Source organism: Hibiscus syriacus, unplaced genomic scaffold, assembly GCF_006381635.1.
Source record: "Hibiscus syriacus cultivar Baekdansim isolate YM2019G1 unplaced genomic scaffold, ASM638163v2 tig00113725_pilon, whole genome shotgun sequence".
Classification (NCBI taxonomy): Eukaryota; Viridiplantae; Streptophyta; class Magnoliopsida; order Malvales; family Malvaceae; genus Hibiscus; species Hibiscus syriacus.
This window is the reverse complement of record NW_024063471.1, coordinates 13,726,282-13,870,460: the sequence shown is the minus strand read 5'-3', so window position 1 is coordinate 13,870,460 and position 144,179 is coordinate 13,726,282. Positions and strand designations below refer to the sequence as shown.

The 144,179-nt window shown below is 33.2% G+C and overlaps 1 protein-coding gene, 2 long non-coding RNA genes and 1 pseudogene across 3 annotated transcripts; 2 read left to right on the top strand and 2 right to left on the bottom strand.

Moving 5' to 3' along the window:
- Window positions 1-4,897: 4,897 nt before the first annotated feature.
- On the bottom strand, window positions 4,898-6,023 carry LOC120187550. The gene is made up of 2 exons (XR_005522304.1): window positions 5,504-6,023; window positions 4,898-5,210 (listed from the first exon to the last, which is right to left on the bottom strand). It is a non-coding gene; the product is annotated as an uncharacterized LOC120187550 (long non-coding RNA).
- Window positions 6,024-14,962: 8,939 nt separating this feature from the next.
- On the top strand, window positions 14,963-17,473 carry LOC120187686. The gene is made up of 5 exons (XM_039191345.1): window positions 14,963-15,218; window positions 16,688-16,790; window positions 17,010-17,083; window positions 17,205-17,303; window positions 17,418-17,473. Exons 1-5 carry the CDS (start codon window positions 14,963-14,965, stop codon window positions 17,471-17,473), a joined length of 588 nt encoding a protein of 195 aa, XP_039047276.1.
- Window positions 17,474-58,080: 40,607 nt separating this feature from the next.
- Window positions 58,081-117,435, bottom strand: LOC120187685 (annotated as a pseudogene).
- Window positions 117,436-119,386: 1,951 nt separating this feature from the next.
- LOC120187604 lies at window positions 119,387-120,365 on the top strand. The gene is made up of 2 exons (XR_005522317.1): window positions 119,387-119,703; window positions 120,037-120,365. It is a non-coding gene; the product is annotated as an uncharacterized LOC120187604 (long non-coding RNA).
- Window positions 120,366-144,179: the final 23,814 nt, after the last annotated feature.

The window sequence follows — 144,179 nt, the reverse complement described above, 5'->3', positions numbered from 1 at the left end:
AGTCGAGCTTCATAGTACGTCTTCGTTATTTTAAAGGGCGTGTATTTCATAGACCTTACATATAGTTGTGTCGTAAATCTCTTTTGTTACTCGTATATTTTGAGATGTTATAATGGGAGCTCCACATTTTGTAAAATTTGAATGTTTAGATTTTTTACTATGAAATTTATGGATGTTTATCATGAATATGAGAAATGAATTAAAAAAAAGGGTTAATCACTTCGGTGATTTCGTGTAATACTCAAATCATCCAGATTCTAGATCGGATCAGATTTAGGTGTTACATATAATGTTTAGTGAATCAAAATTTTGTTAAATGGATGCAACTCATCTATATTACTATAACTATGTGCAAGCAAGTTTTCTCTTAACAATAAAAATAAGAAAAAGAAAACTATACCTTTGACCACTTAACTATTGTCCCTTTTCATTTTGACCATTGATGTTTCCAGTTTTTCAATCAAACCATCTAATTATTTAATTGTTGCCAATCAAGTCACTTTCCGTTAATATTTAACAGATGAGTTGATGTGGTTGTTAAACAAATTAGTGTAATTACAATTAATCCTTTATATTTACATATTTTATCAATTTAGTCATAATTTTAATTCAATTTAATGAATTTAATCTCTAATTAAATGACGACCCATGTCACCATTAGATTGAATGGAAAATAAAATAAATTAGATTAATTACAATTAAAATATACTCTCCAATCATTTTGAAACGATAAAATGAACCTTGAAAGTCATTTAAAGTCCACGATTATCTTCTAGTCAGATGTGTTGAAAAAGTTTTGCAATGTTGAATAATCCTATATTGCTATAATATATGTAATAGAAAGGAAACATTGCGCTTTGTAAATGTAATGGTGAAAAATGAGAGAGTTGAGCCAACCTTGGAAATTGATGCTCCATAGCTAGAAACAATGATGAAAGAGGAAGGAAGAAATGGTTACTTGTAGCAAAGATTGTTTTGTACATATGGAGAGCTTTGTTGGTGTAAGCCGTCTTGAAATTGCAAGCATGCACATTAGCTACTTTAGAACCGACTAAAAGTTTGAAACATTCTATTTATTTTTGTTGTTGTTCATTCTTTAGTTATGTATCAATATAAACATTCAATTTCAACAAAAAGTCACTTTGGCCGAGTGGTTAAGGCGTGCGTTTGCAAAGTACATTTGTTTTCCTATCGAGAGTTCGAATCTCTTAGGCGACTACTATTTAGTGTTTTGGGTAAATTTTCCAAATGGTCCTCCGACTATAAGACACTATATCCATTGACTATTAAAAGTTAAAAATTGATCACTCGACTATTTATATATTACAAACTCATCATTTCCATAAAAACAATGATAGACATCTGAGTTGAACATTAACATGCTGACTGAAATAATAATAAAAGCATATTTAATGAAATATCTATCGACATTGTTGTTGCTTTTAAGCACTAGTTCGAATATCAAACACTGCTTTTAAGCACTAGTTCGAATATCAAACACTAGTTCGACGACATAATATAAACAGATATTCGATCCATAAAAATAAATCAAATAATTTTGAGATCAGATTTTATCATATCTTAATTAGCATGTTAACATCCAACTTGGATAGTCGCCAATTTTTTAATAGAAAAAGATGAGTTTAGAACATATGAATAGTCAGAAGACTATTTTATAACTTTCAATAGCCGGGGGGACAAACCAAAATAACACATTATAGTCATAGGAACATTTTGTAACTTTAATAATCGAGAGTGTACCACCCTTTTCCTATATCTGACCCCAAATATAAGTTAGAGATATCACATCATACATTTAAACCATTTCCTATTTGATAATCAGTAAAAATATTTACTTTAAAAATCATCAATTTAACATATTTCAATAAAATCAACTAATCACGTAAAATCAAAATATAAAATTTAACATCAAAATCAATTCTGATTTTATGCAGCAACTTGATAGTTCAATATTGTTTCATATAAAAAGTGAATCTACCTAAAAACTGTCCAAATAAAAATTCATCTTAGAAATTGGACGAATTAGAAGCATATAAGAGACAATGGATCATAAATTTGAAAGCTCAATACTGCAAAGTTCAAAAGTAAAGGGGTGAGAAAGAAAGTTTATTGAGTGAGCTGTAAAAGGTAAAAGATCGAGTGGCTGAGTTGGAAGCCGAGAAAAATAGTATGCTTGTAAAACTTGAGGCAGAAAAAAGTGTTATCTTTTAAGGCTTCGAGTTTGAGATGAACATATTACTTACGAGCTCGATACCAAGTGGTAGAGAGTTTAAGAAATTAAGATCGAAACTAAGAGATTGGTGTTAAAAAGGAAGCACTGAGATATTATGCTTGAGGTTCAGTTGGAGATCACCACTGCTTGGGTTTAGAGGGGCCATGATAAGACTGATTAGATAGAGGGTCTTGATCAAAGGCTATGTAAGACACAAGTCAGATGAGAGGAGGATTTAGCTCAGTTTCAGGTAAAAACACTAAGTTTATAGAGTATATTGTATAGCTCGAGGAATCTTTATTCCAGGAGAATGCTCAGCGAGGGTCGAGTGACCTTAGGGAGAGCCGAGAAGAGAATGCTGCACTACGTTGCCAGATTCAGGACCTCGAGGAAGAGATTTAGAACTTCCAGGAGCACGTCATTGACGTAGAGCATGTCATCCAAGAAACCAATGAGGAATGGTAGAATTCAATTGATGTTTATGAAGACTGGAATGTAGTCAGTAGCCATGTCATCATAGAGGCCATGACTCAAACGAATGAGGTCACCAGGTATTTGGGAGAGTTAGTTGTTAGGGACAATGTTGTTGGGTTTTACATCGACCTACTTTTCGAGAATGACAAGAAGGTGTCATGGCTGATTAGTGAGGTTGTATAGTTGAGTTGGTGGGCTAGTCCATATTTCTAGATATGAGCCATTGTGTAATGAGACACTTTTGTTTCCAAATGATAGTTTTTCTATGATAGTCGAATTTTTAGGATCAATATTTCTTGCATTCATGTATTTTTAATTTCTTTCATTTTCTTATTAATTTCATATTTTATTCAATAAAATATTGTATAATGTGATAGATTTTAATTCGAAATTATTCTGCCCCCTTGTAAAAAAGCTTCACACATGTACAACACCTGGGGAAAAGCATGAGGAGAAAAGACATGGGAAGGCCTTAGTAAGCATCTTTATGGAATTTTGCGTCCTAAGCTTGTGATTTCAAAAAGGGATAATTTGGGCTAAAGATTTAATCCCAACTTCTAGTAACGTCAAAAAGAGCTGAAAAAGATAAATGAGGTGAGAAAGTCTAGGAATATCCCCTGGGAATACATATCTTTTCCTGATATGAAGTACTTTTTCAAATTTGGGGGCATGTATGACACAGAGCAACAGTTGGCCCGTACGATAAAAAAAAGGAGAGCAAATGAAAGATCAAGAAATGTTTGATGAATCAATGGAGAGGTTGTTCAACATGATTAGAGAGAAAACAAGGTTGAAAGGTTCTTCACTGGAATCCACCTTTGTTTCTCGGGTGAAAATCTTAACAGCTAGACTACAGAGGATCTCCATGAAGTTTTTAGGCTTAACCTAGTGTAATACCGGGAACCAACACTTATGCTTGTGCCTACGAGCATTAAGGGATCTTTTTTAAGATCAACTATGTTTGGTTCCACTTACTTTTTTTTGAATAAAAAGATGTTTTCATTCATTTCTCAAGTGGCCATCAATTTTCTTACGTTCTATCTTCTTTCGATTTTACATTTTTTTCTACATTCCTTTTATTCGTTTCTTTTCCCAAGTATATATTTGTTCCAAATTTTCTTCGTAGATGTCACAATATTAATAACACGAACATTTCTGAATTTAATCATGAGATAAATCTCAAGCAACTTATATCCTTAGAAGAAATTAATGATTGTGAAAATAAGGTAGAATGTGATGTTCCTAACGAATAAAGGTTGGTGGAAAATGAAGATAAACAAATCTTGCCTCAGTAGGAAGATATTTAAATTGTTAATTTAAGGAATTGTGAAGAAATGAAAGAAGTAAAGATTGGTACTATCTTGTCACCTAAAATGAGATAAGATTTGATAAATATGCTTTAAGAGTTTAAGGACATCTTTTCTTGGTCTTATCAAAATATGTCAGGGTTAGATACATACATACCGGTGTATAAGCTTCCTATAAGGCCTAAATGCAAGCCATTTCAGAAAAACTCAGGACAATGAGGCCTAAAATACTCTTGAAAATCAAAAAAAAATAAGTGAGAAGGCAAATTGATATAGGATTTCTCTAAGTTGCTAAGTATTCAGAAAATGGTGACCAACATTGTTCCTAAGCCTAAGAAAGATGGAAAAGTGCACGTGTATTGAATATATAGACAGCGAGTCTCAAAGACAATTTTCCTTTTTCTTATATTGATACTTTGGTGGATACTAGTGTAAGACATTCATGGTTCTCTTTCATAGATGGTTTCTTGGGGCATAATCAGATAAATATGAATGTAGAGGACATGAAAAAAACAAAATTTGTAACCATGTGGGACACATTATGGTATAAGGTGGTGTCATTTGGGTTGAAGAATGTAAGAGTAACATATCAGAGGGCTATGAAGACCATTTTTCCATAACATGATGCAAAAAGAAATTGAAGTGTATGTGAATGATATGATTGCTAAGTCCCAAATTAAAAAAAAGTACATTAAGAGATCTAATGATAGAACTGTAGATGCTCGTTTTGTCTGGGGATCACATTAAGATTCGTTTGGGTTTATATATTAGTTATTTAGGCATATTCATATTATTAATTAGGAGAGTACACTATTATGATTATATATGTATAAATAAATATATAATAAATAATTAAATTGAATATATATAATATAATTTAAAGTGTACTAATTAAATATTTTATTTTACAAGCCCAAAATAATTACAAATGAACCATTTGAGCCCCAAGAAGTAGTAGTCCCACACAAATAAGGTTTCTGTCATTCCCAGCGTCGCCTAAACATGCACCGTTGGATCTCTTGTGAGATCAACGGTCGGATTATACTTGAGTTAGGTTTTGTTAACCCTAAGATCATCTTCTACCGCCGCCACACTAATGCTAACCGTTGGATCCAATTAGTGATCCAACGGCCTAGCTCCACCCGAAGCCTTCACATGGGCCAGCTGTCTCGTTCGTGCAACCACTTGGATGGTACCTACAACAAACAATTAGCCAGAAGATATTCTTCGGCCACGTACAATTTCCAGCAATAAAAGCAGAAAGAGAAATTAACAGATACGGGGAATGAGATCAACATAAAGGGGGACTTTTAGTAACAAGAAAAAAGGGAATCATCAGCAATCAAAAATCGAGAGAGAGAACAAGAAAAAAAAACCCATTTTTAGCAGAGCAGAGAAAGAGAGAAAAGAAAACCATAGATAGTTTCTCTTTTTTATGACTAAATCACCTATTAACCAAGAATCGAATCGAAAAAAGAAAGAATATTACCTTTCCTGTCCAGAAGTCCTCGTCGACGTTGCTAGGAGCGAAAACCCCGTCGAGTTGAAGGTAAATCCTTCGTCGTTAGTCCGTGTCTTTGTGTTCAGGGTCTTTGGGGAAAAGTTGTTTTCCAGGAATCTTAGCTAATGGGTCTAGGGTTTAGAAAAGTTGGGTGTTTTGGTTAGATATAGGGTTTGGTTTACGAGAAGGGGGTCTATTTTGTCTAGGTTCCTCATAGGAGCCTTCATGGGGCAGTGACCATGGAGATTGCCTTGGTCGGAGATGGGCGGATAAGGTGTTGTTTAGGGTTATGCTTTGTATTGGTTCAAAAGAAAAGGGGTTCTATTTTGAAAGGCTTAGGGTCTTTGGTTTAAGGAGTAAGGTTTTAAGGGGTCTATTTGACCCCTCATTGGGGTTCGTACATGGTGGCGGCTGTGGTGGCCGTGGGTTTGAGGGGAGAAGAGGAAAAAGAAAAGAATAGAGGAGAGGATAAAATAGAGAGGGGAAGGAAGCGGCTGAAAGAAAAAAAGAAAAGAAAATGAGACTAGGGTTTAGTTTTTGCCTAAAATGTTGTATATATATATATGATTACTAGAACGACGTCGTTTGGGAGGTTTAGGTCACCCGTTTCACGCATGGGTTCTTTGTTGTATGAGCCACTCAAGTTTTCCATTTTAATTCATTTTATTCCTCAAATCGAAGTTTCATTTATTTAATTTTGACTCCATTTTGTACGTACATTTAATTTCAGTTCCAAGTATTACTTTCATTAATTTCTGTTATTTTAGACATTTGGCCTTTAAGTTTTAGAATGTTTCATTTTAGTCCTGTGTATGTTTGGGATTTACTCTGATTTCAACCCTTTGTGATAATGATGGTTTTATTTCAGTCTCAGTGTCTAGTATGGTATAATGTTTATATTTCCACCCCGATTATTATCATGTTTGTTGTTAAGATGGTAAAGTTTCTGTTCACTATTATTTAGTCCTTATTTTAATATGTATACTTAATTTTTGAAATTCTTATTTTGAGGTGCTATGATTTTATTTTTTGTATTTGAGTCATGTTTATGCATTTTATGTTAATACGCGTTTAGTTTATAGATTATAGTGTAAAAATATATATATGTATATAATTTTTTGCTTGAAAATGTCACCTCACATGATAGTTTTTCATATAATCTTTAATATTTAGATGATCACATAATACTTTTTAATTAATTCATATATGTTATCCTCACGAGCATAACTCGACTCATATCAAATAATTGGATTAAGGGTAATACTATTTCTTTTTAAACTCGTTATGAGGTGCTTGTTTTAACTAATTAGAGAGCCACTTCCGATGATTTTAAAATGAAAGCGTATCCCCTTAAGTGAAACCCTAAAATGTTGTTTTCACCTAAAATTTGGGAACAAAAAGAAAAAGAAATATTTGTTTATTTAAATTCTTCGAGAAAAAAATTTAGAACTTGTTTAAGTTCTGATCATGATGTATTTAAATAATCGAATATCCTTATTCTTTATAAAAAGGATTGGTAATTTTTAATTTAATTTGTTTGGGTGCATTTGAATATTATGATGGAACCGTAATATTTCTCTATTTCAATTGAAGTAAGAATTAATTGCATCAGGGTATGAGGGGTTGTTTTCTTGTCGATAGGAAATAATTAAATATTATTAGATTTCATTTTAAAATTCATAAATGTTTGTTTTATGGGATCATAAACTAAATTAAATTCAAACTTATAAATTTCATTCAAAGACAATTAATTAATCGACTAAGTACCGATTTAAGGCGTCGTGGGGTGCTAATCATTCCCTAGCGTAATTGACTCCCGAACTCAAATTTTGGTAATGTAGACCTCAAATTTTTTATTTTAATTAAAATTAATATTTTTATTATAATGACAAAATACATTTTTGGGTGCCCAATCACACCCTAATCAAAGATTGATGGCGACTCCTCGAACCATACATTTTTTATTTTAAAGGGAATCATAAATTTTTCGAAGCAATAGATTTTTTAAATCATATTACTTTTATTAAAAATTAATCAAAAGAGATAAATTAAAAAATTTGTGGTTTTTAAAATCCCATTTTTAAATGAAAAAAATTGTTTCGATAGCTTAATGACTCCACTGGGGACTTTTTTTAGAGAGTTAGGTTGATAACCGATTAATTAATTGTCTTTGTAAATGAAATTTACAAGTTCGTTCTAATTTGGTTTTTGATCCCTTGTTTGGTTTTAATTAAATTTTAGTTTGCATTTGGATTTAAATTTTGATTAACCACTAAATAGTTGTACTGATTTGTTTGTTAATATTTTCAGATTAATTATGTGTTTTTGTATTTAGGAATGAGTGTGTTGTGTATTGTTTTTCGCTTTTCCTCACACAATGCACAGTTGTATTATCATAACATGAGCTAAAACCCCGCTCCCTCCAATTTAAGTAGGAGTGAGAAACTACTCCCTCGTGTGGTTTTCACCACCGCATGGGATAGTGAATCGCTCCTATAGGTCACACCTTATGGTCCTCATGATGGTATTCACCTCCGCACGGACATAAAGAGGTGTGTTCCCTTGAATTGAACTCAATCCGAAAGACTGTGATGGGCCAGGATTGAGGGTCTGGCAGCCCTAGGGGGCATCGGCAATGACAATTCAAGAACCTGTTACTTTAGAGTTGAACCCAGTTGATAACTCCATAAAAAGACTCTATTTCTAGCCTTCTTACTTAAGTTATTGCTTGTCTAAACATAGTACGCACATCATATTAGTTGCATTTAGGCTATATTTGTTTGTGGTGGATAAGTTTTGCTTTGGCAAAATTTATTTGGTTTGACTGATACTGCCGAGGAGAAAGGATTTGTGTGGATTGTGTATATGCAGGAAATTTACTAAGAAATAACATTTCAGTCGCGACAAAGTAATTCGCAAGGGCCAGTGGAATAGAGAGGATATAAAAAGTGAGGAGCAAATTTATCTCGCCAAGACAAGGTTTATCTTGAAATTATGAAGCGGATACGACGAATCGCCTATGTCGCATGCCAGCTATATGACCTTCCTTACATGCAAGGAAGCCCTCAAGATTCTGACAACAGCTAGCCGCCTTCCTTTTTTAGACTGGATAAGACAATAACGGGTATTTAGGGAATCTCCACTTACGCGAAACCCTAGGAGATCTTCCTTATAAATACTCAACCACAACCGCCAAAAGAGGGCAAGGAAGTTCGAAGAGCTTTAATTGAAGCGTGAGCGAGCAATTGCAGTGCTTTCCCACTGTATAACACCCAAAACCCGTATAATTATACCGATACAGATTATAGATGTCACCCGAATTTTAAAACCATTTTCTTTTCAAAAACGATTTAAAATTTATTTTCTTAAAATAGTAATTGATATTAAAGAAATATCATATCATATAATTTATAATTTGTTATAGCAAATTTAATTCAAAAGATTTTTTATGAATAGTGATGAACAGTACCGTGAACAGTTATGAACAGTACCCGTGAACATTGCATCGATGCGCTACAGTAACTTCTACAGTACTCATAAAATTACCATTTTGTTTCTAAATTTGTTCAACAAAGAAAATAAAACATTAATAATTACATGCCACTAATTAAGTCTACATTACATCTTAGGATGTCTTACTGATATAAAAATATACTTCTTGATTCTTGAAGTCGCCTTGAACTCTCTATTCCTCTATGGGCTTTTTACCTACGCGTGAAAATCATCACACGCTAAGCATAAACTTAGTGAGGTAATTTAAAACCATAAACGGTGCAATACAAATCATATATGAAATTTATATTATTTTTAAATGCAAAAATCAAAACCACGTAATATAATAAAATCATTTTATCCACAACTATTGCCCACAATTCTCAATCTATGAGGAACCCGGTATAGGAGTCAGATAGTGCACAAAAGTGATGAGGTTGAGCTTCGCTCACTAATAGTGCACCGTACTGCTAAGGTCGGGTTTTACCCACCTAACTTGTATTATGTATCTTATTTGACACTATAATACTACTTAATTTTGCAGCTGTTAGACTCTATGGCATGCCATTAATACCACTGAACCTCAATAACATATTTGGGCATATAGTCATCAATTAAATCATCCATGGAAACATATAACCATGTATAAACATTAGGGCAGTTCATACACAAAATAACTTCCATATCAAATCTCATATTGATAAAACAAGGTCGACTTGTCACAAGTCTTCCATATGATGTATAAAACATCTATGTACACGATGTATAAAACATCTATGTACCATGTCATGCATGTATTACACTCACCTTTACACTTTATATAATCCACAATATGTATGCCTCACTACGATCCACAATATCTCTTTTATACTTGATTTGCTTCAATCACACTTAAATAAAAATCTGTATAAAATCACAATTCATAACAATATTTATGTTAGTATTGTACTAACATAACACATCCCAAAAAAAATTCCATAATACACTTGGAACTCATTTTCTACCAAATCTTTAACACTTAATAATTCCTTTTTAAAATTGACATCAACTTTTCCAAGTACATAAAATGGTCCTTCACCATTTTATCACATAGATTCTTAATACCAAAAATTCCAGCATAGTACATCAATTATATAACACTTATACAACAACCCCTCAATTTTTTCCAAAATTTACGAATTGATCTCCAACTTTTCAAAACTTACGAAATGGTCCTCAAATCTTTCTAAAACTTGTAGCATACTTCCTTCATCATTTTCCAACCCATATAAAAATTTTCCATAATTTTTCTCACTCAAACAAACCATGACCAAAACTCAAAGAACAAGTTCTAAAAAGATTAAACACGTTCTAATCATCACACATGCTTTAATATAAATCAACTACCTCATAAATATCCATATTCATCATCAATTTCATGATCCCTTATATGAACACAAACCCTTAAATTTGGGATCTTTGAACACCAACAAGATTACCATGCAATATTGGTACCAAAAGATAGAGTTTTTCGCATATAAAAATTTTCTATTTACTACTTACTCAAAATCCTAAGTAAATTACTTGAAAATTGAGTTGAATCTTTCCCTTACCTTTGAAGAAAACCCACGACAAGCTTGGATGAGGAAGAAGCTGAAAGTTCTCCATATTATTGATAGTCTAATATTAAATAATCCAACACATGGTATAATGGAATTTTTTTATTCAAATCAATAGGAAATTCCTTTTTGCCATTAATGAATTTCCATATTCACCATAAAACCTACACACCTCATCCTTATCATCTTTCAAAGTCAAAGATTAAATATTTTGACTTTAATTTCGGAATTTTCCCTTGAAATTTCAAAAATTGCATTTTAGTCACTAAATTCCTCTATTTCGATTAAATCTAAAAAATTGCACATTTCCAGACCAAATATCTCTGATCCAAAATATTAAAATAATATTTCCAACCATTTTATAACATTCTTCAAATTTTTGGTAAAATTCCAATTAAATCTTAAATTACCGATTCCTTTCCGGTTTTAACCATTTCTACTTTTTCTTTACCAAATTCCAAATTCAAAATATAATTCCATAAAACCCCACTCTCAAGAGTAAACTATCTATTTATGAAATAAAATTATTTTCAAGAAATTTACCACTTAATTTCCTCAAACTTTTCCCAATTTACTACTTTGACCAACAAACTTTCAAAAGTTACATTTTGGTCACTAACCAAAATTTGGGGTATTACACACCGTTTACCAAACGACTGTCCTTGGTGTCCTCCATAGCCAGGCTGTAGCAGAGTGGCGGTCAGGCTTCGAGAGAGGCTGGCCGCCAAGGCAGGTGCGGTGTTGATCAGAATTGTCACGACAAAGCCCCCAGTTTTGGGAGTCGTTCTTCATTTGTTCTTAATTTCTTTACTTGTTTGGGGTTGTATTAAAATGATAATACTTTTGTGGACTTTTTGATAACACAATGAACTGTCTTACTTGGTGTTAATCTTTATTTTGCCTAAACAATTATTTTCTTCTTTATGAATGATGAATTATGATTTTGCTCATGACTGTTTTGTTCATTGTTTAAATATTTTACCTTTACACTGTAAGAGCTTCGAGAGATTTCATGTGGTCTTGGTGAAACACGTCTTGACATTGTAAGGGCATCGAGAGATTTCTGTTTGTCTAGATATTGATTCTTAGATTCGAGAGAATTAAGATAGATCTACGCGAACAATGGAATAGATCCGGGATGGTGATGTTCTAACTTGTCTACCTTAGAGATAAGGAGAGGGTTTTAATTGACTAAAAGGGATAGATGCTAGAGCAAGATAGACAATGATTATAGTTTACGCTGAGAGGTATTGCTACAACAACAGTCTGACAAACCAAGGGTTGTAGTTAACGCTAAGTAGTATTGCCATAAAAACCGTCTAAGAATACTCAGTAATCCTGTCAGGCAGCTTAGGCATATCATAATAATTCATTCTAGACTTAGAATAATTGCTTGTCATAACAAAAGATTAGCATGAGTGCTCTGTGATAAGTCTGAATATGTGAGGTTGTTTTGAATATATTTGAATCAACGTTTACCTTTGCTTTATTTTAATTCGATAGTTTTGCATATTTATTTTGTTTCAACCAAACTTTTCTACAACCATACTTTATAATTTTTCCTTGTTTTGCTTTATTACTAATAGATTTCTAGTTTGACAAGATTCCAGGAATTAGCTTGTGACATCTAGTTCTGGTTATGGTGAAGCTTAAAAATAATCGACCAATCCCTGAGGAAACGATAACTCACTTACCCTATACTACTTTATTTGATTGTGTATACTTGCCAGAATTACTTGCCTTAGCATATACATTTACAAGCGATCAAGTTTTTGGCATCGTTGTTGGGGATTGGCAACTGACGAAATTTTTATTTTTCGCTATAACAGGTTTTTCTTGTTACCTTATATTTACTTAGTTTAACATATTTTATTATTTTATTTTGTAGGTTTTTATCATTGCATGACCCTGAGATCTACTGGTAAACCATTATGACCATTTGATCCTGAAATTGAACAGTCATTCAGACGAAGGCGATGTAACCAACGAACCAGAGAGTTTATGAATCAACTACAATTTCAAGGCAACAATGTGGGAGATCATGCAGATCTTAATACGGCAATTAATCTTTAGCGAGAAGTTGCAAGACCACTAGCAATACGAGATCCCATGAACCTAATTCTTGACGATCTAAATCCATGCATTGTGGCAACTGAAATACAAGCAACCCATTTTGAGCTTAAACCAGTGATGTTTAACATGCTAAATTTCATCTGTCAATTTGGTGGTTCACCTAATGAGGATGCTAGACAGTATATTCGTTTCTTGCGTGAAGTGTACGATTCATTTCGACAACAATGAGTGCACAAATATGTGCTTAAACTTAAAATTTTCCCTTATTCCCTATGCGATAGAGCAAGAGCTTGGCTCAGTGGAGTTCCTTCAGACTCAAAGGAATCTTGGGCGGATTTATACAGAAGTTTCCTACTTCTATACAATCCACCCAATATGAATACACAGCTACGCAATGTTATTGCATGTTTTCACCAAGGAGATGGTGGATCAATGTACGAATGTTGGGATAGGTATAAAAGTCAACTTCAAAAATGTGTGAATCATGGATTTCATGACTGGACGCAAGTCGTGATGTTTTACAACGGAGTTAATGCTCCCAGTCGAATGATGTTAGATGTCTCAATGAATGGTACTCTACTTGACAAATCACCAGAGGAAGCCTTTGATATCCTCGACAAGATAGAAAATAACGACTATCAATTCCCAAATACAAGGCTGGGAACCGGTAGAAAAGCATTTGGAGCATATGAAATTGAGGGTAAGGATTCAGTAGCTGCTCAACTTTCTGTCATAACTAATATGTTGAAAAATTTGCAGCGTCCTAATGAGATGAGAGAAGTCAAAGAAACTAGTAATGCATGCATATTTTGTCACAACAACCATCATGAGAGTGAATGTCCAGAAAACCATGAGTCTGCCAATTTTGTAGGCAACTACAACCGAAGCAACAAAAACCCCTACTAAAATACATACAATCCTGGCTGGAGATAACATCCGAATTTTTCATGGGGTAATCAAGGGAACAATAACAATCAAGCAACAAATTACAATAGGTCACATCAGAGTAACTCGGATCATCAAAATTTTCAGAATCAACATCATCAGCGGCGTTGCAAAGCACTAAAGGTACAACTTCTTCCTCTTATACCAACTCCAGTTCTAACTCCTTGGAAATTACATTAATGGAATTCATGGCATCGACAAAAGATTTCATGGCTTCAACAAAAACTATGATGCAAGAGCACTCATCAACAATAAAAATCCAAGGAAATTTGTTGCAAAGTCAAGCTTCTTTGTTCCAAAGCCATAGCTCATCCCTGAGAGCATTGGAGAACCAAGTGGGACAAATCGCCACAACATTACATTCCCGCCCACAAGAAAATCTCCCTAATGATACTGAAATCACTAAACATCATGGAAAGGAGCAATGCAGTGTACTTAAACTAAGGAGTGGAACATATATTAACCAGAATAACAAGTTTGGGGGAGGACAGCTGGATAGTTCTCGCCAAGGCATTACATAATCAGAAGATCGAGATAAAGATATGAAACAAGATGATTTTTCGAAGAGAAGAAAAAGGAGGAAGACTCCAAAAATCAGCAACTAGATAATGGGAAATTTATGGACAAGGCCAGAAATTCCTCAGCACCAATAGTAGAGGACGTGAGACCGCCACCACCATTTCCTCAACGATTGAAGAAACATAATGATGATATCCAGTTCAAGAAATTTGTTGATGTTTTGGATCAGTTGTATATCAACATGCCTTTACTTGAAGCCATAGAGCAAATGTTTTACTATACAAAGTTTCTAAAAGACATTGTTACAAAGAAGATGAATGTAGAAAATGTTGCCATGACAATATAAATATGCTTTGCAGTAAGAAGACTCCCACCAAAACAAAAAGACCCTGACAGTTTTGTAATACCATGTTCAATTGGTAACAACTTTGTAGGATAAGCTCTTGTTGACTTAGGGTCAAGTGTAAATTTAATACAAAAGTTCATATTTTTAAAACTAAAAAGCTATAATGCTTGCCCAACCATAGTTATCCTATAGATAGCTGATTGATCTTATGTGCGTCCTGAGGGAAGAATAGAAGATGTCATTATCAAGGTGGACAAATTCATATTTACAGTTGATTTCCTCATATTGGACTGCGAAGCGGTTGAAAATGCATCTATCATCCTTGGACGACCCTTTTTAGCCACTGGAGAAATTTTAATCGATTTCGAGAAGGGAGAGTTCACGATGTGGGTAGGAGAGCAAAGCATCACAATCAATGTATTCAACTCCATGAAATATGTGGACAATTTAGAAGAGTGCCAATGCATTAAAGACATGGACCCAATGGAAGAAGAGAAAAAGGCAATTCTTGGCGACGATGAATTTTTAAAGCTAGATGAATACAATACTTTATTCCATAACTCGATATCCATGATGGATAAACATGACAATCATGGCCCAGGAGACAAATTTTTAGAAGACAATTCTGATAACTATGGCCTTGGCAACAGTTGTTTGACTAAAGCACTAAACAGGTTCCCTGCGAATGATATCAAAGCAGATTATGAAGGAGAATTAGAGGAACAATCTAGTTACCTTCATACAAGATCAGGAATGAAATTCAAACCCATAGATTTTAATGAAGAGAACCCCCCCAGAATCGTCTCTACAACATGCACCCAAATTGGACCTTAAAACTTTGCCATCACATTTGAACTATGCCTACCTAGGTAGTAATGAGACTTTACCAGTGATAATTTCTGCCAATCTAACCTCCGAGCAGGAGAATAGTTTGTTAAATATTTTGTCACAGCACAAAAAGGCTCTCGAATGGACCATGGCAGACTTGAAGGGAATCAGCCCTACCATATGCATGCACAAGATCAACTTAGAAGACAACCATAGCACTTCGGTAGAGCAACAAAGAAGACTCAATCTGATCATGAAGAAGGTAGTTATGAAGGAAATCATAAAATGGCTGGATGTGGGAGTAATTTATCCAATATCCGATACCTCATGGGTCAATCCAGTACAGTGTGTACCAAAGAAGAGTGGTGTGACCGTGGTCAAAAACAAAAAATGATGAGCTTTTAACTACTCGAACAGTCATGGGCTGGCGGATATGTATGGATTATAGAAAGCTCAATAAAGCCACAAAGAAAGGCCATTTTCCCCTTCCTTTTATTGACCAAATGCTTGATAGGCTAACAGGAAAAGCATTTTACTGCTCCTTGATGGATATTCAAGATATAATCAAATAGCCATAGCACCAGAGGATCAAGAGAAGACTACTTTCACATGTCCATATGGTACCTATGCATTTAGACGAATGTCGTTCGGGCTGTGTAACGCCCTAGCTACCTTTTAGAGATTTATGATGGCAATTTTTTCTGATATGGTGGAAGATTGCATGGAAATATATATGGATGACTTCTCCGTCTCAAGCAACGATTTCAACCGATGTCTCGACAATTTATCTAAAGTACTGAAACGATGTGAAGAAGTTGACCTAGTACTAAATTGGGAGAAATGCCATTTTATGGTAACCGATGGAATAGTGTTGGGTCACAAAATTTCGTGTCAATGCATTAAATTCAATAGAGCCAAGGTGGAAGTAATCGCAAACCTACCTCCACCCACCAAAGTGAGAGGCGTTCGCAATTTCCTTGGACATGCAGGCTTCTACAGGCGGTTCATAAAAGATTTTTGTTAAATCTCAAAACCCTTGTGTCTTTTACTTCAACAAAATCAACCATTTGTATTTAATGATGATTGTTTAAATCACTACAAGAAAATATACCTTTAATGACACATGAACAATGACACACGCTAATTTATGACTTGCAAAAACTGTGTGTCATAAAAAAATGTCATGTTTCTTAAAATATGAACGATTTATGACTTACAATAATGTGTGTCATATTTAATAGTCATAATACAAAAAATTTACAAAACACGGAATACACTTTTTAAATGTGTGTCATCTCTAAAAGTCATCTTTTAATTTTCCCTCCCATTACTTTCATCATTTCCCTCTTCTTCCCCCTCGATAATTATCAGTTCACTCCGCATGCTTCCCCTTTTTCTCTTTTTTCCTTTTTCCGTTTGTCCAAAATGCCATCTTCTCCAACAAGATCGTTATGTTCTCTAAATCCTATTGCCCATATGCCATTTTTCTCCATTTCTTTTACATTTATAGTTTCGTTTCAACCTTTCAATGTTCATGATTTAGAATCAAGATAGCGTAATCAATCTTGTTTCGACTTTTTGACTTCATGGGTATTTCTTCAAAAGTATAATTGGAACTTTAATTCTTGGGGGTTTTGTGATTAGATAATATGATGGGCTGCTCCTAATTCTTTCACTTTTGTCTTGTTTGTAGGTATTGCCTTCGTGCCAAGCGGATTTTCAGTGAGCTAAATGAGAAACCATATGTTTTAGAGATTGATCTCCGACGTATCTGTGGATATCATTCATCTGCTTTTGATTCGTTTATTGTATGTGTGTGTATGTGTGTGTGTGAGTAGAAAAAGAGTAATTTTAGATGAAGTGTTGACTTGTTGAGTTTTTGTTTTAGACGATGGAGGTAAATTCCAGTATGTTCTTATGGATTTGATAGGTCGAAGCATTGTTCCACAAGTGTTTGTTAATGACAAGCATATTGGAGGCTCTGATGGTTAGCTACTTTGTCTCTATAGTATTGGTTTTTCTAGATATTAGACATATATATATATATATATATATATATATATATATTGATTTCATTTTTTATTTCTTTCTGACTATTTAGATCTAAGAGTTGCGGTCGATGATGGTACACTGCAAAGGCTTTTAGCTGCAAGTTGATGAACTGCTAGAAAGAATGAAATACAATCATTCAATCTGATTCGTTAACTATAAAACTGCTCAAAGATTAGAGAATCATATATGGGTTGTGAGTTTTGTTAGTTCACAGCAAGATTTCGATGAGTGCTCTATTATAATGGCATGCCCTTTGTGAGGTTATCTTATATTTCTTCATCGTTATGGAGGACTCTAGTTTAGATCTTAAGTACATTTTAAATGTAGATGAGGGAGGGGGCAATAACCTCATTTATCTTTCACATTAATCTATACTTCACATTAATCTATACTTCTATTGGTCGATCATTTTTCTCTAACAAATGGATTTTAGGAAGTCCATGTTCATAAGATGCGCTTCTTCTGAAATATGTCAACATGGGTTTCGTATATAATTTTCAAATAAAATGTCTTCAATTATGCTTCTGAATGATCTATTTTGTGGTTCTTTCTTGTTGTTAGCATTGATGTGTATGAAAAATTAGAAAAATGAAGATATTTGGTTAATATTATTTGAACTGACTGCTGCTAGTGATATGGAAAAAATACAGGAGATGAAATACAGTTGTTTGAAGATGGAGCATGCAAGTGATTGGATGGGTGCTCAGCTGACCGGACAGATTTTGTTTCAGGACAACATTCCTGCAATAGATGATTCTCCCTTTACAATATCATGCAACAAAAGTCCATAACTGATCAAGCTTTATTAATTCATTACTTGTGATAGTTAGGTTTAGGTTACAACTAAAGCAATGATGTTTTTTTTCGGTTTTAATTTGATTAGGAATGAACTTTTCGTTTATGCAATTCATTCTCTCCATTTTTAAATTATTTATTTCTTATTGCAGTGGGTGTTGTCTCCCAAGTACTTCAATTTCCCATTTCCTATGACGTTGACAATGATTCACATGGCATTCTCCAGAATCGTTGCATTTTTCCTTGTCCGTGTTTTCAAGGTATGATTGACATGCAACTAACTTCAATTTCTTTTCCATCTAGCATTGCTAACTATTGTAAGGAATGTCTTCATACTAAACTGTTGAATGCTAAACCACATATTCCCGTCTCAACAATATATGCAAATGCAACTAGCTGTAGGAATGCCAATTAAGTTTGTTATAATAAAATGTGTTTTTTTTGTTACATTGTCCCTATTTCCAGAACTTAGTGGTCTCTTTATGATCTGTAACTAGCTGTAGGAATGCCAATTAAGTTTGTCACAATTAAATTTGTCTTCATTCTCTTTTTGTCTTCTCAAGTGGTTTTCTAGAGTGCTAAATGCTACCTTTTTTTGGTATATCAGCTGGTGTTTCCACAGATGATAAAAATTGGCCACCAATTTTCCTAATTATACATCATGATATAGCTAATGAGATATCGGTTCATGCTCAGAGGCTACAATATCTTGCATTCGCAAGTTGGCTTGGTGTGTAAGTTTATTTTTTGGCTTCTTATTGGATTTTTCTATACTACTATTCATTCCAAGATTTTTAATGTAAATTGTTACGCAAAAGATAAAATTTATTGAATTTAAGTTTTTGCACTGAATTTTATTATTATATTTGGTGCAGGTTGATAAAGTGAAAAATTAATTGCTAAAAAGCTAAGCATTGAACTGTACTACATCTGTAGTGCTAAAAAGCTTAGTTGACGTTAAGGATAGAAGAAAGAAAGTAGGATAACAACTATATGGACAGAAGTGAAAAAACATTGAAGGGGTGTTACACTTTGATGTAAAATCTACTGAATTATAATTCAAAGATTGAATAGTTTCTTGCACAATTGTGTTGCTGTTAGCATTAAAATATCTATCCCATTTATTGTATTTAGCTTTAATTTACTAAGAATAATCATATGTTTTATAATGTGTTATCTGATCATCTTTGTTATTATTAGATCCTGATATTTGGTATTTATAATTGTCAGTGTTATATAGCATTATAGTAAGAAATCCAAGAAGTTGGACGAGGGGAAAATAATTCATGCTACACATACTAGTTTTTGGTCAATACTTAGTTAAGAGAACATGAACTGAGCATTACTAGTTTACAAATGTATTTGTATACCAGTTTATAAATGAAAGTAGTGACGAATAGTTCTGAGTTTTTCCTATTTGTTTGCTTAGTTTTCTTGCGATGTTAGCCATGTTGTTTATGAGCCGAATTTTTTTGAAATGTCCTCCTTTTAAGTTCTAGATAAAGATTAAGTGATTTTTTTGGGCTGGTGGTATTTAATATCTATCCCAATTTTCGGGCCCTGTACCACCTGAACTTGGGGATTTAGTGAACTTGGAAACTTTGTAAGGAAAAACTCAGTACCTTATTCTTCTTCTTTGTTTAATATTTTACGATTCTCTTAATTTTTTGATAAATTGGCCTTGATCAAATGATTTGTTTTCATGCTCATTGTAATTCCAGGATGCTCTCATCCAATCAATTAACTCAGAATTTGGCAATGATATTTAGTTTACTAAGAAATCTAACTGACTTGTAAGTTTCTTCAAATTTTCCTCTATTTTAAACTACGTATCTGGACACGTTCATAGGATCAACACTGATGTGTTTGAAAATATTGCATTTCTCTTTTGTGCAGGAGGATTAGAGATATAAATGGGCCAAGTCAAGATTTTCATGTGCTCAGAAACATGAAATGCCTACTGACATTGTATATTTTGTGCTCAAGTTATCAAATATTTTGAAGGTTCCATCTATATATGATTCATTTTGACATAACATAATCCTGTTATATTTGTATAGGGTTTTAAGGAATCTTATGTGACAAACTTTATTATGTCGTGATATTTTGTATCTACATATGATTACAATATTTTTTGATAACTTCATGTGAATATATTGTATGCAAATGGATTGCTTATATATAATATGATATATATATTTAGTATTATGAGGCATTAAATGTGATTTAGTTTGATTATTTGTCAATCTACAATATATATATATATATATATATATATATATATTAATTTATGACAAACAATCGCGACACACGAATGTATGTCATCTTTTCTAATGACGTGTGCTTCAATGACACGCAATGTAAGTCATAAATGCGTGTCATAAATTTATGACACACAAATGTGTGTCATCTTCATTTATGATGGGGGCTTCAATGATGCGCAATGAACGTCATAAATGCACGTCATAAATGCGCGTCATAAATGCATGTCATAAATGTGCGTCATAAATTTATGACGCACAATTGCGTGTCATCTGAGATTCATGTCGGTGGCTTCAACGATAGGCATTTATGTGTCATTCACACCCATAGATGACACGCAATGCGTGTCATTAAAGGGGTTTTTTCTAGTAGTGAATGCTTTTACAGATTTGAAGAAAAAACTTTCAGCAACACCAATCGTTGTTCTATCTGACTAAAACAAATCTTTTGAGTTCATGTGCGAAGCTAGTAATTACGCAGTTGGGGCAGTGCTAGGGAAACGAAAAAAGTAAACTCTTTCATGTTATCTACTATGCTAGTTGTACTCTTAATGATGCACAAGTAACTACACCACCGCTGAAAAAGAACTTCTGGCAGTAGTATTTGCATTCGATAAGTTTAGGCCATATCTCATAGGAACTAAAGTAATTGTGCATACAAATCACTCAGTCATTATATACTTGATAATAAAAAATATGCAAAGCCTAGGCTAATTAGATGGATATTATTACTACAAGAGTTCGATTTAGAGATCAATGATAGAAAAGGTATGGAAAACCAAGTACCAGATCATTTGTCTAGACTAGATAACAAAATTAGTTGTCATGACATAACAAAGATTCAAGAGGATTTCCCTAATGAGAAAATTTTATTTGTCACGGTCGTGTCGTGGTATGCTGACATAGACAACTTTCTTGTTAATGGTATTGTACCCCCAAATTTGTCTAGCCAAGGCCGAAAAAAGTTTTGACATGATGTGCGATATCACTACTGGGATGAATTATTCCTATTCAAGCAATGTGGAGATCAAATAATAAGAAGATGTGTCCCAGAAAAAGAGCACAAAGAAATACTACTTTAATGTCACTCATCACTATATGGAGGACATTTTGGTGGGATGAGAACAACGGTGAAGGTTCTTCAATCTGGTTTCTATTGGCCAACCTTGTTCAAAGATGCACACGAATTCTACAAATCATGTGATAGATGCCAACGAACATGGAACATATCAAAAAGACATGAGATGCCATGGTAAAACATTCTGGAGGTTGAACTTTTTGACGTATGGGGGATGAATTTCATGGGACCCTTTCCCACTTCTTTTGGTGATCTATAAATACTCTTGGAAGTGGACTATGTGTCCAAATGGGTAGAAGCAATAGCAACACCTAAAAATGATTCCAAGACAGTCCTGAAATTCTTGCACAAGAACATATTCACATGTTTTGGAACGCCACGAGCTATCATCATTGATGAAGGCATACACTTTGATAACAAATTAATTGCCAAGGCGCTGAAATGATATGGAGTGCGACATCGGATAACTATGGCATACCAGCCCCAGACTAATGGTCAAGTCGAAGTCTCTAATCAGGAAATCAAATAGATCCTTGAGAAAATGGTCAATTTAAGCCGAAAGGACTGGTCGCCAAAGCTAGATGAAGCATTATGGGCTTATAGCATAGCGTTTAAGACACCGTTAGGAATCTCCCCATTCAAACTCGTCTACGATAAAGAATTCCATTTGCCTGTGGAACTCGAACATAAAGCTTACTGGGCCATCAAGAAATTAAACATGGATGCTTAGATTGTTGGAGAAAGAAGACTCTTGGAATTGAACGAAATTGATGAATTCAGAGCACACACTTACAAAAATGTCCACCTATACAAAGAAAAACAAAACGATGGCATGACAGAAAAATATTTCCTCGGCAATTTTATTATGGACAACAAGTACTGCTCTATAATTCATGACTCAAATTATTCCATGCAAGCTAAAATCACGATGGCCAGGACCGTTCATAGTACATCAAGTTCATGACAATGGAGCAATAGAAATTAAAAACTGAGACGATGAATCCATTTTCAAAGTAAACAGGCAGAGATTAAAGGAATACAAAAGAGCACCAGTCATGCGTGACAAACCAGCATCAATAGCATATGATGCCCAAGTAAATTCGTTGCCTAGGCAACGAAAATCTGAATTTTGTACATAAATAAATTAAGTTATTTTATGCACTAAGTATCTGTTTTACTTTATTATTTTTATTTATTGTAGGCATACAAATTACACGTGGCAGCATAGGGTGAGAACTCACACATGAAAGGAAAAGAAACCCTAGAGCAAAAGAGGTTTTGGCGACAATTTTAAAGAGGGAAACTATCTTTTCCCCACTTTAAGTCCAATAAAATATTGAGCATTCAATGTCGTATCCTTTCCCCTCTCGTTTTAACCAAATTGCCTCGAAGAAACCACCCATTAGCTTTCCAGAAAAACCAACTTCAACTCCATCTTCATCATCGTGCATCACTTTCTCTCCTTCAAATTTTTTTCTTCCTTCAAAAATTTCCCCCATCACCGCCGTGAAACACACTGTACTAACGAATATCACGGCTAGATCAAAGCAAAACCCAGCCTCGACACTAGGCTTTGAGCGTTTCCAGATAGCCAAAGCCGAGGCACGATTCAAGAACCTCCAAAAATGGCACGACAGAGCCCCTAGTTTTGGGAGTCATTATTCCTATGTTCTTAATTTCTTTATTTGTTTGGGGTTGTATTAAAACGATAATATTTTGGTAGACTTTTCGATAACACCATGAACTGTCTTACTTGGTGTTAATCTTTATTTTTCCTAAACAATTATTTTCTACTTTATGAATGACGAATTATGATTTTGCTCATGATTGTTTTGTTCATTGTTTAAATAATTTACCTTTACATTGTAAGAGCTTTGAGAGATTGCCTGGGGTCTTGCTGAAACCCGTCTTGACATTGTAAGAGCGTCGAGATATTGTCGTTTGTCTAGATATTGATTCTTAGATTCAAGAGATATACATTAACAATGGAATAGATCCGGGATGGTGATGTTCTAACTTGTCTACCTTAGAGATAAAGAGAGGGTTAATCGACTAAAAGGGATAAACGCTAGAGTAGAATAGACAACGATTATCGTTTATGTTGAGAGGTATTACTACAACAACAGTCTGAAAAACCAAGGGTTGTAGTTAACACTAAGTAGTATTGCCATAACAACCGTTTAAGAATACTCAGTAATCTTGTCGGGCAGCTTAGGCATATCATAATAATTCATTCTAGGCTTAGAATAATTGTTTGTCATAACAAAAGATTAGCATGAGTGCTCTGTGATAAGTCTAAATATGTGAGGTTGTTTTGAATATATTTGAATCAACGTTTACCTTTGCTTTATTTTAATTTGCTAGTTTTGTATATTTATTTTGTTTCGACCATACTTTTCTATAACCATACTTTATAAAATTTCCTTGTTTTGCTTTATTACTAATAGATTTCTAGTTTGACAAGATTCCAAGAATTAGCTTGTGACATCTAGTTCTAGTTGTGGTGAAGCTTAAAAATAATCGACTAATCCCTGAGGAGACGATAACTCACTTACCCTATATTACTTGATTCGATAGTGTATACTTGCACATAATTGATTGCCTTAGCATATACATTTACAAGCGATCACTAACATATAGTGAACCTAGAAATCTGAACCTAGTAAGAGCCTAACCCAAACCTTAAGAGTATCGTGAGGACGGTACACAAAGAAAAGCTTTTTGAGTCATTTTATTTCTCTTTCCGAATAAATGCATGTGAGCTAGAAATTATGAGGTTAGGTTTACTTTTCTCGAATAAGCATACGAACTAGATAGCATAAGGTTAGGTTTTTCATATTTAAACAAAGCATGGGGTAGATATCATGTATTGGTAGTATCTGATAAAGCATTATTGGGTAGTCAGCATGTGGGGGTAAGATTCATTAACAAATTATTATCCCTGATTAATTTCTTTATGTTTACTAACTAATTTTCTGTTGTCTTTTCTTTATTTCATTTTTGCATTGAAATATCCATTCCATGGTGTTGATTAATGATCGATGTTCATATAGAAGGCTAGTAAAATGGAACGAAAGGTTCAAAAAGAGGTTGAAGAAATGCAGATGTTTTGAGATGGTCTGAACAATCCCTGCTGACCAATGGAGATAGTTTGATGCCCAGATACGTGTTAGATTTGGTTGGTTACACCCTTATCAATGTACGTCAAAATGATCTGAGCGAGTTAAAAGAAATTTGGGAAAGATAGGAAACAGTTGATAAGCAATTATTTTATCAGTTATATGGAGATATCTCTTATCTCTTGGATGTTCCAATTGACCGAAACAGGTTTAGAGCCCATGCACAATTCTTGAATCCCGCTTATAGCTGTTTTAGTTTTGGAAGAGTGGATTTGACACCTACCATAGAGGAGTATCGAGCTTTGATCCATTGTCCGAGATCCCAAATGGACAGAATATACACTAAATCACCAAATACTCTTTTGTTAAGAAGAAATTGCTCTTGATGATGAGAATGAGTGAATAATGGGTTGTTAAAAACATCAAGAGAAAAGGAGACAATGAGTGCATCACTTGGAATGCTCTGAAAGAAGTAATTGATCGTCATCCTGGCAAGAGGAAGAAGTTTGACTTGTTTGCTTTAGGGATTTATGAGCTTTTCATTTTTCCAAAGGTACTGGAGTATGTAGATGTATCAGTTGTCGACTTGTTTGAGAGATTAGACAAGCACGTAGATCTTGTTCTAGCCATTTTAGCCGAGACATTCCGTTCTTTGAATTCTTGTAGACGAGAGGGAGAAGGACACTTTATAGGATGTGCGCCTCTACTGCTAATATGAATCCTTAGTCACTTAAAGCATGTTGAAAGATCACCTAGACGAGTGTTTCTAGATGGGTTTTCACCTTTGAAAAATTACCTTTCCATAGAATGGCCTGGGGTTTTACCAAAGATAAATGAATGGTTATCTTGAAGGATATCAAGGATGGTGACATATTGTGGCGAGCTTCGTGGAATGTCTCTTCAAATATACTATACAGATGTGGAGAGCGAGACTGGGTTCCTTTGCCAGGTATTTGGGGTTCTGTAAGGTATGCACCTATGATGGTTTCTAGGCAGTATGGGTCAAGGTAATTCATTCTCACAACATGAGATTAGTCATGGTCAGAGTTTGCATTCAAGGGAGAACAATACAAGAGTAAAGTTAAAGGTGTTGTTGATGCTTGAAAATAGACTCATCGTGTAAATATCTTCACCTTTGATCTAAAGTTATCTCAGGAGTACGAACAATGGAGAAGTAATTGAGTTAATGATAACATCCTGATGGTTAATCCCAAGAATGTTCAACATATGGAAAACATCTGATAGTGGTGCCATCCCCTGTAGTGCTAGCTAAGTGCGACTTCGAGGTGGAAAGAAAATAATGGAGAGAAACCCTACAAAAATTAGAGGATGAAGTATATCAAAAAGAGGTGGAGATTGACATTCAAAAGGGTCGAGCTGACGGAGTCGAAAAAGATGAGAAGTAACTTCGATTGAACTTTGATGATCTTCAATTATCCTATCAGCGAATGATGAAGGCTCAGATGGCTTCTAGCTACCTGGTGAGTGGAGGTAAGAAGTGGCAAGTTTAAAGAGGGAAGCCGGAGAGAGTAAAAAAGTGCTTAAGCAAAGTAGGCATCAAGTCAAGATTCTATCAAAAGAAAATGGTGCTTTAGAGAAACGATTACAAGAGAATCAAGCCCAAAATAAGAAACTAAAAGAGAAGATCTCGAGTTTAGAGGTTGTATTACGACGATACTGAAGCCGGGAAGGTAGCTCGAGTCATAGAGAAGTTGAAAGTATAAAGAAGCGAGTGAATGAGCTTGAGACTATGGTTCAATATTTTCAGAGGTGTGCAAATAAGCTTTCGATAGTTCCTTACAAGGGGGTTATACAGTGGCGTTATCGTTGGGAGTATACTCAGTCGAGAGTTAAACAAATAGATGACCTTATCGCTAGTTACCTAGAGCATGCTCAAGGAATAACTCAATATTTGGTCAACCTGTCTCATGAAACTGCTGTTGTAAGTAAAGGACTGGAGCCCGAAACTGAAGAAGTCCAGAGGATCATGGAACTACTTGCACATATGCAAAAATTAGGAGAAGTAGTGCAGATCTATCCATGATATGTTTCAAACCTTGTAATTAAACTTCATTTCTAATATAAAAAGGTATTCTAAGGAGTCGGTACATGATCAACACCCTACATTTTGTATACGCAATTTTACTTTTCGCAATGCATCTCAATTTCTACACTGCAATTGTATTCATTCATAGTCATATTTCATATTCATTAAAAAAATATCAACATTAACAAAAAAAATTATATGAAAGAATACTGGAAACTTCCAAGCATCCATATAACACCAGGAAGAAAGCCATCGATGACAAAATCGCCCAAATTGAGAGAACTCAGCTAGAGATATAAAAGAATATGTGAAAGATGCAAGAAGATATATTGAATGCTCAGAAAGAAATGTTTGCTAAGTTCGCTAGTCTGCTTGAAGGAAGAAATCCTATGCAGGGAAAAAGCCCTGTACCTGAAACTGTAAATGAGGGACCACTTTACCCACCTGGGTTCACCCCGACTCAATCCCAGAATGTTCAAGAAACACCTATTCATACTGGGATGGTACACATCAATCTAGTTGGTTCCTCTGTGAACTTATATCCCAGATCTAGTTCGCATCATGAAAAACATCAATATCACCAGGTTCCAGACCTTGATGAAGAAGCTAAGATGGAATAAAACAATAAATGAAAGAGAAGTGGAAACAACTAGAAGGGGAAATCAGAGCTATGAAAGAAGACACCAGTGTGTATGGACTCGACGCTAAAGAATTGAGTTTAGTTCCTAACTTGGTTTTGCCCCTGAATTTAAAATTCATGTCTTTATGAAGTTTGACAGTACTAGGTGTACCTCTGCTCATATTACGATGTTTTGTAGGAAGATGACTGGATACATAGAGGATGACCAATTGTTGATGCACTGCTTCCAGGAAAGTTTGACAGGGTCCGAAATCCGATAGTATAATCAACTGAGTAGGACTAATATCAGGCCGTGGAAGGATCTGGCTTAATCCTTTCATGAGCAGTATAAACTTGTGAAGGATATAAGGCCCAACAGAATTATATTACAGTGCATGGAAAATAAATATAATGAGAGCTTTAGACAATACCCTTAAAGATGGAGGGGTGTGGTCGTACAAGTTCACCCACCACTAGAAGAAGAAGAGACAAAATTCTTTTCATCAACACTTTAAGGGTTCATTTTATCACACATCTCGTAGGTAATTATTCTAAAAGCTTTGTTGATCTAGTTATGGCTGGGGAAATGATTGAAATGGCAAACAAAAGTGGAAGGCTCCATGAAGGTGAGTCTAAAAAGAGACCACAGATAAGGAAAAAAGAAAATAAAGTCAACAATGTGATGAAGTATGACTCTAATAACATCATTGTGTCCCGACCTCAAAGAATAGGGTCTTCAACACAAAATACCTATAGGCAGGGGGCAAAGGACCAGTGGAATGAAAGAGAGAGGCCTCAATTCGATCCAATCCCTATGACTTATAAGGAATTGTTCTATATATTGTATGATAGACATGCATTATCATGTATCGCCTCTGCAACCTCCCTACCCTAAGTGGTACGATGCTATTTCTCAAAGTGAGTATCATGCAGGGGTTCCCGAATATTCTATTGAGAATTGCACTGCATTCAAGAAGTTCATCCAAAGCTTGAGAACAAAAAATGTCATCAATTTTGGTGACAGCGAGCAACCGAATGTAGACCAAAATCCATTTCCGAATCACGCATAAGTAAGGATTAATGCAGTTATTGAGGAGAAGGGAAAGAAAATTATAACGAAGGTTAGAGAGGTGGAATCACCTATGTATTGGGTGTGGTGTCAAATGATTAAGGTCGGTCTATTAATGCCCAGTCTATCAGCTGAACAATTTAACAGTGAAGATATATGTTATTATCATAACTACAAAGGACACATTATACAACACTGTCATGATTTTCGCGCTCTGGTACAAAATATGATGGATGATAAAGAGATGGAGTTTTTCAAAGAATCTATAGAAGAAGAAGAAGTGGAAATTTATGCCTCTGAAGGTTCGTTTAAAGGGGTTTATAATACTAATTGTCCCCTAATCATTACTCTAAGGACTCGGGTGTTAGAGAAAATAGCTCCGAAGGTGGTCATCACACCTCTATCCCTGTTCCCGTACAAAGATAACAAGAAGAAACCATGGAAGTATGACTACAAGATAGAAGAGATGGCAAAAGAAAATAAAGAAGTAGATAAGGTTGGACATTTTACCAGAAGTGAAAGATGTTACTCTCTTAACCAACCTAAAGAGCCTAAGAAGAAGGTTACTGTTGACAAAGGAAAGAAGGTGGATTTATAGTTAAAAGAAGATGAACATGTCATTAACGAGTCAGTAACTGAGAATGAAGCAGTGAAATTCCTAAAATATTTGAAACACAGTGAGTACAATATTGTTGAGTAACTGCACAAACTGCCTACCCATATCTCAATCTTGTCACTTCTTTTGAGTTCTGAGGAACATTGAAATGCCCTGCTAGAAGTTTTGAATCTGAATTTTGTTCCGAAGGAGTTGCATGTAGACAAGTTGGATAGGTTAGTCGTAAATATACATGCCGACAACTTTTTTTCTTTTTCTGAGGATAAGATCCCCTCTGGGATGATCGACGGTCATAAGGCCCCACGCATCACAGTTAGGTGCAAATGGCATGTTCTGTCTAGAGTGTTAGTTGATAATGGTTCTTCTTTAAACGTAATGCCATTGGTGATTTTGAAGAAGTTGCCAGTTGACAGTACCCTCATGAGAAACTGTCAGAGCATTGTTTGAGCTTTTGATGAAACCAAAAGATAGGTGCTAGGGAAAATTATATATTCCTTTAACAATTGGTCCAGCTACGTATGAGGTAGAGTTCCTTGTTATGGATATTATGCCCACTTATAATTGTTTGTTGGGGAGGCCTTGGATTCATCAAGAAGGGGCAATTCCCTCCATACTAGACCAAAAGCTAAAATATGTAATCGAGGAAAGACTGATATGTATTAATGCTGCAGAAGACATCATCGCTTCTATCTCTACCACTGCTCCATATATTGAAGTGGATGAACAAGATATTTAATGCTCTTTCAGGTCATTAGAGTTTGTTAATGGAACATTCGTGGTTGAAGGCAAAAAGATACCTAATCCAGATTGTCAAATTGCACTAAAATAGAACTCAAGCTGACCCTCGGAAGATGAGAAAATGTTGGAAAAGGGTTGGGAAGTCATTTGCAATGACCAGTTAATCCAGTTTTCCCCATCACTAAAAGAGATTATTTCGTTTGGGATATCAACCAACTTTAAGGGAGAAGCTGATAGGTATCAGAAAGAGTCAGGAAATGAGGTAAACAATGTTAGCTGGTGAAGACCTTAGCTGGGAACCCATGACCTTTCCACCGTTGTGTAGTACTTTTATGTCTGAAAGACATATGTTCCAAGGGAGTCAGCGAAACAGGGAGATGATTGTTGATAATTCTTTGGGGGAGCTAGGCATTAATGTTATAATAGATGATAAATCTGAAAAAAAAAATGAAAGTTATGGGCATTTACCCCGCACCACCAGGCTTTATATTGAACAATTGGACTACAGAGGAACTACCGGTAGTTTACAAGTCTTTTACAGAGTAATACACTAGAATTTTCCCTATTGTTTATACCCTGGGACAATTGGTGATTTTATGTAAATGGTTAACTTGTCTGTTTTTTCTCACTTTCAATGAAAGATGCATTCCTATTAAGTCAAAATGGCAAACATTCACTCATGCATTTTTTCATTATTTGATATATGTATGTATTATTTCTTTCTATTTATTTTGATATGGTATAAGATTCTCCCATACATCTATATGTATATATATATATATTCTCTTTTTTTATTCTTTCAGTAACTCAGATATGAATAACATGAATACTGATGACACTAACCCAGAAATTGATTTCGAGCTGCCTATATGTCAAGGGGAATTTGAGGATAATGATGATGATGAGGGGATAAAAATGGTGGAAAAGGAGGATAAACATATTCTACCCCATGAGGAGCTTATTGAGATCTTAAATTTGGGGTCGGATGAGGATAAGATAGAAATAAAGATTGGTGCCTCTCTATCTGCTGAAGGATGACGAATTTGATAGAATTGCTTCAAGAATACAAGGATGTATTTGCTTGGTCATACGAAGACATGCCAGGTTTATATAGAGAATTGGTTGTACATAGACTGCTGATAAAGCCCGAATATAAGCCTGTGCAACAAAAGCTGAGAAGAATGAGACCCGAGATGCTGCTAAAAATTAAAGAAGAAGTGAAGAAACAATTCGATGTCAGGTTTCTTAAAGTGGCCAAGTATCCTTAGTGGGTGGAAAATATTGTACCAGTACCAAAGAAAGATAGGAAAGTTCGTATGTGTGTTGATTACAGATATCTAAATAGAGCCAGTCCAAAGGATAATTTTCCTTTGCCACACATAGATACTTTAGTGGATAACACTGCGGGAAATTATTTGTTCTCATCTATGGATGGATTCTCTGGTTACAATCAAATCAAAATGCACCCTAAAGATATGGAAAAAAATGTTGTTTTTCACTATGTGGGGAATGTTTTGCTATAAAGTGATGCCATTTGGATTGAAGAACGTAGGGGAAACATAACAAAGGGACATGGTAACATTGTTTCATAACATGATGCATAAAGAAATAGAAGTTTATGTCGATGATATGATTGTCAAATCCAAGACAGAGAAAGAACACATTGAGAATTTAAAAAAGCTTTTTCAAAGGCTAAGAAAATACCAGCTGAAACTTAAATAAGTGTACTTTTGGGGTGACATCTGGGAAGCTTTTGGGATTTGTAGTAAGCCAAAAAGAAATTTAAATAGATCTATATAAAGTAAAATCCATTCAAGATTTTCCACCCCCACAAACACAAAAAGAGGTTCAAGGATTCTTGGGGAGATTGAATTATATAGCTCGATTTATCTCACAATTGACTGAAAAATATTATCCCATATTTTGCCTCCTTCGCAACAATAACTCAGGGGAATGGAGTGATGATTACCAAGAATCTTTTGAAGCAGTTAAGCGATATTTTTCAAATACTCCAATCTTAGCACCATCTATCTCAAGCAAACCCTTGATTCTTTATTTATCAGTTTGTGAAAATTTAATGGGGTGTGTACTAGGACAACACGACCAAACTGAGAAGAATGAATTAGTTATCTATTATCTCAGTAAAAAGTTCACTGAATGTGAGACCAGATAATCACTAATTGAAAATTGTGTTATGCTTTAGTATGGGCTACCTGAAGGCTAAGCCAGTATATGCTATATCACACCACTTGGCTTATATTCAGGCTCGATCCTTTGAAATATTTAATGGGCTAATGGGTGTACCTGCATTATCTGGAAGATTAGCTCGTTGGTAAATCTTGTTATCAGAATTTGATATCTAGTATGTAAGCCAGAAAGTGATTAAAGGGAGCGTCATAGCGTAATTCATTGCAAGTAGAGCTTCTGAAGAATATGAGTCGTTGAGCATTGATTTCCTAGATGAAGATTTAATGGCTATTTCAATGGAAGAAGCAGTTACATCTACCAGTAAATATTGGAAGTTGAACTTTGATGGTGCTTCAAATGCCTTGGGGCATGGGATTGGAGCAGTCTTGGTCTCACCAAATGGAGAGCATTATCCTTTCACATGTTGACTCAACTTTGATTATACAAATAATATGGCTGAGTATGAGGCTTGTATTCTGGGTCTTAGAGGTTTTATCGAACGTAAAGTAAAAATGATCAAGGTATATGGGGTTCAACTCTAGTAATTACCAACTCAGGGGAGAATAGGAGACAAAAGATCCCAAACTTGTAAAATACCGTAAATTGGTTAAGGAACTTATCGAAGAATTTGAAGTAGTGACTTTCAATTACCTCCCCAGAGAATAGAATCAAATGGAATATGCCTTAGCCACTTTGGTAGCAGCATTTAAAGTGAACGAGCCCTCAAACATGATGCACATTTAAATGCAAGCTTATGAGTATCCATCTCATTACTTTAACATTGAAGAAGGATAAGATGGAAACCATTGGTATTATGATATCTTGCAGTATATAAGATATCAGAGTTAACCCGAATAGGCGACTGAGAATGAGAAGAGAACTATTAGAAGAATGGCATCATGGTATGTGTTCGATGGTGAGATCCTATACAAGAAAAGCCTAGATCAAGTCCTATTAAGGTGTGTGGACACCAGAGAAGCTAAAACAATTCTCGAAGAAGTGCATGAAGGAGTATGTGGCCATTCTCTATATGGGGCATGGATGTTATTGGAAAAATTTCTCCCAAGGATTCAAATGGCCATCGCTTTATTTTGGTAGCAATAGACTACTTTACCAAATGGGTAAAAGTGACTTCCTATGCAAATGTCACTCAGTCAACAATATATAAATTCTTAAAAAAGAAAATCATTTGTAGATATGGCTTATCGGAGAGGATTGTCTCTGACAATGCATTGAATTTAAATAATAAGATGATGGACTTAGTATATGAGCAATTTAAAATAAAACATCATAATTCCACCACTTATCGCCCGAAGATGAATGGGGCAATAGAGGTGGCTAATAAGAACATTAAGAGGCTTATAGAGAAGATGACTGAGACTTATAAGGAATGGCATGAGAAGTTTCCATTTGCTCTGTTTGCTTATCGAACTTCAGTACAAACATCGACTGGGGCAACTCTGTTTTCTTTAGTCTATAGGATATAAGTTTTCCTACATATTAAGGTGGAAATTCCCTCACTTCAGGTTTTGTCAGAGGTGAAGCTAGATGAGGCAGAATGGGTACAAACCAGATATGACCAATTAAATTTGATTGAAGAAAAGAGATTGAAAGTTATTTGTCATGGTCAGATGTACCAGAAGCGCATGATATGAGCAAACGATAAAAAAGTTCGTCTCCGAGAGTTCCAAGAAGGAGATTTGGTGCTTAGAAGGATCCTACTTATTCAAAAAGATTTTCGAGAAAAATGGATGCCAAATTGGGAAGGACATTATGTTGTGAAGAAAGCCTTTTCTGGAGGAGCTCTGGTTATTACTGAGATGGACATGTCGGAACTACCTTACCCAATAAATTTTGATGTGATTACTGTTGAAAACATTTTTGATATTTCGATATAACAAATTAAGTTAAATGAATTTTAAGATTTCACAAATGATTTTACAAATTCGATTCAATTAACCGAATATCAAATTATTACTCCAAGTTTTTCAAGATCAATTTTAATCCTTACTAAATGTGTAAAATTGTGATTTGTACTTAAACTATTTTTGAAACAATTTTCACAAAGTATTTTGAACCAAAAATAAGCCTTAAATCAATTATTCAAAGGCATGCACCGATGCATCAGTACATGCATCGATGCATCGATGAATTAATTGAACATCAAATTCATTCCATGCACCGATGCACTCTCCATGCATCGATGCACTCTGAATATTTTCAAAACATCGAATGCATTTGATGCATCGATGCACAAGACATGCATCGATGCATCAGGCTATTTTTCAAACATCGAATGCATTTCATGCATCGATGCACACTTGGTGCACCGATGCATCAAGTGTTCCAACGGTCAAAATATTTGAATTTTACACGAATGCACCGATGCATACTTGATCATGCATCGATGCATGAGACGCTCCACCTAGAAAAATTAATTGTTTTCACACTTAAACGGCTCTATTATCCCCACTAATTATCACCAACATTCAGAATTGATTCAAGGGGTATTTAAACAAGTTCTGGAGCCATTGATCAAAAACAAGAAACATCAATCAACTAGAATCAAGAGAGAATCAAAGAGAAAGCATCAAACCTCAAGTTTGAGTATTTCAAGCCTATTTTTCATCCAATATTCATTTGCTTTCAAGAACACTTTTGTACTCAATTGTATTTATCCTTGAGTGTTCTTTTCTTTGTTCTAGAATTGTGCAAACATCTTACCTTGTGAGGTTTTCTTGTAAGTTTGCAAATTTGTAATCTTCTCTTTGGGAAAAAGAGTGTTCTCAATAGTTGGGGTATACTCTTGAGGGATTTTGTAAGGTTATCTCTTTGGCCTCAAAAGAAAGAACAAATTAGTGAATTTGTTGGAAAATCCTTAGTGTGGATAGCTAAGGTAGTGGACATAGACTTTGTTTGAGAAAGTGAACCACTGTAAATCGCTGTGCAATTACTTTAAATTTTCTGCAAAAGCTTCCACGAAATTTTTAATTGCCAATTCACCCCCCTCTTGGCCGATTCCGTAGATCGATTAACTCAACAATTGGTATCAGAGCCTCACTCATTTGAAGGTTTAATCGCCTCTTGAGTCGATTCGGGAAGAGTTACATCGATTACCAAGTCATCAATGGCCTCCACTTCAAATTACGACTCCGGTCTTGATTCGATGCCCGTCAACAAGCCTCCTTTCTTCAATGGAGCTAATTACGCCTATTGGAAGAATAGAATGATGTACTTCATTCAAGCAAGTGACATGGGAGCATGGAATGCCGTAGAAGAAGGATATATCAAGCCTATCACTCATCCAAGGTTGTGGAGTGAAGGAGAGACAAGAATGTTCCAGCTCAACTCCAAAGCCATCCATATTATTTTTTGTGCTCTTGGACCAGATGAATATGGAAGAGTTTCATCGTGTACAACCGCCAAAGAAATATGGGACAAGCTTCAAGTCACACATGAAGGTACATATGAGGTAAAGAAATCAAAAATTAGTATTCTAACGCATAGCTATGAAAATTTCAGGATGAAACCAAATTAAGACATCAAAGCTATGACGGATAGATTTTCAACGATTGTCAATGGTCTCAAATCATATGGAGAGATCATCTCAAATGAAAAGCTTATGAGGAAGTTAGTCTACTCCCTCCCAAAATCATGGCAATCAAAGAAGACGGCAATCATCGAGTCTAAGGACCTATCGTCCTTAACTCTTGAAGAACTTATCGGTTCACTCCTCACTCATGAGATGATGCTCGAAGATGAGGTGGACCTTGATAAAGTTGAAGAGACACCAAAGGAAAAGGAGAAGAAGAAAAATATTGGAGTTGCTCTCAAATCCACAAAAGATGAGAGTGATTCTAATAATGATGATGATGACGAGGAAATGGCATTGTTTGCCAAACGGTTCAGAAAAATGATGAGACCTTACCAAGGAAGAAAATTCAAACGAAACGAAGGCCTCAAAAATGAACCAAAAGAGAAGGACCCAATCATTTGCTATGAATGCAAAAAACCGGGGCATGTCAAATATGATTGCCCACAATTGAAGAAAAAGGGTCAATCAAAGAATAAGCACAAGGCTCATGTGGCTACATGGAGCGATGAAGAAGGTTCCGATGAAGAGGAACAAGAAGTAGCAAACTTGTGCTTGATGGCATTCGGGGAAGATTCTAAGGTAACCTCTAACTCATCCGTTTTTGATGATTTATCTTATGATGAGTTATTTGAGGAGTACAATGGGTTGGCTTCGGATTATGAGAAATTGTTTTTAAAATATAAAAATGATGTTTCAAAATTGAAAAATGAAAACAAACTCATATCCAAAACCAACAACGATCTTGAAAGTAAAATCAAAGACTTGCAAATCAAACTAGAAGAGTTTGAAAAGAAAAATTTAGATTTGCAAAATTTACTTTCAAAGATCAATGATGATCATCAAAAGAAAATTGATGATCTTAAAACTTCTTTTGATAAAGTTGGAACAAAACATTTTGAAAAAGGTGGAAATTCAAAATCCAACTTTGTTAGAAAAAGTTTTAGAAACTACAATCATAGAGGTTCCCAAAGAACCTCTAATGGAAAAATCATTAGAAGTATGTGGGTTCCTAAAGAACTCATTACTAATAAAGGTAAAAATATCCTACACAAATGGATACCTAAGGGGACTAGGATTTTGGAAACTAATGAATATGGACCCAAAAGAATTTGGGTACCAAAAATTAAAAATTAATCTATGTTTGTAGGGAAAGGAGCATTGCTACAAGGCACGGGAAACAAATTCAAACTCATGGTACCTTGATAGTGGATACTCAAGACATATGACCGGAGACAAAAGCCGGTTCATTGAGCTTAACGCCAAAAATGGAGGAGAAGTGACTTTTAGAGACAATTCAAAAGGTCACATTGAAGGTATTGGTACAATAGGTAATACCTCTTCCATACAAATTAAGAATGTTTTATATGTGAATGGATTAAAGCATAATCTATTGAGTATTAGTCAATTATGCGATAAAGGATTCAATGTCTTATTTGAAATTAATGGTTATAAAGTCATTGACATTGCATCTAATCGGATTATGCTTGTTGGTAATAGAATAGGAAACATTTACATGGTGCATTTAGATTCTATTGATATGACTAATTTATGCCTAGTTGCTAAGGATGAGCATGATAGTTGGTTATGGCATAGGAGACTAGGTCATGCTAGTATGAGTGTTTTGCAACGGTTAATTCAAGGAGACTTAGTAAGAGGGTTGCCTAAGCTTAAATTTGATAATGATAAAATCTGTGATGCTTGTGCTAAAGGAAAACAAAAACGAGTTTCTTTTAAATCTATTAATGATGTATCAACTAGTAGAGTATTACAATTGATTCATTTAGATCTTTTTGGGCCAACTAGAACTACTAGCTTGGGAGGAAAACAATATGCATTTGTCTTGGTAGATGACTATTCTAGATACGCTTGGGTTCTATTCTTAAGTACTAAAGATAAAGCATTAGAAAATTTCATCACATTTTCAAAAATAATCCAAAATGAAAAAGGTTACTCTATCACTAGTGTTAGAAGTGATCATGGAACTGAATTTGAAAATCTTGGATTTATTGAGTTTTGTAATTCTAATGGTATTAGCCATAATTTTTCAGCACCTAGAACCCCTCAACAAAATGGAGTTGTTGAGAGGAAAAATCGAACTTTAGAAGAAATGGCTAGAACCATGCTTTGTGAAAATAATTTGCCAAAATATTTTTGGGCGGAAGCCACAAATACCGCTTGTTATGTTGTAAATCGAGTAATGATTAGGCCAATTTTAAAGAAAACTCCATATGAAATTCTCAAAAATAAAAAGCCTAACATTAGTTATTTTCATCCTTTTGGATGTAAATGTTTTGTTTTAAACAACGGTAAAGAAAATCTTGGCAAATTTGATGCTAAAAGTGATGAAGGAATTTTTCTGGGTTATTCCTTAAATTCTAAAGCTTATCGTGTATTTAATAAAAGAACTTTAGTTGTAGAAGAGTCTATACATGTTGTTTTCGATGATAATCCCCTTCCAAGGAAGGATTCTTCTGTTAATGATGATGTAGGTATTGTACAAGCAAATGACGTTAGACATGACGTTGGAGAATCATCATCAAAGGAAGAAACAAAAGATGAGGAAACTCATGATCCCCTCGAGAATCCAACCATTGAAGAAAGGGAAGTATCTTTTCCAAGAGAGTACAACTATGTCAAGGATGGTGAAATTATAGGTGATCCATCAAAAGGGGTAACTACTCGATCTTCTCTTAGAAATATCTGTAATTATGTTGCATTTATTTCATGCATAGAGCCTAAGAACATCAAAGAAGCATTAAAAGATGAACATTGGATTATGGCTATGCAAGAAGAATTAAATCAATTTGAGAGAAGTAAAGTATGGACATTAGTTGAAAGGCCTAGTAATAAATCTACTGTAGGTACTAGATGGGTTTTTAGAAATAAACTTGATGAAAGTGGTAATATAGTGAGGAACAAGGCTAGACTTGTTGCTCAAGGCTATACTCAAGAAGAAGGCATAGACTATGATGAAACATACGCTCCCGTAGCTAGGATGGAAGCAATTAGAATGTTATTGGCATTTGCATGTTTCAATGAATTTAAATTATATCAAATGGATGTTAAAAGTGCATTTTTAAATGGTTTTATAAAAGAAGAAGTGTACGTGGAACAACCTCCAGGTTTTGAAGATTCAAATTTTCCGGATCATGTTTTAAAATTGACAAAAGCTCTTTATGGTTTAAAACAAGCTCCTAGAGCTTGGTATGAAAGATTGTCAAATTTTTTAATTGAAAAAGGTTTTTTAAAAGGAAAGGTTGACACTACATTGTTTTTAAAGAGAAAAGGTAAAGATTTATTAGTAGTTCAAATTTATGTTGATGATATAATATTTGGTTCTACTAATGATGTTCTTTGCCAAGAATTTTCTAAGCTAATGCAAAGTGAGTTTGAGATGAGCATGATGGGGGAGCTCTCATTTTTCTTGGGACTCCAAATCAAGCAAAGAAAAGATGGCATCTTCATTAATCAAGCTAAGTACGTCAAAGATATGCTCAAGAAGTTTGGACTGGAAAATGGGAAACCTCATAACACTCCAATGAGCTCTTCAACAAAGCTTGACTTAGATGAAGGAGGTAAATGTGTAGATGTTAAATTATATAGGTCAATGATTGGCTCTTTGCTTTATCTAACTGCAAGTAGACCGGACATTATGTTTAGTGTTTGCTTATGTGCTAGATTTCAATCATGTCCTAAGGAATCACATTTACTAGCTGTTAAGAGAATCTTTAGATACCTTAAGGACACTCCTAGTTTAGGACTTTGGTATCCTAAAGACTCTAGCTTTAGCTTGCATGCCTTTTCTGATGTGGATTATGGAGGATGCAAATTAGATAGGAAAAGCACCTCCGGTACTTGTCAATTCCTTGGAAATATGTTGATTTCTTGGTTTTCAAAGAAACAAAATTGTGTTGCATTATCTACCACTGAAGCGAAATACATTTCAGCCGGTAGTTGTTGTGCACAAGTTTTATGGATGAAACAACAACTTTTTGATTATGGAATTGAAGTAGGTACCATTCCTATCAAGTGTGACAATACTAGTGCTATTTGTCTCACTAAAAATCCCATCCAACACTCTAGAACTAAGCATATTGAAATAAGACATCACTTCATTAGGGACCATGTCACTAAGGAAGATGTAGTTCTAGAATTTGTTGATACTTTGCACCAATTAGCGGATATTTTTACAAAACCCTTAGATAAAGAAAGATTTTGGACACTTAGAAGAGAATTAGGTTTAACTGACCTATCTTCACTTAGTGTTTAAAATAATTTAGCACTTTTAATAAATACTGAAAAATGCTTATAGTAATAAATTGTATTCTTGCTATTAGTTAGGGGGAGTTTATAATTCTTAATAAAAATTAATTTTATGTTCAAATAAAGTTTGAAGATTAATTTGATTGATTGAACATAATTAATTTTTGATATATGAGTTGCCATTACCATTAGAGCCAAATTATTTAGCATTTTAAGTGTTTAAAACGGATTTTTGACATTTGTGTGCTTCATGCACCGATGCATTTAACAATGCATCGATGCATCCTTGAATATGCATCGATGCATAAGACCATGCACCGATGCATCCGTCGGGTTTTAGGTTTAAAATCTTCATCTTCTTCATTTTTCTCAAAACCTAAAACATAAACTCACGGCCGTTCGTCCCACTCTCACCTCAAATCTCTATTTTTGCTCAAAATCTTCGGGAAAACATCGAATTCTTCAAGTTTTTCAACCTACAAACCTTCTACACTCATTAAATCGCGCAAAACATCTCCTCATTCCCCTCAATCCAAATTTTTCAAGGTATTTTCACAAAAACTCTATTTCATTAAATTTTTGAACTTAGGACTAGTTTAGATTAGTTCTAGTTTGAAATAATTATCGGGCATTGGCTATATGATGATTCTAAACTAGTTTCTACAACGAATTTCATCAAAAACGCATAATTTTTCAAAAATTTTTGGAAATTTCGAATTTAAAAAAAAATCGAAAATTATTGATTCAATTGTGTTGTTTTCATGAAAACTATGCGCATTATGATATTAATTTTAAATAGTTTTCAAAACTTTGCCCATTAGGATTATGTTAGAGAACCTTGAATTATTGAGGACTCATTTGAGTTTTGGGATTGAATTTTGTGCATACATGTGTTTTTAAATTGCAGGTGATATTTCTTTTCCGATTTCCCTAACCATGTCTAATCCCAAACGCCCTAGATCATCCTCGAGTCGGTCTCACCAAAACCGTCCTCCCGCTCCTAGACCTCAAAATCCATTCAATATTCCTTCATCCCTCATTAGTACTTGTTTTAACATGCCTGAAAACCGTAGGGATGAATTATACTCTAGGTACATGAACTCCTTCCAATCCTATCGTATTAGGGAAGAGCGTATTCCTTCTCTACAAACTATGATAAAACTTGAATTTGAATACCTCTCAATTCTTCGCCGATTGAAGTTTGATAAACTATTTTCTCTTCAACCCATCGTCTTTCACCAACTTGTCCGCATCTTTTATTCCAATGCGGTTTGTATTCAGAACACAACTCAGTGCGGTACTATAGCGATTAGATCCTATCTTTTAGGACAATATATCACTATTACTTCTGAATCCATCGCATCTCATTTTGGTTTAGATGACGAGGGTTTATTTAATGAGAAGGAAGATGTGGAATATCCATATCTTCCTAATGCTAGTGTCAGTACCTTTAGGTCTCACCACGATCGATTTCTTCACTTAATGATCTCTTGGTGGTTTAGACCATCCGCAGGTCGGTACTCCACACTACGTACTACAGACTTATGGTGGATGCACTGTATAAAGAACAAAAAGAAAATCAATTTTCCACATATTGTCTTTAGCGCGCTTGTCGATATCATAAACATCATTCCCTCAAAGCATGTAGAAACCCTACCTTATGGTTGTCTACTAAGCAATTTGTTTATCAAACTCGGCCTAGATGTCTCCCTTGACAATCCTATTCCGCTCTAAAACCCAATCAATATCACATCCTTAAAGAAATCGGATTGGAAATTGGATGAGAACACCGGACTATGGTCTTTTCGACCCGGTAAGCAAACCCCGGGAGCTAGTTCTTCACGAGCTGCTCCTAGTTCTTCTCGTGCTCCTCCTCCTCCTCCAGCTCCTGACGCTGATAATGATCCAGAGCTTCAAAGGCTTATGAGAGATATTGACGAGGAAGTACCAGCTCGGCAAGATGATCAAACGCCACCTTATTTCCAATCTTTTCTGGAGTCGTTTGATCTGCGTTTTGCTTCCATGGAGTCTACGATTACTGAGTTTCAGAGGGAGATGCGTGATCGTATGGATGCTCTTACTCTTGAAGTTAGAGCTCATTATCCAGCTCCTCCTCCCGATTCCGCTATGGATGATTAAACGTTATTTGATGATATTTGGTTTTAAACTTTAAGAACTTGGATTGTTAAACTTTTTGATTTGAATGCTTATGTTTGTTTGGATGTTTGGATGCTTGAATGTTTGAACTTAATTTTAATATATTTGGTTTGAATTTTATTCATTTTGCATCATTAGATATATGACCAATTATGTCATTTCACATTTTATTATGAATATTGTTTATGAAAACTAATGGCTAATCTCTCTTTTGATTGTGATCTTAGCAGCTTATTATTAATAAATCAATTGGCTATTTTTTTTAAATTCTTGTTTAAAACGTTTATATAGAGTCTTTTTGATTTAACAAAAAGGGGGAGAAAATTTAAGATGTGCTATAGTAAGGGGGAGTAAGTTTTTCAAAATCAATTTCAAAAATAATTTCTTAAACAAATCTTAAAATTATTCAAATGTTTTGTTATATCAAAAAGGGGGAGATTGTTGAAAACATTTTTGATATTTCGATATAACAAATTAAGTTAAATGAATTTTAAGATTTCACAAATGATTTTACAAATTCGATTCAATTAACCGAAAATCAAATTATTACTCCAAGTTTTTCAAGATCAATTTTAATCCTTACTAAATGTGTAAAATTGTGATTTGTACTTAAACTATTTTTGAAACAATTTTCACAAAGTATTTTGAACCAAAAACAAGCCTTAAATCAATTATTCAAAGGCATGCACCGATGCATCAGTACATGCATCGATGCATCGATGAATTAATTGAACATCGAATGCATTCCATGCACCGATGCACTCTCCATGCATCGATGCACTCTGAATATTTTCAAAACATCGAATGCATTTGATGCATCGATGCACAAGACATGCATCGATGCATCAGGCTATTTTTCAAACATCGAATGCATTTCATGCATCGATGCACACTTGGTGCACCGATGCATCAAGTGTTCCAACGGTCAAAATATTTGAATTTTACACGAATGCACCGATGCATACTTGATCATGCATCGATGCATGAGACGCTCCACCTAGAAAAATTAATTGTTTTCACACTTAAACGGCTCTATTATCCCCACTAATTATCACCAACGTTCAGAATTGATTCAAGGGGTATTTAAACAAGTTCTGGAGCCATTGATCAAAAACAAGAAACATCAATCAACTAGAATCAAGAGAGAATCAAAGAGAAAGCATCAAACCTCAAGTTTGAGTATTTCAAGCCTATTTTTCATCCAATATTCATTTGCTTTCAAGAACACTTTTGTACTCAATTGTATTTATCCTTGAGTGTTCTTTTCTTTGTTCTAGAATTGTGCAAACATCTTACCTTGTGAGGTTTTCTTGTAAGTTTGCAAATTTGTAATCTTCTCTTTGGGAAAAAGAGTGTTCTCAAGAGTTGGGGTATACTCTTGAGGGATTTTGTAAGGTTATCTCTTTGGCCTCAAAAGAAAGAACAAATTAGTGAATTTGTTGGAAAATCCTTAGTGTGGATAGCTAAGGTAGTGGACGTAGACTTTGTTTGAGAAAGTCGAACCACTGTAAATCGCTGTGCAATTACTTTAAATTTTCTGCAAAAGCTTCCACGAAATTTTTAATTGCCAATTCACCCCCTCTTGGCCGATTCCGTAGATCGATTAACTCAACAATTACAAAATGGGAAAAAAATTGAAAAAAGAAGAAAACGAAGAAAAAGAAAAAAGAAAATAAATAAATGGGGGTTCAAGATAAAAATATGAAAATGGCTTCTTGAAACCAAAGTAGATCTCAAGTTGAAAACCCACAAAGGGCGACTTGAGTTTTGTTTAAATTTAGAATTTATGCAAGGTGGAGGTTCTAAATTGATTTTGGAAGTCGAAAGAGCTCCTGATATGGGTGGTAACAATGTCAATTGGTGATCAGTGTTGGGACTAAAGATTAATGAGTTTCGATTGAAACAACAGGAGAGGAATTGAACGCACATGAGATTCAATATTGGGTTGTAGCATCTAACATTTGGAGATTTGGTAGTTTATAAGGAGCTTTACACCTTACGCAAGATCCTTTTAACAGAAGCTACACACGAGTCACTTTGCGGTGTGCCAGTTCAAAAGCACATGTATTATTGATATCTGAGGACACATACTTTCTTGTTCTTATACTTTTTCCAGTTAAAAGTTTACCATGTAGTTATTGAAAAAATATCTACATTTATATAAATAAAAAGAGTTCTTTTCTTGTTAATTCCTTTTTTCAAGCATCTTACTTTAAAGATTAAAAAACATATAGTTTAACTTGAAGTACATGAGATCATTGTGTATTATTATGTAAAAGGTTTTGGAAAAGTGTAGGTGTTCTGAAACTGACAATGGCTTTAATATGTAAGTTTGCATGGTTACAGGAAACTAAAACCTTGGAGTACATAAAAAGTCTTAGCCATTAAAGGATGACCCAAAATAATCGTCACGAAGTGGGTATTTGGTCATGGGTACCGGCAGGTTTCAAGAATGAAGGAAATCAAGGTTTTGTTTAACCGAAGAATATGAGATCAGGATTGTCAACTCAGGTAAACCAGTCGTGTGTTTTATGCTCAAGATGAAACCAAGTCACAGGATGACTAATGACAAAGAGAGATGGTTCTTCTTTGAAAAAGAAAATACATTAAAATTGCATCATTGCACACATTTTAGGCATAAATAAGGTTATGACATTCATAAATACATGATGAATTAAGTATCTACAGGTTTCCCAAAAGAAAGATGAAGGTTGAAGATGTTGAAATCTCAAGATAGGAGTAACCAATTCAAAATCTCAAAAATAGGGATGTTTAAATGACAATTGAGCCAAAGCAGATTCACATATCTGGTGGCTATGAGACAAGTTCGCACAAGAGAGATTGATTGTCAAAAATTCTCTCAAATCTTAGACCTTCAGGAATAATATTTTCAAATTCTTAGGTATACACTAATGATTGGAAATGTTTGATTTTCAGGTTCGATCTTTGAAACAAATCGATCTCGATTCAATTCCTCCTAAAGAGTGGTGGAGTGAATCAAAATTCTCTCGAGTCTAACCTCCCCTAAAGAGTAGTGGAGCAGATTCTTCTTTTATCAGACTTGGTCTTCCTGAAGAGCAGTGAATCAAATCACATTCGATTCAATCTTTCATGAAGAGCAGAAAATTGAATCAAAGTTTTTCTCAAGTCTGACCTCCCCTAAAGAGTAGCGGAGGAGATTTTTTATTCTTTCAAATTTGGTTTTCCTGAAGAGCAGTGAAGCATATCACATTCGATTCAATCTTCCCTGAAGAGTAGATAAGTGGATCAAATTTTTTCTCGAGTCTGACCTCCCTTAAAGAGTAACAGAGTAGATTTCTTCTTTTTTCAGATTTGATCTTCCTGAAGAGCAGTGAAGCAAATCACATCCGATTGAATCTTCCCTGAAGAGCAGCGAAGTGAATCAAAGTTTCATCGAGTCTGACCTCCCCTAAAGAGTAGTGGAGCAAATTCTTCTTATTACAGATCTGATCTTCCTAAAGAGCAGTGAAGCAAATCACAATCCGATTCAATCTTCCCTGGAGAGCAGGGAAGTGAATCAAATTATTCTAAAGTCTGATCTACCCTATAGAGTAGCGGAGCATATTCTTTTTTCTTTCAAATTTGGTATTCTTGAAGAACAGCGAAGCAAATCACATTCGATTCAATCTTCCCTAAAGAGCAGCAAAGTGAATCAAAATTTTTTCGAGTCTGACCTCCCCTAAAGAGTAGTTGAGCATATTATTCTTTTTTCAGATTTAGTATTCCAAAAAAAAAAAAGATGGAACATATCAAGTACGACCTACCCTGAACATACAGCAGAGCGGATTAACTTTTCGAGTTCTTCATAACCGGACAAATATGACCATACTTTGATATTTTCTCTATTCTCGTTGCACGACAATGAGCAAAGAAAGGCAGTTGTAGATGCTCATTTTGTCCGCGGATCGCATTAAGATTTCGTTTGGGTTTATATATTAGTTATATAGGCTTATTCATATTATTAAGTAGGAGAGTATACTATTATGATTATATATGTATAAATAAATATATAATAAATAATTAAATCAAAATATATATATAATATAATTTAAAGTGCACTAATTAAATATTTTATTTTATAGGCCCAAAATAATTATAAATGAACCCAGTTGAGGCCCAAAAAGCAACGTCCAACAAAGATAGGGTTTTTGGTCATTCCCATCGCTGCCCAACATGCACCGTTGGATCTCTTGTGAGATCAATGATCGGATTATACTTGAGTTAGGGTTTGTTAACCCTAAGATCATCTTCTACCGCAGCCTCATTATGCAAACCGTTGGATCCAGTTAGTGATCCAACGGCCTAGCTCCACCCGAAGCCTCCACATGGGCCAGCTGTCTCGTTCATGCAACCGCTTGGATGGTACCTGCAACAAACAAATAACCAGAAGAGATTCTTCGCCACGTAGAATTTCCAGCAAGGCAAATGAAAACAGAATGGGAAATTAATAAATACGGGGTATAGGATCAACATAAAGGGAGAATTTTAGCAACAAGAAAAAAAGGGGATCATCAGCAATCAAAAACCCGAGTGAGAGAACACGAAAAAAAAATCTATTTTTAGCATCAGAGAAAGAGAGCAAAGAAAACCACAGAAACTTTCTCTTTTTTATGACCAAATCACCTATTAACCAAGACTCGAATCCAAAAAGAAAGAATATTACCTTTTCTGTCCAGAAGTCTTCGTCGCCGTTGCTAGGAGCGAAAACCCCGTCGATTCGAAGGTAAATCCTTCATCCTTAGTTCGTTTAGTTGTGTTCAGGGTCTTTGGGGAAAAGTTATTTTGCAGGAATCTTAGCTAATGGGCCTAGGGTTTAGAGAAGTTGGGTGGTTTGATTAGATATAGGGTTTGGTTTACGAGAAGTGGTTCTGTTTTGTCTAGGTTCACCATAGGAGCCTTCATGGGCGGTGACCATGGAGGTTGCCTTGGCGGAGAATGGCGGAGAAGGTGCTGTTTAGGGTTATGTTTTGTCTGGGTTTAAAAGGAAAAGGGGTTATGTTTTGTCTGGGTTTAAAAGGAAAAGGGGTTTTGTTTTGAAAGGCTTATGGTCTTTGGTTTAAGGAGTGAGGTTCGATTAAGGGGTCTATTTGACCCCTCATCGGGGTTCGTACGTGATGGCGGTCGTGGTGGCCGTGGGTTTGAGGGGAGAAGAGGAAAAAGAAAAGAATAGAGAGAGGATAAAAGAGAGAGGGGAAGGAATCGGCTGAAAGAAAAAGAAGAAGGTGAAAATGAGACTAGGTTTAGTTTTTGCCTAAAATGTTGTATATATATGATTGCTGAAACGACGTCATTTGGGAGGTTTAGGTTACCCATTTCGCGCATGGGTTATTTGTTGTATGAGCCACTCAAGTTTTCCATTTTGATTCATTTTAGTCCTCAAATCGAAGTTTCATTTATATAATTTTGTCTCCATTTTGTATGTGCATTTAATTTCAGTCCCAAGTATTACTTTCATTAATTTCTGTTATTTTAGACATTTGGCCTTTAACTTTTTGAATGTTTCATTTTAGTCATGTGTATGTTTGGGGTTTATTCTGATTTCTTGTGATAATGATGGTTTTATTTCAATCTCAGTGCTAGTATGGTATAATATTTGTATTTCCACCCCGATTATTATCATGTTTGTTGTTAAGATGGTAAAGTTTATGTTCACTATTATTTAGTCTTTATTTTAATTAGTATACTTAATTTTGAAATTCCTATTTTGAGGTGCTATGATTTTATTTTAGTTTTGTATCTGAGTCATGTTTATGCATTATATGTTAATACACATTTAGTTTATATATTATAGTGTAAAAAATATATGTATATAATTTTTTGCATTAAAATGTCACCTCACATGATTTTTTTTCATATATTCTTTAATATTTAGATGATCACATAATACTTTTTAATTAATTCATGTATGTTATCCTCTCGAGCATAACTCGACTCATATCAAATATTTAGATTAAGGGTAATATCCTTTTATTTTAAAATCGTTATGAGTTGCTTGTCTTAATTTATTAGATAACCGCTTTCAATGATTTTAAACTGAAAGTGTATCTCGTTAAGTGAAACCTTAAAATGTTGTTTTCACCTAAAACTTGGGAAGAAAAAAATATTCGTTTATTTAAATTCTTCGAGAAAAGATTGTTAGAACTTGTCTAAGGTTTGATCTCGACGAATTTAAATAATCGAATATCATTCTTCTTTATAAAAAGGATTGTTAATTTTGAATTTAATTTGTTTGTGTGTATTTGAATATTATGATGGAACTGTAATATTTTTTATTTTAATTGGATTACAAATTAATTGCCTCAGGGTATGAGGGGTTATTTCCTTCTCGATGGGAAATAATTAAATATTATTATATTTCATTTTAAAATTCATAAATGTTTGTTTTATGGGATCATAAACTAAATTAAATTCAAACTTGTAAATTTCATTGAAAATACTATTAATTAATTGACTATGTACCGATTTAGGACGTTGTGGGGTGCTAATCCTTCCCCACGCATAACTGACTCTCGAACTCGAATTTTGGTAACGAAGACCTCAAATTTATTATTTTAATTAAAATTAATATTTTTATTAAAATGACAAAATACGTTTTTGGGTGCCTAATCACACCCTAATCAAAGATTGCTGGTGACTCCTCGAACCATACGTTTTTCTATTTTAAAGGGAATCCCAAATTTTTTCGAAGCAATAGATTTTTTAAATCATATTACTTTCAATTAAAAATTAACCAAAAGAGAAATTAAGAAATGTGTGGTTTTTAAAATTCCATTTTTAAATGAAAAAAATCGTTTGGACAAGAACCACATAAGAGAACAAGATAAATCACACAATTTCAGAATAGATCTAATAACTGAAAATCATTGAAGTCAAACATTAGTACAACTATTTACAAGAAAGGAAATAAAAATTAAAACTTAATTCATAATTTTATAATATAGGGACAAAATATAATTGATTTTATGGTCTGACTCACTAAGAAACCAGAGATTCTGGGTTCAGTTCCCACTGAAGTCACCAAGCTGTCATGACGACTTTTTTACTCGGTTAGATTTTGGGTTGCAAATTTGACAGAAATTAAAAATGTTTGGAAATGGATGGAGTCGACATCGACCTTTGGGGTTAAGTAGGTCGAACACCCAGGAAAATGTCTTTTTAAATAATTTTAATAAGAGTTTAAAAAGATGCGATTAGTCTACATTTAAGAGATTATGGGTCCAGGAGTCGGTTACGCTTGGAGAATGATTAACACTCCCGTAGTGCCCATAATCAGTACAACTAATTATAAGTTTTTCCATATTATTAGAAATTTAAGAATTTGAATTAAGGATTCTTTTATTCTAAAAATAAATAAAAATATTTTAAAAGGAAATTTAGGAAAAGAAAAAACATATATTAATATTTTTTCTGATTAAAGAAGAAAAAACCTCCCTAGTTATGTTAAGAGAACTATTTCTTATGTTTTAATTAGAATATTAAAAAATTGTTTGGTTTTTAAGAAATTTGAAAACCTTAGAAAATGTTTAGTACTATTTCTAATTAATGAAGAAAGTAACTCCATGTTATATGAAGAGAATTATTTATTACGTTTTAATTGAAATAATATTGACATTTTCTATATTTTTTTAAATAGGGAAAGGCCGACAATATTTATTTATTTTTAATTAATGGAGAAAGAAACTCCCTACTTATGTTAAGGGAACCATTTCTTAAGCTTCAATTACAAATGTTTTAAAGAATGTCATTTGAAATATTTTTAGAAAAGAAAACAAATAATAAAGTCCTTAAAAAAACTAGGGATTAAACAATTAATTGAGTTATTGAGGAAGGATGAGTCGATATTTAAGCATTAATTAATGGGACCTAATTTAATTTTAAGCGACCACTTGAAAATATTTATTTATTTACAAATATTAAAATCAAACGTCCAATTGTTTTAGGAGCGCTCTTTTCAATATTAGAAAATAGATAAATATTTTTAATTAATCTCAATTATGTACTTATAATGAGTTTCTAAATTTTTAAAAGGTATCCGAACTAGATTAGAAGTAATTAGACTTAGAAGGATAAAATTTATTCTAAATTAGTAATTAATACTAATGAACCTAATCTTAAGGTCTTTGATCTAATCTATAAATTTTATCTAATGATCTAATTAATGAAGTTCTAAACCTAAAGTTTAATTCTTAACTTATAAGTTAAAATTAAGAACTAAATTAAAAGAAATTCTAAAATTTAAAGAACCTAATTAGAAGTCAAGTTCTAAAGAATGACCAAATCTAAAGGTCTTAAAGTCTAAGGGTTTTAATTTAAAATTACACATGACTAAAATTAAAGGATTTAAAAAAATTAATATATGTATTCAACAATTAAACACATTAACAATCAAATTAAAAGGAATCGAGAGTGAATTGAATTAAATGAAAATCAGGAAACATCCAAATTGCAATTTTGCAATGACCAAATTAAAAGAAAAGAAAAAATAGGTCCACTGATATAAATATGTGAATGTTTAATGACACGTGCTTTAAATAAACCAAGTAAACCGTAAAGGCACAACTCCTTAGGTTCACGCATGAAACTTCATCTCTTCCCCCCCATTCTTTTAGTCAGTGTTTTAAAAATCGGATCGGACCGGTTGGTTCAATCGAGAATTGTTGTCTGGTTCGGTTCATTCTATATCGGTTAAATCGTTATTAGTGAATCGGAAGAAACTGTTGAACCGGTTGTGAACCGTTGAATCGGACCGAGAACCGGTTGAAAACCGATTCTGTTTTTTTTCTAAAAAAATTAAATAAAACAACGTCGTTTGTTAAACGAGTCGAGTCAAACTCGAAAACTTTAAAAGTAAGGACAACTCGACTTAAAAACTCACGAGCTAAAAATTATCAAATTCAACTCGAACTTGAAATATAATATTGAAACTTGAACTCAAAAAGGCTCGAACTCAAAAAAAATTTTAGAAGCTCGATTGAAGCCTGAAATTCGAGCTCGATTGAAGCAAAAGAATACTTCGCTCTGTGCTCACCAAAAGGCTCTATGATTTTGAATGTTAAATTACCTCTATTATTTATAGAAGTCAGTTGTGATGCTCTTCTATGTTTCTTAGTAATGTGAAAATGTTTTGTTTTCATATTTTTTACTCTTTAGACTTTTGTGATGTTCTTCTATGTTTCTTAACTATATGAGATTTTTTAAAAAAAAATTAAACCAAACGACATCATTTGTTATGCTTTTTTTAGCCCCAAAATTATTTTTTGATTATAGTTATATAATTATATTTATTATTTAATATGTTTTACCTTAAATATTATGTTGTAGTTGATTTGAATCATTTTGTTTCACTTGATTTTATGGTTTTTAACTTATATATGTTATAACTTGCTTTGAATATGACTTGTGATATAAAAAACTATTTTTATTAAATATTTTTTATATTTTTTATTTAATTTTTTAAATAATTAATTAATTATGACGTCGTCCGATTCTTCCGATTGATCTAACTAATTCGATTGATTCGATCGATTAAATCAATGAATCAATAATACGGTTTGTTCGTTGACCGATCCGATTATGAAAACCATGCTTTTTAGTGCCACTGTGCTCCTCCCGTCCCTTATCTTCTCTTCTCCTCTCTTCCTTTTCTTTCTTTCAAAAATACTTATCTCAAAAACAAATCTTCCCCTTTTCTGTAACAAGAACCACTATTTTTCTTTTTTCCTTCAAATTTTCTTCACTAAATGTCTATATTTAATAATTTTTTTGTCAAAACACCTATCAAACTTGTTTTCCCTGATTAAAACCATCAAAGAAATAAGAAAAAAATCATGTTCTTCAACATCTCCCAACTTCCATCATTTTCAGATTTGATCCCCAAACAAAGCACAAAAGAAACCTCATGCAAATCAAAACAAGACGATATCTTCACTCCACAACGACGAACGGTTGTAACCAAAGGGGATGGCAGTGATGACCCTTCGAATGGTGAGCTTCCTCTTTTCCTCTTCCCCTTCTTATTTCTTTCTGAATTTTCCTTTAGAAAATAGTAATCTTGCTTCTTTTACTGATTAATTGGTGTGTTACTCTTGAAAATCACATATATTTATACCGATTAGGAAGGTTCTAGTATGTGATTTCCCGCTTGAAAGTCGTTGTAACTGAATCGGTTAGAATCAATTTTTGGAAATTTCATTTTAAAACTAATCCCAATTTTGTAACTGAATCGTTTTCTCATGGGTTCGCCTCGATTTGAGATGGTAGCTTCCTTTGTGATTCTATACATCCCACGGTTTGAGCTAGTCGACTCATTTGTTTATCCAATATTTGTAGATGTGCTTTAGTTCAGTTTTGGAAGTTCTCTTAAGATAGTGCCAACCTTTCAACAATGGATTCTAGGGAAGGTTTTGACGGTTGGTATAGCATTTGTTGTGGTGGTCTCGATTGATAAGGATGTTATTGCGGACTCCATTGGTTTTATACATAGTTGAAATTCATATGGTCCCTCCACCCCGAATTATAGGTATTGGCGTTATGATTATATTACTTCTGGGGAAGTCCCAGAAAAATTTCCATCTGCATTGACTTATGCTACAGAGTCTTATTGAAACATCGGACAATAATCTGTGGGATGGTCTGGCATTGTGTATATTCCACAAAGTCTGGTTGTAGTCTTTTTTCCCGAAACAAGAAATTGTACAATATCAACGAATTTATCAATTTTATTTTTAATGAAAGTGCACTTATCTCGTGAACCCATCGAGTGGGTTCACTCACAGAGCCAAATTGTTGAGAGTTAGAAGCCATAGTTGAGATCATATTTTTGGTTGCATTCGAAGTCATATTAAAGAGTTCTCCTCCGCTTGTTGCATCTATCATCTTCATCTCCAAGGGAAGTAGTTCTTCGAAAAAGTATTGGAGAACTGTTTGCTCTTTATAGTCATTGTTGTGGATAGCTAGCACAAAGTTTCTTGAGTTGTTCCCAATAGTCATATAATGATTCTCCATTTATTTGTTGTAATCCTAAGATTTTCCTTCTTAATTCATTCTCTTTTGGCACAGGGAAAAACATGTCAAGAAAAAGACGAGTCATATCAGCCCATGCATGAAGAGAATTAGGAGGTAAATAAAATAACCAATCTTTAGCTTAGTCGGCTAAAGAAAAATGAAAAGTGTAGAGTTTTATTTGATCATCAGATACTCCATGTGGTTTCATGCTAGAGCATACCAAATGAAACTCAGTAAGATGCTTGTGATGACTTTTGCTTGGCATTCCATCGAAAGTAGGTAGAAGATGTATTAAACTTGTTTTGAGCTCAAATAGAGTATATCCATTAAGGAATGTGATGCATAATGATGTTGGTTCGAAAGTACCGCAACGAATTCTTAGATTGTTTGTTAATCCATTGGAATTGGTTCTTCGAAGTCTTCTTTGACGTTAGAGAATGTCTTTGCGTCAAAAGGTATCTTTGGATTAAGTTCTAGATTTGATTTGGATTTTTGTTTTTCTTCTTGTTGTTGTTGCAATCGCTTTTCTTGTAGTGTGCGTGAGCATAATCTTCGTGGTAGTGCTTCAATATCAAGTATCAAATCTACTAGTTCACCCAGATTTTTTTCCTGGTCATAAATCAAAACAAACTTTAATCAGTAATTTTGTCGTGATTCCAAGAAATGGTGCCAATTTGTTAAGAATCATAATTGTCAAATAATTGATCATTTTCCTTGATAATTGTCAAATAATTGATCATTTTCCTTGATAATTATACTAAAAAGGGGTTTAAAATAATCAATTAAACTAAATAAAATAAAATAAAAGTAACAAAAGCAATAAAAATAAGAAAAGTAAATTGTAGAAAAATTAATTATGAAGAGAGATAACCTTCAGCTTCACTTTGACTCAATATGTCTCGATCACTAAAATAAGTTTTACTTCGGATTCTTGTCGATTATAGGCTACAAGGCCTAAACCTTGTAACTTTTTCTTCTTGCTGATGAACTAATTCTCCAAAACCAATTCTTGGAATTTAGACCTTGTTTGGATTAATGTCACATATCTACTTTAACGCCAATACTAGTTTAAAACTGGAAAAGCTCGTGCTCGAATTATGGTGTCTCTATGAGAATCGAACCCTATCTTGATTTCTCTTAACGAACTACTGCTAAATTGTTTTCTTAGGGAATTAAACTTGCTATAAGTCAATTCTCCTTCCCAATTGTAAATCGCAACATCGATTAAGCCAATGTTCACTTCTTGGATTGAAGATATCGAGATGTCTGAAGAAAGGTCGATTGCCACTCTCTGTTTGCCAAAAATCAAGAAAGAAACCTGAAGGAAGAACTCATCTAACAAAAAGTTTAGCCAAGCATAGTAGAACTCACGCTTGACGTGTGGAAGGAAGAATAGATGAAAATGAACAGAATTTTATTAGAACGAAAGAATAAGCCAAAATCAGTTCTATACTGAATTATGAACTTGTAAAGTACATCTTTCAAGCTTCACCATGATGGGTACTTATAGCTTGAGAAAACTTAAAGAAAATAAAATACCTTAAGAAAATAAAATCCTAATAAAAATTCTTAGAAAACTAAAATACTAATTAATTAAATAAAAAAGTATTTGAATTTAATTACAATGTTTAATTCTTAAAGAATTTTGGTTCGCCTTGCTTTTTTCTCATTTGATCTTGCTACTTGGATTATTTTATTGAAGTTGGCACCCAACTTGGTATTTGAATTTGATTTGGCGCTGACTTCTCTAGATAAATGGGATAAATATGCTTTAATTCACACTTTAATTGTTGTTTTCTGGAAAATAGAGTCATGTGCGAAATATAACACAAATAACCCAAATTAGCACTATAAAAGGGAATATCACAGTTTAATTAATAATAAAATATTAGCCAAATATAACACTCATCAACATATCATTGTATTTATGCTTCAACACATGCTAACACCAACTAATCTAACTTTTATCCAATCACATGCCATAACATACTCATCGCATGAATTTACATATCAATTTACCCGAAGCTATAAGTTTCTGAATCATCACCATGGATCATAAACATATAAAATGATGAAAATAATTATCATTCAAACATGGAAAGAATCACATTGAAACACAGCTTCAATAATCAAATTACACAAAACGAGACTCTTGTTTGTTAGTTCGATTGATCAACTGCCAAGAACGAGTATGAATTGACCTTTTAAAAATTTATGGTGGAAGCAATCAAAAGAAAATTAACTTTATGCAATGATTTAGAGTTGTTCAATTTTTCAATCAAGTCTACATCCACTAAATTAGCTATCCACACTGAGAATTTCTCAAATCCACTAGATTTGCTAACCTTTAAGGATAATGTGTAATCTTCTGAATTCTCTCAAGGTTTATACGCCAAAAAGTACACTCTCTCTTAAAGAGTAATTAAAATTTAGCAAACTAAAAAAACCTCATTTAGGCAAATATGTTTGCACAAATTAAGCACTCACCCAAAGAACACTTGCGCAATATTGAAAATAAAGCTCACAAGTGTTTTACAATGAAAAATATAACAATTATTCACTACTAAACTCTTTAATATTGTTATATGCTTTTTCAATAATCTTTCTTATTATTGTGGAGATGCTTTTGTTTGTTATTAATATAATTTTTATGATTACTAGTTCTTAGGAGCTATTGAGGATGTAATAGAGTTTTACTTATAAAGATACAAAGTATTTATGGTGTGAGAGATCAATCATTATTTATATTTTTTACCACTGGTTGCTCGATCATTATTTATATTTTTTTACCACTGGTAGCTAAGGGATCAATCCTTCTAAGGGAGGGATTTTGATGCTACCTAAATCATTTGTATATTATAACATGAATTTTAAACTTGATATGTGTTAGAGTTTGACTCAAAATCAAAGTGACAATTTAATTGGAAAAGTAATAAACCTAGTTTAATTAAAAATAGAGAACTATATTAAAGTAGTTTTTTTTCTAAAGTAACTTTTTACTTTATTTAGTTTCCTTTGTAATCAAGTATATATCCTTATAAATAGATGCTAAGGGTAAGGGTTAGATAACATGTATTTTTCTTTCTCCAAAATCCTCTTGTATTTTATTTTTTCATATTAGTGAAATTCTTCTCATCTATATGTGTTTTTCCTTTTTTGGGGTTTCCATATAAATCTTGGTGTTCCTTTTTTTTTCAATTGTGTTTATTTATTTGTCAATAATCATTCCAATATTATAAAAATTGGTATCAAAGCTTCAGGTTCAAGATTATGGCAACAATGAAGTATGATATTTCACTATTGGATCAAAACACCAGGTTCTCACTATGACTGGTGAAGATTTGTGATGTCATTGCATAGTTGAACTTAGATGATGCATTGGAAAAGTTTGATAAGAAGACACCAACATATTAGATGAACGAAGAATGGTGCAAGGATCGTAAAGCCCTTTCTCAATTTGTTTACACTTGCCAAATCAAATTTTGCAAGATGTGTTGAAAAAAATAGTTGTTTCTTTGTGGGCGAAATTATAGCAACTATGCATGCAAAAATCGTTGACCAACAATTTGCACTTAGACCAGGTCCGCTCAAGTTGGAAAAAGATTCATCTCTTGAAGAACATCTGACCGTATTTAAGGAAACTTTCTATAATCTAGAGAGTTTTGAACTGAAGTATGACTGAGAAGACTTAGGACCGATCCTCCTATGTTCGCTGCCCCCTTCCTAATCATCTTTCAGAGACACAATATTGTAAAATCGTGAAACACTTACTCTTGAAGAGGTGTACAATGGTCTGCACTCATTCGATAAGTTGAACCATCTTGTATCTGGCTCTGAGCCCTAGGCAGAAGGTCTCATGGTGCATGGATCGACTAGCTCAGACTATGGAAAAAAGGTGAGTGTTCTTTTGGTAATTAAGGAAGGGGAGAATCAAAATCTTCCAACTGAGGTAAAACTTGTCACTTTCATAAAAAGAAAGGTCATGTTAAATCGATGTGTTACCAGTTATAGAATAAACTCAAAAGAGAATATAAAGAGCAAAACTACAAAAAATCTACTGAGGCTAGTGTTACAAAAAAGTGCAATGATAGAGAAATCCTAGTTGCAACTGATGACAATTGTATAACAAGTGATGAGTGGATACTTGGCTTTGGTAGTAGTTTTCATATGATTCACAATCGTAAATGGGTTATGACGTATAAATTTGTATCTACAGGTGATGTATTTTTGGGAAATAATGTCATTTTTAAAGTCGTAGGTATTGACATAATCAATATTAAGTTATTCAATAGGATTATTCAGACACTTGTTAATATGAGACATGTTCTAGATTTTTGTAGAAATTTAATTTTTTAGGTACCCTAGATTCAAAAGGGTACAAATTCTATAGTGAAGGTGGAGCTATGAAAATTTGTAACAATTTTTTTGTTGTATTGAAAGTGTAGAGAAAGACTGTCAAGAATTATATTCTATAGGGTTCAAGAATTTTAGATAATGGAGCTGATATTTCCTCCTCCGTGTCAAATAACATTGTTACTGGTAAAAATATCTTGACTAAATTAAGGAAAAGAAGATTTTTTGTTGAACAAGATAATCGTGTGTAGAACAGTTATGGGAAGCAGAGAAGAGTTCAATTTCGTGGGCATAACAAATTTGAAGATGGAATTATCATTGATGATCAGGATCATGTTGTACATGATATTTCTCGTGGTGATAAATTTGTGATCAAAGTTGACACTTATGATAACCACGTCGATGTGAAGAAATCCAAGCTTAGAAAAAACTTGCTTCAGTAGATGTCTATTGCTGAAGATTACCCCATGAGGGGTGTTGTGGAAGAGGTAGAGAACATGATCGTTGAAGTGGAGAATTGTTTTTTATTTAGTTTGTTTGTCTCATCAAATTTGGTTGTTCTATTTCGAGACCTTTGCACATTCAGAATTCGCGTAAGGGTGGAGATTTGTTAGAGTTTGACTCGAATTCAAAGTGGCACGATTTAATTGGGATAGTAATAAACCTAGTTTGATTAAAAGTAGAGAACTTTGTTAAGGTAGAGTACTTTATTAAAGTAACTTTTTTATAATGTAACTTTATTTAGTGTGACCACCATTTTACAAACGTAAAAAAAAAACAACAACGGGCCTCAAGCCCAAACCAAACCAGACCCGACCCAGGGCCTAAACAGAGCCACCAAAATCCCCCAATCAATTGCAGCCAACCCAGTGACCTGAGCTGACACCTTCCTCTGCCCCAATCCTAGCCGAGGCCAACTGTGCACGCCAAGCTCCTTTCCACACCATCCCTGCAGAAAACAACTAGCAAGCAAAACAAAATAGGAATCATTGTAAATTTTATGAAAAACGAGTATAAGACCCATGCATGCAAACACTGTAAGGGGTCGGTTCGGGGGGGAACTTTGTAATCTTTTTTTTACAACAATAACAACAAGTTTCGAGATTATTTTCTATCCATTTTATTCAATTCGATTCATTCTTATTTCCCACAAGTTTTGAAAATAAAAAATAAAAAAGAATAAAAGGTAGGAATTTACCATTCGACTAGATTTTCACTGGCAGTCGGGGTCTCTGTTGCCCGATCCGAGTGGTGGGAAAGTTTGGAGCATCCCCCAGAGTAACATATCTCGGAGCTAGCTCGATCCAACGACGGATGACGACCGTAGAAGCATCAAAGATCCGAAGGGTCTAGGCCCTATTTCATGGTGTTGGGGCGCGATTCTTGCGAAACCTAGCTAATATCTGTGACGAGGAGGCCGAAGCGAGTCTCCCAGTAATTTTGGGTAGCTAACGACCACCGACGACAGTGGCGGCCGGAGGAGGAACGACCACCGACGATTGACATATTTTCCACAAGGAGGGGAGAGCATCTCTCTAGCTTTTTTAAAAAAATGAAATTATAAAAAAGGAAAAAAATTTAGTATTTATAGAAAATTTCGGGGTAAATCACGTTTTAAGTCCCCCAAACTTTCCCATGTTTTTATAAAATGGTGACTGAAGGAACCGTTTTTATAATTTTCCCATTTTATTGTATGCTTTGTATTTTTAGGTAAAATATCATTCTAGTTCCCCCAAACTTTGCTGTGTTTTTGCAAAATAGTCACTTTCAAGGACTATTTTCAATTTTTCCCATTTTACTATATGCATTGTATTTTTTGGTAAAATCTCATTCCAAGTCCCCCAAATTTTATCGTATTTTTTCATTTTGGTCACTGGACCATTGTTTCTAATTTATTGCAATTTTATCATTCTGTTTTGTTTTATTTTAATTTAGTCACCATTAATTTCTGATTTAGCCACTATTATTATAATTTTTGCATTTTGTTCACTATTTATTTCTTATTTAACTTAACTTTTATTTTCTTGAATTTTAGTCGTTGTTATTTTATTTTATGCAATTAGGTCCTTGTACTTATGTATGATTTATTTTTTATCTTATGTTTTTATCTTTTTTATTATTTGTTGTTTTAATTATTTTAATTAAGTTTGTTATTCATTATTTTGTTTCGTAATTTAATCCTTAGATTTAGTTTCTTAGATTAGGTTAACACTCGAATAAAATTTTAAATTAGGACGACACTCTAGTTTAATTAGGTAGCAATTCGAGTCACGTTTTCGCATAAGATGTCCGATTACTATAATCGATTGCTCGACTTTTAAAATTTATTAACAATTAATATTTTCTAAAAAATACTTTATGTTTAATAATCTCGATAATAACTAGGTTATTTATTTATTAATTAGTCCTCTACTTTAGAAATTATTGATTTAGGCCCTTAAACTTTTAGTCTTTTAGAATTCGATATTTTAGATTTTGATCTTTTAGTCCCTGAACTTCAATTAGACCTTAAAGATTGGCATAATTAAATAAGTTATTGTTTGAACCTCTACTTTAGGTTAGATTTCAAACTAGTCTTTTAATTTAGGGAATAATTCGAGTCGGTCCTCTAGTAAATGCTCGAAGGACCATCTCGGTTATTCAATCCAATAATTGGTTTAATAATCAAATAGGGTTAATATTTGAACCTACACTTTTATATTTGTACCTTTTGGTTCTTTAACTTCCATAATTTGACACTTTAGGACAGAGAAAGCCTTTAATTTACCTTCACTTAATTAGGATTAATAAAAAAAAATTGTTTATTGCATTTTACTTTTAAACCTAAGGCAATGTTCACCTATTAGGGAATTAATGGTACATCTCCCGGGAGTATGCTCAGGGGGTGACTATTGGTGATTCTCGAAATTGGTCGACATCCTTTTCAAAACTGTATCATGATTTCTAAAATTAAGGCAATGTTCGGTTATTAAGCACAATAGTTGATCTCCTGCGTTTATGCTAGGGGTGAATGCTATCGACTTTAATAAACGAATACATCTTCAATTTTGCATCCGTAATGATTTTCAAATTAAATAAATATCAAACTCAAAATTTCAAATTTGAAATATAGGGTAATCAACTAGGTACCAATTTTTGGGCGCTTGTGGTTGTGCTAATCCTTCCCCACGCGTAACTGACTCTCGAACTTGATTTTTGGATTTTCACAGACCTTAAAACTCAGTATTTTAATAAAAATAAAATGTTTTATTAAAATCACTCGATTTTCACGGTGTCCCAATCCCACCTTAAATGATTGTTGGCGGCTCCTCACATTTCAAAAATTCCTTTCAAAGAGAAAACCCCCCAGTCGATATCGATCTTTTCCCCTCCCGGGTGAAAAATGGTGTCGACAGCTTGGCGACTCTGCTGTGTACGTGTTATTTTTAAAACAAATTGAGAGTCGAGCCACGAGTTGGTTACCCTATATTTAGGATTTTGGGAAATTATGAGTTCGATCTTGTTTTAATTTACAGTTCATTATGTTATTTCAAAAGAAATAGATTTTCTCTTTGATTAATGCTTAGACTTCTGGGAATATTTAGGATTGTTGCATATCATAGCTCTAAACCCGAGCTCAAACCCAATTTACCTAAGTATGGAGAAATGTCACACCTCATGAGGAGCATTGGGCTTCCTTGTGTGTGTCTGATAAAGTATCTCTGGAAAGCATCCTAGGTTGCCTATCTTGATATCAAATCCGAGGTACATTTTAGTGGTGTGATCCCCTGAGCCGAATCTAATTCGTAAGTCTGTAATGGGCCTGAATCGGAGTCAACCTTAGCAAGTTATAAAGATGGCTCGAGAATCTTTGCTAGAACCCAACCACACGTAGAGAATTTAGTAAACCTACTAGCTAGAGCCATGTGGATTCCCTAGGAGAACTAGAACGCATGTGGTTAGATTTTTTTCCTTTGGATGCTTTATTTTTCAGTCTCAACCTTGAGTCGTATTTAATTATTTTTTCTATGATTACATTTCTTTGACCTATCATTTTAATTAATCTGACTCTTTTTGCCTTGTTTCTCCTAAAATTGATTCCATTTTGTTTGTTATTGTGTTTTATTGCATTTTTGCATGAACATGAGATATCATTCATAGGTATTGATCCCTTAAATAACTAATCTTTTAGAAAGTTCTTGAAAAACAATGCCCACAACAATGCCTTTCTCTGGGACTAGAAGAATTTCAAAGATGCTCTACGTAGATCGAGTAGCGTCAAGAGAGAGTCTACCTACTAAGGAGACAAGCCAGACATCTACCTACTGAGATAATAATGTGGACTCAAGAAGTTTCGACACTAAAGCCAACAGTTGAAGATCACAAACCAACTCAAAAGATTTCTGAAAGTAGGAGATGAAGTAGAGGCTTTAAAGACGATGCAGTACCCAGATGCTCACATGAGTTGGACAATTTACAGATTGACCATATTTTCACTTCCCTAGTGTACCGACACATTGTCATTTTTTCAAGAATTGTTCAAAGAACAGTGACTTTTGGGATCGATTTCTTGTTGCATTTGTATATCGCATGGTATACGTTGCATCTCACTGTACATTAATCACGGACCTAGGGAGTAACTTGCAGAGAATCTCGCGACAAAAGTTTTGAGGTAGGAAGAAGTCACCCCATTCATACCAAAAAGGATTGAGAGCTATGGACGTGATGTTAGCTCCGTTTGAAGTTCGAGGTACATCATCGAGATCCGCGGGGCACTGAGAAGCAAGGCCCAAATTTTGTTTGACCCAGGGGTATTGACCTTTAAGAATGAGACATCCTGGTGCAAACTAGGAAAAAATCTTTCATCCACTGTGAAACTTATGGTACTTGGTTTGTCATGTTTGAACGTGTTTTTATTCTTTCTTTATTATCTCAGTAAATATTTTGTTGATTGATCTTATGTCGTTTTCCAATGTTATGAGCAATAAATCAAGTTTTAATCTTGTAATTCTTTGAATATCGAATGAATTCAAGGTTCTTTCACTACTTCATTAATTATATATCTTTGACAAGGGGCAAGATTAGACCTTCCATACCCCATCCAAAGCCGAAAGAACCATTGCTAGGTTCCTTACCTGAAATAACAAATAAAAGACCAAACCTTGAAATCACTTCCCTCCGAAACAATAAAGTCATGCCCTTATCCTCCCCGAGGCACCAAAACCTGTACATTTACCTTCTAAGACTGAGATAACATTTCTATAACATTACCTTTTTTAGAATTATAACTTTAAAGTCACACATTTCCCTTCTTAGACACAGAACCAACATTCATTTCCCAACCTCAATAAATCCTTGGGGCATAACGAGGACCTCTCCTACAATAAAGAGAAGAGGGAGTGTTACACATCAAGTTTTTTTGTAAGAGAATTCGAATAATTGGAGAATACTTGAAAAGTGAAGTAGAAAGAATCATTGAAATAATTCTATCATGTATTAATTACATTGTTTTCATGTAAATAAGGTTGATCCTGAATACTTGTTCCCTAGAGATTCCTCTTTTACAAAGATTTTCGTGTATGAGATGATGAACGACTTTGTTTCATTTATCCTTTCAAATATATATATATATATATATACCTTGTTATCCCCTTTTGAGTCTATAGTATTTTTTCTTCTAATTCAACCCTAATCAAGGATCACCCTCTATATTGGGGGGCAAAGGTGAAGAACATCTACTCGCATGAGTGAAGATCATCAATCCAGATTTCGCTACAGAAACAAGTCATGATGAAATAAAGTTAGAAATAATAAGATACCGCAAGGTGGACCAAATATGAAGCATTCAAAGATCAAATCAAGTTGACAACATATAGAGAAAAAAGAAAAGATATAGAAAGAAAAACACAAAAAACAAAATACAAAATACAAAATACAAAAAAAAAAAAAAGAAAAGAAAGAAAGAAAGAAAGAAAATCGATCATATATTTCAAGACGAGCGGTTTAAAGATCTGGAATCAATTCACTAGAAGATCAAAGAACACTAAAAGAAAATAAAATAAAAGACACACGAGCAGATTCAAGTCGAGCAAGACAAGATTGAAGAGAACAAAATGAATCGATCATTGGTTCAATAACCCTTAAATACTTGTTTGGGCCTATTTATCCCTTTCTTTAATAACTGTGAGCCCCGACCTACATTATGTGCCTGAAAGTCCCTTCTAATCATACGTTATGTGGAGAGACTATCTTCAGATTTCATTCTGCCCCTCAGGGTTAATTTTATTTGCAAAAAATGGTTTCTAAAATCTTTAATGCATGTTAGGGAAAAGTAATAAAAGGAGGATTCAAGACGTAAAATTTTAGATGACGTCTTGAAACCAAAGGAGAATTCGAGTTGAAAACCTGAAAAGGAAAATCGAATATGAATATTGTCAACCACTACACAAAAGACGATCTTATACAATTCTTCATAATGTACTACATAACCCCAAAGGCGCTCACGAGGGTTGAGAACCAGTAAACATTTCCAGAAGAGAATCATAACGACTACTTCATCATATCAATAAACACCATAATCAAGGATACAAGAATTCAACCAAATAAGCTAACTTTGAAACACATTACCTTCCCAAGTCAGCCTAAGCTTTATATCAACATTAATCTTTACACTTTTCAAATGTATATAATTTTTGAAGGATTAAAAGAAAATTTGACTTATTTGATATTCAATTAAGTATTGTTTTACAATTTGTTTTGATTGTGATCCAGACGAAAATGACAACACTTTTGAAATTTATTCAACATTTTTTTTCACATTTCAAAAATAAAATAAAAAAATATTTTCAAATAGGTCAATCTCAAGTGAGAAAGTTCATTGAGGTTGGTGAGGCTCATTCTGCCTCTATCGAAGAAAAAGAACAAATGATGCTAGAATAATGAAGCATTTCTTAAAAACAAATAGTCCAAGAGATCATAAGGACTAGAGGACATAACTTCTAACACTTACTTGTGACATTGATTGAAACAGATGATCGCCTTAGTCAAAAGTGGTACATATCTCAGCTCATGGAAAAGATTCAAGACATTTCTATTAGGAGAATTGGCCACTTCTTAAGTGTCCATCTGATTGTGGCATCATGAAGAGAAACCCTCAAGCTATTCGATAACATCGTTGATTAGTGACACTCCCACATTGGGGCATTACCAAAACCAGATGTCGTTAAGATCACAAGATTTAAATCAAGCAGATGTGGCGGATGAGCCTCACCGTTTGGAGTACCCAGGGAGAAAGATGAAAATAAAAAGAGCTCACTGTGAATTGAACCATTCAAACTTTAGTTAGTAAAGGACTCTTGAGAGACAATTCTAATTAAAGAGTCCAGTCAGAGACGTATAGGGGGCCCAGTCGTCTACCTGATCAGAACAATAATTCAAGAGAGGTAACGCTTCTTCTAGAATTATGTTGAAGAAGCAAGAAAAAATATAGAAGACGGGAGGGACATGATTGTACAAGATGATTAGTTTGACCATGTTGATGTTGGGGGCAGACTCCATACAAGAGTAATCAAGTGAACGAGGACCGATATCTACATTTTGAAGTCCAAAGAGGATTATTGATAAATATTTCTGCATATAAGAAAGTCATGCATTATATTTAGATATATATCTATTGCATTCAAATTTCATGCATCAAGGCAGTTTTACAGATTATCCGAAGAAAAAAGAAGAGCGAAAAAAGCATAATTCGTGCCTCGAATGTAGGATTTTTGTTCAAAGTGCCTAAGCCTTAAGGATTGAGGAGTCCAATAAAGAAGAATCATTACTTTGATATGGGGGCACGTTCCCCAAATGACATGATGTTTTCAAAAGAATTTCGAGGTAAATCACGTTTTAAGTCCCCTAAACTTTCCCGTGTTTTTACAAAATGGTATCTAGAAAAGACCGTTTTAATAATTTTCCCATTTTACTATATGCTTTGTATTTTTTTGGAAAAATTTCAGTATAGGTCTCCAAAAATTTGTCGTGTTTTTTCATTTTGGTCACTGAACCTTTCGTTTCTAATTTATTGCAATATTACCATTTTGTTTTGTTTTATTTTAATTTAGTCACCATTAATTTCTGATTTAGCTACTATTATTTTAATTTTTGCATTTTTGTCACTATTTATTTCTTATTTAACTACTAACTTTTATTTTCTTGAATTTTAGTCACTATTATTTTATTTTATTCAAATAGGTCCTTGTACTTATGTATATTTTATTTTTTATCTTATGTTTTTAATTTTTTATTATTATTTGTTGTTTTAATTATTTTAATTAAGTTTATTATTAATTGTTTTGTTTAGTAATTTAATCCTTAGATTTAGTTTCTTAGATAAGGTTAGCAGTTGAATCGAATTAAGAAATTAGGACGACACTCTAGTTTAATTAGGGAGCAATTTGAGTAGTGTTTTCACATAAGATGTCCGATTAGTCGAATCGATTGCTCGACTTTTAAAATTTATTAATAATTAATATTTTCTAAAAAAATACTTTAGGTTTAATAATCTAGATAATAACTAGGTTTTTTATTTTTTAATTAGTCCTCAACTTTAGAAATGATTGATTTAGGTCCTTAAACTTTTAGTCTTTTAGAACTTGATATTTTAGATTTTGATCTTTTAGTCCCCGAACTTCAATTTAGACCTTTAAGTTTGACATAATTAAATAAGTTAATGTTATAACCTCTACTTTAGGTTAGATTTCAAAATAGTGTTTTAATTTAGGAAATAATCCGAGTCGGCCATCGCGTAAATGCTCGAGAGACCATCTCAGTTATTCGATTAAATAATTGGTTTAATAATCAAACAAGTTTAATATTAGAACCTACGCTTCTAGTTTTATGCCTTTAGGTTCTTTAACTTTCATAATTCGACACTTTAGGATAGAGAAAGCCTTTAATTTACCTTAGCTTAATTAGGATTAATAAAAAATTATTCGATTGCATTTTATTTTCACCTATTAGGGAATTAATGGTACATCTCCTGCGAGTATGCTCAAGGGGTGACTACTAGTGATTCTCGAAATAGGTCGACATCCTTTTCAAAACTGCATCATGATTTCTAAAATTAAGGCAATGTTCGGTTATTAGGTACAATAGTTGATCTCTAGCGTTTATGCTATGGGGTGAATGCTATCGACTTTAATAAATGAATACCTTTTCAACTTTGCATCCGTGATGATTTTCAATTTCAATAAAGATCGAACTCAAAACTTCTAATTTTAAATATAGGGTAATCAACTAGGTACCAAATTTTGGGTACTTGTGGGGGTGCTAATCCTTCCCCACGCGTAATTAACTCCTGAACCTGATTTTTGGATTTTCGTAGACCTTAAAACTCGATATTTTGATAAAAATAAAATGTTTTATTAAAATCACATGGTTTTCACGGTGTCCCAATCGCACCTTAAATGATTGGTGGCGACTCCTCACATTTTGAAAATTCATTTCAAAGAGAAAACCCCCAATCAGTATCGGTCTTTTCCCCTCTTCGGAGAAAAACGACGTCGACAACTTGGTGACTCTGCTATAGACGTTTTATTTTTAAAACAACTTGAAAGTTGAGCCACGAGTTGGTTACCCTATATTTAGGATTTTGGGAAATTATGAGTTCGATCTTGTTTTAATTTGCAGTTCATTATGTTATTTCAAAAGAAAAAAGATTTTCTCTCTGATTAATGCTTACACTTCTGTGAATATTTAGGATTATTGCATACCATAGCTCTAAACCCAAGCTCAAACCCAGTTTACCTAAGTAGGAAGAAACGTCACACCTCATGGGGAGCATTGGGCTTCTTTGTGTGTGTCTGATAAAGTATCTCTAGAAAGCATCCTAGGTTGCCTATCTAGATATCAAATCCAAGGTATGCTTTTAGTGGTATGATCCCCTGAGCCGAATCTAATTCGCAAGTTTGTAATGGGACGAAATCGGAGTCAACCTTAGCAGGTTGTAAAGATGGCTCGGGAACCTTTGCTAAAACCCAGGCACATGTAGGAAATTTAGTAAACCTACTCACTAGAGCCATGTGGATTGCCTAGGATAACTAGAACGCATGCAGTTAGGACTTTTTCCTTTGGATGTTTTATTTTTTAGTCTCAACTATGAGTCTTATTTAATTTTTTTTGCTAAGATACATTTCTTTGACCAATCATTTTAATTAACTTGACTCTTTTTGCCTTGTTTCTACTAACATGGATTCCCTTTTGTCTTGTATTGTGTTTTGTTGCATTTTTGTATGAATATAACATATCATTCAGAGGTATTGATCCCTTAAATAACTGATCTTTTAGAAGATTCTTGAAAAAAAATGCCCACATCAATGCCTTTCTCTAGGACTAGAAGAATTTCGAAGATGCTCTATGTAGATCGAGTAGCGTCAAGAGGAAGTCTACCTACTCAGGAGACAAGCCAGACAACTACCTATTGAGATAAGAAGGTGGACTTAAGAAGTTTCGACACTAAAGCCAATAGTTGAAGATCACGAACCAACTTAAAAGATTTATGAAAGTAGGAGATGAAGTAGAGGCTTTAAAGATGATGCAGTACCGAGATGCTCACATAAGTTGGACAACTTACAGATTGACCAGATTTTCACTTCCTTGTACCGAGACATTGTCAGTTTTTCAAGAATTGTTCAAAGAACACTTACTTTTTGGATCGATTTCTTGTTGAATTTGCATATTGCATGGTATGTGTTGCATCTCAATGTACATTAATCACGGACGTAGAGAGTAACTTGTAGAGAATCTCATGATAAAAGTTTTGAGGTAGGAAGAAGTCACCCCATTCATACCAAAAAGGATTGAGAGCTATGGACATGATGTTAGCACCGTCTAAAGTTCGAGGCACATCATCGAGATTCGCGGGGCACTTAGAAACAAGGCCTAGATTTTGTTTGACCCAGGGGTATTGACCTTTAAGAATGAGACATCCTGGCGCAAACCAGGAAAAATATTTCATCCACTATGAAACTTATGGTACTTGGTTTGTCATGTTTGAACGTGTTTTTATTGTTTCTTTACTATCTCAATAAATATTTTGTTGATTGATCTTATGTCGTTTTCCAATGTTATGAGCAATAAATCAAGTTTTAATATTGTATATCTTTGAATATCGAATGAATTCAAAGTTCTTTCACTACTTCATTAATTTTAGATCTTTGACAAGGGGCAAGATTAGACCTTCCATACCCCATCCAAAGCCAAAAGAACCATTGCTGGGTTCCTTACCCGAAAAAACAAACAAAAGACCAAACCTTGACATCACTTCCCTCCAAAATAATAAAGTTATGCCCTTATTCTCCCCGAGGCACCAAAACCTGTACATTTAACTTCTAAGACTGAGATAACCTTTCCATAACATTACCTTTTTTCAGAATTATGACTTTAAAGTCATACATTTCCCTTTCTAGACATAGAACCAACATTCATTTCCCAACCTCAATAAATCATGGGGGCACAACGAGGACTTCTCCTACAATAAAGAGAAGAGGGAGTGTTACGCATCAAGTTTTTTGTAAGAGAATTCGAATAATTGAGGCATACTAGGAGCAAAGTGAAGTAGAAAGAATCATTGAAATAATTCTATCATGCATTAATTACATTGTTTTCATGTAAATAAGGTTAATCCTGAATACTCGTTCCCTAGAGATTCCTCTTTTACAAAGACTTCTGTGTATGAGATGATGAACGGCTTTGTTTCATTTATCCTTTCATATATATATATATATATCCCTTGTTGTTCCCTTTTGAAGATCCTCTACATAGATCGAGTAGCTTCAAGAGATAGTCTACCTAGTAAGGAGACAAGCCAGACATCTACCTACTGAGATAACAAGGTGGAATCAATAAGTTTCGACACTAAAGCCTACAGTTGAAGGTCACAAACCAGCTCAAAAGATTTTTGAAAGTAGGAGATGAAGTAAAGGCTTTAAAGATGATGCAGTACCCAGATGCTAGCATGAGGTGGACAACTTACAGATGGACCAGATTTTCACTTCCCTAGTGCACTGAGACATTGTCGGTTTTTCAAGAATTGTTCAAGGAACAATTACTTTTGGGATCAATTCCTTGTTGCATTTTCATCTCGCGTTTTGCACTCCCATTTTTGCATCTTTGCATTTGCATTTTTTCATTTTTGCATTAGTATATTTATATTGTAAATTGCATTGTATATGTTGCATCTCAATGTGCATTAATCACAGAAACGGGGAGTAACTTGCAGACAATCTCGTGATAAAAGTTGAGGTAGGAAGAAGTCACCCCGTACCAAAAAAGATTGAGAGTTATGTACTAGATGTTAGCACTGTCTGAAGTTTGAGGCACTTCATCGAGATCAACGGGGCACTGAGAAGCAAGGCCCATGTTTCGTTTGACCCAGGGGTATTAACCTTTAAGAATGAGACATCTTGGTGCGAACCAGGAAAAATTCTTTCATCCATTGTAAAACCTTATGGCACTGGCTTTGTCCTGTTTGAACGTGATATTTTATTTCTTTATTTTCTCAATAAATATTTTGTTCATTGAGCTTATGTCATTTTCCTATGTTATGAGCAATAAATCAAGTTTTAATCTTGTAATTCTTTGAATATCGAATGAATTCAAGGTTCTTTTACTACTTTATTAATTATAGACCTTTGAAAAGGGGCAATATTAGACCTTCCATACCCCATCCAAAGCCGAAAGAACCATTGTTAGGTTCCTTACCCGAAATAACACACAAAAGACCAAACATTGATATCACTTCCCTCTGAAACAATAAAGTCATGCCCTTATCCTTCCCGAGGCACCAAAACATGTACTTTTACCTTTCAAGATTGAGATAACCTTTCCATAACATTACCTTTTATAGAATTATGACTTTAAAGTCACACATTTCCCTTTCTAGACACGAAACCAACATTCATTTTCCAACCTCAATAAATCCTGGGGCATAACAAGGACATTTCCTACAAGAAAGACAAGAAGGAGTGTTACACATCAAGTTTTTTGCTAGAGAATTCGAATAATTGTGGCATACTTGGAGCAAAGAGAAATAGAAGGAACAATTGAAATAATTCTATAATGCATTAATTTTATTGTTTTCATGTAAATAAGGTTAATCCTGAATACACGTCCCCCTAGGGATACCTTTTTTACTAAGACTTCCGTGTATGAGATGTTGAACAACTTTGTTTCATTTATCCTTTTAACTATATATATATATATCACTTGTTATCCCCTTTTGAGCCTATAGTATTTTTTCTTCTAATTCAACCCTAAACAAGGATCACCCTCTATACTGGGGAGCAAAGGTGAAGGACATTTGCTCGCATGAGTGAAGATCATCAATCCATATTTCACTATAGAAATAATTCATGATGAAATAAATTGAGAAATAATAAGATACCGTAAGGTGGACCAAATACGAAGCGTTCAAAGATCAAATCAAGTTGACAACATATTGAGAAAGAAGAAAAGATATATCAAGAAAAATACACAAAAAAGTGAAAAAGAAAAATGAAAAAATGAAAAAAGAAAAATGAAAAGAAAGAAAGAAACAAGAAAGAAAATCGATCAAATACTTCAAGATGAGTGGTTTAAAGATCTGGAATCAATTCACTAGAAGATCAGAGAACTCCAAAAAAAGTAAACTAAAAGACACACGAGCATATTCAAGTTAAGCAAGACAAGATTGAAGACAACAGAACGAATCGATCATTGGTTCAATAACCCTTAAACACTTGTTTAGGCCTATTTATCCCTTTCTTTTATAACCATGAGCCCCAACCTACGTTATGTTCTTGAAAAGTCCCTTCTAATATTATGTGGATTTCGAAGTGGAGAGATTATCTTCAAATTTCATTCTGCCCCTTAGGGTTAATTTTATTTACAAAAAATGGTTTCTAAAATCTTTAAAGCATGATGGGGAAAAGTAACAAAATGAGGGTTCAAGACGTAAAATTTTAGATGACGTCTTGAAACCAAATGAGAATTCGAGTTGAAAACCTGAAATGGCAAATCGAATACGAAGATTTTCAACCACTGCATAGAAGACGATCTTATACAATTCTTGATAAAATACTACACAACCCAAAGGCACTCACGAGGGCTGAGAACCAGTAAACATTTCTAGAAGAGAATAACAGCTACTTCATCAGATCAATAAACACCATAATCAAGGATACAATATTTCAACCAAAAATGCTAACACTGAAACACATTACCTTCCCAAGTCAGCCTAAGCTTTATATCATCATTAATCTTTACACTTTCCAAATGAATATAATTTTTGAATGATTAAAAAAAATTGACTTATTTGATGTTCAATGAACTCTTGTTTTACAATTTGTTTTGATTGTGATCCGGAAGAAAATGACAACACTTTTGAATTTTATTCAACATTTTTTTCACATTTCTAAAATAAAAGAAAATAAAAAAACATTTTCAAATAGGGTAATCTCAAGTGAGAAAGGTCATTGAGGCTAATGAGGCTCATTCTACCTCTATCGAAGAAAAAGAACAAATGATGCTTTTTTAAAAGCAAATAGTCCGAGAGATCATAAGGACTAGACGACAGAACTTCTAACACTTTCTTGTGACATTGATAGAAACAGATGATCACATTAGTCGAAAGTGACACATATCTCAGCTCGTGGCAAAGATTCAAGAAATTTATATTAGGAGAATTGGTTACTTCTGAAGTGTCCATCTCATTGTGACATCATAAAGAGAAACCCTCAAGCTATTCGATAACATCGCTGATTAGCGACACAAGAATGTGACCATTCGAGATTAAGGTCTTGGCACGAATAGAGCTATGTGTACCCACATTGGGGGCATTACCAAAACCATATGTCGTTAAGATCACGAGATTTAAATCAAGTAGATGTGGCGGATGAGCCTCACCATTTGGAGTGCCCAGGGCAGAAAGATAAAAATAAAAAGGGCTCACCGTGAATTGAACCATTCATATTTTAGTTAGCAAAGGACTTTCGAGAGATAATTCAAGAGAGGTAACGCTTATTCTAGAATTATGTTAAAGAAGCAAGATAAAAGATAGAAGACGAGATGGATATGATTGTGCAAGATGATTAGTTTGACCATGTTGATGTTGGGGGCAGACTCCATACAAGAGTAATCAAGTGAACGAGGACCGAGATCTCCATTTTGAAGTCCAAAGAGGATTATTGATAAACATTTGTACATATAAGAAAGTCATGAATTACATTTAGATATATATCTATTGCATTCACATTTCATACATCAAGGCAGTTTTACAGATTGTCCAAATGAAAAAAGAAGAGCGAAAAAAGTGCATAATTCGAGCCTCTAATGGAGGATTTTTGTTCAAATTGACTAAGTCTTAAGGATTGTGGAGTCCAATAAAGAAGAATCATTACTTTGATATGGTGGCACGTTACCCAAATGACATGATGTTTTTAAAAGAATTTCGGGGTAAATCACATTTTAAGTCCCCTAAACTTTCTCGTGTTTTTACAAAATGGTCATTAGAAGGGACCGTTATAATAATTTACCCATTTTATTGTATGATTTGTATTTGTTTTAGTAAAATCTCATTCTAGGTCGCCAAACTTTGCCTTGTTTTTGCAAAATAATTATTTTCAGGAACTATTTTCATAATTTTCCTATTTTAATGTATGCTTTGTATTTTTTGGTAAAATGTCATTTCAAGTCCCCAAACTTTGTCATTTTTGCATTTTGGTCATTGGACCTTTAGTTTCTAATTTATTACAATTTTATCATTCTGTTTTGTTTTATTTTAATTTAGCCACTGATAATTTCTGATTTAGCTTCTATTATTATAATTTTTGCATTTTAATCACTATTTATTTCTTATTTAACTACTAACTTTTATTTTCTTATATTTTAGTCTCTGCTATTTTATTTTATGCAATTAAGTCCTTATACTTATGTATATTTCATTTTTATCTTATGTTTTTTACTTTTAAATTTTTTGTTGTTTTAATTATTTTAATTAAGTTTATTATTAATTGTTTTGTTTTATAATTTAATCCTTAGATTTAGTTTCTTAGATTAGGTTAACAATCGAATCAAATTTAGAAATTAGGACGACAATTTAGTTTAATCAGGGAGCAATTCGAGTTGAGTTTTTGCATAAGATGTCCAATTACTCGATTCAATTTCTCGATTTTTAAAATTTATTAATAATTAATATTTTCTAAAAAAATATTTTAGGTTTAATAATCTAGATAATAACTAGGTTTTTTATTTATTAATTAGTCCTCAACTTTAGAAATTATTGATTTAGGTCCTTAAAATTTTAGTCTTTTAGAACTCGATATTTTAGATTTTGATCTTTTAGTCCCTGAACTTCAATTAAACCTTTAAGATTGACATAATTAAATAAGTTAATGTTAGAACCTCTACTTTAGGTTATATTTCAAACTAGTCTTTTAATTTAGGGAATAATCCGAGTGGACCCTCGTGTAAATGCTCGAGGGACCATCTCGGTTATTCGATTCAATAATTGGTTTAATAATCTAACAGGGTTAATATTAGAACCTACACTTTTAGGTTTGTTGCTTTAGGTTCTTTAACTTTCATAATTCGACACTTTAGGATAGAGAAAGCCTTTATTTTACCTTAGCTTAATTAAGATTTATAAAAAAATTGTTTGATTGCATTTTATTTTTAAACCTAAGGAAATGTTCACCTATTAGGGAATTAATGGTACATCTCCCGCGAGTATGCTCATGGGGTGACTACTAGTGATTCTCGAAATAGGTCAACATCCTTTTCAAAATTGTATCATGATTTCTAAAATTAAGGCCATGTTCGGTTATTAGACACAATAGTTGATCTCCCGCGTTTATGCTAGGGGTGAATGTTATCGGCTTTAACAAACAAATACCTTTTCAACTTTGCATCCGTAATGATTTTTAAATTTAATAAAGATCGAACTCAAAATTTCCAATTTTAAATATTGGGTAATCAACTAGGTACCAATTTTTGTGCGCTTGTGGGGGTGCTAATCCTTCCCCATGCGTAAGTGACTCCCAAACCTAATTTTTGGATTTTTATAGACCTTAAAACTCGGTATTTTGAAAAAAAAAATATTTTATTAAAATCACCCGGTTTTCACGTGTCACAATCACACCTTAAATGATTGGTGGCGACTCCTCACATTTCGAAAATTCCTTTCAAAGAGAAAACCCCCCAGTCGGTATCGATCTTTTCACACTCGGGCGAAAAATGGTGTCGACAGCTTGGCGACTCCGCTGGGGACGTTTTGTTTTTAAAACAACTTGAGAGTCGAGCCACGAGTTGGTTACCCTATATTTAGGATTTTGGGGAATTATGAGTTCGATCTTATTTTAATTTAGAGTTCATTATGTTATTTCAAAAGAAAAAAGATTTTCTCTTTGATTAATGCTTACACTTCTGTGAATATTTAGCATTGTTGCATATCATAGCTCTAAACCCGAAACCCAGTTTTCTTATGTAGAGAGAAACGTCACACGTCACGAGGAAAATTGGGCTTCCTTGTGTGGGTCTGATAAAGTATCTCTGGAAAGCATGCTAGGTTGCCTATCTGGATATTAAATACGAGGTACGCTTTTAGTGGTGTGATCCCCTGAGCTGAATCCGATTCTCATGTCTGTAATGGGCCAGAATCGGAGTCAACCTTAGCAGGTTGTAAAGATGGCTCAGGAACCTTTGCTAGAACCCAGCCACAAATAGGGAATTCAATAAACCTACCCGTTAGAGCCATTTGGATTGCCTAGGAGAACTAGAACGCATGTGGTTAGGAATTTTTTGCTTTGGATGCTTTATTTTTCAATGTCAACTTTGAGTCGTATTTAATTATTTTATCTAGGATTACATTTATTTGACCAATCATTTTAACTAACTTGACTCTTTTTTCCTTGTTTCCACTAACATTGATTCTATTTTTCTGGTATTGTGTTTTGTTTCATTTTTGCATGAACATGACATATCATTCAGAGGTATTAATCCCTTAAATAACTGATCTTTTAGAAGGTTCTTGAAAAATAATGCCTTTCTATGGGATCGAAAGAATTTCAAAGATGCTCTACGTAGATCGAGTAGCGTCAAGAGAGAGTCTACCTACTAAAGAGACAAGCTAGACATCTACCTACGGAGATAATAAGGTGGACTCAAGGAGTTTCGACACTGAAGCCAACAGATAAAGATCATGAACCAGCTCGAAAGATTTCTAAAAGTAGGAGATGAAGTAGAGGCTTTAAAGATGATGTAGTACCCAGATGCTCGCATGAGCTGGACAACTTACAGATGGATCAGATTTTCACTTCCCTAGTGTATTGAGACATTGTCGGTTTTTCAAGAATTTTTTTCAAGGAACAATTACTTTTGGGATCAATTCCTTGTTGCATTCTTTGGGACCGTCAGCGCACCACACGGCGAAGTGGAAACAAAACTAAACGGTCTCACCAGTTGTAATCTAAATTACATTGTTTTAATGCTTACTTACTATATTCGGGATAATTAAAATCATATGTATATCAAATATACATATCTTAACTCTAGATATATTTTAGTAACATATAATAAATTGTACATCTTTGTTCATTTCAATCCTAGGGTGTGACCCTGTAGGTTCTTGTAACATTAGTAGTAATTATTATAACAATTTTAATATTACATACAATGAGTGACATCTAGCAATATATCATTGTCGCCTAAGTTACAAGAAATTATGATTCGATATATCATCTTCATGATTAACTCTTTTATGTATTACATCATTTTGTCCTTTATATCTAGAATAGGCACAAGTCTTAGAATAGCCACAATTGTATAGCCCATCTATTGTTTCTTGATATCTAGAGTAGACTATAATTAACGAATAATTTGTGATATCATATATCAACTTATTCGAGCATGGCCAAACATTTCTAGTCTCACTCAATCAAGTGGCATGTGATATATTTCCTATTATGTAGGCATGACAAATTCTATCTTAACCATATACACCCCACTACATATATCGAGATATATTCAATAATAGTCCTTATAGTGCAACCAGTTATGGAGCATGTTTAACTGTATCAAAACATACAACAATATATGTTGGGATGAAATTGATCTCAAGTATGTGGATCATACATATAGTCATCACCATGAGCAATGTTATGACTGTTACAGAATAATCCAAGAAATATGCTCATGATGGGTCTATCCACTATATTGTTCTCTAACAATAAAATCATGTATCAATTCTCACATCTCTATGTCAATGACAACTCCTTGCCATTAATCAATAACATGTTAGTCTTAAGCGTATTATTATTGTCTATGCCCATAATAATACTTGACTATGGATCTTTTAATAATGTTATTATATAGACTTTATTTTCTTTTTGTTTATGTTAAACACATACATATAACTGAAAATAATATTGGCAATGCCTTTATTAAAAAAAATCGGTAAATAAATGTATTATTACAATCATCATATGATTGGTCTTTGGGCATACTCTAACAATCTCCCACTAGTACTAAGACCAATCACTCACATATCTAATACCGAGTAACTCATTGTGACGATCATGCCTCTGCTGTGTAAGAGGCTTCGTCAAGGGATCAACAATGTTGTCATTTGTGTGTATTCTGCATATTTCCACATCTCCTCGATCTATGATCTCTCGAATGAGATGAAAGTGCCTAAGAATTGTCACAACAGAGTTCTACAACATCTAATATACTGGGAACAACCCCCAATTCCAATATGAACTTCTTGATCCAAACAACCTCTTTTGTTGCTTTACTGGCTGCAATGTATTCAACCTCTGTTGTAGAATCAACTACTGTGTCTTACTTCAAACTTTTTCAGCTCACATCACCTCCATTAAGACAAAACACAAAACCCGATTGTGATTGTGAGTCATCCTTTTCAATTTGGAAGCTGGCATCAGTATAACCTTTTACACTGAGCTCTTCCTTCCCTCTATAGACAAGAAATTTATCCTTAGTTCTTCTTAAGTACTTAAGGATATTTTTAACCGTAACCCAATGATTTTTACCAGGGTTTGCTTGATACCAACTCGTCATGCTTAAAGCATACGATACATCTAGTCGAGTACATATCATGGCATACATGATAGAACCAATAGCCGAAGCATAAAGAATCTTATTCATCCGTTCTCTTTCTTATGGTGTTGAAGGACACATTTCCTTCGAAAGAGAAATGACATGTCTCATATGCAAAAATCCTTTCTTGGATTTTTCCATACTGAACCTTTTCTATATATGTACTTTTACTCAGACCTAGAAGTCATCTTGATCTATCTCTATAGATCTTAACTCCTAAGATATACGATGCCTCACCCAAATCTTTCATAGAAAAACAACTACCTAACCAAGTCTTAACAGACAGTAAAGTAGGTATATCATTTCCTATGATAAGTATGTCATCTACATACAAGATTAGAAAAGAAACAATGCTCCCACTAGCCTTCTTATAAACACAAGGCTCATCTTCATTTCTGATAAAACCAAACTCTTTGATTGCATCATTGAAACGAAGATTCTACCTTCAAGAAGCTTGCTTTAGTCCATAAATAGACCTCTGTAGCTTACAAACCTTTCCAGCATTTCCTGGAATGATAAATCCTTCTGGTTGTGTCATATACACATCCTTTTCAAGTTTTCCATTAAGGAAAGCGGTTTTGATGTCCATTTGCCAAATTTCATAATCATGGAATGTAGTTATTGCGAGCAAGATCCGGATGGACTTAAACATAGCTACAGGGGAGAATGTTTCGTCATAGTCTACACCATGAACTTGTAGAAAACCTTTAGCGACTAATCGCCCTTTTTTTTTTGTACATTACCATCTATGTCAGTTTTCTTCTTGAAAACCCATTTACACCCTATAGGTTTGACCCCTTCAAGTGGTTCAACCAAAGTCCATACTTTGTTTACTGACATGGAATCCATCTTAGATCTCATGGCTTCAAGCCATTTCTCTGAGTCCGAGCTAGACACTGCCTCTTGATAAGTCCTGGGCTCATCTTGATTCATAAGAAGAACATTTCCATGTGCAGTAACGAGAAATCCAAATCTTTCGGGTGAACGATGTTCCTTTGTGGATCTACGCAGTGGTTGTGTTTCTAAATCTGTTGAATGCTCCTCAACAACTTGTGAAACATACTCAACTTCATGTTCATTGATCTGTTGTTCTTGAACTTCTACAAGTTCAATATTTCTACCCTTCCCTTTCTTTAAGAGAAATTCTCTTTCGAGAAAAACTCTTGTTCGAGTAACAAACACTTTGTTCTCGTTAGGGTTGAAGAAATAATATCCCTTAGTTTCTTTAGGATATCCAACAAATATGCACTTATGAGATTAAGGTTTGAGCTTTGTAGACATCTGATGTTTTATATAAGCTTCATAACCCCAAATCTTCATAAAAGACATACTAGGACATTTCCCAGTCCATATCTCGTATGGTGTCTTTTGAACTAATTTAGATGGAACACGATTTAGTGTGAAAGTGGTTGATTCAAGTACATGTCACCAAAAAGAAGTCGGAAGATCACTATGACTCATCATCGATCGAACCATTTCTAATAGTGTTCAATCCATTCTTTCAGAAACTTCATTCCACTGTGGTGTACCAGGTGGTGTAAGTTGTGAGGAAATCCCATATTCTTTCGGGAGTTCATCAAACTCTATGCTTAAGTATTCTCCACCTCGATCTGATCGAAGTGCCTTAATACTCTTGACTAGTTGATTTTATACTTTATTTTTAAATTCCTTAAACTTTTCAAGGGCTTCAGATTTATAGCGCATAAGATAAATATACCCATACCGACTGAAGTCATCGGTGAAAGTAATAAAGTAATGAAATCCACCTTTGGCTTGTGTATTCATAGGTCTACATACATCACTATGTATTAACCCCAATAAATCACTTGCTTGCTCACCTTTACTATTAAAAGGAGCTATAGTCATTTTTCCCAACAAGCAAGATTCACATACATCATATTGTTTGAAAACAAATGAATATAGGAATCCATCTTTATGGAGTTTTGATATGCATTTCTCACTTATATAGCCTAAACGACAATTCCAAAGATAAGTTTGATTCGAGTTATTTGTTTTTGATATTTTAGTATTTATGTTATAAATGGTATTTTCTTGATCCAAAATATAGAGGCCATTAACCATTTGTGCCAAACCATAAAAATATTATCGAGATAAAAAGAACAACAATTATTCTTAATAATAATCTCAAAACCAATCATGTCCAAACAAGAAATAGAAATAATGTTCTTAGTCAAACTACGCACAAAACAACAATCCTCTACATTTAAATCAAGTACACTAGGCAAAGATAAAACATATATCCTTATAGCTAATGCAACAACTCTTGCTCCATTTCTCACTCGTAGGTCTACATCTCCTTTAGCCAGATTCCTTCTCTTTTGCAGTCCCTGTACGGAAGTACAAATATGGGAACCACAACTGGTATCAAATACCCAAGAAGTAGATATTGACAAAATAACATCAATAACATAAATACCTGAAATAAATGTTCCGTTTGCTTTTGCCTTCTTGACCTCTTCAAGGTAAACAGGGCAGTTTCTCTTACAGTGTTCGATCTTATCGTAATGAAACATTTTCCTTCCTTGCTAACTCCCCATTTGGGTTTCAATGCATTTTTCCCTTTCGGTTTAGCCTTACCATGCCCTTAGACTTTGCCACTACCTTTTTCTTTCCCTTTCCTTTGTCCTTGTGGACCATCAGAATGGGCTTAGGTCCAACCATTTTCATGTTACTTTCAACAGTTCGTAACATGCCAAGTAACTGTGGCAAAGTCTTGTTATTTTCATTCATGTTGAAATTAAGGAAAAATTGGCTAAAGCTATCTGGCAACGATTGCAGGATAACATCGGTAGCCAATTCATCTTTGAGAGGAAATCCCAACTTTTCCAACGTTCGGATGTAGCCCATCATCTTGATGACATGAACTCGTACAGAAGTTCCCTCTGGCATTTTGCATTGAAAAAGAGCTTTAGAGGTCTCATATCTCTCTTGACGTGCTTTCCCTTCATATATTTCTTTGAGTTTTTGAATCATCTCATATGCAACCATGTCCTCATGTTGCTTATGAAGCTCAGAAGTCATGGTGGCAAGCATTAGACATCCAACATCTAACATATCATCCATATGTTTCTTGAATTTGTCTTTGTCAGCTCTTGAAGCATTAGCTGTCGGTTCATTAGGAACAGGTTCGTCAATGACATATTCCTTCTTTTCCTATTTGATAACAATTCTCAAATTACGAAACTAGTCAAAGAAGTTTATGCCATTAAGTTTATCCTTCTCAAGGAGTGATCACAAAGATAAAGTGTTGTTTGCCATTAAATCTACAACAATGGAAATATTAGAGTAAGTAAATTTACTGAATTAAAATTTATAAATAGATCTTTATTTACAAATTACTTCCACTATTTTATTCAAAATTAAAAACCCTCTCTGTTTTAATTTCGAAAAAATATAACGAAAATTTTTCTAGTGGGTGAGGGTCCATAATACATAAATTTCCTAAATCAGCTTTGGCTTTTCTTTTAGGATAGTGATTATTTAGGTAAGTAACACTTTACTAGTTATATCTCATGTAACTCCTCCTTTTGGTGAACAACTCATGTTCAAGTCATCTCATGACTTATCCAAATATTTAACCTCTATGTTTCTAATCCTATTAGAATTACCTAGCTAAGTTATTACCAATATCTCAACCGGTGAATATCACTTGCTTATTCTTCGTGTTTAACAAAGATAGATTTATGTGCCAATGCTTTGGCAAAGCCCACACAATATCGATCGAAGCCTTAATGAGGGTAAATATTGGACTGTTAAGTTAACTTAGATTATAAATAGGAATTTGCGTAATTATATCATCATTGTTCGTTTTAATATTAGGCCCTTATCGATCTCATCAATATTCATTCTTATTTTATCATTAAATGCATTGCATACATAACGTATATAGCAATAAATAAGATGCAATGGTTATAGCCCAAAATAATGACTAAGGTGGCTCATCCCAAGCCAATGGGAGAACTAAAAAACCCTAAACCCTAAGACTGCTCTCTGGGTATCTTCTCGACATTCTTCTACTCCTTGTGAATCTTCATAGGATTAAAATTTTAAAAGAAATTCATTTTACATATGAGGGAGTAAGATGAGAAGAGAAATACAACAGAGATATAGAAAGGAACAGCTCGCAGACCATATTTCAAATTAAACCATTGTAAATTGAAGAAGGGCTATAACCATGCATGTCAAAACCGTGCAAAACAAACATATCATATATATATATATACACATTGTTACGTCTTTGTTAAAAAATATTAATATGGGCCTTCAATTTGTACTGATGAGGGGTTAAGGGGCAGAGCCCCTAGCACGCATGGGCCATCGCGCTATGGCATGTGGAAATTTAAAAAAATTATAAAACTTCCGTTTCTATAAAAAAAAACATCACGATTTGACAACATTTATCAATAGAACCGTGCTTTTGGGATTTTCTATCATGAAGGTTTTCTACATTGGAACAACCATTGTTCCATTGCCAAACACGATTTACTATCGCACTCCCACGGATCAATATGTCAATGATTGATAAATGGATTTCGTAAAATCCTTGCAGTAACAAATCGTTTAAAAAATAGATTAACAAATTAACATATTAATCGTTGCGGTTATCGATTCGAACAATGATATCATGCATATTTGCTGAAAATGATAAAACTATAATATGAATTCATACATATTGCATCAACCAAGAATTTAACCCGAATTCGGATCGTAGAAGTGGCTTTGATACCATTGTTGGGACCGTCGGCGCACCCCACGGCGTAGCAAAAACAAAACTTGACAGTCTCACCAGCGATCCAAGTACGTAAAACCGAAATCGGAAGAAAAGGATGCGAATACTTACAATGAGTTCCTTGAAAAACAGTAAAGACATGAGTGAGAAGTGGTGATCACAAACGGTTCGAATTGTAAGCCTCCACGAAAACATGTCTCGACCTCTACTTAGTTCACTCGATTGAAAAAGAGTTGTAATTTAAATTACATTCTTTTAATGCTTACTTACTACATTCAGGATAATTAAAATCATATGTATATCAAATATACATATCTTAACTCTAGATATATTTTAGTAATATACAACAAATTGTGAATCTTTTCTCATTTCAATCCTAGGGTGTGACCCTGTAGGTTTTTGTAACGTTAGTACTAATTATTAGAACAACTCTAATATTACATACAATGAGTGACATCTATCAATATATCATTGTCGCCTAAGTTACAAGAAATTATGATTCGACATATCATCTTTGTGATTAACTCTTTTATGTATTACATCTTTTTGTCCTTTATATCTAGAATAGGCACAAGTCTTAGAATAGGCACACTTGTATAGCCCATCTATTGTTTCTTGATATCTAGAGCAGACTATAATTAACGAATAATTTATGATATCACATATCAACTTATTCAAGCATGGCCATGCATTTCTAGTCTCACACAATTAAGTGGCCTGTGTTATATTTCCTATTATGTAGGCATGACAAATCTTATCTTAACCATATACACCCCACTACATATATCGAGATATATTCAATAACAATCTTTATAGTGCAACTAGTTACGGAGCATGTTTAACTGTATCAAAACATACAACAAAATATGTTGGGATGATATTGATCTCAAGTTTGAGGATCATACATATAGTCATCACCATGAGTAATGTTATGATTGTTACATAATAATCCAAGACATATGCTCATGATGGGTCAATCCAATATATTGTTCTCTAATAATATAATCATGTATCAATTCTGATATCTCTATGTCAATGACAACTTCTTGTCATCAATCAATAACATGTTAGTCTAAAGCGTATTATTATTGTCCATGCCCATAATAATACTTGACTATGAATCTTTTAATAATGTTATTATATGGACTTTATTATCTTTCATTTTATGTTAAACACAGACATATAACTGAAAATAATATTGGCAATGTCTTTATTAAAAAAATCGGTAAATAAATGTATTATTACAATCATCATATGATTGGTCTTTGGGCATACTCTAACAGCATTTGCATCTCGCATTTTGCACTACCATTTTTGCATATGTTACATCTCAATGTGCATTAATCACGGTCCCGGGGAGTAACTTGCAGAGAATCTTGTGATAAAGGTTTTGAGGTAGGAAGAAGTCACTCCATTCATACCAAAAAGGATTGAGAGCTATGGACATGATATTAGCACCGCCTGAGTTCGAGGAACATCATCGAGATCCGCAGGGCACTTAGAAGCAAGGCCGAAATTTTGTTTGACCCAAGGGTATTGACCTTTAAGAATGAGATATTCTGGTGCGAACAAGGAAAAATTCTTTCATCCACTGTGAAACCTTATGGCACTGGCTTTGTCCTGTTTAACGTGTTTTTGTTCTTTCTTTATTTTTTCAATAAATATTTTTTTATTGAGCTTATGTTGTTTTCCAATGTTATGAGCAATAAATCAAGTTTTAATCATGTAATTCCTTGAATATCGAATGAATTCAAGGTTCTTTTACTACTTCATTAATTATAGACCGTTGACAAGGGCAAGATTAGACCTTTCATACCCTATCCTAATCCGAAAGAACCATTGCAAGGTTCCTTACCCGAAATAACATACAAAAGAATAAATCATGTACTTTACTTTACAAGACTTCCCTCTGAAACAATAAAGTCATGCCCTTATCCTCCCCGAGGCACCAAAACATGTACTTTACTTTAGAAGACTGAGATAACCTTTCCATAACATTACCTTTTTCAAAATAATGACTTTAAAGTTATACGTTTCCCTTCTTAGACATGGAACTAAAATTCATTTCCCAACCTCAATAAATCATGGGGGCATAACGAGGACCTTTCCTACAAGTAAGACAAGAAGGAATGTTACATATCAAGTCTTTTGCAAGAGAATTCAAATAACTGGGGCATACTAGGAGAAAAGTGAAGTATAAGGAATCATTGAAATAATTCTATCATGCATTAATTACATTATTTTCATATAAATAAGGTTAATCCTGAATACTCGTCCCCCTAAGGATACCTCTTTTACAAAGACTTCCGTGTATGAGATGATGAAGGACTTTGTTTCATTTATCCTTTCAAATATATATATATATATATATATATATATATATCCCTTGTCCCCTTTTGAGCATATAGTATTTTTTCTTTCAATTCAACCCTAACTAAGGATCACCCTCCATACTGGGGGGCAAAGGTGAATGACATATGCTCGCATGAGTGAATATCATCAATCCAGATTTCGCTATAGAAATAAGTCATGATGAAATAAAGTGAGAAATAATAAAATACCGCAAGGTGGACCAAATACGAAGCGTTCAAAGATCAAATCAAGTTGACAACATATAGAGAAAGAAGAAAATATATAACAAGAAAAACACACAAAAAAGGGAAAAGAAAAAAAAAGAAATAAAAAAAGAAGATAGAAAACCAATCAAATACTTCAAGACGAGCAGTTCAAAGATCTGGAATCAATTCACCAGAAGATCAGAGTAGATTCAAGTCGATCAAGACAAGATTGAAGACAACAGAACGAATCGATCATTGGTTTAACAACCCTTAAACACTTGTTTGGGCCTATTTATCCATTTCTTTTATAACCGTGAGCCCCGACTTACGTCATGTACCTGAAAAGTCCCTTCTAATCATACATTATGTGGAGAGACTATCTTAAAATTTCATTCTTCCCCTCAGGGTTAATTTTATTTGCAAAAGGGGTTTCTAAAATCTTTAATCCATTATAAGGAAAAGTAATAAAAGGAGGGTTCAAGATGTAAAATTTTAGATGACGTCTTGAATCCAAAGGAGAATACAAGTTGAAAACCTGTAAAGGAAACTCGAATACAAAGATTTTCAACCATTGCACAAAAGACGATCTTATACAATTCTTGATAAAGTACTACATAACCCCAAAGGCACTCACGAGGGCTGAGAACAAGTAAACATTTCCAGAAGAGAAGCATAACGGCTACTTCATCAGATCAATAAACACCATAATCAAGGATACAAGATTTCAAGCAAAAAAGCTAAGCCTGAAACACATTACGTTCCCAAGTCAGCCTAAGCTTTATATTAGCATTAATCTTTACACTTTTCAAATATATATAATTTTTGAAGGATTAAAAGAAAATTTGACTTATTTGATATTCAATGAACTCTTGTTTTACAATTTGTTTTGATTGTGATATGGGGAAAATGACAACACTTTTGAATTTTATTCAACATTTTTTCACAATTCTAAAATAAAAGAAAATAAAAAAACATTTTTAAACAGGACAATCTCAAGTGAGAAAGGTCCTTGAGGCTGGTGAGGCTCATTCTGCCTCTATCGAAGAAAAAGAACAAATTATGCTAGAATAATGAAGCATTTCTTAAAAGCAAATAGTCTGAGAGATCATAAGGACTAGAGGACAGAACTTCTAACACTTCCTTGTGACATTGATAGAAATAGATGATCGCCTTAGTCAAAAGTGGCACATATCTCAGCTCATGGAAAAGATTCAAGACATTTCTATTTGAAGAATTGGTCACTTCTTAAGTGTTCATCTGATTGTGGCATCATGAAGAGAAACCCTCAAGCTATTCGATAACATCACTGATTAGCGACACAAGAGTGAGACCATTCAAGATTAAGGTATTCGCATGAATAGAGCCATGAGCGCCCACATTGGGGCATTACCAAAACTAGATGTTGCTAAGATCACAAGATTTAAATCTAGCAGATGTGGCGGATGAGCCTCACCGTTTGGAGTGCCCAGGCCAGAAAGATGAAAATAAAAAGTTCTCACTATGAATTGAACCATTCGAACTTTAGTTAGCAAAGAACCCTCGAGAGAGAATTCTGATTAAAGAGTTCAGTCAGAGACGTGTAGGGCGCCCAGTCGTCTACCGATCACAACAAGAATTCAAGAGAGGTAACGCTTCTTCTAGAATTATGCTAAAGAATCAAGACAAAAGATAGAAGACGAGAGGGGCATGATTGTAAAAGATGATTTGTTTGACTATGTTGATGTTGGGGGTAGACTCCATACAAGAGTAATCAAGTGAATGAGGACTGAGATCTCTATTTTGAAGTCCAAAGAGGATTATTGGTGAACATTTTTGCATATAAGAAAGTCATGCATTACATTTAGATATATATACCTATTGCATTCGCATTTCATGCATCAAGGCAGTTTTACAGATTGTCCAAAAAAAAAGAAGAGTGAAGAAATAGCATAATTCGAGCCTCGAATGGAAGGACTTTTTTTCAAAGTGGCTAAGCCTTAAGGATTAAGGAGTCCAATAAGAAAGAATCATTACTTTGATATGGGGGCACGTTACCCAAACGACATGATGTTTTCAAAAGAATTTTTAAAGATTCTAGGTCTGATTTTCAAAGGCTTCTCGATAGGATATTTTAAAATGAACTTTTAAGAGATGCTAAGCCTAATTTTTAGGAGTTTCTTGTTGTTTTCAAATGAGATTTTTTAGAAACTAAGCCTGATTTTTAGGGGTTTCTTGATGATGAGTTCCAATGAATTTTTAAAAGATGCTAAGACTAATTTTTAGGGGGTTTTTTGATGTTTTAAATGAGTTTTTAGAAACTAAGCCTGATTTCAGGGGTTTCTTGATGATTATTTCCAAGGACTTTTTAAAGAAGCTAAACCTAATTTTTGGGGGTTTCTTGATGATAACTGAAAACGAAAGATTTTAAGAAACTAAGATTGATTTTCAAGGGTTTCTTGATGAGTAAGTCCTTCAGGCCATCAATAAGTCTTTCGAGCATGATGCTTAAATCCTTTGGGTCATTTGTAAGTCTTTCAAGCAAGATGATAAGGCGTTCGGGTAATCCATAAGACATTCGGACAGCATGTTTTCGACATTTCCTTTCCTCGATTCACAATATTTTGAATTATCAATGCCTCACTTGAGGGATCAACATCTCGCTTGAGATAGTTTCACTCAAACAGAAGATTTATCTTGCTGGAGATAGTTTCACTTGAAACATAAGATTTTATCTCACTCGAGATAGTTTCACTCGAAACATAAGATTTTATCTTGCTCGAGATAATTTCACTCGAAACATAATATTTTATCTAGCTTGAGATAGTTTCACCCAAAAGATAAGATTTTATCTCGCTTGAGATCGTTTCACTCGAAACAGAATATTAGATCTCGCTTGAGATAATTTCACTCGAAACAGAAGATTTTATCTCAATTGAGATAGTTTCACTCGAAACAGAAGATTTTATCTCGCTTGAGATAGTTTTACTCGAAACAGAAGATTTTATCTCTCTTGAGATAGTTTCACTCGAAACGAAAGATTTTATATCGCTTGAGATAGTTTCACTCAAAACAGAAGATTTTATCTCGCTTGAGATAGTTTCACTCAAAATAGAAGATTTATCTCACTTGAGATTTTTTCTTAAAACAAACAACGCCCCACTAGAGGGGTTAACATTACCTTTACTCGATTCACAACACTTCGAATCACCAATACCCCACCAAAGGGGTTCATATTTCCTTTGCTCGATTCATAACACTTCGAATCAGTGACGCCTCACTCGAGGGATCAATATTTCCAGTAGAGAGTTCATGAGAAGAACTTATTCAACCTTGGCTCGATTCACGACACTTTGAATCAACGACACATCACTCGATGGATCAACATTTCCAATGGAAACACCATGATGATAAGAACTCGTATCTTGAAGAGCAGAGACTTAGACAAAAAAGACACTATTTTATCTTTGCTTCATTCTAGTTTAACAGTAATGAGCAAAGAGGGGCAGCTGTGTGCACCATTTTACAGACCCAAAAAAATAGCAATGGGCCTCAATCCCAAACCAAACAAGACTCGACCCATACAAGACCCGACCCGGGGCCCAAACCAAGCCACCGAAATCCCCCAATCAATTGCAGCCAACCCAATGACCACTAAGCTGGCCCCTCCCTCTGCCCCAATCCTAGCCGAGGTCACCCATACACGCCAAACTCCTTCCCATGCCAATCCTTGCAGAAAACAACCAGCAAGCAAAACAAATAGGAATCATTTTCTATGAAAAATGGGTATAAGACCCATGCATGCAAACACTGTAAAGGGTCAATTCAGGGGGAACATTATCATTTTTTTCACAGTAATAACAACAAGTTTGGAGATTATTTTCTATCCATTTTCTTCAGTTCGATTCGTTCTTATTTCCCACAATTTTTGAAAATAAAAAAATAAAAAATAAGGAAATGTAGGGGTTTAACTATTCAGTCAGATCCTCGCCGGTGGCTGGGGTATCCGCTGCCCAATCTGAGCTGTGGGAAGGTTCGAAACATCCCCCAGAGAAACATATCTCGGGGCCAACTCGATCCAATGACGCACGGCGGCGGTACAGGCATTGAAGATCCGAAAGGTCTCGGTTCTCTTTCGTGGCGTTGGGGCCGATTCTCGCGAAACTGAGCCTAGATCTGCAATGAGGAGGCCGAGGTGAGTCTCCCGGTAATTTTTGGTGGCCACCAGGAACGGCAGCGACGGACAATGGCAGTGCAGCGGCGACAGCGGACAGGGCGAAGACCAGAGGAGGAGCGGCCACGGCGACCAGTCAGTTTTCTAGAGAGAGGGAAGAGCCTCTCTATCTAGTTTTTTTTTAAAAATGAAATTATAAAAGAAAAAGAAAAAAGTTAGTATTTATAGAAAAATTTCGGGGTAAATCACATTTTAAGACCACTAAACTTTCTCGTATTTTTACAAAATGATCACTGGAAGGGACTGTTTTTATAATTTTACCATTTTACTGTATGCTTTGTATTTTTTTGGTAAAATCTCATTCCAGGTCCCCCAAACTTTGTCGTGCTTTTGCAGAATAGTCACTTTCACGTATTATTTTCACAATATTCCCATTTTACTGTATCCTTTGTATTTTTGGTAATATCTTATTCCAGATCCCCCAAACTTTGTTGTGTTTTTGCATTTTGGTCACTGGACCTTTCGTTTCTAATTGATTGCAATTTTATCATTATGTTTTGTTTTATTTTAATTTAGTCACTGTTAATTTTTGATTTAGCTACTATTATTTTATTTTTTGTATTTTGGTCACTATTTATATCTTATTTAACTACTAACTTTTATTTTCTTACATTTTAGTCACTATTATTTTATTTTATTTTATGCAATTAGGTCCTTGTACTTATGTTTATTTTATTTTTTATCTTATGTTTTTTTACTGTTTTTTATTATTTGTTGTTTTATTTTTTTAATTAAGTTTATTATCAATTGTTTTGTTTCATAATTTAATCCTTAGATTTAGTTTCTTATATTAGGTTAACACTCGAATCGAATTTAGAAATTAGGATGACACTCTAGTTTAATTAGGGGGCAATTCGAGTCGTGTTTTCGCATAAGATGCCCGATTACTCGAATCGATTACTCGAGTCGATTTCTCGACTTTTAAAATTTATTAACAATTAATATTTTCTAAAGAATACTTTAGGTTTAATAATCTAAATAATAATTTGGGTTTTTATTTATTAATTAGTCCTCAACTTTAGATATTATTGATTTAGGTCTTTAAACTTTTAGTCTTTTTGAACTCGATATTTTAGATTTTGATCTTTTATTTCCCGGACTTCAATTAGACCTTTAAGATTGACATAATTAAATAAGTTAATGTTAAAACCTCTACTTTAGGTTAGATTTCAAACAAGTCTTTTAATTTAGGGAATAATATGAGTCGGCCCTTACGTAAATGCTCGAGGGACCATCTTGGTTATTCCATTCAAAAATTTGTTTAATAATCAAATAGGGTTAATATTAGAACCTACAGTTCTAGGTTTCTACCTTTAGGTTCTTTAACTTTCATAATTTGACACTTTAGGAAAGAGAAAGCCTTTAATTTACCTTAGCTTAGGATTAATAAAAAAATTGTTTGATTACATTTTTTTTAAACCTAAGGCAATGTTCACCTATTAGGGAATTAATGGCACATCTCCCGCAAGTATGCTCAGGGGGTGACTACTGGTGATTCTCATAAAAGGTCGACATCCTTTTCAAAACCACATCATGATTTCTAAGATTAAGGCAATGTTCGATTATTAGGCACAATAGTTTATCTCCCGCGTTTATGCTAGGGGTAAATGCTATCGTCTTTAATAAACGAAAACCCTTTCCAACTTTGCATCTGTAAATAATTTCAAATTAAATAAAGAACGAACTCAAAATTTTCGATTTTAAATATAGGGTAATCAACTAGGTACCAATTTTTGGGTGCTTGTGGGGGTGTTAATCCTTCCCCACGAGTAACTGACTCTCAATCCTGATTTTTAGATTTTTGCAGACCTTAAAACTCAGTATTATGATAAAAATAAAATGTTTTATTAAAATCACCTTGTTTTCACGGTGTCCCAATCGTACCTTAAATGATTGGTGGTGACTCCTCACATTTCAAAAATTTCTTTCAAAGAGTCAGTATCGGTCTTATCCCCGCTTGGGTGAAAAATGGTGCCGACATTTAGTTTCCTTTGTAATTAAGTATATATCCTTGTAGATAGATATAAAGGGTAAGGGTTAGATATCAAGTTTTTTCTTTATCCAAAATCCTCTTGTATTTTCTTCCTCCACATTAGTGAAACTCTTCTCTTCTGCTTGTGGTTTTTCATTTTGGGTTTTCCACGTAAATCTCAGTGTTCTTTGTTTTTTGATCATGTCTAATTGTTTGTCGATAATTGTTCTGATATTATAACAATATGTGTGAGTGTAAACTTGAAACACCAAATTGTCTAAATTTACACCATTGATCAAATTAGTCCTTTAATTTGCACATGTAAGGTTTATAGTAAAACATACACTCAAAGGATCTAAAAGTCCTAAACATGTATCATATACACTTATGCTACATAAGAACATCATATTCTCAAAAATTGTCAGTCATTTAAAGCATGTAGAACATGATTTCACAAAATTAAACAAATATTGCAAATTAAAGACAAAATCATAAGTCTATTATGTCATAAATATGCAATTCATGCAATATCAATCCTCTTTACTTATTGTAGTTAGATCCTGTTTGGGTTTGCTTTTGGCAACCTAAAATCACTTATTGTACTATCATGAAAGTAATAAAAGCTTATCCCATAAAAAAATATCTTCCTCACATCTTCTTTATGGGGTTGTTGTGAAAAATTAAAGGAAAGACATATTTTCTCCATCCTTCTTTTTCGAAGGTATTTTTTTCTTTAAATTTGTTTCATTGTCAAAAAGTTATATTTACATGTTAATGAAATTATTCTATTTTCTTTTGGAAAGAATTTTGAAGATTCAAATTATAATATGATAAGTTATATTTATTTTTATATCTGAAAAATAAATTTATTAGCCAATTATTTTTTTAGTTTAAGGAATTTATATATTCTCATTCAATAATATGAATATTAGGTAATCAAAACCAGAAAAAAAAAATAGGTTTTACAAGTCCCATAACAGAAATTTTATATATAAATAGATTAGAAATAAATAAGGTTATTCTAAACTCCTTACGTAAAAGGTAACGTTAAATACAAATAGAAGTAACATGTTGCTAACTAAACTATATGTGCACACAATATGACATAAAATATTAGAATAAATATTTATAATTTTTTGTTATATATAAAAATTTAAATAAATTTGGTTTGAGCATAGATAGTGTTAGTGCTTGTATATAACAAGATTAATAACATGAAATAATTTGTATACAAATCTATAAAAAGTAAATATTTGTGCTTTCATTATTATTTTATGCATAAATTTAGTCAATTTTCTATTATTTTAGTGTATATATAGATAAATAGATATATAGATAAAAAGAATTTTGCATGTTGATATTAAAAAAACGAAGGCAATATGGGACATGAGATCGATATTAAAATTATGTGATATGTGCATTAAAGAAATATTAAATGGTAATAGACTTGATATTTATTTTTTAGAAAAATAAGGATAAATCAAAATAATGAACAATTTTGAGAATGAGACGAATAAGTCCTATAAACATAGACAATTGAAGAAAGGTAGAATTTATTGAAAAAAGAATGAAAGATATGGAAAAAGTTAAAAGGAAAATATATTGTAAAAGTAAAAGATATTGGTCTTTGGTGAAATCCTACAAAAGGAACCGCTGATGTCTTTGAAGAGTGGCGTGTAAATAGGCTCAAGGTACAGTGATAATTCGAATTTATATTGTTATTACAGTTTCTTACTAAAACTATCATTTTGTATGTAGATGGTGCCCGAAGCTTAGAGATTCGGACTTACAAGTAGGATGGGCATGGGTCGGATTTGGTCAGGTTTCAATCAACTCAATCCGGCCTAAAATTATTCATCTTTCACTCCATCTGATATAGCCCGAAAAATATACACCCTCCACTCTAATCGTACCCGGTCTGACTTTTTAAGATAAAATATGAACTCAACCCAATCCGACCCGAAATAATGTATTTATTAAAAATATTATTTTTATTCAATAAAATAGAAAAGTTTAATTGAAAAAAATAATATATAGAGGGATATTATTGTAATTATCTTTAAATATATAAGATAAAATTATTGTTTTGGGTCAGCTCGGATCGGATATTTTTCACCCTAAACCTGAATCTGACCTGAATATAACCTCTAAAAAAACCCAACCCGACCTAACCTGAAGCCAAATTTAAAAAAATCTACTTGATCGGGTCTGGTTGGGTCAAAACACGTCGGGCTCAGGTCCCGTGTCGATCCCTACTTACCGACATTGATTCTGAATTAGAAGAGATGTAGGAGCAAATGGTCAAAGGGATAATGTTGCACCCTGTCGTAACCGTCCCTAGCGCTTGGAACGAGTCTCGACTTATTTGTGAAAAAATCATTTTTTGTAAAAGAAATGTTTTAGAGTCGCCATCAACCTTTTGGGTTAGGTAGATCGAATACCTAAAAATTATCTTTTAAAAGAGTTTTTAACAAAGCATCATTTTAAAAGATAAACAAGTCTACGTGTAAACATAAATTTATTTTTTGAATAAAAAAAAGGTGTTTGGGGTTGATTACGCATTGGGAAGGATAAGCAGCCCACAAAGCCCAAAATTGGTACCCCTTCGATTACAAATTGTCTCTAACAGTGGAAATCTAAGAATTCGAATATAAATTTAAGTTACGATCCTATTATTTCAAATTCTACGATACAATTTTTATTTAACGAAAATTTCTAAGGAGAAATAGAAAATATTCCAATATTTGCAATCGAAGAGAAAATAATCACTAAAATTCTTTAGGACGAATATTTCTCTTTCCAAGTGAAATAAAAATAATATAATAATTTCTCCAAAGAATTCGAGATTAAAATATTTTGATTCGACCAAAATAAAAAATTTAAGCCAATTTGAACAAATTTAATTAATCATGCTAGCTGATGAAAAGCTTAAACTAGAATGGGAGAAATATAAACACAATAAAAAGAAAAGACCCAAAAATAAGTATCACACAAATATAAGTGCTCAATTAAAATAAAATCATAAATAACATAAGGACCAAATTGCAAGATATCAAAATAAGGCACTCAATATGATAAAAATATGAAACATGCACACACACACATATATTCATGGACAATAAATAAAATGCAATAATTAAAGGATATAAATTAAATTGTTGAAAAATAGGGGACAAAAATAAAAGATCAAAAAATTAAAGCAAACAAAATGTAAGGACTAAAATTAAATAAAGAAAAAATAAAGGCATAAATTTAAAGGTGCATAAAATTAAATATAAGAGCAATAAAAATACAATGTTAGTGTTAATTTTAATTTTTAACTTGGACCATAAATAATGCAAGTCGTACCCCGAGGCAGGTCGTCGCAAGGTCGTACTATGGTTCGAACATAAAATAAATAAATAAATAAATCACAAGTTAGCGGTTAGATGCTAACATACTCCAGACAATAATAATGTGGATCATACCCCGGATCGGGTCACCACAAGTTCGGTTCGAATAATAGTAATAAATTGTTAGTGGTTAGTGGTTAACGGTTAGTGGTTAGATGTTAATAGAGTCCATACCAAAATAATATGGATTATACCTCGGATCGGGTCACCACGAGTTTGGCTTGAATAATAGCAATAAATAGAAAATAGTGAAATTGATGCATTATATTTGAAACAAATAAAATAAAAAGTAGTGACCAAAATACAACAAATAAAAATAATAAAAGTGATGAAAATAAAATAAAAGCAAATTAGAATGCCAAAGTAGAAAAATAATAAAAAAGAACAAGCAATTAGTGACCAGAATAGACAAATGCTCCAAAACTAAAGGGGCCAAAAGGGAATTAACCATTAAAGTAGGGCCCAAAATCTAAAATATGCCAGACTTCGGGGGATCCCCAATCTGATTAACCCAAAAAAGTCTAAATATATCCTAATATTAATCTAAACACCTAAACCTAAACCTGAAACAAAACCTAACTTTCATCTTCCTCAACTTTTCTTCCTCACGAGTGACGACCAATCCCAAAGACCCAAGGGACACTCTTCGCCAGCCTCAAAGCAACGGTAGCCTCCTCGCTCTTACCGACCTTCCACCTGGCCAAGGGGGACTATACGACCTCATAAGGAACCTCGAAAGCTTATTCTCCTCTCCAAATGTTTAACCCGAAACCCATGACCCACGACGACGATGCCACTATTCGCTCTCAATGCCACCATTTATGGCAGTAAGTCAACCTCAAAACCTCGCTAACCACCAACATCGGTGGTCATGTTGATATGATGACACACCCAAGACACCTTTTTCTCTTCTAAAACCCAAACCTGAGGGTCTCGAGAGCCAAACCAACCCCCTAAATTATCACAACAATGACCAATCAACTCTCTAGATCCGACGGTGACCCCAAAGCTCGACAAACCACGACAATTTAACTTTGGCAAGGCCCTATTCGACTAAGACAACGATATCTAACTCTTTCTATTCTCTCTATTTCTACTACTTTTCTACTTGGATTTAGAAATAAAAATATTGTTACCTGAAAAAAAGTGAAGAACAAATCCTTCATTATATTGTTGTTATATTGGTATCAAAAAGAAAAATGGGAACCAATTGTTTACAATGCTCTCTTTGCTTTCTAGAGAGAAACGAAAAATCAGGGAGAATGTCCCGTTATTACACTGTTATTGGGGTTTATATACCTCCCAAAAGTGAAAAAATTATATATCTTAGTTTCTATTTTGTTTTGTGGTTGTTCACAAGGCTGGCTTGGTACTGGTGCAGTCGGTGGCGGTAGGTGATAGGTCATGGAGCTGAGTGGATGGGAGCTGCTGAGATTTTGTGGCAACATGGTATGGATGTAATGATTAATTTTTTTGGGATAAAATTGGTGATTACAGCTGCCCCTCTTCGTTCATTATTGTGATACGGGAATGGAACGAAGACATAAAGCACCAATTTTATCCAGTTTGGCCACCCAAAATCTCTAAGCTCCATGCTCTTTTCATTATGAACTCTTCACTCCTTTTTAAAGGCAACTTTGAGGTTAAACAAGCTCTTCTTTATGAACTTCTTCTCACTCTTCAGATGAGTTCTTCTTATCATGAACTTTCCATTGGAAATGCTGATCCACCTCCTTCTGTGATTGACTCAAGCAAAAGGTCGAACAAGTTCTTCTCATTATGAACTTCTTCACTTTCTTTGGAAGAGTTCTTTTCATTACTAACCCTTCTATTGGAAATGAAGATCCACCTCCTACCATGATGGATTTGATGAAAATGTTGATGATGATCTATCTCCTGTGATAGATTCGAGTAAAAAGTTGAACAAGTTGTTCTCATTATAAAATTCTTCTTCCTCTTCGGATGAGTTTTCATTATGAACCCTTCCATTGGAAATGTTGATCCATCTCCTTCTATGATGGAATCAAACAAAATGTTGAAGTTGATTTATCTTTTTTTACGATAGAGTCGAGCAAAATGTTGAACAAGTTCTTCTCGTTATGAACTTCTTCTTTCTCTTCGAATGAGTTCTCCTCATTATGAACCCTTCCATTGGAAATGTTACTCCACCTCCTTCTGTGATGGATTAGAATCTGTAAAAAGATTATCATATGTCAGTAACAATTGTATTTGAAATACCCAGAGGTATTGACCCAAAGGTCCTCGAATCTTTGATGAGATCCACGTTTTCAAAGATTGAAAAGTGGACTAATTCTTTTTTGATATCTTCTTCAACAGGGAAATGTGAAATCTTTGCTAGCTTTGAAATTCCTGTCAAATATTCAACATCTTGAAGAAAATGAATAAGAAATTTATTTCAAGAGAAGTTATATCATATGAGATAAAATTTGGTTTCGAGTGAACAATTTCAAATTTTGTGTTCAAAGGGAAACTGTCTCAAGCGAGATGAAATTGCTTTTAAGAAAAACAACCTCAAGTGAGATCAAATTGGTTTTAGGTGAAACAAATTCCAAATTTTGTGTTTCAAAGGGAACATGTCTTAATTGAGACAAAAATTCTAAATGAAATAATTTCATAATTCATATCTCAAGAGAAAACATCTCAAGTGAGATAAAAATTTGATTCGAGTGAAACAATTTCAAAATTTGTATTTCAATAGAAACTGCCTCAAGCGAGATGAAATTTGTTTTTAAGAAAAACAATCCCAAATGTTCGTGTTTTAAGGAAGACTGTCTCAAGTGAGACAAAATTTATTTCATGAAAAACAATCTCAAGTGAGATAAAAAATTTCATACTGAATGAGAAGCTTTGAAAATCACTTTATCATTTTCCATGAATATTATATGAAAACATCATAATGATCGGGTACTACGCCCCACTTTAAAGCAATAATTCTTTTATGGATTGGGCTCCTCTGCTTTTGAGACTTTGTCGCTCCAAACATGATTTCCTCTATTTGATTCTTGAATTCTAATTTTCTCTTCTCGGGATCACAAATCATTTTCTTTCCTTGGGAGATCTGTAAAGGATTATGCATTTATTTATGAAAATATGAATGTAATTAAATATGTCTAAATGTAATTCATTTCTCTTATGCAAATGATGTTCTCATGGATGCAAAAATGTTATTTCATTTTATTTTTTTACTTCAAAGTGGAGAACTCGGTCTTCCTTCACTTAATCAATATTGGCTAGAGCCTACTCCAACATTAGCATGGTGATTTGTCAGTTCAAGCAAGCGTTCTTTGAAAAACAATCTCATCATCTTGTGTCGTCATGTCTCATCTCTCCTCTTGCTTTTGTTTGTTCATGAAAATCTCAGAAGAAATGCTCTCTCTTTAATTCTTGTTATGGTCAGATATAAGATCCGACGTCTTTTGTTTCTAACCCAATTGTTCTATCAGAGTTGTTTCTTCAAGAATGTTCTACCAACTGAAGCATGAATGGTTTTGTAACACCCATAACTTGTGTACACAAAAAATACGAGTTACAGATATCACATCAAAAATTCAAAACATCTCTTTAGAATTTAATTGAGCAAAATATTGGTTTCATTCAAACATCACTAGTTTCATAACTTGAAAAATTATTATAAAATAATTATTCAGAGAAATATCGTAATATAATATTTTTGGTTACCAATTCAAAACCAGTTTCAAGCAGTGATAGACAGTTATGTTCTATTTTTCATAAAATAATAAAGATTGTCTAACACGTTTGATTTAAAACCCAAATTAATTTTTTAAGCATAGTTTAATATCATAATATTAATTATAATTAATACTAACTATATTAAGAAATTGTAGACATTTCATTCTCGTATACATGCCAGCTAAGTCTTTTAGAACACAATAGGATGTCATCATTGTTCTTGTAAATATTTCCTTGGTGATTGATGCCAAGCTCAGCTTCTTACTCATTTTCCTCCTTTTTCCTATGTGTGAAAATCATCACACGCTAAGTATACAGGTAGTGAGATAATAATATAAATATTCAAAGTAATACAACATATAAATATAAATGAGAAATAATATTCAATGCAACGTGATCCCTTTACCTGCATTCCAACCATGTTACCATAAATTAATATGATATAACTGAATATAAAGTTTCTTACCAATATACTTGCCATTTATCCCATAAGCTCGTAAGCTTTTTTGCATGTTTATCATTTATTAATCAATAAACCATAGCCCAATCTAACCTTGAAGACCTTGGGTATTCAAGTCAAATACATGAACCATAGTGCTAAACCTGCACTACGCTTACACTCTAGTGCTAACCTAGATATGGCACATAAGGTCATGCCCACCACCTACATTAGGTTTACACTCTAGTGCTAATTAAGATATGACACATAAGTTTGTGCCGACCACCTTCACTTAGTGTCCTTACACACTAGTGCTAATCTAAACTTCCAGCTACTATACTCTATGACATGCCAACTATACCCTGTCCCTCAACGACTTACATGGCATATAGTCTATTATTTTCATCCAATGTATATTAATAAAATTTTAACATTGGGCAGTTAATACCCGAAGTAACATTTGTATTAAACGTTATATATATTCATGATAAAAATCATATATATAATTACTAGTGATCAATTGATTTTATATTCAAATTTTGACATATTTAGAATATGTCAAATATATGATAAATGACATAAATATCATGCCAATATAAACAAGGTATACTTATTGCAAGTCCTACCCAATGATGTATAAAACATCCATGTATAATGTTATGCATGCATTTTAGTCACTTTGAAATTATATACAAGTCAAAATGTAAGCTTCAGTAAGCTTTAACTTGATCCTTTGCTTCTACTTTTGTTAAATCCCAATATTTGTCATAATTTCTAATCCTGGAAGTTTGCACTACCTTTAAAGAAATATTATTTTGTATTAATCCACACACTTAAAAATTATTCCATTTATACAAATGGAAACTAGACTAAAATAAAAATCTATCCATATAAGATACTCCTTATAGTTCAATTTGTACAATCTATGGTGAACTTTCAAAGTTGACCTACATAATCTGTTTTGAGCAGAATATGCTACCTCGTTTTCTGACCAATCTTTAGTTAAAAATTCATATCTTTTTGTATACACCTCGAAATCAGTTTTCGTTTGTTTTAAACAAAACTAGACTAGTATTAAAATTATCCTCCAATAAGTTTTTTAGCATTTATGGATATTTTCTAGACATACTGTCCATAACATAAATTATAAGCAGATTTCACCAATTTCCATTTTCAACTTATTCACTAATTCTTTTAGCTCACCAAATGCACATATATGCATGCATCACAAATCACATAACGATTCAGGAGTCGCTTCTTAGCATAGTAACTCCATCACTGGCTCATCGCAAGCCAATGTTTTTTTGATAACATAAGTACAAATTGAATTTGCACTCACCTGGTGTCCTTAGCTTGCAATCTTCCTTAGAATTTCCCATTTCATCCTTTTGCTTATCCTTAGCTTTAATAATATTTGATCTTGATTTCAGGAACTCAATCTAAATGAAAATCATTACCAAACATATTCAAATTCAAACCAAATGTTAGAATCTTACTAACATATACATACTTTGGAAAATAAATACCTAACAAATTTTTCAGAACCTTATTTGATAAAATTCCCATGTCACAACATAAATGTTGACCTTAATACTTCTAATTGACCACTGAAGTTTCTTTTTATCCCAACACCACATAACATTTTCACTTAAGCTCCCAACCTTTCCATATGTGTGATTTAGACCTCAACTTTTTCAAGGTTTTCAAAATAATCCAATTTCACATCCTAACTTCAATTTCAACACTTAAATATTAATTTCCATCATAGTAAATCAAACATTGAACATTTACAAAACAATCCACAACTTTTACAAAATTATTGATTTGGTCCTCTAACTTTTCAAAAATTATAGAATAGTCCCTAAATTTTTCGAAGGCTTGTATGATAATTCCTACATCGTTTCCAGACCTTTCATAATTTTTGCAAAATTTTCCTCACCCTTTAAGACCAAGGCCAAATGGTTTATATAGTCAAGACTAGGTTTTCATGATTTTATTCGATTTTGATTCGAATCGAGCATAAAATCAACCTCGATTCAACCTTATACAAACTCTACAATCAAATCCCTAATCAAATTTCATCAAAACATAAAGTTCCCCTAACTTTAGAGTTTGGCCGAAACTTAAGGAAGCATTTATAGGAGGATTGAACATGTTTTAATCATCAAACAAACTTGGAAATGATTCTACAATCTCAAAACATCAAGATTCATAATCAATTCCATAAATCCTAATGTTAACATAAACCCTATAATTTGATATCTTTGAGCACAAACCATATTAGCAAGCAATAATGGTACTAAATTATAGCGCTTTTCGAATAGAACAACTTTATATTTAACGACTTAATCCAAAAACTAAAAGAAATTACTCAAAAATTAAAAATAAAATTTCTCTTACCTTGGTATGAAGGAGCACGAAATTTTTGCTGAAAAATGGCTTGGTTTCATGAATTTTTGGTTAATTTCATGTTAATTTAGCCTTTATTTAAGCTTAAATAAATAAAATATTCATTTAATGAGAAATATCCATTTTACCCTTAATGAAATTTGAAATTTACCTTAATACCAAGCCAAATAAACCTTGTCATCTTCCAAAGTCAAAGATGGACAAAATATTTTGCCCTTTACAACTTTGCCATGTCATTTTCCAAAAATTTCAATCTTGCCATTTTTCATCCAACGATCTAAATTAAACATAGAAATAAAATTCTCAAATACAATGATTCATATTATTTCCATCATTTTAAAATGTGGAAACAATTTTTCTAAGCTTAATTTATCATCCTTCAAGTTTTATAAAAATTTATATTCGATCCGATTTACCGAATTTTTATAGAACTTTAACACTTTCTAGTGTTTAACACGATTTCCATATCAAGAATCTAATTTCAATAAAACCCCACTTTCAAGAGTAAACTATCCATTTATGGAATAAAAATTCATTTTGGGAAAATTATCACTTAGGTCCCTAAACTTTCCCAATTTTATACATTCATCACCAAACTTTCAAAATTTATATTTTGGTCACTCACCAAAATTTTGGGGATTACAATTCTTCTTCCCTTAATAAAATTCGTCCTCAATTTTTCAATACATACCTAATGTAAATAGACGAGGATGCTACTTTTTCACTCTTTGATTTCTTTGTCGAACTTTAATAAGTATTAGTTGTTTTTCATAAGTCGAATCTGGTCAAATCTTTATTTCCTATGGGGTGATAATATGCAAAGAATCTTATTGATACCTCCTGAGCATCGACACATGAAAAACATTATGGATCTTGTCCATTTCTGGAGGCACTTCTAGTTAATAAGTCACTGATCCAACTTCTTTTTTCTTTATATAATCTTATAAGGTCCAATAAATCTCGGACTCAACTTTCCTTTGCGTCTGGATCGCAATACTTTTTTCCAAGGTGATAATTTAAGAAATACTTCTTTATCACCTTCCTGGTATTCAATCTCTTTTCTTTTCAAGTCTGCGCAAGACTTTTGTCGATCAGTAACTATCTTGAGATTATCTTAAATGATCTTTTCCTATTACAAGGTCCATTGTAACTCATTCCTATTCCCACAGAGGGATAGAAACCGGTTACAATAATTTAGAAGGCACTTGATACTTTACTTTAACTCACTGACATGTCAGCCATTTAGAAACAAGCTCGATGATAACTCTTTTCATACCCACTTCTAAACTCTTTCCTCGATAATATAAACATTCATCAGACTTAAAGTCTTTAATTTCTCTCTCCTTTTCCTGCTTATTCTATCTTTGACAAGCACGAAAATTTTCATCTTTTCTCTTAAGATCCTTTATTCGATCGAGCAACATAGACTTTAAATTTAATTATACAAACAAAACACCATCTTTCTTTAACGACAATCACATATTCAAAACTCTCAGAATAGAAATGTCTTTTGGCTTTATCGTATCAGCCACCATATTAATGTTTCCTATTTGCAGTTGATAAACATGTCATCAATCTTTAAGTAATTCAATCCATTTCCTTTATTTTGACTCCTTCGAATCAACACATACTTTTGACTTTTGAGATTCGTATAGATATAACGTCACTCACCATGTAGATAATGATGTGTTATATCAACAAAGTAAACACAACTATTTCCAACTCGAGATCATAAGTTAAATAATTTCTTTCATGATTATCTAGTTGCTTTGAAGCATAAACCAAAACTTTTCCTCTTGTATGAATACGCATCCCAAACCATTATGAGACGCATTATTATAATTCACATAATCTTTTCCATATTTTAATTATATTGACGTTGGAGCTTATGTCAGTATTCTTTTTAACATCTCAAAGTCTTGTTGTCACTTATCAATCCAAGTGAATAACACGTCTTTCCTTAGTAGCTTGATCCAAGGGAAGACTATAATTACAAAGTTCTTTACGAACCTTCGTTAATAACCAACAAATCCCAAGAAACTTTAAAATATAAAAACATTCTTTAGAATTTATCATTCGACTATATCTCGTGCTTCCTTGATATATATCCTTATCCCCATAGCTGAGTTCACATGGCCAAGGAATATAATCTTAGACAACCAACATTTACACTTGGCCAACTTAACATGAAAGTGTTTCTCCTGAATAGTTGGAAGAACTATACAAAAGCAGACATCGTGTTCTTCCCTGGTCTTACAACAAATCAAAATAATATCAATGAACACTACCACCAGTTAATCCAAGTATATCTAAAATACTCGGTTTATCCAACCCATAAATGTCGCAGGAACATTTGTTAAACCAAACGACATTATTGCAAACTAGCAGTGTTCATATCGAATTCTAAAAACTGTCTTAGGAAGATCTTCTTCCTCATCTTTAACTAATAATATCCCGAAGGGAGATCTGAATTGTCTAACTGACCAAAAGATGATCAATCCTCAGAAGAGGATACTTGTTCTTCTTTGTTACCTTATTTAAAGGATGATAATCCATACATAATTTCATAGACTCGTCTTTCTTTTTCACAATAACACTAGTGCATCCTATATGATACGCTTAGTCTTGTAAATTCCCTTCTTAACAATTCTTCTAACCATGCTTTTAATTCTCTTAGCTTAGTTGAAGTTATTCAATACGGGCCATAGAAATAAACATAATACCATATCTATTTTACTTTCTATGTCTCAATCTAGAGCTAATCCAGGTAACTTTTGTAGATACACAATTGGATACCCTCAAACAGTTGGAATATATTCCAACTTAACTAAGGAAGTTTGAGTATTCACCTCTTTTACTAAGAAGGCTTGAGAACCTAGTAGCAATAACTTTATAGCAGTTGATGCTAAAATCTCATTAGAAAATAAATTTACTCTTTTTTTCCACAAATATCTCGAAACTTTTTGAGTTCTATAAATTCAATTGCTCTAAGTGGTAATTCATTGCAACATGTTATGGGTAATCAATCCATTCCAAAAATTACCTTCGAAAGGCAATTCTATCAAGTTTGTTATAAATCAACACTTTGAATCCTTAGCAGACAGTTACTGTCTACAAATACTACTCACTATCACCTTCAAGTCTAGTTAGGCGCACATATAATACTTAGGATCAAATCTATCAGAATGTTTCATTTTTTAATCAGTATTTTACTTATGAATGAATGAGGGGTTTTCTTAAAATTACATTGACACTCCCTATTGTGTCAAAGCATCAACTTATTTAGACTAAACAGGAGGACGATGGTTAACATCATTACTATCACTATTAACTTATCTTTGAACCTCCTACTCGATCACGTTCTTCAAACCCTCGAATACACACATTTTTTTCATAAACAATTTTTATTCATCTTTATAAGTTAGGAGTGGCATCAATCGAACCTTATAATCACCAAATCAGTAACACTGACATCCTAGTGGCATGTATACACTTTGTAACTCAAAACAAGCTCGATTTAGTCTTAGAATCGGCTAAACCTGTAGCTCTGATACCAATAAATGTCACACCCATAACCCATATATGCGAATCAATACGAGTTACAACTATTACATCAAAAATTCAAAACATTTCTTTAGAATATAACTGAGTAAAATTTTGGTTTCATTCAAACATCACTAGTTTCATAACTTGGAAAATTATTATAAAATAATTATTCATAGAAAAATTGTAATATAATATTTTTGGTTACCAATTTAAAACCAGTTTTAAGTAATGATAGACAGTTATGTTCTATTTTCATATAATAAATAAGATTGTCTAACACGTTTGATTTAAAACCCAAATTAAAATTTTAAGCATAGTTTAATATCATAATATTAATTATAATTAATGCTAACTATATTAAGAAATTGTAGACATTTCATTCTCGTATACATGCCAGCTAAGTCTTTTAGAACACAATAGGATGTCATCATTGTTCCTCTAAATATTTCCTTGGTGATTGATGCCAAGCTCAACTCCTTACTCATTTTCCTTCTTTTTCCTATATGTGAAAATCATCACATGCTAAGTATACACGTAGTGAGGCAATCATATAAATATTCAAAGCAATGCAACATATAAATATAAATAAGTAATAATATTCAATGCAAATTGATCACTTTACATGCATTCCAACCATGTTACCATAATTTAAAATGGTATAACCGAATATAATGTTTCTTACCAAAATACTTGCCATTTATCCCATAAGCTCATAAGCTTATTTTCCTGTTTATCATTTATTAACAAATAAACCATAGCCTAATCTAACCTTGAAGACCTTGTGTATTCGAGTCAAATGTATGAACCGTAGTTCTAAACCTACTCTAAGCTTACGCTCTAGTGCTAATTCGGATATGGAACATAAGGTCGTGCCCACCACCTACACTTGGTTTACACTCTAGTGCTAATCCGGATATGACACATAAGGTTGTGCCCACCACCTTCACTTAGTGTCCTTACACACTAGTGCTAATATAAACCTGCAGCTGCTATACTCTATGGCATGCCTACTATATCATGTCCCTCAATGAATTACTTAGGCATATAGTATATTTCTTATTCATCCAATGTATATTAATAAAATTTTAACATTGGACATTTCATACCCGAAGTAACGTTCGTAATAAACATCATATATTCATGATAAAATAATATATATAATAACCATTGATCAATGCATTTTATATTGAACTTTTGACATATTTAGAATATGTAAAATATATGATAAATGACATAAATATCATACCAATATAAACAAGGTAGACTTATTGCAAGTCCTGCCCAATTATGTATACAACATCCAAGTATAATGTTATGCATGCATTGCACTCACTTTGAAATTATATACAAGTCAAAATGTAAGCCTCACTAAGCTTTAACTTGATCCTTTGCTTCTACTTTGGTTAACTCCCAATATTTGTCATAATTTCTAATCATGACAGTCTGCACTACCTTTAAAGAAATATTATTCAGTATTAATATACACCTTAAAAATTATTTCATTTACACCAATGGATACTGGACTCAAATAAAAATCTATTCATATATGGCACTCCTTCTAGTTCAATTTGTACAATATATGGTGAATTTTCAAAGTTGACAGACAGAATTTGTTTTGAGCATAATTTGTTGCCCCGTTTTCTAACTTATCCTCAGTTAAAAATTCATATATTTTTATATACACCTCGAAATCAGTTTCCATTTATTCTAAACAAAACTAGACTGGTATTCTAATCAAACGGTATAAAAATCATCCTCTACTAATTTTTATCATTTATGGCAATTTTCTAAGCTTACTATCCAAAAAATAAATTCTAAGCAGATTTCACCAATTTGCATTTTCAAATTGTTCACTAATTCTATTAGCTCATCAAATGCACATATATGCATGCATCACAAATCACATAACATTTTAGGAGTCACTTCTTACTATAGTAACTCCGTCACTGGCTTATCACAAGCTAATGTTTGTTCAATAACATAAGTACAAATTGAATTTGCTCTCACCTGGTGTCCTTAGCTTGCAAACTTCCTTAGAATTTCCCATTCCATCCTTAAGCTTCTCCATAGATTTAATAATATTTGATCTTGATTTCAAGAACTCAATATAAATGAACATCATTACTAAACAAATGCAAATATAAACCAAATGTTAGAATCTTACTAACATAGACATACTTTGGAAAATAAATTCCTAACAAATTTTACGATGCTTATTCGATACAACTCCCATGTCACAACATAAATGTTGACCTTAATACTTATAATTGACCACTCAATTTCCTTTTTTTCCCAACTACACATAACATTTTCACTTAAGCTCTCAACATTTCCATATGTGTGATTTAAACCTCAACTTTTACAAGGTTTCCAAAATAATCCAATTTCACATCCTAATTTCAATTTCAACGCTCAAACATGAATTTCCAGTATAGTACATCGAACATTGAACAATTACATAATAATCTATAACTTTTCTAATATTACTGATTTAGTCCTTTAAAATTTATAGAATGGTCCCCAAATTTTTCTAAGGCTTGTAGTATACTTCCTACATCTTTTCCAGTGTTTTTATAATTTTTTCAAAATGTTCCTCATCCTTTAAGACCAAGGTCGAATGGTTTATATAGTCAAGACTAGGTTTTCATGATTTTATTCGATTTGGATTCAATTCAAGCATAAAATCAACCTCGATTCAACCTCATACAAACTCTACCATCAAATCCCTAATCAAATTTCATCAAAACACAAAGTTCCCCTAACTTTAGGTTTTGGTCAAAACTTATGGAAGCATTTATAGGAAGATTGAACATGTTTTAATCATCAAACAAACTTGGAAATGATTCTACAACCTCAAAAACATCAAGATTCATCATCAATTCCATAAACCCTAATGTGAACATAAACCCTAAAATTTGGGTTCTTTGAACAAAAACCAAATTAGCAAGCAATAATGGTATCAAATGATAGCATTTTTCGAATGAACAATTTTCTATTTCACGACTTAAACCAAAAACCAAAGGAAATTGCTCAATTTTTTTAAAAAAAACATTCTTTCCTTGGATGAAGGAGCACGAAATGTTGGATGAAAAATGGCTTGGTTTCATGAAATTTTGGTTAATTTCAAGTTAATTTAGTCTTTATTTGAGCTTAAATGAATAAAATATTCATTTAATGAGAAATGTCCATTTTTCCCTTAATAAAACTTGATATCTACCTTAATACCAAGCCACATAAACCTTATCATCTTCCAAATTAAAAAATGGACAAAGTATTTTGCATTTTATAACTTTGCCCATGCCATTTTCCAAAAATTTCAATCTTGTCATTTTTCATCCAACTGTCCAAATTGAACATGGAAATAAATTCTCAAATCCAATGCTCTATATTATTTTCCATCATTTTAAAATTTGGAAATAACATTTATAAGCTTAATTTATCATCCTTCAATTTTTCTAAAAATTTATATTTGATCCGATTTACCAAATTTTTATCAGACTTTAACACTTTCTAGTTTTTAACACAATTTCTATATCAAGAATCTGATTTCAATAAAACCACACTTTCAAGAGTAAACTATCCATTTATGGAATAAAATTTGTTTGGGAAATTTACCACTTAGGTCCCTGAAGTTTTCCCATTTTTATATTGACTACTAAACTTTTAAAATGTACATTTTGGTCACTAACAAAAATTTCAGGGTATTACATTGTTTGTTTTTCAAAGTAAGCTCTTTTTTGTCTCCATATTCGGCCCCTAATACTTCAAGCATCAAGGTTTATTCGCAATACATTCTTAATGTGAATCTTGTTATCCCAATATGATTTGGGTCTTTTATCATTCCCCAATGTGGATACTTATGAAGTTCTTGAACATCGTTGTCAAAACTTCTTATTTTTAAACTTGCTTAAACAAGTGATTAATACATCTAATATAGGAATGCCCTCAACATTTGTTATGACTTAAGATGCCATGAGATCTCAAAATAATATATACATATTCTTATTAAGGTAGTCATCTGCTTCTTGGTCGGTTATTGATGATTTCAAAAATAAGTGTCAAAAGTTTTATTCTTGAGTCTTTTTGATCTTTTAGACTTCATTGTTCCCAGGATTGGAGAATGTCTGCCTTGCCCTTTCATTTTTATTTTAGGCAGCATAAGTCTTACGAGCATCAAGGATCTCTATCATTCTTGAGAAATCATCTTGTTTATTTTCCCCATATGAAAACATCTTGAAAAAAATATCTTTGATGGGGATCTAATAGTTGTCCTCGTGAATTCAGCTTATACACTCTTTTACAAATGAGCATGAGTGTCAAGGTTTTTGGGCTACTTTGGATTCCATGTGCTTTAAAAGATTAACTCAAAATAATACCAATAAATCTTTTATTTTCTTTTGAACTATGTTAATATGCTTATAAGATGCTTGTAAATGAACAAAATTGGGGTTCGAAATAAGAAAATTGAAATTTTATAAAGTTATGACAATCATGGAAAGGATAAAAATCAAGAAAAAAACTGGATGCCTCAAGCATCACTAGTATGAATGTTCCTGAACCAATCGACTATATATAATTTGGAGCACTGAGGTAAGATTTTGTTTAGAAGATCTCAAATGTTTCCAAAGTGTCTATAAATGTGAAACTCCTTTCAAAATATCAGGCTCTTCTAAATCAATCAACTCAAAACAGCCCCAAAGCGTAGATGTGAGCTTATGTCTAAAGGACTTCAAAAATCGCCAAAATATTTGTAGATGCAAAATTGATCCAAAGTATCATAATCTTGAGAGGGGTTTACTTATCAGATGCCTAATATCAAAATGCATTTGAGCTGTCCTTTCAGGTTTTCAACTCAAATCCTTCATTTGGTTTCAAGACGACCTTTCTTGGATTCTCGTCTTGAACCCTCATTTCAATTTTCTTTTTTTTTTCTCCTTTTCTTTTTTATTTTTTCTTCTCTTTTCAATCTTTTTTCTCTTTTCTCTTTATGTTTCCTTTTTCTTTGTTTTCTCTTATTTTTCTCTTTTTTCTTTTTCTTTTTCTTCTTTTTTTCTTTCTATTTTTTCTATTCTTCAAGTGTAATTCTTCTCAACCAGAATCTGAATTTATTGGATTACTTAATTCAACAACACTCATCTGAAAATGATCTCATTGACAACATTTGGTTGTTTCTCCATTAGGCATCTATTTCCCAAGGAAATCTTTATGAATTAACAAGATATTTTCAATCATTAGATCATCCTCTCAGACTTCTATTGAAGAACTTTCTTATCATAAGCTTGTATCATCTGCTTATGACACATATGTCCATGGTAGATAGCGTTTAACCTCTTCAATGTAGTTTAGCTAATTATAATGAGCTTGAGCACGTCCAGCTTTGTCTTGTCTTTACTTCATCCTCATAGTTGTAAGATTACTGACGAGGAACTTCCACATCCTTTTAGTACTTAAATTTTCTTTTCGTGACTGCTCTTATCTCTAAAGCGGAAGCCTCAAATACTACCATATTGTTAATCCAAAAGAACTTTGGTTTGCTTGTGCAAGGATAATAGACATTTTCTGAAGAAATTACCATTATCCCAAATTCTCATCCCAAAGCGTTGGATACCACATTAAAACATCTAGGATTCGTCACATGCTTTAATTTCTTCTTCAATAAAGATGTACAATAAATCCTCATCTAAAAAAATTAAAAACCCAGGGACTCATAATCATCTGATGTCCATCTTGCTAGAGAATCTATTATGGCATTCCTTTTTATCGTCTTTTGGCTCATATACACAATGGCATATTCTGATAACACTTGCTATCGAGCCATTCTTCTAGTTAATGTTGGTGACCATGTTAAGCACTTTAGAGGATCAAGTTTGGATATCAATCGAGCAGTATAATATAACATGTATTGTCTGAGCCTTTAGGTATCCCATACCAAAGCACATCATGCCTCCTAGATTGGTAGGTATTAGATCTTTCAATCAATAAACTTTTTGCTCAAATAATAGATAGCTATTTTATTCTTTCCAAACTCATTATGCAACTTCCACATATCTCAATGAATTTTCAAAGACTGTCAGATAGGGGATTAATGATCTATCAAAAACTTGTGCACTATTACTTATGTATTCAATGTTGGCATGTTTAGATAAGATCAATAAAAGATGCCTTTGGAATCTTGAAGCAACTCTATCACCTTTTGTCTCATTTCATGTCACAAAGTAGTGCCAATATATGTCTCTCTTCTTTCTTCATTCATTCAGAATCTCGATTTCTTCATGGTGAAATAAGATTTGTTCATCATCCTTTTTCACTAGCCTCAATAGTTTGTTACAAACATCACATTCTACCTCATTTTTTCACTCATAGATTTATACTAAACATAGGTTGCTCAAAATTTATCTCATGATTAAAGTTCAGAAACATTCATGTTATTAATGATTAGGGCACTTGCAAAGAAAATTTGGAATGAATATATACATTTGGAAGAGTAATAGATATTTGTATGGAATGAATAAAATAATAAAAAAATGTCAAAAATCAAATAAATTAATGATAAAGAATATGAAAATGTATAAAATGATTGCCACTTGAGAAATGAAGGAAAACATTTTCAATTGCAGAAAAACTAGAATTAACATAGGAACCCTTCACAAAAGATTCATTAATGATCGTGGGCAAAAGAATAAGGGTTAAGTTTGAGTATTACTCTAAATTTCATCTAAAAACTACAAGGAGGTCCTCTGTAGTCCACTTGTTCAGTTCCTCTTCAGGGAAACATGGTCATATTTCAGTGCGTATTTTCCAACCTCAACATCTTCAGGAATTATGGTGATGAGCAGCTATTGATCCTTCAACTTTTCTTTTGCATCAGTTACTACCACCAAATGTGGTTTAACATTAACTTTTCCAAACTGGAAATTGTTCTTCATATGCCCTAAAAGACATACCTATTTCTCTTGTTCTTGCTTGTTTAGCTCTTTCCTCCCTGGTTGGAAATTGAGCTCAAATTTTGATCCAAAATGATTTTCTTTGAAGATGATAGCCTTGGTTAGGTTTTGAGCAATAGTTGTTACAGTGATTGGTGGAGCATTTGGCAGGCTCTTTGAAATGTCTAATGCTCCACTTGTCATCAAAAAATTTGATATAGGCGTCTGAGATGCTTTGAGGCTTACTTCTGACCAATTCGTTCCCAATCCAATGGGCCAATCTCGAATTACATCCACTTAAACCTTCTTCCTTGGATTTCCCTTTTCTTTCTCATGCACATGTAGTCTTCACAGGACTTGATTCAATAATTTCTGTTGAGAAAGAAATTTTTAGGCATTGAATTTTGGCCTTTTGATGTTCTTCCTTGTATCTCTTAATTTCTCGCTCGAGAGGATCTTGAAATTTTCCTTCAAGATTACTAGAAACCTTAGCTAAATGTTTTAGGGTTTCAATATGATTTATCCCATAAATCTCTTTATAGGACCATTTCTCATTCGAAGGCCATTGTGGAAGAGTCTGTTAGTTCTTGGCTTTCTTGATTGGTATTTAGGCTTCCTCTATGCCTCTTTTCTTCTAATGATACCTATCCCTCGTTATCAATTCAACGGAGCTTTCTAAGACCACATCTGATTTTTAGACCTGGCTTGCAATACCCTGCCTCCTAATAGGTTCTTGATCATCAGTTGATGTCATTTCGACCCCACCATTATCATTCAAAATCTCATTCACATCCTTTACAACGGGATCCTCTAGTGGTTTTCCCCATGAATCAAAATATTCATCATATGCATCAATTTAGATATATGTTCTCTTGACTCGTCTTGGAATTTCCTTGCTTGATCAATCATTTCTTGTTGACTTTTGATAAGTTTCTCTTGGAGTTTCTCGATTTTACCAACACGTGCTAAAATCTCATTCATGACTCTTATCCCTCTATTGGAAGACCATGTTGGCTCCAATTTGCTTTTTAGAATTTATGACATGGAATACTTTACGAATTACTCCTACATTTTCATGATTGAATACACGTAGAAAATATTTGAAACAAACAAAATGTGAATGCGTAATGTAAAAAAAAAATAAAAAAAAATACAAGATGTAAAGGTGCAAATGCAAAATGCAAATGCAAATGCCACGAAGGTGTTGATTCCAAAGTAATTGTCATAATACAACTTTCAAAGAACACACAATGTCTCAATACACCGAGGCAAACAGAAACTACAAATCTTATCACACTGCTTGACTTATATTTTGATTGAATATGCAAGGAAACAATCTTCTTTTATCCTTGGCTTGATGAAAACTTTTCATCCTTCTACTTCTTTTTCCAGCAATGCATTTTTTAGTGACCATATGCAATTAATATCGTCCACTGTCTTGTGTCAGTTTTCATTGTTGCTTGATGACTTCGAATATAGTACTTCTTTTCAGCTAGTTGTATTAACGACTTGATCAATTGCATTGTTTGAACTTCATGTATTCTAGCTTGATGTACCTCTTCAGCTGCTTCCTGGAGCATCATTATGGACCATTGATGTGTTTTTACAGTTCTATTATACCCCTTCGAGTGACATTATCATATTGAAAGCCTTCTAATGCAACTATTAACTTGGGAATCAATAAAATTCAAACATTAGTATACAAGGATATAAAATAAAATAAAAAAATTGAAAAACCAAAAGAATCGTGAATTAAATAAAACTGAATTCTCAATTTCCAACTATATAGACAATATATAATCAATTTAGGGATTGATCCACTAATTCCCCAGTGAGTTCGCCAAGTTGTCGTAACCATCCCTAGCATACACTTGGAATGAGTCTCGATTTATTTCTGAAAAAAATCTATTTTTGTAAAAGAAATGTTTTGGAGTCGCCATCGACCTTTTGGGTTAGGTAGGTCGAATACCTAAAATTTTTCTTTTAAAAGAGTTTTAAAGAAAACATCATTTTAAAAGATAAACAAGTCTACGTGTAACTAGAAAATCATTTATTGAATAAACTAAAAAAAAGGTTCAGGGTCGATTACGCGTGGGGAAGGATAAGCACCCCTACAACGCCCAAAATTGGTACCCCATCAATTAAAAATTGTCTCCAATGGTGGAAATCTAAGAATTCAAATAAAAATTTAAGTTACGATCCTATTATTCCAAATTCAACCATACAATTTTTATCTAACAAAAAATTCTAAAGAGAAATAGAAAATATTCCAATATTTCCAATCGAAGAGAAAATAATCCCTAAAATACTTTAGGACGAATATTTCTCTTTCCATCTAAAATAAAAAGAATATAATAATTTCTCCCAAGAATTCGAGATTAAAATAATTTGATTCGACCAAAATAAAACATTTAAGCCAATTTGAACAAATTTAATTAATCATGCTAGATAATAAAAGTTTAAACTAGAATGGTAGAAATATAAACACAATAAAAAGCAAAGACCCAAAAATAAGTATCACACAAATATAAGTGCATATAAGTGCTCAAATAAAATAAAATCATAAATAACATAAGGACCAAATTGCAAGTAACAAAATAAGGCACTCAATATGATAAAAATATGAAACATGATATATATATATATCATGGGACTGAAATAAAATAAACAGGAACTAAAGTGAAATAATTGAAGGATTGAAATTAAATTGTTGAAAAATAGGGGACAGAAATAAAATATCAAAAAATTAAAGCAAACAAAATGTAAGGACTAAAATTAAATAAAGAAAAAATAAAGGCATAAATTTAAAGGTGCATAAAATTAAATAAAAGAGCAATAAAAATAAAATGTTAGTGTTAATTTTAAATTTTTAACCCGGAGCGTAAATAATGCGGTCGTACCCTGGGGCAAGTCGTCGCATGGTTGTACTATGGTTCGAACATAAAATAAATAAATAAATAAATAAATAACAAGTTAGTGGTTAGTGGTTAGAGTTAACAGAGTTTGAACCATAATAATGTGGATCATACCCCAGATCGGGTCACCACAAGGTCGGTTCGAATAATAGCAATAAATTGTTAGCAGTTAGTGGTTAGTGATTAGTGGTTAGATGTTAATAGAGCCCAGACCGTAATAATGTGGATCATACCTCGGATTGGATTACCACAACGTCGGTTTGAATAATAACAATAAATAAAAAATAGTGAAATTGATGCACCATATTCGAAACAAATAAAATAAAAAGTAGTGACCAAAATATAACAAATAATAATAATAATAATAATAATAATAAAAGTGACCAAAATAAAATAAAAGCAAAACAAAATGCCAAAGTAGAAAAATGAATAAAAAAGACCAAGGCATTAGTGACCAAAATAGAAAAATGCGTCCAAACTAAAGGGACCAAGAGGGAATTAACCCTAAAGTAGGGCCCAAAACGATAAAACACGCCAGACTTCGGGGGACCCCAGCGTGATTAACCCAAAAAAGTCTAAATATATCCTAATATTAATCTAAACACCTAACCCTAAACCCGAAACAAAACATAACTTTCATCTTCATCGACTTTTCTTCCTCACGAGCGACGCCCAACCCCAAAGATCCAAGGGCCATTCTTTGCCAACCACCAAGCAACGGTGGCCTTCTCGATCCTACCGACCTTCCACTCAATCGAGGGGACCACACGACCTTATAAGGAACCTTGAAAGCTTATTATCCTCTCCAAATGTTTAACCCAAAACCCACGACCCACGATGAAGATGCCACTATTCACTCTCAATGCCGCTAGATATATCCTTAATTCGGCCTTAAAACCTCGCTGACCACCAACAACGGTGGTCGGGTTCCTATGACGACCACACCCAAAACACTTATTCCTCTTCTAAAATCCGAACCCAAAGGTCCCGAGAGCCAAACCGACCCCCTAAACCATCACCACCAATTATCGATCAACTTCCCAGACCCGATGGTGACCTCAACACTAGACGAACCCCGATGATTCGACTCCAGCAAGGTCCTATTCGACTAAGACAACAGTAGCTAACCCTCTTTATTATCTTTATTTCTACTACTTTTCTGCTTGAATTTAGAAATAAAAATATGGTTACCCGAAAAAAATGAAGAAGAAAACCTTCATTATATTGTTGTTATATTGGTATTGAAAATAAAAAATGGTAACCAATTGTTTACAATGCTCTCTTTACTTTCTAGAGAGAAACGAAAAATCGGTGGAGAAGGTTCAATTTTTACATTGTGATTGGGGTTTTTATACTTACCAAAAGTGAAAAAAAATACATATCCTAATTTATATTTTGTTTTGTCACTGTTAACGAGGTTGGCTTGGTGCTGGTGCAGTCGGTGTTTATAGGTGATAGGTCATGGAGCTTAGTGGATGGGATCTGCTGGGATTTGGATGCAGCAGGGTATGGATGTAATGATTAATTTTTTTTGGGGATAAAATTGGTGATTGCACACACCAAATTTTAAGGGATAATTTTTTATTTAATTTAATTTTGAGGACTAAAATGATGTTTAATTAAATTTTAAAACAAATTTATAAATTAAGGATAATTAAAGGACTTGATATATAATTTCACCATTTTGATAAAAAGGATAAAATCACTCCTCATTTCGAAACCAATAACAACCACCCTCAAGTATTTAATGCGAAAACTTCGTTATTGATCTTAGTAAACAAACATTTATGAACCTAATTATACTAGGTGTATTAATTAAGGCTTCCCTCTATCTTAAAGTGTCAAATTATGTAATTTAAAGAAGGGTAAAGTATATAAATAGTTTCCAAATTTTTAGGGTGCTTGCATTTTGTTCACCTAACTTTTGAAACTTGCAATATAGACATTAAACTTTTAGTTCATTTTCAATAAGGTCCTTACCGTTACCTCCCGTTAGTTTTTGCTGACGTGGCAGTTAACATTCTTTTTTTTTTTTGCTAACGTGACAGTAAACCCTTCTTTTTTTTCAATTCTCATTGACCCATTCTTCTTTTTCTTTTTCTTCTTATTCTTATCTTATAATCCAATTCATTCTATCTCTCTCTCAATAACCAACTTAAGCATTGTCCATTCTTTCTTCTGTCAAGCTGTATTTACCTGTTCACTTTTGCTTTTACCCGACAATGACAAGTGCACCAAGCTTGGAAATGCACACAGTTCCTCAGGTACTTCCTAGTAGAGCATATAATTAGGAAAGTTAAGCAGCTCAATTTTCTCCAAGTAGGAAAAGGAGATCGACAATGGGTCGTTAACAGGTTGATTTCAACGTTGAATACTCTAAGTTCTTTCAAAAACCCTAGTTCGTAAGGGAGACAACCTAATAACTTGTTGTTCATTAGTAAAACCTCGACTAATATCGAGTTAAGGTCGTGTATGCTTTGCGAGATCGGGTCGATTAACAGATTGTTCGCAAAGGTGAGGTAGAGAACCGACATCGAACTGGAGTTCTCCAGTAGTTTGGCAGTGAAATCGTTGTTGTTGATGAAGAGGACTTCGAGTGCTTGGTTGAAAATCTCCGACGAAACTTCCCTGACGAAGGAATTAAAACGGATGTCCAATAACAAAAAGTCTTTTACTCCGACAACTATCGTCGGGAATGTTCCAGAGAAGCCGTTGTTTCTTATGTCCAACTCGTAAAAATATCTAAGCTTTGACACATCCAATATGGAACTAAAGAACTTGTTTGAATTTGCATGGAAGATAGCCAGGTTGAGGAGGTTATCGACAAAACCTTCTAATGTTGGGGCGGTAATAAAAACCCGTTGAAGTCAATATCGATGATGGCAACGACAGATTCATTATCGGATGAGTTATCACATTAAAAGCTCATGTAGCTACATATATCTGACCCGATCCAATTCCCTGTCCTATTAAGCGGATCTTCGATGATCGCTCTCTTGAATGCTTAGATTAAATGGTAAACAATGAAAAGTCTCTGGTCTTTAAACATCAATCGTTGCATCGAGACACCCAGTGGCAGTGCTGGTGAGCCTACCGGGATGATATCGGTACCATTGTGGCATAGTACGGAGAGGATAAATGGAAGGAAAAGAAAGGAAATGGAAATGTAAGTGAAACCTTCATTGAATAAGCTTAAAATCTCCATGGATTAATCAAGTGAAGGGAAAAATGTTGGAGATATATAATAGTGTTATTGTGGTTGTAAAGTATTATTTTCGAAACGAATATGCTTAACTTGGTTTTAGAGAGAGAAAGAATGAGTTGGATTAGGAGAGAAGAAGAAGAAGAAGGGATAAATACCACGTCAGCAAAAACTAACTGGAGATAACGACAAGGATCTTATTCTTATTCTTCTTCGACGGAGGGTTAATTGCCACTTTAGCAAAAAAAAGGTTAACAGAGGGTTAACTGCCACGACATCAAAAACTAATGGGAAATAACGACAAGGACCTTAATTAAAATGAACAAAACGTTCGATGACCTTATTGCAAGTTTCAAAAGTTAGGTGACCAAAATACAAGTGCCCTAAAAATTGGGGGATTATTTATATACTTTACCCTTTAAAGAATCTAAAGGATTAAACCTAAAAATGTAGGAACTAATATTAATGCTAATCAATTTTAACTAATTATTAAATCAAATAATCTAAATAGACCCTCGAGCATTTAATGCGACAACCAAATCGAATTATTTCTTAAATTAAAGGACTAAAGTAAAATTAAGATAAAGTTAAGGCTCTAAGTATTAACTATAATTAATTATGTTAACTAAATAATTAATTTGAACCCTCAAGCATTAATAAAAGGACTAAATCGAATTACTCATCTAATTAAGAAATTTAAGGACTAAAGTGTGATAAATCTAAATCTAAATCTAAGTGCTAAAATTTAAAATCTAATTCACTAATTATGGATTAAATAAAAAAGAAATGAAACTAAAGAATTTACCCTAAAATTTTACTAATTAAAGGAAAGATTAATCTTAAGAGAAAAATATATTAAAAGTAATTAAAAATTAATATATATTAAAGAAAAGTCAACAATCATGCATTTAAAGCTAAATAAGCTATAATTAGTAATACAAATTAAAAGTAAAAATTGCAAATTAAAAATTTAATAAACTTATTAGTATTAGGCTTAATTAATGATACAACTAATTTAGGGATTAAAACATAACAAAAATAAAAGCTTAAGGGGCTAAATTATAATAAAACATAAGTGGTGGAAACAGGGACCATATTTAAATAAATATAAACAAAGCAGAAAAATCATAACAAATTCAAAACAGAGCTAATGATCAAAATGTAAAAACACGTCACAATTGGAAGAACTAAATAGACATTACACCTAAATTTCTAAGTAGATTAAAGAACAAACAATAAAATGGAAAATCATACAATTAGGACAAAAATATTTGAAATAAAAATAAAAAGTACAAAATTAGGGACTATAGTGTAAATAAGCTATAATTAGTAATACAAATTAAAAATTAAAAATTGCAAATTAAAAATTTAATAAACTAATTAGTATTAGGCTTAATTAATGATACAACTAATTTAGGGATTAAAACATAAAAAAAATAAAAGCTTAAGGGGCTAAATTATAATAAAACATAAGTGGTGGAAACAGGGACCATATTTAAATAAATATAAACAAAGCAGAAAAATCATAACAAATTCAAAACAAAGCTAATGATCAAAATGTAAAACCACGTCACAATTGGAAGAATTAAATAGACATTACACCTAAATTTCTAAGTAGATTAAAGAACAAACAATAAAATGGAAAATCATACAATTAGGACAAAAATATTTGAAATAAAAATAAAAAGTAGAAAATTAGGGACTATAGTGTAAAAACATAGCAAATGTACAGGGTTATGAGTTAGAATAAACCAAAAATTAACACTAAATATAAATATAGAAAATAGCACGATGAGGACATTAATTCGAAAATAATAAAATAAAAATACAAAATTAGTGACTTAAGTGTAAAAAGAAGAAAAAGTTAGAGTGACATATGCGTTATTAACTCATAAAGCTCTAACATATAAATCACATGTTTTTTTTTTGACTTATTCAGTAACCTAGACCTAAAACAACACCTCTCTTAACTCTCCCTTACAACGCAACCGCCTCCTTCACCCCAAAAGTCTTTCGTTGGCCACCACTCTTCAAAAACCCACAAGACGTTGCACCCGCCGTGGATCGACGCTGCACCTCTCGCCTTCACCATCTTCGTCAATGGCTGGACGAATCGAGACTAACCAAACAACATCAAACGTCTTTTCTTCGTGTAACCTAAACAACCTACTAACCTTCTAAAACACTCGGTCGATTGACTCTTGGTCCCATATAGCGCCGACGACTCGATCCCGACAACATACACTCCAGCGAGACCACCCATAAAATCAGGTAACAAAAATGACTCCCTCACTTTTATATATTTTAGTTTTCGAATGTAACAAAGGACTCACTCCTACATGCACACACAGTGCACTTAAATAGAGAAAATGTGAATACCCGAAAAAAACAATTGCTTTCGTATTGCTTCTATTGAATAGGACAAAAACCCCTTTACATTCCCTACGTCAATCAAATCTAGGGAGGAAGATCATCCTTGTTGCATTTTTTTATTTTGGGTTTTTATAGAAACCCATTTTATAGAGGTTAAAAGATAAAATCACAAAGAATTCTTATTTCTTTTTTCTGTTTTTCTGTTTTCCTTGCATGGTGACGACTTATGAGTGGGATTTGCTTGGGAGCGTACGGTTGTTGAGCTTTGAGGATCATGTCCACTGTTGAAGCTTCTCGAATGTGGAGGATGTGCAGCTGACATGGAAGGTTCGAGTAGCAGTTGTCCATTAGGTCTAGGATTTCTCTAGAAAGGGTGATGTAGGTTTCGGGTAATTTTAATATGGTAATGGGTTAATGGGTCATGACTTGTAATGTAATGTTTAATTTGATTGGGTTTAGCTTTTGTCAAGAATGAAATGAATTTGTAATTGGACTTTAATGGTCATTTGGACATTTAATTTGGTCATTGGGTCAATAGATTTTATAGTTGGTTATTGAGTTCAATTGGTAATGGGTTATTTGTTTGGGTATTTCCATTTCTTTTGGTTGCACAACTTGCATATTTTATCCGAATTCACAAATCATTCCACAAGATTCAAATTGAGAAAATAACTTGAAACCCTTAACCCAACCCAATGAGAGCTCCCACCATCTATTCCTATGTTTGTAAACGCACAAGATTGGGGTATGTTCATGTTTGTTCGTTTAATTTTAACCGAACAAATGAATGAACACAAAAATAAACGAACAAAAATTTCTTGTTCGTATTTGTTCGTTAAGGAATGTAGCTTGTTCGTGTTCGTTCATTTAAATGATAAACGAACACAAATGAACGAACATAAACGAACACAATAAACGAACATAGACGAACACAAATAAACGAATATAAACGAACATAAATGAAATTATTATTTTTTATTTCTTAACAATTTTAGGATTATATTATATTTTATTGTTTTGAGCTTTTTTTTATTTGTATTTAAAATTAATTGAATTTTAAAATATTTACGGATATCATATTAAAATTTATTGGCTTTAATATTTTAAATGAGTCTAGAAAGATTGTAATAAACATAAATGAATGCACATAAATAAACATAAACGAACGGACATAAATGAACGAACATAAACAAACATATTATATAACGTTCACGAACGTAAATGAACGAACGATTCCTCTGTTCATGTTCGTTCATTTAATTAAACGAACACAAAATATTATTCATGTTCGTTCATTTAATAAATAAATGAACATAAATAAATTTCCCGTCAAACGGTTCACGAACGATTCGTTGAATGTTCGGTTCCTACCCATTCCTTCCTCGTGCTATTAAGACCCATTCAATACGGATCATTCCAGTGTAAGTTAAACTAATTTGAAACCCTGGCACGAACAACTTCAGATTGATCTTTACTGCTTCCAATTCGGTTTGCATTATCCGGACGGAATTTGGGCACAAGAACTAGATTCAATGCTTCTCATCCAGCATATAAGCACGATTTGCGTAGATCAGCAGATTTGCGTATTTTCAGAGTTAGTCGTAGGTTTTCATAAATTATTTTAATAAAGTTTGTAATTTATCATATTAGGATAATGATATAATTTCTCTCGATTTATAGGATCTAGTACTGCTGCTAATCGTGATAGGCAGACCCAACAATAGGCTACCTTGTCATAGGGGTGAGCATTCGATCAAATCGAGTAAAAAAAATATTTGATTTATTAGAGTTGAATAGTCGTATTTTTCAACTCAAACTTAAATTGAAACTTTTTAAAGTCGAGTTGAGTTTAAGAAATTTGAGTTGTCTTATTCGACTCAACTTATTTGAGTTTATGTGCTAATTTTATTATAGTTATTTATAGTATTATGGTAAGGATTGGTTTCAATTTTTTTGACTTTCTCTAACCATATAAGATATATATATATTTCAAATTCACATTATAATGTTATTTAATATATTAAATAAAATATAAAAATTATAAAATATATTCACAATATTATATTTTTCTTTATTTTGAGAGTAAATTATTGATGAGAGTATACAAGAATCAAGAAATTGATGGGAAGAAAGAATTTAAAAACAATAGCAGTCAAAAGACCAAATTGAGTAAAAATTCAATGTTAAGGTCTAAATAAAAAAGAGAGTTATTTTTAGTCAACAAAATAAGAATTGAAGTTACATAGGTATTCTATAGTGGTATATGAGCATGTGGTTCAAATTTGGTTAAAAAGTGGACTTAAAATAAATGATGAATTGGAGAAATAAGGAAATTATAAAAAATTCAGAGACTAAATTGAAATATAGAAAATTTATTATCAAAAAGAGGAATTGAAAATACATCTGTATTCTAGGATGACTTATGAGCATGTGGTTCAAATTTGGTTAAAAATAGACTTAAAATGGAGGAATTGAAGGAATAATGAAAGTAGAGACTAAGGGGATGTTCGTTTACTTCAGAATGATTAAGCGTTGAATGATTCAAATGTTGAATGGTTCAGAGGCTCTGAATGGTTTGGCTCTGAATGTGACATGATGTTTGATAACTGACTCTGAATGATTCAAAATGTACTTCTGTGCTGAATCATTCAGTACTGTTTTGCTGAATCAGTCAGCACTGAATCATTCAGAGGTGTGAAACAAACGCGCTGAATGCTTAACGGTTTAGCATTTAGCGCTAAATGGTTCCATTAAAAGGCAAACAAACAGCCCCTAAATCATAAAACTGTTAAAATACATAGTAAAATATTTATTTTTCGAGTAACTTGAAATTTTCAAATTTCACTTAAATCGATCTCAAAATCAGAATTGATAGTTCAAGTTGAATCGAATAACTAGAAATTGAAAGAAAATTTCAAGTCGAGTCGAGTTACCTTGTCAGACCGATACATGTGTGTTCTTGATGGTGTTAAATTACCATTTTGATTTATTTATCTGAACCGTTCTAGAATTTTTATGATACAAAATATTTTGATGGCATGATATCTTATTTATTATATGTCTTTGGTTTGATATCTGAATTACATTATATTTTTAGCATGATCTCTAGTACCATATTTTATAAATATGATTTCAAACCATGGAATATTTTTCATGTTTGAAATAATTAAACTATTGATTTCACGTAAATGCATGCATAATTATTTTTGTTATGGGGTATTGCTATAGGTTCCTCTACTTTGTACACAAGATAAGTCCTTACCAAGTGTACATATGTGGGTGTATGGTTCAAAGGAACCTACACATTCTGGTGTTCAGGTGTGGTAATGGTTATGTTTTCTTTAAAGCATATTTTCTAAATAAATTTTACCAAAGTGTTTGATATTGGTATATTTTTATACACCTTAAGGAGCTACTAGGCTTTGTGTTGAGTTAATCGATCGTCGGAATCGACCAAGAGGGGGGTGAATTGGCAATTAAAATTTTGGTGGAAGCTTTTGCAGAAAATTGAAAGTAATTGCACAGTGATTTAGAGTGGTTGACTTTCTCAATCAAGGTCTACGTCCATTACCTTAGGTATCCACACTAAGGATTTTCCAACAAATTCACTAATTTGTTCTTTCTTTTGAGGCCAAAGAGATAACCTTACTACTCCGTCAAGAATATACCCCAATTCTTGAGAACACTCTTTCTCAAAGAGAAGATTACAAATTTGCAAACTTACAAGGAAATCCTCACAAGGTAGATTGTTTGCACAATTCTAGAACAAAGAAAAGAACATTAAAAAATGAATACAATTGAGTACAAGTAGTGTTCTTGAAAGCAAAATGAATATTGAATGAAAAATACGCTTGAAATGCTCAAACTTGAGGTTTGATGCTTTCTCTTTGATTCTCTCTTGATTCTCTCTTGATTCTTGTTGATTGTTGTTTCTTGTTATTGATCAATGGCTTCTAAGCTTGTTTAAATACACCTTCAAATGATTCTGAATATTGGGGATGCTTAGTGGAGTCAATAGAGCCGTTTAAGTGTGAAAACAATTAATTAAAGCATTTGGGAGCGTCAGTGCATTGATGCATTCCCATGGTGCATCGGTGCATAAGTGTAAAATTCAAATATTTTGACCATTGGACCCTTAGTGCATCGGTGCACTAAGAGTGCACCGATGCATCAAGTGTATTCGATGTTTCAAAATAGTCAGAGTGAATCGATGCATGGCTGGTGAATCGATGCATCAAATGCATTCGATGTTTTCATAAAATCCTCAGTGCATCGATGCATGAAATGCATTCGATGTTCAATTTAATTCATGGTGCAACGATGCATGGATTGGTGCATCGGTGCATCACTTTGATAAATTGATTTTAGGCTTGATTTTGGTTCAAAATACTTTATGAAAATTGTTTCAAAAATAGTTTAAGTATAAAACACAATTTTACACATTTAGCAAGCTTTGAATTTTAACTTGAAAGACTTTGAGTAATAATTTGATATTCGATTAATTAAATCGAATATACTTAGAAAATCATTTGTAAAATCTTAAAATTCATTTAAACTTAATTTGTTATATAGAAACACAAAAATGGTTTCAATAATCTCCCTATTTTTGATATAACAAAACATTTGTGTTATTTTAAGATTTTCTAAAATTTTGAAATTAATTTTGAAAAATTATTCCCCCTTACTACAACACTTCTCCCCTTTAACACTTTTATACTTCTCCCCCTTTTTGTTAAATCAAAAAGACATTAAAATTTTTTAAACAAGGTTTTGAAAAGCATAGCCAATTGATTTTAAATATATATATAACTTAAGCTGCTAAGATCACAATCAAAAGAGAGATTAGCCATTAGTTCCATAATCAATATTCAAAAACAAATGTGAAATGGCATGATTGGTCATATATATCTAATGATGCAAAAATAAGAAAATTCAACCAAACCAAATATATATATATTAAGTTCAAAATCCAATCATCCAAACCATAACAAATTCAAGCATTTAACAATCCAAAACAAACAATCCAAAAACATAAAAAACAATCCAAGTTTGAATTACTAAGAAAACATGGAGAAAAGGTCTAATCCATCAGAGGGTCGGGAGGAGGAGGATAATGAGCTCGAACTTCAAGAGTGAGTGCGTCCATACGTTCACGCATCTCCCGCTGAAAATCAGTAATATGAGACTCCATGGAGGTAAACCTCAGATCAAACGACTCCAAGAAGGATCGAAAATATGGTGGCATTTGATCTTCTTGCCGTGCCGGTTCCGGTGCATGCTCATCGCCTGGAACGTAATCGTCGATATCTTGCATATGTTGTTGAAACTTAAGATCATCGTCAGCAGCCGGTGCCGGAGGAGGAGGATGAGCACGAGAAGAGCTAGGAGCAGCTCGTGAAGAACTAGCTCCCAGAGTTTGCTTACCGGGTCAAAATACCCAAAGACTGGTTTCCTTGTCTTGTTTCCAATCCGCTTTGTTCAAAGAAGTAAGATTGATTTGATTTTGGAGTGGGATAGGATTGTTGAGAGAGACGTTTAGATTGAGTTTGATAAAGAGGTTACTCAGAAGACATCCATAAATCAATGTTTCAACATGTTTTGAAGGAACAATGTTTATGATATCCACTAGTTGACTAAAAATAATATGGGGCATATTTATTTTGATCTTATTTTTATTACAGTGCATCCACCATAAATCCCCAGCACGAAGAGTGGAGTACCTACCTCAGAATAGTCTAAACCACCAAGAGATCATCAAATGAAGAAAACGATCGTGATGAGAACGTAGAGTACTAACACTAGAATTTAGAACACATGGATATTCCACATTTTCATTCTCATTATATAACCCAAAACAGAAAGTTATAGTCTCGGGGTCAATATTAATATATTGGCCTAAAAGATAGGATTTAATGGCTATAGTCCCACATTGGGTTTCGTTTTGAATACTTACCACATTGGAATAGAAAATGCGGACTAACTATTGATAAACGATAGGTTTGAGCTGAAACATTTTATCAAACTTCCAAGATTTAAGAATCAGAAGGTATTCAAAGTCAATATCTATCATGGCTTGAAGAGAAGGAATACGCTCTTCCCAGATTCTATAAGATTGAAAAGAATTTTTGTACCTAGAGTACAATTCGTCTCTACGACGCTCAGGCATGTTAAAACAAGATCCTAATAGAGATGTAGGTGGAGGAGAAATGAGATTAGGAGGTTGGTTTGAACGAGAATGACTCGATGAAGTCCTAGGGCATTTAGGATTTGACATGTTTTAAAGATTCAGAAAAAAGGAATGTAACCTGCAATTTGAAACACATGTATGCACAATAATCAATCCCAAAACTCAATTGAGTCCTCAATATTTCAAGGTTCTCTAAACCGAATCCTACTAGGCAAGGTTTTGAAAACTATTTGAAAACAATTTTTGTAAAATCATAATATGTATAGTTTTTATGAAAACAACATAATTAAATCAAAAACATCAAATTTAAAAATTAAATTCAAATTTTCGATTTTTTTTTCGAAAATTCAAAAATTTGTTTGAAATTTTATGAGGTTTTGATGAAATTGGTTGTAAAATCTAGTTTGTAATCATCAAACAATCAATGCTCGATAAAATGTTCATCCTATAACTAATTAAAACTAGTCCTAAGATTAGAATATGATAAAATAGAGGTTTTTAGAAAAATACCTTGAAAATTTCGGATTTGAGAGGAATGAGATGTTGTGTCGCATGATTTAATGATAGTAGCAGGATATAGAGATGTAAAGCTCGAAGATTCTGAAAAATTGTCGATAATTTTGAGAAAAAGGAGATTTAGAGAAAGAGAGGCGGCAAGGGAGTGTTTTTGAGGGTTTTGAAACAAAGAAGAGAATCATGGTTTTTAACCAATACCCGATGGATGCATCGATGCACATTCAAGGCATGCATCGGTGCATCTTCATGGTGTATCGATGTACATTAAAGGATGCATCGATGCACTGTTAGGTGTATCGATGCATGAAGCACAAAAATGTCAAAAATCTGTTTTAAACACTCAAAATGCTAAATTAATTGGGTCTAGTGGTATTGGCAACTCATATATTGAAAATTAATCATGTCCAATCAATCAAATTAATCCTTAAACTACTTTTGAACATAAAATTAATTTTCATCAAGCAACATAAACTCCCGTAAAGAATGCAATCAAAAATTATTATTATAAGCATTTTTCATTTATACTTAAAAGTGATAAAATTATTTTAAACACTAAGTGAAGATAGGTTAGTTAAACTTAATTCTCTCCCAAGTGTCCAAAATCTTTCATTGTCTAAAGGGTTTGTAAAGATATCCGCTAATTGGTGCAAAGTATCAACAAATTCTAGAACTATATCTTCCTTAGCGACATGGTCTCTAATGAAGTGATGTATAATTTCAATATGCTTAGTTCTAGAGTGTTGGATGAGATTTTTAATGATACAAATAGCACTAGTATTGTTACACTTGATAGGAATGGTACCTACTTCAATTCCATAATCAAAAAGTTGTTGTTTCATCCATAAAAGTTGTGCACAACAACTACCGGCTGAAATGTATTCCGCTTCAGTGGTAGATAATGCAACACAATTTTGTTTCTTTGAAAACCAAGAAATCAACATATTTTCAAGGAATTTGCAAGTACTAGAGGTGCTTTCCTATCTAATTTGCATCCTCCATAATCCGCATCAGAGAAGCCATGCAAGCTAAAGCTAGAGCCTCTAGGATACCAAAGTCCTAAACTAGGAGTGTCCTTAAGATATCTAAAGATCCTCTTAACAGCTAGTAAATGTGATTCCTTAGGGCATGATTGAAATCTAACATATAAGCAAACACTAAACATAATGTCCAGTCTACTTGTAGTTAGATAAAGCAAAGAACCAATCATTGACCTATATAATTTAACATCCACACATTTACCTCCTTCATCTATGTCAAGCTTTGTCGATGAGCTCATTGGAGTGTTATGTGGCTTCCCATTTTCCAGTCCAAACTTCTTGAGCATATCTTTGATGTACTTAGCTTGATTGATGAAGATGCCATCTTTTCTTTGCTTGATTTGGAGTCCCAAGAAAAATGAGAGCTCCCCCATCATGCTCATCTCGAATTCACTTTGCATTAGCTTAGAAAATTCTTGGCAAAGAACATCATTAATAGAACCAAATATTATATCATCAACATAAATTTGAACTACTAATAAATCTTTACCTTTATGCTTTAAAAACAATGTAGTGTCAACCTTCCCTTTGTAAAAACCTTTCTCAATTAAAAAGTTTGACAATCTTTCATACCAAGCTCTAGGAGCTTGTTTTAAACCATAAAGTGCTTTTGTCAACTTAAGAACATGATTTGGAAATTTTAAATCTTCAAAACCAGGAGGTTGTTCCACATACACTTCTTCTTTTATAAAACCATTTAAAAATGCACTTTTAACACCCATTTGATATAATTTAAATTCATAAAAACATGCAAATGCTAATAACATTCTAATTGCTTCCATTCTAGCTACGGGAGCGTATGTTTCATCATAGTCTATGCCTTCTTCTTGAGTATAGCCTTGAGCAACAAGTCTAGCCTTATTTCTCACTATATTACCACTCTCATCAAGTTTATTCCTAAATACCCATCTAGTACCTACAGTAGATTTATTACTAGGCCTTTCAACTAATGTCCATACTTTACTTCTCTTAAATTGATTTAACTCTTCTTGCATAGTCATAATCCAATGTTCATCTTTTAATGCTTCTTTAATATTCTTAGGATCTATGCATGAGATAAATGCAACATAATTACAAATATTTCTAAGAGAAGATCGAGTTGTTACCCCTTTGGATGGATCACCAATAATCTCACCATCCTTGACATAGTTGTACTCTCTTGGGTAAGATACTTCCCTTTCTTCAATTGTTGGATTCTCGAGAGGATCTTGAGTTTCCTCATCTTTCGTTTCTTCCTTTGATGATGGTTCTCCAACGTCATGTTCAATGTCATTTATATTTATAATACCTACATCATCATTCAAACAAGAATCCTTCTTCGGAAGGGGATTATCATCGAAAACAACATGTATAGACTCTTCTACAACTAAAGTTCTTTTATTAAATACTCGATAAGATTTAGAATTTAAGGAATAACTCAGAAAAATTCCTTCATCACTTTTAGCATCATATTTGCCAAGATTGTCTTTACCGTTGTTTAAAATAAAACATTTACATCCAAAAGGATGAAAATAACTAATGTTAGGCTTTTTATTTTTGAAAATTTCATATGGGGTTTTCTTTAAGATTGGCCTAATCATTACTCGATTTACAACATAACAAGCGGTATTTGTGGCTTCCGCCCAAAAATATTTTGGCAAATTGTTTTAACAAAGCATGGTTCTCGCCATTTCTTCTAAAGTTTGATTTTTCCTCTCAACAAATCCATTTTGTTGAGGGGTTCTAGGTGCTGAAAAGTTATGGCTAATACCATTAGAATTACAAAAATCAGTAAATCCAAGATTTTCAAATTCAGTTCCATGATCACTCCTAACACTAGTTATAGAGTAACCTTTTTCGTTTTGGATTACTTTTGAAAACGTGATGAATTTTTCTAATGCTTCATCTTTAGTACTTAAGAATAGAACCCAAGTATATCTAGAATAGTCATCTAACAAGACAAATGCATATTGTTTTCCACCCAAGCTAGTAGTCCTAGTTGGCCCAAAAAGATCTATATGGATCAATTGTAATACTCTACTAGTTGATACATCATTAATGGATTTAAACGAAATTCGTTTTTGTTTTCCTTTAGCACAAGCATCACAGATTAATTATCACTAAAAGTCAATTCTCCATTTTTGGCGTTAAGCTATATGAACCGACTTTTATCTCCGGTCATGTGTCTTGAGCATCCACTATCAAGGTACCATGAGTTTGAATTTGTTTCCCGGGCCTTGTAGCAATTCTCCTTTTCCTACAAACATAGATTAATTTCTAATTTTTGGTACCCAAATTCTTTTCGGTCCATATTCATTAGTTTCCAAAATCCTACTCCCTTAGGTATCCATTTATGTAGGATATCTTTATCTTTAGTAGTAATGAGTCCTTTAGGAACGCATATACTTCTAACGATTTTTCCATTAGAGGTTTTTCAGGGACCTCTATGATTGTAGTTTTTAAAACTTTTTCTAACAAAGTTGGATTTTGAATTTTCTCCATTTTCAAAACGTTTTGTTCCAACTTTATCAAAAGAAGCTTTAAGATCATCAATTTTCTTTTGATGATCATCATTAACCTTTGAAAGTAAATTTTGCAAATCCGAATTTTTCTTTTCAAACTCTTCTAGTTTGATTTGCAAATCTTTGATTTTACTTTCAAAATCATTTTTGGTCTTGGATATGAGCTTATTTTAATTTTTCAATTTTGAGACATCATTTTTATATTTTAAAAACAATTTCTCATAATCAAAAGCCAACCCATTATATTCCTCTAATAACTCATCATAAGATAAATCATCTAATTCAGATGAGTTAGAGGTTACCTTAGAATCATCCCCGAATGCCATCAAGCACAAGTTTGCTACTTCTTGTTCCTCTTCATCGGAACCCTCTTCATCGCTCCATGTAGCCACATGAGCCTTGTGCTTAATCTTTGATTGGCATTTCTTTTTAATTGTGGGCAATCATATTTGACATGCCCTGGCTTTTTACATTCATATCAAATGATAGGGTCCTTCTTTTTTGGTTCATTTTTGAGACCTTCATTTCGTTTGAATTTTCTTCCTCGGTAAGGTCTCATCATTTTTCTGAACCGTTTGGCAACCAATGTCATTTCCTTGTCATCGCCATCTTCATCTGAATCACTCTCATCTTTTGTGGATTTGAGAGCAACTCCAATGTTTTTCTTCTTCTCCTTATCCTTTGGTGTCTCATCAATCTTATTGAGGTCCACCTCATCTTCAAGCATCATTTCATGAGTGAGGAGGGAACCAAGTAGCTCTTCAAGAGTTAAAGATTTTAGGTTCTTAGCCTCGATGATTGCCGTCTTCTTGGATTACCACGATTTTGGAAGTAAGTAAACTAACTTCCTCACAAGCTTTTCGTTTGGAATAATCTCTCTATATGATTTGAGACCATTAACAATCGTTGAGAATCTATCTGTCATAGCTTTGATATCTTCATTTGGTTTCATCCTGAAATTTTCATAGCTATGTGTTAAAAGACTAATTTTAGATTCTTTTACCTCGTCAGTGCCTTCATGAGTGACTTGTAGTTTATCCCATATTTCTTTGGCGGTTGTACAAGATTAAACTATTCCATATTCATATGGTCCAAGAGCACAAAATATGATATGGATTGCTTTGGAGTTGAGATGGAACATTCTTGTCTCTCCTTCACTCCATAATCTTGGATGAGTGAGAGGCTTGATATATCCGTCTTCTACAACATTCCATGCTCCCATGTCACTTCCTTGAATGAAATACATCATCCTATTCTTTTAATAGGCATAGTTAGCTCCATTGAAGAAAAGAGGCTTGTTGACAGGCATCGAATCGAGATCGGAGTCGACATTTGAAGTTGAGGCTCTGATACCAATTGTTGAGTTAATCGATCGACGAAATCGGCCAAGTGGGGGTGAATTGGTAATTAAAATTTTGGTGGAAGCTTTTGCAGAAAATTGAAAGTAATTGCACAGCGATTTAGAGTGGTTCGACTTTCTCAATCAAAGTCTACGTCCACTACCTTAGCTATCCACACTAAGGATTTTCCAACAAATTCACTAATTTGTTCTTTCTTTTGAGGCCAAAGAGATAACCTTACAACTCCGTCAAGAATATACCCCAATTCTTGAGAACACTCTTTCTCAAAGAGAAGATTACAAATTTGCAAACTTACAAGGAAATCCTCACAAGGTAGATTGTTTGCACAATTCTAGAACAAAGAAAAGAACACTAAAAAATGAATACAATTGAGCACAGGTAGTGTTCTTGAAAGCAAAATGAATATTGAATGAAAAATAGGCTTGAAATGCTCAAACTTGAGGTTTGATGGTTTCTCTTTGATTCTCTCTTGATTGTTGTTTCTTGTTATTGATCAATGGATTCTAAGCTTGTTTAAATACACCTTGAAATGATTTTGAACGTTGGGGATGCTTAGTGGAGTCAATAGAGCCGTTTAAGTGTGAAAACAATTAATTAAAGTAGTTGGGAGCGTCAGTGCATCGATGCATACCCATGGTGCATCAGTGTAAAATTCAAATATTTTGACCGTTGGACCCTTAGTGCATCGGTGCACTAAGAGTGCATCGGTGCACTAAGAGTGCATTGATGCATCAAGTGCATTCGATGTTTCAAAATAGTCAGAGTGCATCGATTCATGGCTGGTGCATCGATGCATCAAATGCATTGATGTTTTCATAAAATCCTTAGTGCATCGATGCATGTATGTGCATCGATGCATGAAATGCATTCGATGTTCAATTTAATTCATGGTGCATCGATGCATGGATTGGTGCATCGGTGCATCACTTTGATAAACTGATTTTAGGCTTGATTTTGATTCAAAATACTTTACGAAAATTGTTTCAAAAATAGTTTAAGTATAAAACACAATTTTACACATTTAGTAAGGTTTGAATTTGAACTTGAAAGACTTGGAGTAATAATTTGATATTCGATTAATTAAATCGAATATACATAGAAAATCATTTGTAAAATCTTAAAATTCATTTAAACTTAATTTGTTATATCAAAACACAAAAATGTTTTCAACACTTTGTAGTTCACTATTTACTTTTTAACCTTTTCAAATATTACCAAACAGTAGGCTAACAAACTTAGCATCAAGAGGATAGATTATTTCTCCTCTCACAATATATCTCTATATTCCCTTTTTGTATATTATGGTGACATAGGTTTTTACTCTTGTCTTTATATATTTGTATTATCAATATTTTGTTATGAGCATATTTTTATTCGATATTTTATGATAGTTCAATTACATGTTTTTCGTTATAAATTTTACTAGGTAGATAATTTCATAATAAATTATTAATTTTAAAAATATTTTACAATATGAAAGATTTTCTGAAATATGATATGTGACAGTTTATATCCGATTGTGCAGTATAGGATGACTTTAGGAGGTTTCATATAGTTTCCACCCGTGATAAAGCATAAGCTCCTCCTTTGGATATATTGCCTACCGATTTTATTGAGCAGGGTTATAATGATTCATTAAAAGGAAGAAGATGCAATTGGTGCAATTAATGTGTTACCAAGTAGGATTTGATTACAACTATAAAAGTCCCAAAATTTAATCTGAGCCTACCAACCTATGCAACAAAAGAGAAAATCCACTAAGATAAGATCTTCTCATTTTAATATTTTAAAACGAAAATCTTCAAAGAAAATTGAAGGGGATGCAGGATTTTCTATGCAAATTGATAAATATGCAGTACAAGTGAGAATATGAGTAATGTCACATCTTGCCTAACTTTTATTATGGATCCATTTGATATTTCACAAGCAATCAAAATATTTGATGAGATGTCAAAGGAAGTTCCAGAAGTTAGTGAACTCTACTTTTATGCATTAAAGCTAAAAGAAAAAAAAGAGGAGTGAATTGTGTTCTTATCAATTTCTTTTAAGATTAGAGTTTGGTGGCATAACAAGGAAATGGAAGAGAACTAAAAAACATTTTACTCTTATTTTGTACTTGAGATATGCAAGGCCAATTTTTTATTGGATACTGATAAGTATCACTTTTGTATAATTTTTAGAGTTTGACTTGGGAATTAATAATTGTCATTTATATTTAATTTTTTATTTATCGTGAACACTGATAAGTGCAACATATGTCTATTATTTGCTTTGCCTTAGACATTGATGTTTAACTGTATATTTAGGCTTAATATAAAAATAAGAGCTCAATTTCGATTAATATAGGTGTCTAATGTTTCCAATGTTACATTTTTAGATGTTTGGATTATCGTAACTGTTAAATTATACTGTTAAAAGGCACATGCCACCTTCATAAAATTTTAAAAATTTATATTTTAAAAAAAACTTTGAAAATCCTCATTCCAATGTTACACATATCACCTTCTCAAATTTTAAAAAATCCAAAACTTTGAAAACCCTCATTCCAATCCTTATATCCAGGTTTGTCGTCACCTTTTGTCATTCTTGCCATTGATTGGTCCTCCACCATAACCTCCACATGACGAGTAGCCAAACACGACTACCTAGAACCCAGAAAACCTGACAAACAATTGATGAAGAAGATAGCAAAATCAAACCCCAAATGGTAAAATCATGATACTCAAGCGACCCAGTGATGCTTGCAATGGTAAGGACAAATATGAAGGGCAAGAAAGATGCCAAGGGCGGTGGCGACGATGATAGTTTAGAAAATCATTTTCGTCCATATATTTATTATTATTATTATTATTATTATTAAATAATAATTTTATTACAGGCCCAATTAACAACAAACCCCGGAAGCCCAATACACCCAAACCCAGAGGCCCAACAGGAATCGACCCAAAGCCCAGCTAAAGCAGGCCTGAGTCAACCCAACAGGACCAAATGCATCTAGGGTTTCTTCTCATCTTCTCCAGCTGCCGCAGCTATCAACCGTAGGATTTGGACCCATCAAACGGTTCAGATCACTCAATAGATGGGATTTCTAACCCTAAGTTTCCTACAACCGTCCCTCCAGTGCCACCTCACCACTGCCACTATCACTGCACCGACCTTATCTATAAAAGATCGGTACTGCCCCTATATTTCCACCGCCATAGCTGGTGACTCACGGGGGTTCCCCTCTCTGACCGGTCCGAATGGGTTAAGCCTTAGGGGCTGGTTTAATGGGTATAAATACCCCTCTATGAAAGATGTCGTTTTGGGGAGGAAGTTTCTTCGTATTTAACATATGGGTAAACCCCGTCTACAGTTCCTATAATTTATAATCTTTACGATTTAGTCACTAAAATCAATTTCTGTGTATTTTAATTTGTATTTCAGATTTTATTTTGTTTTTATTTTAGTCACTAACCGTGTTTATATATATATATATTTATATATATTGTAAATTATCATATTTAGTCCTTTAATATTAATAATTTATATTTTAATCCCAAATAGTTATTTATGGTTAAATTATCAGTCCAGTATATAGATTATGTGATGTTTCTGTTTAAAGCTATTACATTTTCTTTACTTTGTATTTTAGTCCCCGAATTTTAATATTTTTAATTTTTAAATAATATTTTGGTTTATTTACAATTATAGTACCTAATATATTAAGTATTTACAATTATTGCCTTGATCTTTTGTAGTTTGATAATTTAATCTCTAAAATTATTATATTTATTATTTTAATCTTTTATTTACATATTTATAAATTTATTTTATTGTATATAAATTTAGGGAAATATTATTTTTACGAGTAATCCAGAAAAATATCTCCCTAACTGGCTAGGAAGATATTTTCGAGGATTATTCGTATAAAATAATATCCCATTTTTATTTTTTAAGTATCATAATTTAAATATTATTCGAATTTGTCAATTTCAATAATTAGATGATGTATAATCATGTAAGTACCAATTTTCAGGCGTTGTGGGGGTGCTAATCCTTCCCCACACGTAACCGACTCCCGAACCCGTTTTCAAAATGAATCTTTGGTCAATCGCAGATCAATTTTTTATCTTTTAAAATTATTTTTCTTAAAATTATTTTAAAAGGTATTTTTAGGTATTCGACTTACCTAACCCAAAAGTCGACGGAAACTCCAAATTTGTATATTTATGTATTTATTAAAAACTCATCATGTCCCAATATTAAGTCGGATCGATTCCCGAAATAGCCCTAAAAAGCCGACGGGACCGTTTCGACAGCTTGGCGACTACACTGGGGACCAAAGATTGAGAGTCAATCTATAATCAATTTTACGTCATATATTTAGTTGAAAATGGCAAATATGAATGATATGATTTTTTTGCATCTCATCACATTTTTTTAGTATACTATTTTGATTATTTTTTTTGTTTCAGATTTCTAACCTTTTTGGGTTGATTATTCGTGGATCGAGGTAAAGGATTGTGAGTTTCCCTTCACACACTATAGCTATTTGAATTTGAGATCCTTCTAATTGTGCTCTGTTCCTTTAGGTAGGGGTGAACGCTACGCTTACGTGAGAAAAAGTATTTTTCTCCACTTGGGCTTTAGCAAGTAACCTCTATGATACACATGCCTCATGTTTACGAGTGAAACATCGAGTTTCCTCGCATGGACATGGGGAAAAGAATCCTCTCGAATTGAACTCAATCCGTTTAAACCTATAATGGGTAAGGATCGAGGGTCTGGCAGGCTTAAGGGGGCACCAGCAAAGGACAATTCGAGTACCCTGTTAGTAGTACCAAATTTTTGCCCGTTTTATACGAAATTTTTGTCTGTAGGGGAAATTCATTCTAACCTTTTCCTCGAAGCTATTTATTTATTTTTTTAAGCATGAGAACTAGAAAATTATGTGGTTAAATCTATATGCCAAGCATGAGAATTAGATATCATGCGATTAGGATTGTTTTCTTGTAAATAACAAAGCATGCCAGGGTAGATACCATGATGGGTAGGATCTTTTCTTTCCATTAATTGGTACTAACCATTCTTATTGTTTTGTTTTTATATGTCTATTCTGTATTTACATTTTTGTTTTGCATTAGATTATTAATTTTGTTATTTGTATTAACTTGTGTTTTTATGTTGCTTTCTTTTTGCTTGCATTGCGTGATTATGACATAATCAAAAGGTTTTTATAATATGATTTTTTTTTTGGCATCTCATCACATTTTTTTAGTATACTATTTTGATTAGTTTTTTTTTGTTTAAGATTTCTAACCTTTTTGGGTTGATTATTCGTGGATCGAGGTAAAGGATTGTGAGTTTCCCCTTACACTTTATAGCTGTTTGAATTTGAGATCCTTCTAATTGTGCTCTGTCCCTTTAGATAGGAGTGAACGCTACGCTTACGTGAGAAAAAGCATTTTTCTCCACTTGGGCTTTAGCAAGTAACCTCTAGGATACATATGCCTCATGTTTACGAGTGAAACATCGAGTTTCCTCGCATGGACATGGGGAAATGAATCCTATCGAATTGAACTCAATCCGTTTAAACCTATAATGGGTAATGATCGAGGGTCTGGGAGGCTTAAGGGGGCACCAGCAAAGGACAATTCGAGTACCCTGTTAGTAGTACCGATTTTTTGCCCGTTTTATACGAAATTTTTGTCTGTAGGGGAAATTCATTCTAACCTTTTCCTCGAAGCTATTTATTTATTTTTTAAGCACGAGAACTAGAAAATTATGTGGTTAGATCTATATGCCAAGCATGAGAATTAGATATCATGCGGTTAGGATTGTTTTCTTGTAAATAACAAAGCATGCCAGGGTAGATACCATGATGGGTAACATCTTTTGTTTCCATTAATTGGTACTAACCATTCTTATTGTTTTGTTTTTATATGTCTATTATGTATTTACATTTTTGTTTTGCATTAGATTATTAATTTTGTTATTTGTACTAACTTGTGTTTTTATGTTGCTTTCTTTTTGCTTGCATTGCATGATTATGACATAATCAAAAGGTGTTGATTTGAGAGTGGTCATCAAAGTAAAAGGTTTCTATAATAGACAAAGGGTTTCATGATCAAGTAAACTATAACACAGCTAGGGAATGGCATCCTGAGGAAACTCCGAGGATAGTGGAGAGTTATGCACCCAAAAATTGTTTTTCCGATGAAGATCAAAAGGAGATACGAGGGATGAGAGGGAAAATATCCAAGATGATGGATAAAATATCTGTTTTGACCAAAGGAAGAGAGACTTCTACGCAAAAAGAGAAAGATCTAGATGAAGATAATCTATCAATGTCAGATATACAAGGGACTGTTAATCTTAGCCAATTTGTAAAATTATGCGCAATAACCATTCGTATCAACAAATTATTTGGAAATACCAAAGAAATGGTGACAACTGTAAAGGTTCCCTGTAATATCCCAAATATCATATCAGGGACTATATTGAAAAAGATTGGAAAAATTTAAGGTTTAATTGAATAAGTGGTAAAAGATGAGAAAATTAATATGGAATAGTGTCTAGACTAATTTGTACCAAGAGACAAGTTAAGAGGGTACTTTTGTTTTTTAAGTAGATTAATGAATTTAAAAATATATTAGGGATTTTAAATAGGAAGAAAGAGGAAAGTAAAGCATTTTTCTCTACTATTCTTCTTCTTCACGTGGTGTTGCTCTCCTCTTTAGCATAAGGTAAGCTTCTATTAGCTAGTGTTTCCTTTAAATTATAGGTTGCTTTGGTAACATTAAGTGGTATATATGATCGAGGAATGATTAGATGGGATAAAACGATGAGATAAAGGATATAATGGAGATTTTTGAAAATGGGTTTTGAAATGATATGTTAATATATGAGTGTTTATTGATGTTTATTGGTATAAGTGACTTGTTAAAAAGGTAAATGAGAGATTAGAAGCATTGGGTGAGTTTAAAAACAACTTAGGAATTATGGTGTGATTCTTAGAATCAAATGATGTTAAGGAATACTAGATGTTTTAAATAACTAAATGAAGGAAAGTTAATATGGTTAAGTAAAGAAGAGATTGATAGTATTGTGAGAGGTAAGCATAACAAAATTTGACCCTATCTGTAATATTCGAGTTAGAAACTGGAACATATGGGCACGAGTATCGGTATTGATAGAACAATACCTATACTATAGGCTAAATTGAGATGAATATGCTTAGTAGTATTGATACCGAAGGGGAGTATCGATACTGAAGGGAATGTATCGATACCATTTAAAAACATAATGCAAAAATGGTATCGATACCATAGCCTAGTATCGGTACCATAGTATGGTAGTATCGATACCATGGTATGGGTATTGATACTGAGGAGCCAGAAATTCTAAGATAGGCTGAAAATGTTATAGAAAAGTTAATAATAGGTTCTATTGAATAATGTTTAAGTGTTATTGTTAGGAAATATACTAACAATTGAAATTGTACATGCATTTAATGGATATTGAATACATCGAAACCAAACTCCCGAGTCAAGTAAAGCAAAAGGCAAAGGCCAAGTTCAGGAGTAGTCAGCTTTACATTTTAGAAACCAAAGCTAGGCAAGTCAGGTGAGTACATTTATTGTATGCAATTTAGACGAAAATGATTAGAAATTAGTCAAGATGAAATATTTAAATTTTTAATGTATGTTTTATCGTAATTATTATGTTTTTATTTAATGTATGAAAATGATATTGCGAATGAGTTTTAGAGTATGAATTACTTTAAAATGAATGAAAATAATAGTGCATATGGGTGCATTAATGGCATGAAAGGATGCCAAAATAATAATCCATATGGGTGCATTATTGGTATGAAAGGATGCCAAGATAATAATGCATATGGGTGCATTATCGGCATGAAAGGATGCCATAGTTGAAATGCATATGGGTGCATTATCAACATAAAAGTATAATATAGTTGAAATGCATATGGGTGCATTATCAACATAAAAATATGCTATAGTTGAAATGTATATGGTGCATTATTAACATAAAAGTATGCTATAGTTGAAATGCATATGGGTGCATTATCAACATAAAAGTATGCTATAGTTGAAATGCATATGGGTGCATTATCAACATAAAAGTATGCTAAAGTCGAAAATGCATAATGGTACATTATAAACATGAATGGATGTTATTAATGAAAAGAAAGAATAATGACCAATGATCATGAAATTGCGAATGAAATACTTATGTATACATAAGTGTTACTTTACAATATTATGACTCACTAAGTAATTTTTTAATGTGTATGTTTCCACGCGTAGGTAACAGCGGAGACTAATCAAGTAAAAAGTGTAGCTGTAGCAGCAGATATCATCCACTAAGGCTGACTCATCAGTAACATTAGGATAATAGTGATCATTTTGTAAACTTATATGGCATGTAATTAAACGTAATGAAATATTTTGTAACATGTTTTCAATAAATACATATTTATTATATTAAATTCAGGGGAATTAAGTTTGAAACACAATTTTAAAAGGGTTTTCAAATGATAAATAAAATTTTAAGTGATGTGACATATGTACTTTGTATACGGAAACATATACGGGATATGGGTGTTACATTTCCAAAGATGAAAAGAAGTCAAGTAATCAAAGCTCATTGGTATTTAAGAGTCTGTTCCCAACGTCGGAGACTCAAGTTCAATCCAAAACAATAAGTAACTCTCATTTTAATTCTATCCCTATATCATATAAGGAGTTGTACGAGAAGTTACTAAAAGCCCGAGAGGTGACTCCTCATTATGTGAAACCTTGGGAACCTCCGTATCCAAATTGGTATGATAACAATGTTCGTTGTGAATATCATGCCAGAATTCAAGGACATTCCATTAAGAACTGTATCACCTTCAAGCATTGAGTTCAACGTCTTTTAAATCGTGGAATCTTAGAGTTTGAGATAAAAGATTGACCTAGTTTGGTAACTGATTATCCTGTTAGATTGATACCAAAAGTGTTCAATGGTAAGAGTATCAGTGGGGGTATCCAGAAGAAAGAAGATTTGCTAAAGTATGAAGCGCAAATTCGTCATCTGAGGAATGAAAATGATAAACTGAGTGCATAGATGGAAACCATGCATAATAGTTTTCAAAGGATCAATTCCTTTTAAAATTCTAATATAGGAAATACCCCAGAAGAATGGACAACAAGGGTCATTAAATTGAAAAATGATGCTGGATATTGGAAGAAGAATGGGAAGATGCATAAGGGTCGAGCCAAGAAGTTTTCTTATGATTTACGGATTGTAGAAGAAGGGTGTAATACAGCCATCATCAACTTGGGAAAATGTCAAGCCAAAAATCAAATGTTGAATGTAGTTATAGCCAATATAGAAGCCACATATCAATGACATAAACGTGAGAGTGATGTTGAATTAGAAACCACTAGGGTCAAGAACAATACGTTGATGAAGTTTGTAGATGATTATGGAGATCTTGTACAAGGACTTCTTTACCAAAAAGATTCTCTTGCAAGAGAGAATAAACAATATTGTCTACAACTCCTAGAACTAATACAAAAGATGCAGGAAAAAGACGATGTCATAAAGGAAGTTGTTGTTCAGAAAAATAATGTGGCTCATAAACTGGCTGATTTAGTTGGATTTACAAGGGAATTAAAGTAGATTGACAACTCAACACTTGAGTATGAGTGGAAACTAACTTGGCTTTTAAGAGAAATAGAGAAATTAGGAGTGAAAGCTATCCCTTGTATGTAAAATTTGTTTGATATACCAAAACTTTTTGTGTTCAAAGGAAGTTGTTTTAAGATGATCACTCGTGAATAACACCTTTTGAATACATGCATTGTACATGTTGCATTCATATTTCTGCATTTTTACATTTGCATTTTTTGCATCTTTACATTTACCTCTATACATCATACATTGCATAGTATAATAACATATGTCAATCATGAAAACGTGAGAGTAATTTGAGAAGAATATTATGACATAAGCTTTGAAAGCAAATTAAAGTCACCTGGGGCATGTTTCTAAAAAGATCGAAAGCAATGAATGAAATATTAGCACGTGTCGGTAGAATCGAGAGAATCAATGAACAACTCGTAAAGACTCAATAGGAAATGTTTGATGAAGCAAGAAAGTTCCAAGTTGAGTCGAAGGAACAGATGTTTAAGCTGATGACTATGATGGTTATAATGATATATGAGGAGAAAACATTAAAGGACCCAATTGTGTAAGAAAAAATGAAAACTTTGGGTGATAATCTGAATGTTAGTGGTACAACCAGTGCAAAAATAAATGACCAAGAACCTGTTGGGGAGTGTGGTAATCCAATTCAACTCCAAAAATTGGGTATACTTCTAGAAAATGTTACAGAGATCATGCTTGAAAAATAAAAACTGGAAAGTGAAACTTCTAACACGAAAGTTGAGCCTGAATCAAAGAAAAAAAAGAATAGAAGAGGTTTAAGTGCCATTGAAGAAGGTTAAACATCTCAATGATCAGTCACAAGGTCTTCAGTATGGTCATGGTAATGGGAAAATGAGGTCAAAAGAGCTTCTACCCAATTTTCCTTTATTTTAATACAACAAGTTATATTCCAAGTTACTCCAAGCCCAGCTGATTGCTCCACGTCTGGCTCAGTCTCTACTGTCTCCTTATCCTAGTTGGTATAATGAAAAAGTTTCTTGTGAATATCACGTCGGAGCTCGAGGACACTCCATTGAGAAGTACAGTAACTTCAAACGACAAGTCTAAGATCTTTTGGCTCATGGATTTATAGAGATGGATGATAACAATCAATATGTTTCAGTCAAAAAATTGGAAGTTAACCCCCAAAATATAGTTGATGGGGTCAAAACAAGTAAAGTACATATAGAAGAAGGCGTAAAAAGGGAAAAGAGCAAAATCAAGGAAAACAAGGTATTTAAGGCTGAGATAAAAGGGATCAAATCTCAATACCTCTATAACGTTAAATGATGAAATAAGGTAAATGAGAGGTAATTCGAGATTGGCCACAAAAGATGTCTTAAAAAAATACAAACCTTAAGTTTTTTCAAGTGCCCATTTCTGACTTGCTATCCCCTTTAATTAAGAGTTAATACCTCACCACGAGGCCTTTAAGAGTGAAAACTAGCCCCTCTACTTGTGACTATGACCCAAATAGTGCTTGTGATTTTTATCTAGGGGCATTGGGTCATCCCACTGACAAGTTCATACCATTGATGGAAGAAATTGAAAAGCTCATTGACAAGAGAGTATTGACACAAGAAATTATCAAGAGAAGGGGAGAAAATAAGGACAAAGTCCCTATTCTGATTACACACCCAACATACTAGAAGTAATGGGACATTCTAGATAAACAAATGGAGGTGGTTATCTACCACTGTTATACCTTGCATTTATAGTGTCTTGTTTGAATCTGTTTTTTATCATTTCTCAGCTTTTTGTAAGGTTATATAAATAAATTTGTGTTCCTTTAAAGATGATGAGCATTGAATCAAATTTGCAATCTTGCAGTTCTTTGAATATCAAATGAATTAAAAACTCTTTAAGTGATTAGAGTTATAAATCTTCGACAAAGTGACAAGGTTGAAAACTGATAAATTAAGGACCCTTCACGTTACCCCTAGAAAATACACTCAAGCAACATACCCTTCTCTTATAAATATAACCTTATCCTCTCGCAAGGAAACAAACAAAAGGTTTGGTATTTAGATATGCATAAGAGCGAACAACATGGGGCATCTCTTGCGTATGATATTGCAAAACCAACTATACTACTCTTTTGTTGAGGACGTTCAATGATGATCATGATTTTTACAGATGGAATAGTTGAGTAGGTGAATCTATTTTAGGTCAGATGCTTGGAAATTGAACTCTAAATATGAGATTTTTTTCAACAACACCTAGACTATAACATGTTCTTCTTAACAAGCTTAAGAAATTGAATCCATATACCCAAAATATTATATTATATGTATACAATAAAGCTTGAGCTATCCCTCTAGAGCAATTGGTTAAACTCCCCGTCTTTATGGATTAGATTCAGCTAGCCCGATAAAGGCGAATTACAATAAACCTGAATTCTACTAGCCTAACAATGACAAATTTATCAAATAAGGAGTTTCGGTAAAGATGGACTAAGGGAGTTAAGGAACACCAGTTATAGTTAATTTCACACAAGCACTCAGGAATTTCATTTTTAGACTGATAGTTCTGCACCGTCTTTGTTAGAGGGGTGTACAAAGCTTGAACAAATGGAAGATTTCAGAGAATCGAAATAGAAGTGTTCTAGAAAGTCTAGTAATTGAATATGATACTTGCGTTATTTTGTCTGCATCCGGTTAAAATACCAAGCCAAGAAAGTGGGGTATGAGGTAATGTTTACAAAGACCAAGAAAGAAATAACATCTTTGGTGACCAAAACCTTAGAAAATAGGAAATCCAACCCATCGGTTTTGACATTTATCGAAGAGTTATAACTTTGAAATTATTAAAAGAGTTGTTGATTCTTTTGATATTCTTTGAACTCATGTTTATTTATTTGATTCAATTGTGAGCATGAATTAAGGGTGATACTTTACAAAATTCTTTCATTCTTTGATTTCTAAAATAAAAGAAAGGAGAAAAAACATTTTCAAACAGGACAGTTTCAAATGAGAAAGGTCATTGAAGCAGGTGATGCCTATTCTACCTCTATGGGAGAAAAAGAATAAGCGATGCCAGAACATGAAGCACTTTACATTCTTGAAAGCAAGTG

Bases quoted from the DNA above. Each gene is read 5' to 3' on its own strand.
- LOC120187686 (XM_039191345.1), top strand. From the start codon at position 14,963: ATGGACCCAATGGAAGAAGAGAAAAAGGCAATTCTTGGCGACGATGAA. The intron at 17,084-17,204 runs GTATCTGTGGAT...TTTTTGTTTTAG, and splicing joins TTTAGAGATTGATCTCCGAC to ACGATGGAGGTAAATTCCAG. The intron at 17,304-17,417 runs GTTAGCTACTTT...CTGACTATTTAG, and splicing joins GCATATTGGAGGCTCTGATG to ATCTAAGAGTTGCGGTCGAT.